The sequence below is a fragment of the Myotis daubentonii genome, chromosome 16 (assembly GCF_963259705.1).
Source record: "Myotis daubentonii chromosome 16, mMyoDau2.1, whole genome shotgun sequence".
NCBI classification, from domain to species: domain Eukaryota; kingdom Metazoa; phylum Chordata; class Mammalia; order Chiroptera; family Vespertilionidae; genus Myotis; species Myotis daubentonii.
This window is the reverse complement of record NC_081855.1, coordinates 43,475,652-43,614,721: the sequence shown is the minus strand read 5'-3', so window position 1 is coordinate 43,614,721 and position 139,070 is coordinate 43,475,652. Positions and strand designations below refer to the sequence as shown.

At 48.3% G+C, this 139,070-nt stretch overlaps 8 protein-coding genes and 1 long non-coding RNA gene across 15 annotated transcripts; 6 read left to right on the top strand and 3 right to left on the bottom strand.

The window, feature by feature from the left end:
• The first annotated feature begins 2,497 nt into the window (after positions 1-2,497).
• Positions 2,498-9,792, top strand: C1QL1 (complement C1q like 1). The gene is made up of 2 exons (XM_059670428.1): positions 2,498-3,390; positions 9,243-9,792. The coding sequence occupies exons 1-2, from the start codon at positions 2,794-2,796 to the stop codon at positions 9,420-9,422; spliced, it is 777 nt and encodes a 258-aa protein (XP_059526411.1). The 5' UTR covers positions 2,498-2,793; the 3' UTR covers positions 9,423-9,792.
• A 117-nt stretch (positions 9,793-9,909) lies between these two features.
• LOC132218756 (uncharacterized) lies at positions 9,910-13,718 on the top strand. The gene is made up of 3 exons (XR_009449256.1): positions 9,910-10,621; positions 10,661-11,985; positions 12,916-13,718. It is a non-coding gene; the product is annotated as an uncharacterized LOC132218756 (long non-coding RNA).
• Positions 13,719-18,937: 5,219 nt separating this feature from the next.
• KIF18B (kinesin family member 18B) lies at positions 18,938-38,498 on the top strand. The gene is made up of 15 exons (XM_059670426.1): positions 18,938-19,212; positions 27,583-27,909; positions 28,550-28,707; positions 29,006-29,110; positions 29,298-29,408; positions 29,489-29,686; positions 29,843-30,019; positions 30,610-30,684; positions 30,868-30,968; positions 31,376-31,562; positions 31,913-32,040; positions 35,115-35,320; positions 35,558-36,080; positions 37,040-37,129; positions 37,597-38,498. The coding sequence occupies exons 2-15, from the start codon at positions 27,591-27,593 to the stop codon at positions 37,685-37,687; spliced, it is 2,469 nt and encodes an 822-aa protein (XP_059526409.1). The 5' UTR covers positions 18,938-19,212; positions 27,583-27,590; the 3' UTR covers positions 37,688-38,498.
• Positions 38,499-46,759: 8,261 nt separating this feature from the next.
• Positions 46,760-54,722, top strand: GFAP (glial fibrillary acidic protein). Of its 2 annotated transcripts, XM_059670425.1 has the most exons (10): positions 46,760-47,245; positions 48,187-48,247; positions 48,447-48,542; positions 49,464-49,625; positions 50,783-50,908; positions 51,153-51,373; positions 51,795-51,838; positions 52,204-52,323; positions 53,591-53,676; positions 54,335-54,722. In XM_059670425.1, the coding sequence occupies exons 1-10, from the start codon at positions 46,785-46,787 to the stop codon at positions 54,374-54,376; spliced, it is 1,419 nt and encodes a 472-aa protein (XP_059526408.1). In that variant the 5' UTR covers positions 46,760-46,784; the 3' UTR covers positions 54,377-54,722. The 2 variants fall into 2 exon arrangements, with proteins under 2 accessions (XP_059526408.1, XP_059526407.1); XM_059670424.1 differs by lacking the exon at positions 52,204-52,323 and having other exon boundaries at positions 46,761-47,245.
• Positions 54,723-56,604: 1,882 nt separating this feature from the next.
• Positions 56,605-58,142, bottom strand: FAM187A (family with sequence similarity 187 member A). The gene has a single exon (XM_059670419.1). The coding sequence runs from the start codon at positions 58,140-58,142 to the stop codon at positions 56,898-56,900; it is 1,245 nt and encodes a 414-aa protein (XP_059526402.1). The 3' UTR covers positions 56,605-56,897.
• Positions 58,143-58,271: 129 nt separating this feature from the next.
• Positions 58,272-62,259, bottom strand: CCDC103 (coiled-coil domain containing 103). 2 transcript variants are annotated; one of them, XM_059670420.1, is made up of 4 exons: positions 61,752-62,259; positions 60,945-61,096; positions 60,404-60,536; positions 58,272-59,571 (listed from the first exon to the last, which is right to left on the bottom strand). In XM_059670420.1, exons 2-4 carry the CDS (start codon positions 61,085-61,087, stop codon positions 59,119-59,121), a joined length of 729 nt encoding a protein of 242 aa, XP_059526403.1. In that variant the 5' UTR covers positions 61,088-61,096; positions 61,752-62,259; the 3' UTR covers positions 58,272-59,118. The 2 variants fall into 2 exon arrangements, with proteins under 2 accessions (XP_059526403.1, XP_059526404.1); XM_059670421.1 differs by having other exon boundaries at positions 61,985-62,259.
• A 30-nt stretch (positions 62,260-62,289) lies between these two features.
• On the top strand, positions 62,290-98,782 carry EFTUD2 (elongation factor Tu GTP binding domain containing 2). The gene is made up of 28 exons (XM_059670418.1): positions 62,290-62,448; positions 66,586-66,694; positions 71,514-71,679; positions 72,555-72,633; positions 74,420-74,495; positions 74,980-75,045; positions 76,236-76,271; positions 77,391-77,481; positions 78,263-78,345; positions 80,550-80,716; positions 83,089-83,213; positions 87,168-87,231; positions 87,583-87,673; positions 89,211-89,346; positions 90,433-90,560; positions 91,290-91,483; positions 92,431-92,542; positions 92,917-93,057; positions 93,718-93,819; positions 94,792-94,874; positions 95,531-95,617; positions 95,830-95,956; positions 96,157-96,244; positions 96,829-96,947; positions 97,032-97,126; positions 97,560-97,713; positions 97,885-97,992; positions 98,323-98,782. Exons 2-28 carry the CDS (start codon positions 66,590-66,592, stop codon positions 98,416-98,418), a joined length of 2,919 nt encoding a protein of 972 aa, XP_059526401.1. The 5' UTR covers positions 62,290-62,448; positions 66,586-66,589; the 3' UTR covers positions 98,419-98,782.
• Positions 98,783-99,249: 467 nt separating this feature from the next.
• On the bottom strand, positions 99,250-101,924 carry HIGD1B (HIG1 hypoxia inducible domain family member 1B). 2 transcript variants are annotated; one of them, XM_059670422.1, is made up of 4 exons: positions 101,822-101,924; positions 100,939-101,088; positions 100,220-100,354; positions 99,250-99,608 (listed from the first exon to the last, which is right to left on the bottom strand). In XM_059670422.1, the coding sequence occupies exons 2-4, from the start codon at positions 101,036-101,038 to the stop codon at positions 99,544-99,546; spliced, it is 300 nt and encodes a 99-aa protein (XP_059526405.1). In that variant the 5' UTR covers positions 101,039-101,088; positions 101,822-101,924; the 3' UTR covers positions 99,250-99,543. The 2 variants fall into 2 exon arrangements, with proteins under 2 accessions (XP_059526405.1, XP_059526406.1); XM_059670423.1 differs by lacking the exon at positions 101,822-101,924 and adding an exon at positions 101,174-101,307.
• Positions 101,925-112,401: 10,477 nt separating this feature from the next.
• On the top strand, positions 112,402-136,191 carry GJC1 (gap junction protein gamma 1). Of its 4 annotated transcripts, none has more exons than XM_059670416.1 (3): positions 112,402-112,453; positions 133,702-133,777; positions 134,564-136,191. In XM_059670416.1, the coding sequence occupies exon 3, from the start codon at positions 134,584-134,586 to the stop codon at positions 135,772-135,774; it is 1,191 nt and encodes a 396-aa protein (XP_059526399.1). In that variant the 5' UTR covers positions 112,402-112,453; positions 133,702-133,777; positions 134,564-134,583; the 3' UTR covers positions 135,775-136,191. The 4 variants fall into 4 exon arrangements, with proteins under 4 accessions (XP_059526399.1, XP_059526396.1, XP_059526397.1 ...); XM_059670413.1 differs by lacking the exon at positions 112,402-112,453 and adding an exon at positions 112,733-112,930; XM_059670414.1 differs by lacking the exon at positions 112,402-112,453 and adding an exon at positions 113,193-113,283.
• The last annotated feature ends 2,879 nt before the right edge of the window (positions 136,192-139,070 follow it).

Below are 139,070 nucleotides of genomic sequence, written 5' to 3'. Positions count from 1 at the left end.
GAGACGCGGGCCGGTGGCCCAGGCTCCCAGGCCAAGATGGCTGTTAATTAAAGTGCTGGCACTAGCTCCTCTGCAAAGTTTGAAGCCGTTATTTTCCACTCCAGCGAAGCGGGGAGAATCCGGCTGGGCCGACAGAGACGCCACAGCGCGCCCGGGGAGCAGGCGTCCTCTGGGGGGCGGGAGGGGGGCGCCTCGGACGCGGGGGCGGGCGCGGGCGCGGGCGGTGGGCGCTCCCGCCCCTCCTCGGCCGCAGTTCCCCAGGCGGGTTCGGGAGGGCTGCGGGGGGCCAACGAGCCGCAGCCGCCAAACCGAGGGAGGGACCCGTTTGCGGGCGAACCGGCGAACTGGGGGGAGGGCGGTGCGGGGTGTACAAATCATACGCTAATGGCGCGCACTTGTCCCTCGAATCACCATCCGTGCAGCCCTTTGGAGAGTCGCACCGGGCGCCGGGATGACAGCCTCGAGCTAAGGACGCCTCTTCCTGAGCCTGGGGAGCACCAGCTGCTTGGAGCCTCCCTCCACCTGCGCCGGGCACCTTCCTGCCTCTTGGCAGTGAAGAGACTTAATGGCGTGGAGGTGGGAAGAGCGTGGAGCCAGGCTGCGGGTTTGAATCCCGACTCTGCCACTTACTAGTTGTGTGACTTTGGGCAAATCTCCTAACTTGCCAGAGCTTCTGTCAAATGAGAATGATGGTGGGTGTTACCTCTATGGCAGTGGTTCTCAACCTTGGCTGCACATTAGAATCACCTGGGAATCTTTTTCAAATCCTGATTTCCGGGCCTCATCCTCCGGAAATTCTGTTTCTCTTTTATGGGGTGGGGCCGCAACATTAGTAACAAAGAAACAGAATTTCCGGAGGATGAGGCCCAGAAATCAGGATTTGAAAAAGATTCCCAGGTGATTCTAATGTGCAGCCAAGGTTGAGAACCACTGCTCTATGGCCTGGTGTGAGGATCAGGGGTGGCCACAGGGCCACAGGGCCTGGCACACGAATGTTATTGATGGAATTGTGTTAGCTCCCTTCGTAATGTCCCTCTAACCTGGGGTCAACCATCAGTGCTTGCAAGGTCCCCCTTCACAGCCCCCACGTGGTATGCCTCCCGCAGTCCCTGCCACCCTCCCAGCTCTGGGCCGGGTGAAGCAATCAGCCTCGAGTAGAGAAAGCCAGGGCATCCTAAGGGCCCCGGGGCAGGTCAGCAGGGGAGAGTGTGAACTGGGAAGGGAACTTTCAGGAGAAAAGAAAAGGCTGGAGAGTCGTCCTTTAGGGCCGACCAGAGACCTCCAAAAAGGCAGAGCCTGCCTTGTGGGCTGGATGAGCAGGGTGCAGGAGGAGAGGTGGAACCGCGCAAGCTGGGCCTCAAATACTGTGACAACTGTGTTTATGGAAGCAGACACATTTCAGTTTATGCAACCTAAACACTTTACTGGTCCCGAGGAAGAGGACTGCCTCATACAACCTGATAGGGAGGAGAGTTAGGGGGCTGCTGAGAAGGCTGGGGGTGGGGGTGGGGAGGAGGAGCTGAGGGCTGGGTGAGCTCAGCCTTTTCTCTTGAACGCTGGAAAAGGGGGCTGCTACCCAGAGATATATGTGTACTGGTCAGAATGGAGAAGTCATGTAGGGCCCCCCCTCCTTCCGGTCTAAAAAGATAAGGAAAATGATCGGAGGAAAATCAACGCGCCCCCTCCCCCAGGATGGAGCAGCCTGCTGGGCCTGGAGGCCAGTGAGGAGCGGTCAGAGGCGGGCAGGAGCGGTCAGAGGCGGGCAGGAGCGGGTGAAAGAGTTTGCCCCTCCCGGCTGAAGGCGGTCCGAGATCAGCCAGGGGCCAGGGAGGAGGAGGGGCGGCTGCTGGCAGCACTCAGGACCCGGTGGGCACCCTCACAGGCACCCAATCCCCCTCCCACCCCATCTCCCAGATCTCCCGGATGGTGATGCTCGGATCCTGAGTGCGGGATGCCCCCCCATCCTCATCTTCTCCCCCCACATAACTCTTCTCCTTACCCCTCTGTTCCCCGCCCCGTCCTCCCCTCAATCTCTTTCTTTGCCCCTACAGACCCGATACCCCCCACCCCCCCTTGCCTCCACCCCCTGCAGTCCGTAGCCCCTCTCGCCTCTTTCGGTCTCTCCCGATTTTCCCCGTAACCGACCCTCGAGGCCTCTCCTCTCTGTCCCCCTCGGCTCTAACTCTCCCAGTGGCCCTCCCATTCGCCCTTTGGTCCCTGCTCTCCCCTCCCTGTGGGAGCCTCTTCTCACCCCCTCACCCCCTCCTCATTTGGCTCCCCCAGACTCTCCCTTCCTCTCCGGGCTCCACTCCTCCCCCCGCGACCCCGCCCCTAGGCCCCGCCCCTCAAGGTGGGCGGAGCCCTACCGCCCGCGGCCCAATTAGGCGCCGGTCCCGCCTTAAGCCCCACCCATCGCTGGAGCCGAGTACTGCGAAGGGGGCGGAGCGGGGCGGGGCGGAGGGGGCGTGGCCCCGGCGCGAGGAGGCGGGAGGAGCGAGGCTGGAGGCTGCGGCCGCGGCACAGTTCGGCCGCTCAGCGGGAGGGAGGCGCGAGGCAGGACCCGGCGGCTGGGCTCTGCGGCGCCTCCAGCGCAGCGCAGCGCGGCGCCCCGGGTCCGGGTCCGGGTCCGGCCCCATGCCCGCAGCCCTGCCGGACCGCCCTTGAGCGCGGGCGCCTCGCCCGCGCCCCCCGCCCGCCGGCACCATTGCCCCGACGGCGCGGCCGGGTGGCCCGGCGCTCCCCAGGCTGCGCGCCGGCCGGAAGACGCTGCTGGCGGCCGCCGCGGGCGTGGTGATGCTGCTGGTGCTGGTGGTGCTCATCCCCGTGCTGGTGAGCTCGGGCGGCCCTGACGGCCACTATGAGATGCTCGGAACCTGCCGCATGGTGTGCGACCCCTACCCCGGGCGGGGCCCCGGCGCCCGCGCGCGGCCCGACGGCGGAGACGCCCTGAGCGAACAGAGCGGCGCGCCCCCGCCCTCCACGCTGGTGCAGGGCCCCCAGGGGAAGCCGGGCCGCACCGGCAAGCCTGGACCGCCCGGGCCTCCCGGAGACCCGGGTCCTCCGGGCCCCGTAGGGCCGCCCGGGGAGAAGGGTGAGCCGGGCAAGACCGGCCCTCCCGGGTTGCCGGGCGCGGGGGGCAGCGGCGCCATCAGCACCGCCACCTACACCACGGTGCCGCGCGTGGCCTTCTACGCCGGCCTCAAGAACCCTCACGAGGGTTACGAGGTGCTCAAGTTCGACGACGTGGTCACCAACCTAGGCAACAACTACGACGCGACCAGCGGCAAGTTTACGTGCAACATCCCCGGCACCTACTTCTTCACCTACCACGTCCTCATGCGCGGCGGCGACGGCACCAGCATGTGGGCTGACCTCTGCAAGAACGGCCAGGTGGGCCTGGCGGGTCGCGGGGTTGGCCTTGGGCCCGGGGACGCCAGGAGCCTGGGGCACATGGGCATCGGGTGGGAGTCGGTGGGCGCAGGTGAAAACCCTACAACGGCCCGGCTGCGGAGGACGGTCGCCCCTGGCTGGTACCTCTAACTCCTCCAAGCCTGGGCGCCGACTCCGAGGCAGACGCTGCTGGGCACCCGCGGCAGGGAAACGGGGGAGATAAATGGAACTAGTGGGAGCGCAGGGCTCCCGGGCGCGAGGACTGGCCCTTGGGAAGCGGCATCTGAGAGCTGGGAGTCTGGTGGACACTAGCGGGTGATGAGTGGAGGGCGGGATGGGAAAAGGCAGCCTTGCGCCTGCGGGCTCCCAGGTGCACAGCTATGCGCACGAACCGAGAAGGCGAGCTGTAGATGTTTCGGGCACTCAGGCAAAGGGAGCCAGGTGTGCGAAGCCTTCCCTGCAATAAATCCCCGGCCTTTGGGCAGGGACCACAGGGCCGATCTGACACCTTTTGCAAAAGGCGGGACTGTGCGGCCCCTTGGCGCTGTGTAAGAGTTACCAAGGCAAGAACGTGGGGGGAGGGGGGAAGAAGGGGCGGGGAGCAAAGAGGTGGAAACTCCCCCTCCTCTTGGCCTCCCAGCTGCAACTCCTGATTCCTGGAGTGTGTGTGTGTGTGTGTGTGTGTGTGTGTGTGTGTGTGTGTGTGTGTGTTGGGGGGTGGGGGGGCGCGGAGTCTCTTCTTTCCCTCTTCCCATCCCAAAGATCGGAGCTGGCAGGCACCAAGCATGCAGAGTCTTTGGACCTGCAGTGCATGGTGCTCTTGGGACTGCTGCCCCAGGACCGATCTCGACCTAACCCTGCCCCAGGGCAACAGTGTTGTGCACTTCCCTTCCCTTTTGATAGCCCCTCTCTTCCCAGTACTCCCAGTGGCCTGGGGTCTCTGGGGGTGGTCAGGCCAAGCATTTTTGTGGAGGAAGGGGACCTACTCAGGTCAGAACTAAAGCTAGGCTAGTGGGAGTTGGGAAGGAATCTCCTTCAACTGAGACCAAAGACGGTTGGAACCCCTCCGCTGTCCTGAGGAAGACCCTGGCTTGGGGGTGGGAGTCAGCAGAAAGCTGGCAGACCAGGTCCTTGTAAGTAGTCCCCCCACCACCACACACACACACTCTTCTCTCCTCACTGCCTGCTTCTCTTTCCGGTTTCCGCCTCTCCCTGCCTCTTTCTTCTATCTCTCTGTCTCTTGTGCCTGTCTCTGTCTCGTCTAGCAGTCCTATCTGTCTCCCCCCTGGGTTTCTGGCCTCCCTCTCCCGGTTGAACTCCACGCCCCCTTCTCTATTCTTTGGGAGTCTCTCTCCCACTTGTGCCTGTCAGGCTTCCTGTGTCTCTCCTCTTTGTCCTTGGTTCCTAACCAAAAGGGAGGCCCCGGGATCTTGTGAGGGCTCATTCTGCAGACAGCTCCATGATTCCCCTTATTAATCACCAATAAGGGATGCAGCAATGTCACCTTCATCAATGGCATTTCTTCCTTTCCCAAAGAAAGTTTGGGCTGGCACCAAGCTAAGGTTTCAGAGGGGTTGGGGCCCAACTTGTCTGGAGAGGGAGGTGGTCACCAGACCACAAGTGGGCCCTAGACCCTGTGCCACCTCAGGAGGTTGCAGCAGGTCCCTGAGATGAGGCAAGAGGAGGCCCCAAAGATGGTGTGTGCTTGGGGCAGGGATACTTGCTTCAGTAATTGGGAGGTGAGCCCTCCCAGGTTTGACTCAGTGGATAGAGTGTCAGCCCTCAGACTAAAGGGTCCCTGGTTTGATTCAAGGGCAAGTACCTCGGTTGCCGGTTCCCCGGCCCTGGTTGGGGTGCGTGCAGGAGGCAAGCAATCGATGTGTCTCTCTCACATCTATGTTTCTCTCTGTCTCTTCCTCTCCCTTCCACTCTCTAAAAATCAATGGAAAAATATCCTTGGGTGAGGATTAACAACAACAACAAAAGAAGAAAAAAGAAAATAATTGGGAGGTGACACTGACTCAAAAGTCTCTTCTTTCACCTCCAGCCGGGACAGATGATTGGCAGAGCCTGCCTAGGAGGTGGGACCATAAACTAGTAGAAGAAAGGAGGTGGCTTTAACTAGGAATCTCAAAGACCTAGCATTTTAACAATTACGCAGACCATTTGCTAACCCACCTCCCAGAACAAGACAAATAGGGGGGCACATTCTTGGTGAACTCTCCTTCCAGATTATCCAAGAGACTCATTTAATCTCACTCATTATTCCACATGGTATTAGTTTTGAGCCCCTACTAGGAGCCAAGTTTGAGGCTTGGTTCCAGGGGTTCAATCTGCTTGCCCTCCAAGACCTCATGTTCTGTGCAGGGGGACAGTAGTAACCACACAGTAACATACCCCAGCAATTACTGTGTTAGAGGAGGGCTGGGAGCTCCTGTCCCACAATGTTTTGGTTGGTGGGAGTGATTCAGTGGAACCTGAGACCCAGGTCAGACCAACCTGGTTGGAGGAGAGGATGGTGAACCTGGTCCCTAAGGTGAAGGGACATGGCTAGAGAGAAAATAAAAAGGTCAAGTGTAGGGAATGACTCAGAGATGGAAGAGGACATTCAAGTGAGCCGAGGAAAATATGACGGGGCTGGTCAATGGAAGGGAACAAAAGAGGGGAGCTTGCACCTCCTGTGCCTTTAACGCCAGGTGCAACCACAGGCTCTATTCTTTTCTTTCTGGCTTTCTCTCTACAGAGATTTTCAGAATTTCTTCAGGAAGGCAGAGCTGCATCTAGGCCTTGGCCCCTCCCGGGGCAAGATGGAAAGGAGGGAAGTCACCACTTTCCTGCCTGGTGCTGAAGCTGCCTATCTGTGCTCGTCTAAGCCCACTGGCCCCTCTCCCCAGGGGTAGCTTTGAGTCACCACTTCACAGCCTGATGGCACCAGGCCCTGGTCATTAGGACATGGGGACCTGAGGAGCCTGAGAAAGAGGCTCTAGGTTGGAGCTGGTACTCTGGGTGAGGTGAGCTCCTTGCAGCTGCCTCTAAGGTCCACAGTTCGTAGGAGTCAAGGAGAACATGCAGTTGATAAATGGGAAGGGGGAGATGGAGCTGTGGGGACAGGCTGGGGAAGGTGAGTATTACAGATGAGCAGGGGCTTGGGTTAGAGTCTGAGGTGAGACTGTGGGCTGTGGTATAAAGACCTAACTGGAGATCAACCTCTTGGCTGATGATGGGAGAGGGGCCCTATCCTCTATGGCTTCTAATGCTTTTCAGACAGCACAGAGCACAGTGGCTGGCACAGTAGGGACCCAATCAATGTGTGTCTCCTGCAGGCAAAGCTAACTATCTGTGGGAGACACACCTCCCAGCATTGACCTGGGGACAAGGACATATTTCCTGGGTTCTCCCCCCACCCCTTCCAGGCCCCTGGTCAAACCACTGCCTCAGTTTCCCTTCCTGGCAGCCCGTGAAGAGGTGATTATACAGCGCCCCCTCCTGACAAGTCACAGACTTGCTTTTCTGCTTCCATGGCAACCTCAATTCCCCAAACTTTCCCTTGGGCCCCAGGAGGAGCTATATGCCTCCCCTGTTTCAGTCTTGGGCAGAGAATCAGGACCCCTGGGTTCCGTTCTGGGATCCCTCACCATCTAAGCATGGAAGGGCATAAATTCTCCCTGCGTCCATGGATAATTAGGATAATCACAGCAACAATCATGGTGATGAATAAATAATAAATATAAGCATAACAGTTCTGATGCCTGTCACATCATCGAGAGATTCCTGATGACAAATGACTGTATTCTAATGGATTTTGCTATTAACAAGCACACTGTTTTAATGAGTTAAGGCTAAATTAATCTGGGTAATAAAAATAATTGTTATTAGTAGTAATTTATTAGCAGAGATAATGAAATGCATGCATAATAATAAATACTACCAGGATTAGGGCCCAGGGAACAATACGGAAGTTGGCTGCTTGCTTTGAGCTCTTCCCTAGTAGCTCAAAGCCCCAACAAGATTAAAAAAATTTGTTTTTTTACCATCATAAGGCTTTTTATAAAGGTGACAGTGGTTGAGGCAGGATCTTCTCCTCTAATTTTCTAAACAGAGAAACTGGGCTTCTTGACAAACAAGGTCTCCCCCTTATTTGATTTGCCCCTAAAGGTGGACTGTGAGTTTTTCCTGCAAGATCCCCAAACTATTCCTTCCCAGGTTGGAGAGGAAGAGGTTGATGGTGAGACGATGGCTGGAAGGATCTGGGCCATAAAGGGCAGTCTGCATGCAAATATGATGGGTCCTCCTCCTGTTGCAGCACGGCTGCTGAGTCAGCAGCTTTAGCACAGCCGACTTGCAGTCCTGCCTCCCACCCAGAAGGATGGGCTCCTCTCCTAATTTGGGTTGGTCCAGCCTGAACTGTCAGCCCACGGGGGAGCTGCTTTCAGGAAAGGGGCAGGACCGAGTGGGGCTGTTGAGGAGCCTGGCTGAGTGAACCCTCTCAGTGCAGCCTCCCCCCAACACAATCCAGAACCTTGGAGATAGTTCTTCTCTTCCCATTGGTCACCCCGGATGTCCTGGGGAGGCCCCAGGTCCTGTGGTTCAGGCCTTGCTGTGGCCTCAGCTGTGGAAAAGGTATGCCTGGAGGGAATTTTCCACCACCTCCCACCCTCAGTATCTTATGATTAGTCACAGCCTGCAAAAGCGATGGTGGCAGGCTTCAAACCCAAATGCTTGCCTCATTGCCCTACCATTCCTCCCCTCCTCCATCAAAACAAGAACCAGCAAGTATATCAGATCAGACTGATGATCACAGAGTGATGTAAGGATTCCCTTCTTTCCACCTACTTCCTTTCTCCCACTATGGGGTGAAATGGAGTCCGAAATCCTCTTTGAGTCCTGGCTGGTGTGGCTCAGTTGGTTGGAGCATTGTCTCATGCACCAAAGGGTCATGGGTTCCATTCCTGGCCAGGACACTGACCCAGGGTGTGGATTTGGTAGGCAACCAATCAATATTTCTCTCACATTGATTCACTGATTTTTTTTCTCTCTCCCTCTCTCCCTTCCTCTCTCTAAAACCAATAAAAATATATCTCCGGGTACATATCCTCAGGTGAGGATTAATAATACAAAGGAAATCCTTTTTGAGTGGGGCAATCATCACAGGTATAGGGACAGCTCCTTGGAGGCAGGTGTGCAGGCCCGATCTGAGCCTTGGGAGGGGAAATAATTACCAGACCTTCCATCCTACTGCTCTGGCGGACAGACTCCAGAATGAACTTCAGACAAGGAGTCCCAATAGCAGGCCCTGGTACTAGGATGGTTGCTTGTATGGGGCCAGGGAGTGCACTGTGTCCCTCCTCCGACATGAGAACAGGTGGATGTGGCCGAAAAAGACGGCAATCTGTATTACAGTTAAAGTGGAGATGAAGGAATAATGAGAGAGAAGGGCCCTCTATCTTTGGGGGTCCAGAGAATTTCTCTCTGCAAGAGGGGGTTCCAGGCTGGGCCATCCTGGAGGCATTGAGGTTCTCAGCAGGCCACCTGGTAAGACCTAGAGAAGTTAGGGAAGCAGACTCTACCTGGACACCCAATGCAGACCCAGATTACACCAGCCCCTGGAAATCCCGGGCTCCTCTGTAATCACCTAAAACACACGTTATGATTGGGAAGGGGGGTGGGGGTGGAGGGGGGAGGGATGATGGGAGAGGAGCGGGCTCAGGGCCCTGATGGGGCTGGAAGGGGAGCTTTTAGGGCCTCCAGATCCTCTGATGTGGCCACTTTACCTCTAACAGTTCCCTCCATGCTTGGCCCCACTTCTCTCTCCCCTCCCCTCTGGCACACACCCCTCTCTCCCACCCCCGCAGGTGCGGGCCAGTGCCATTGCCCAGGACGCAGACCAGAACTACGACTACGCCAGCAACAGCGTGATCCTGCACCTGGACGCGGGCGATGAGGTCTTCATCAAACTCGACGGGGGCAAAGCGCACGGCGGCAACAGCAACAAATACAGCACGTTCTCCGGCTTCATCATCTACTCTGATTGAGCTCCCCGAGTCCCTGGTTACCCCCCGGGCTCCTCGTCCTGCTGGGCAATGGATGACCCGTCCCCCGCCCACCTCTCTGCTGCCCAACCCGGCTGCGCCCCCGTCCTGGCCGCAGCGCAGCCTGCGCTGTATATTTGTACAATAGGATTGTTTATTGCCCACCCCTCCCGCCAGTCCGCCCAAGCCTGGGGACCGGTCTGGTGCGGCAGAGTCAGATGCGCTGCCCTCCTGCTCCCGCTCCGGCTCCGGGGGTGGTGCCACCTGGGGAAGGGCTGGGAGGGGGACTGGGTAGCTCCCCAGCACCCTTTAAAGCCCTACCCCCAGTCGCTCCCCGTCTGACCAAAGCTATAATAAAAACACTTGCACCCCATTGGATTTCTGTCTGTGCCCCGGGGAGGAGTTGCAGGAGGAGATTCTGACCCTGTCCTCCTCCGGACTGGAAAGGGGTCTGCGGGAAGCGGACCCAGGATCTGGGGGAAGACAGGGGCCTGAGCAGCTGGAATGGGAAGCTACCGGGTTATATCCTCCTCCTCCATGGTGGATAAGTTCCATGTGTTCATCCTTGAAAGTGGCATCAGCATTCCAAAGGCACAGCAAGGTTTAATCCAGGAAACCTCGGCTCTCATCCAGTGCCTCCATATGTGATCCTGGGCAAGTCACTCCTCTGGCTCGGGTCTGGGTTCGTGACCGCCTTTGCACTGAAAGGTGGTTGGCCTTGGCCGGAGCACTTCACCTCTGGGCCTCAGTTTTCTCATCTATAAAATGCAGGTGACCTCCCTCACTTGACTGAGGATTAGAGAGATATATGAGCTCAATAAACATAGTTTTTATTATTTATACATCACTTTAAAGTTTGCAGAAATGCTTTCAGATATGTCACTCAGGTCTCCCAAGAGCCCTGGGAGGTTGGAGGAGGAGATGTAATTCTTCTCCCAGCGAGGTTAAATAGCTTGCTTACTGTGATAGTCACTTAGCCCTGTGGTCGCACTTGAATCTAAGAAGCCCTGCTCCTTGGGGACAACACACCAAGTCTCTTCGCCCTGACACTACCTCCTTCACTTCCTGTAGTGGCCGCGGCAGTCCCACCGTTAGGGCATTCCTAAATAATAATAGCTAATATTTAGAGAGCACAGCACCCACTCTGTATCAGACACCACATAGGAACTATGAATATCTTATGGGTGTGTGTGTGTGTGTGTGTGTGTGTGTGTGTGTGTGTGTGTGATGGGGGGGGGGAGTGGATTATCAGGAAATGCTCTCATGCCCTTTAATGAATATTGTTATTTTTTCTGAAATGATGAGGAAACTAAGGCTCAGAGAGGCTAAATCATTTGCTAAGGTTGCAGAGCTAGGAAGAAGCAAATGCCTGAACCAAAGACCATGCTCTTACCTGGTACACCATATTTCACAAAGATCTGGGATCTCCAAAGCAAAACTGAGGAAGGATGACATTGAGGCAGCTCAGCCTCCCTCCTCATCATGTTCGGCCCTTCCATTCCCACTGCCCCTGCCCTGCAGAAGCTTGGTATATTTACAGGCATTTGCCCTGGAAGCAGCCATGGGGTAAGCTTTCTGGAGAATCCCAAGGCTCTACATTGAGGAAAAGGTCCCATCTGGCCTCTCCCACCCCCCATCCCGCTGGCTCAGCCAGGGAGACAGGAAGGAGGGGGTGGGCTCCCTTCCAGTCAGGTCCCATGTATAGACCCTTGTCATCGCTGGCAGCCTTGAATGACTTTCTTTATCCTCCCTTCACTCCCTTGCTTCCCAGCTGTGGCCATTTAATAAAATTAGCTTAATACTTGTTCCTTCCCTGTGGGGTCTGGAGATTGAAATCTGCAGGTCCCACAAACCCAATAAAACCCCTGGCAGATCTGGCTGGAATGAGAGTTTCCTTGGGAAGAGTGATTAGATTAGACAGAGCTCCTCCCCACCTGGCCCCCAATTCTGTCCACCGCCCCCTGTGGTTTTTTTAATGGCCACATTGGCCCATAATTACCCAGCCACCACACCTGGGGGCACCCCACTCCTCCCCAGAGACCACAGGGACTGGTCTAGGACCTCTGCTACAATAAAAAGCATGCTAATCATTTCTGCAGGGAGTGTCTGCCTGCCTGGCTGGCTGGCTTTCTCTTCTTTCTGTTGACGGGACGATCCTCATGTCATTTTGAGAGATGAGCTTGAAGTCTCCATTTTGCAGATGAGGAAGTCATTGTCTGAAGGAAATTCGTGACTTGCCCATGGTCATGCAGCAAGTTTGTGATACAGCTGGGCCTGGTCTGAAACCAAGGACGGTCTCTTTCTTTGTGGGGCACCAGGAGTGTCCAGCAGGGCCAGCCGTCAGCTACCTGTCACTCGGGCAGCATCCCAGCTGCAAAGGAACCTGCTGGGGAGATGTCTTCCCCATCAGACAGGGACTCTCCAAGGGCAAGGTCTGTTTTTTCTCCGCAGACTTGGGATGCCCAAGGTCAAGGGCCGTGTTTCCACCATCAGAATGGGAAGCTTCCCGAAGGCAAGCTCTGTGTCTCCTCCATCGGACTGGGAATCCTTGGAGACAGTGTTTTGAGTGAGTTGAGGGCAAGGTGAATAGCTCCACTGAGACTGGGGGGTGGGGCTTTCCTGGATGCAGAGACTGTGCTTCCTCTCTCAGTGGCTCTGGGGGAGATATTGTAGTTTTTCTGTTGAACTAGGGCTTTCTGAGACCAGACTCTGGGCCTGGAGGGCCCTCAAAGGGGGCTCTCTGAGTGCAGGCGCTGTGTTTCCCTCTCAGACTGGAAGTTCCCTGAAAGCAGGGCATGTGTCTCCCCTGCTCCTCAGTCGGGGGCTTTGCTGGCACAGGAACATTCTAGAGCAGGGGTCCTCAAACTACGGCCCGCGGGCCACATGCAAATACAAATATTGTATTTGTTCCCGTTTTGTTTTTTTACTTCAAAATAAGATATGTGCAGTGTGCGTAGGAATTTGTTCATAGTTTTTTTTTTAACTATAGTCCGGCTCTCCAACGGTCTGAGGGACAGTGAACTGGCCCCCCCGTTTAAAAAGTTTGAGGACCCCTGCTCTAGAGCATAGGGCTACCTGGATGGCAGAGAGGAGGTTGGTCAGGCCGGAGGGAGGGAGGGAGGAAGAAGCCTCCCCAGATCGCCTCCATTTTAGGGAGATGTGTGATGAATGAACGGATAATCTCCCTCCAGGGGTGTGTGGGGATGGAGGTGCCCCTGGAGCTCACCCACACAAAGAGTGTCAGGCCATCCTGCGCTCCGGCAGTTGCCAGCCCTAGGGCTGGTGCTGCCCTGGTTTCTGGGGTCATGGAGACCAGAGGGGTGTGGGGGCTCACCGCTGGGGACTGCCCTAATTGGATGACTTTGCAGGAAAGCCGGGCAGGTGCGCTCAGCTCTCCCCTCTTCAGCTTGCTACAAACACATCTACCATGGTGAGGTCTAGGGGTTAATTGCCTCCTGCCTCACTCCTGGTAACCAATATTTCATTTACTGCTCAGAGGGGGAGCTGCCCAGAGAATCAATCCCGGACAAGCGTCCAGGAGGCAGGGGAGCTGCGGAGGCACGGGAGCTGTTTCTAGGAGGATCCCTGAGCATCAGAAGAGGAGGCAGAAGGCAAGGGCCCAGAGAAGGCCACCAATTGCTCCAGACTACTCTGGGCCTCACCCATGTCCTACTGACCCTGACAACAGTTCCAGGATCGCCAAGGGCTGAGAGAAAATCCAGGGGTCCAGAGGCTGCACTCCCCCAGCTGGCAGTGCTGTTTCCTGCCCTGGCTCCTTCTGCATTTACTTACCTGGTGCCCCCATAAGCTATAGCAGGTTAGATGCTGTTAATAAGGTTATTTTCACAAGCAATGAGGCATATTTGAAAAGCGGAACTGGAAGTGTGAACTCTTCGCTCCCTTCCAGGTAACGAATCTTCAAATCCTACAAATGAGGTGATAATAAAGTGGAAGTGAGAAGTCTACACATGCTTGGAACTGGGAGGGGTGGCAGGGCTACAGACAGGTGCAGCTGGGGGCTGGAGGAAAAAGGGCCAGAGGGCTACCTGCCCCCATACTTTCCACATGCTACTCATTGGCCCCACCCACCAAAATTGAGAAGCAAAGCCGTAGAATGGGTAACCCCCATTACACAGCTGGAAAAACTGAGACCCACTAGACATGCAGCAAGTAGAGACAGGAGCCCTGGACTCAGGTCCTGGCCACGCTCAGTGATTCAGGGAAAGACACTTCACTTCTCTGCGCCTCAGTTTCCCCACCTATAAAATGGGGCTAGATAATAAAAAATACTTATGCGAAGGCTGTTGTGATGCCTGGGTGAGAACCTGCTTGTGAGTTATGAAGCAAAATGCAAATGCATTTTTATTATTACAACCCAAGTCTCTGAGTTCCATGGCTGAAAATTCTTTGGCTGCACTTCCATGCCTGGGATGGTGATAATCATCATCAAAGAAGATGAAGACATCTGGTGGTTCTCCCCCGATAACTCCAAAGTGAATGTGGGCACTGGGAGAGGGGTTGGTTTGGGGTACCCAGGGTATGGAGCTAAGTGCTGAGAATGGAGGGCCCCAAGTCCGGTCTCCGATGTGGACTCCCTCACCCTTCTGCTCTGTGGCCTTCCATTTGGAGTGAGAGCACAGGGATACCCCTGAGGCCCTGGCCTACCCATCAGTTCCTATTTCTACTTGCTCTTTCATTTCCGTGTTACTGAACACATCCAACACACCAGGCTCTAGCTTGGCATGGAGGACCCAGAGATGGATGAGAAAACACCCAGAGTTTCAACACGCTCACAAGGATCACGCAGATACATCCAGCACCTTCTCTTAGAGGGGCAGGGGGGACTGCCCGAACCGTTAAGAGGGGTTATTTCTCAGGCAGTTGGACTAAGTGGAGGCTTATAGTTTGACAAGGTTTGACAACAAGCATATATCCATCCAAAACAGGAGCCCCCTCAAGCCCCGCCCCCCATGCTGTTGCTGCAACGATTCCTTTGGGGATGTGGTGGGTGGTAGAACCCTGGCAGCTGAGGGTTTTCTCTTCTCTTGTCCCAGGGCTTGGGGAATACTGGAGCTGGAGGAACCACATGTACGCTCATCTCTGTATCAACAGCTAAGTTATAACAGTAGCTTTTGTACTGTGTACTATTCCACTTAAGCTTCACAATGATCCCCCAAGGTAGTGACTATTGTCACACCCATGTTTGTGGATGAGAAAACTGAGATACAGAGAGGTGCATTAACTTACCTAAGATCACATGGCTTACTCTTTCTGAGAACAGCCCTCTTGACTGGCCATTGCCTAGAGTAGGGGGATGGTTGAATCTCACTACTTCCCAGCCTGAGCAGTCTTTCCTCCCCTCAATCACCAGACGCACCCCTTCCTATAATGCCTGCTGCCTGGACAGCTGGTGCAGGGGTGGGGCGCCTGGCTTTTCCCAGATGGTGAAGAGCAAATTCAAGGGTTTCTTCCCAGGCCCCCCCGGCACAGGCCCCTCTGTTCCTTGAGTGAAGAGCCCCAGTCTGGACTAGGACAACTGCCTAGGCCAGGAGAGTTACAAACCTCTCCCCACCTGCCCAGAGCCAGGGATGGTTCTGCTAGGCCTAGCCTGCAGAACACCTGCTCATTATACAAGCCCAGGTCCCTTGCCTGCTCTTCCAAGGAGCCTTCCTGGACTCCCCAGCAGTCATCTACCTACCTGTCTCCAAGGCCATATGAGAGCTTCCTCTAAGTAGGACAACAGCTTACTCAGTAACATGTGCCTGCCACACGAACCATTCTACCACCATAATAGCAGCTTCTGCAAACTTCTCTCCCTCTCCATAAACTTCCACCTCCTGTGATGGATGCTGTGAGGCACTGCCCAAGTCTCTTCCAGGACTGAGGGTCTATTCCAGCCGTGGGCAAACTACGGCCCGCATTCGGCTGTTCTATCCGGCCCGCGGAGCCGAAAGAGTGGAGGGTTCTCTTGCTCTCCCCTCTGCTCCTTCACCAGCAGCAGTGTTAACATGTATTAGTTCACACAAACACTCCATCCATGCTTTTGTTCCGGCCCTCCGGTCCAGTTTAAGAACCCATTGTGGCCCTCGAGTCAAAAAGTTTGCCCACCCCTGTATTCTCCCAGCTGCTGGCAGTGCCGCCAGCAGATGGCTCTTGGCTACCAGCCCCATCCAGGGATTGTCTCTGCTGATGTGAGCTGCCTTGCTCAACGTCCTACCTCTTTCTCAGGCAGCTTGTTTCCAGTGACTGATCAACATGCAGGTTTAAACTCAGGACAAGGCGGAAGAATCTTCCCAGCTTCAGAGTTCCCAGCTCCCAGCTCCCTAATCCTGCTTCCTTTCTTTTTCTTCCACAGGTGTTAATTCTAAGGGTATTCGCCAATAAACTTCCTGCACACTGATCTCAGAGTCGGTTCCTCAGAGTACCCAACCTGCAACATCTACCCCCAGTCTCACTCATTTATTGATTCCTTCAGCCAATTTTATTGAGTACCTATTATGTTTCAGCCCAGCAACAAAGGCAGCAGATGGAGTGTGAAGTTAACTGTCCAATGGGTGATCACATCGCCTACCTCTCAGAGAAGTCAGAAGCTACAAGGAGATGCCATCAACTTCCACCATAAAATCCACAAACTTCCCTGCATCTATGCCCCTCCTTCCTCCTCCTTTTTGCCTCCATGGAGGAGCTGTGCCCCCTACCAGGGTCCAGCCTGCCACTGTGCTCTGCATCCACGCTCTCTCACCAGTGTGACCAATCCATCCTTGTTTGCTCAGGACTGTCCAGGTTTTTAAACTGAAAGTCCCACATTCTGGTAAACCCAGCTGGGCAAAGTGAGATTGTTGACCACTCTCTCACCTCCTTGGGGGACTTCATTTAATTGTTAATCACACCTCTCTATTAATCGTCAACTGCTTGCTCTGTATCGGCTCCTTCCCATCAGCATTTAAACCTCTCCTATTCTTAAAAATCCTCCTTGAGCCCTAGATGGGTTTGCTCAGTGGATAGAGCATTGGACTGCAGACTGAAGGGTCCCGGGTTCGATTCCAGTCAAGGGCACGTACTTCAGTTGCAAGCTCGATCCCTGGCCCTGGTCGAGGTGCAACCAATGGATGTGCCTCTCTCACATCGATGTTTCTCTCTGTCTCTCCCCCTCCCTTCCACTCTCCCTAAAAAAAAAAAAAAAAAAAAAAATGGAAAAATATCCTCAGGTGAGAATTAACAAAAAATCCTCCCTTAACCTCACATCCCCTTCCAGCTACTACCTCCTTTCTCTGCTCCCTTTGACAGCCAGATGACTTGAAAGAGTTGTTACTATCTTCTCACTTCCCTCTGGGATCTGGCTGTGGCCACGCCTCTGAAACTGCTTCTGCCGAGGACACCTGTGACCTCCCTGTTGACAAACTGAGTGGACACTTTTTCATCTTCACAGCGCTTGGCTTCTGTGCGAGGCCAGATCTTAAAGTCTGGCTCACGGTTGAGGATGGCAAGAATGATGTCTTGGATTCGGTTCAAGGACCTTTTAAAATTAGCCTATATCTGAAACAGCTAATGCCATACCTACGTGCAAAGTGTGCGCAGTGATAAGGGTGTGGGTAAAAGGATGTGCCTGCTCTATGTCTCCTTAGCAGGGTTAGTGGTCTGGCCTGTTACAAATAGTGATTATATCCACACAGCTCACAAGAGCATAGAGCCTGTTGCTTTTCACAGCCCCCCCGACCCCCCACCCATATCAGCCCAGAAACTCTTTGGCCACCATAAAAGGCAAAAATTCTGCACCTGGTCCTCACGTCTGGGTGTTAGGTCTTGAAATTCTTTTGGGGCCAGTGCCAGATCAATCTCCTCTTATCAGCATCTGTGGTGTAGAGACCAAGGGTTTTCCACTTGTGTCTACTAAAGTAGGCTTGGCCAGGCCCTACCAAGGCCTCTCAGCATCATGGGCTCAGTTGACTCACCTGAAAAGTTATTTTCCCTTGACTTCTGAGAGCCAAGGAACAGCTCCCTGTGCCAAACTAGCTCCACTCCTCCTTCAGACCTCAACTTGCATGTCATGTCCTTCTGAGAGCATAATCAGTCTTGGCTCCTGGCCTCACCCTGACTCACCTGACCTTTTCCAACTAATTGTTCAAACCAGAACTGGACCAGGAGGCTCCTAAAGACCCCAACCACAGTCCCACAAGCCCCCCACCACAGTCCCAAACCTCTGGAAGCCATTCTTCAACAGTTTCATTTCTCTTGGGTAGTAGAGATGGCAATGGTTTCCTTGTAGCTTTACAAGAACCTTTGCATGGTTTTCTCATTTTCTTCTCACCAAACCTACAGTGCTATCCCATTATACAGAGAGGGCAACTGAGGTCTAGGTAGGTTAATGAAGAGTTTGGGCCTAATCAACCAAGTATAAATAGAGAAAGGGGTGGGGGGGAGATCAGGGATGGAACTCACAATCTTGGCATATCTGGACGATCTGAGCTTTGTGGCCAGAGCTGTGACTCTACTATCTTTAAAAAGAAAAATTTTTGTTGTTGTTATTAATCCTCATCCAGGGATATTTTTCCATTGATTTTTAGAGAGAGTTGGGGGAGGGGGAGAGACAAAGAGAGAAACGGATGTGAGAGAGAGACATTGATTGGTTGTCTCTCGAGTGCATCAGGGCCAGGGATCAAGCCGGCAACCGAGGTACACGCCCTTGATGGGAATCCAACCCGGGACCCTTCGGTGCACAGGCTGATGCTCTAGCCACTGAGCCAAACCGGCTAGGGCTGTGACTCTATTATCTTGATGGCAGGTCCACAGAGGGCATTTTGCCTCTTGTTTTCTTGCATGCCTCAGATCAATTTAATGAAAGTGGTGAGCAACTGGCTGCTGGCGGCCACCACCCATATCACCCTAATCAGAGTCATAGAAAGGTATCCCTTTACATGGGGGGGGGGGGGGGGGCGGGGTTGGAGCACTGTCTCATCCATGGTCTTCTAGGTCAGTAGGAACAGCACGCTATTTGCCCCATTTTACAGGCTAGTAAACTGACTCTCAGCCACTAGTGATTGGAATCAGGCAAAACTCTCCTTGACCCCCACAACCTCGGGTGATGGGTATCAGCATGAAGTTGGCCCACCAGAATTCAAGCAGCAAGTGGCTGTGGCGGATGGAGACGGGGCTACCCAGCGATGCCCTAAGGGGTCAACCCTCATTCAACAATCAGTCCGCGACACTCCTACCACTGTCAGAGCCAAGCGGGTGGAATCGTCATTCTCTGCCGCCGCCGCCTTTTCCACATCAAGGCTGCTCTCGAAATTCATTCTAGGGATCGTCGAGGGGCGGGAAGAAACCCTGGACAGTGGCTTGGATAAGCGGATGCCCACAGTAAAAGCAGGTTTGAAAACGGGTTTGATGTCTCGTTGCTGCAACTGGTGATGCATCCAGTCCCAGGGACAACAGAGACGCCCCCCCATCTACCCTCCACCCCCGGATCTCAAACGCGCGCCGGTTACTGCCGGTCGGTGTAATCCGTCCAGCCGCGGAGCCTGCCTCGAACAACAGTTACGGGAAGTGCGCACGCGCACTGCTGGCGGCGCCGGTCCTTTGTTACTTAGGAAACAGCCAATCAACGACGCGGGCGTTGACCAATGGGAAGCGCGGATGAACCGACCCGACTGATTTGAAAGCGCGGCGCGGGCGGTGGTTTTCTTGGGGGGAAGGGGAGCTTGTGGGGCGCACTGTCGGGTGGCCCCGGGCTCCCGTTTGCGGCCGAGGGACCCGGTGGCGAGCGGCAACACCGGCGGCAGAGAACCGACGAAGGGTAAGCGCTCCCGCGGCCTCCTGCGCGCAGGGCTGGGACGCTCAGCCCCAGCTGCCGAGGGCGGCAGCCCCAGCCCGCCCTCTTTCGAGCGAGATTCCGAGGGGCAGCGTGGAGACCACGCAGGGTCCGAATGGTCTCCAGGGAACCGGGCAGGGTCGGTGCCGGAAGCATGGCGCTTCCTTACACAGCTGCGCAGGAGATCGCGACTCCTCTGCTCATTTGTGCGGGACCTGGATGTGTCCGCACATCTGCACTGGGCCAGGCCCTCTGGACAGCCGCTCTGTGAGAGGTCCTCCTGCCCGTGTGTGAGAGAATTGGGTCTTCCCGGACACGACATCTGGAGACCTGGGACCCCCTGCGCGTCTGTGTGGGGTAGCTAACACCCTTTGCCCACACCTCTGCGGGAGAACCGATGGCAGAGCTTTGCCTGCGGCCGAAACTTAGTGAATGAGTTACTTACTATAGAGGTAAAGTTTGAAGGAAGGAATGGATGAAAGAACATCTGGATGGTTAGACCATGCTTTCTGCTACTGCTGCTAGGATGCCTTCCCTTAGCGTTGACTCTTGAAGGTGGTAAAGTAACTTGGAAAAGATAAAGCCTGGCCTCTGCCGCGGGAAACAGGGGCTTTTACTGAAGACAGTACTTTTGGCATCATGGGAAAATGTTGTTTGTCATGTTAATCCTAATGATAATCCTAATAATAATGGCTAACGTTCTTTAGCACTTACCATGTTTGAATGAACTTAGTTAATTCTCACAACAACTCTATTGGATAGGTACGAATATCATTTACATTTTACAGACTGGGAAACACAGAGAAGTTGAGCCTAGCTCAGGGGAGAAAGTCTACATTTTTCTGAATGAGCTTCTTCTCAGTGTTACACTGTTTTCTCCAGTCTTGTCCCAATTCTATTTTCTCGGCCTCACCACATCCCATGTTTCAACTACCAATGTGTCCAGCCCTTCTCTACCTATTTCATTGTTGAATGAAGGTACCTCAATTTGTTGGTCTTTATATTACCCAACCCAGCTCCATTTATACTTTTTTCAAAAAGAGTATACAAGTGGCGTATTTAGGGTATTCATAAAAATTGCCTCTATCTGGCCACAAAACAAGATTAAACAATTATCAGAGTTCAACTCATATTCTCTTTCCACAAGCAATTAGTTAAAAAGACAAAAGAAAGAGAAATTAAAACAAACCCATATTTTAGATCTTTTTTAAAAACCCACTTAACTCAGCTAAATGGGATATCATAATTGTAATTAAAAGATAATTAGTATGGAACAGTGAAAATACTATTTACAAAACGTGTGGGATACAGTTAAAGCAATATTTCTAAGGTAATTTATAGTCTTAAGTGTTTACATTTCAACTTTTTTTTTTAAAGCTGAAAGTTAGTGAGGCAAATACACAACTTTAATAAGATAGAACAATAGAATAAATGAGTAGGAAATAAAAAGGAGTTAAGAGCAGAAAATAATGAAGTAGAATTTTATTACATAATAGAGAGGTTTAACTTAGCCAAAATCTGCATCTTTAAAAAGACTAATTAAAAAAAGCCAAACCTCTAGCAATAAAGAAACATAGAAAAATGTTCTTAAGCATAAAAATAGAGACATAACTTCAGTTACTGAGAAATTAAAAGAGAAAGAGAGAGAACAAGTTTAATGGAACACCCTTTTTAACAATGCTTTTGGACAGTTTTCTAGGAAAAAAACCACAATTTACCAAAATTGATTTAAGCAGCTCTGAAAATGTTGAACAAACTTAGGGCCATTGAGGAAATTAAATTAGTTTAAAATGTACTGACACATCCATCAAAGACAACAGCCAGGCCCACATGGCTCAGTGGTTGAGCGTCAACCTATGAACCAAAAGATCACAGTTTGATTCCTGGTCAGGGCAAATACCCAGGTTGTGGGCTAGATCCCCAGTATGGGGTGTGCGAGAGGCAGCTGATCGATGACGCTCTCTAATAATTGATGTTTCTATCTCTTTCTCCCTCTCCCTCTCTGAAATCAACAACAACAAACCCTACCACCCTGGCCTGTTTGCTCAGTGGTTAGAGCATTGGCCTATGCACTGGAGGGTCTTGGGTTTGATTCCGGTCAAGGGCACGTATCTGGGTTGTAGGTTCAATTCCCTACCCCATTTGGGGTGCATGTGGGAGGCAACCAAATAATGTGTCTCTCTCACATCTATGTTTCTCTTTCTCTCTCCCCTTCTCCCCCTCCCACGCTCTCTAAAAATCAATGAAAAAAAGTATCCTTGGGTTAGAATTAACAGAAAACAAACAAATAAAAAAGCAACCTACCAAACTCAACCAGAAATTTATAAGCAATTAGAAGAAATTATTCTATTCTTATATAAACTACCCCCCCCAAAATAAAAACCAAGAAAACATTTCCAGTCTATTTTGTGATACTAAAAATAAGACCCAAAAAATGATAAGCCAATCTCTTTTATAAATGTAGTTGTAAAAATGTATTAAGTATTAACAATCAGAAATCAGCAATGTGTATTAAAAAATACATTATGACCAAACTGGGTTTATCCCAGGAATATGAGAATGGTTTAACATTAGAAAAACTACCAATACAATTTACATAACTATAGATTAAAGGAGAAAACATATTCTATTAGGCACAGAAATAGAATTCAAGCCCTAACCGGTTTCGCTCAGTGGATAGAGCGTAGGCCTGCGGACTCAAGGGTCCCAGGTTCAATTCCGGTCAAGGGCATGTACCTTGGTTGAGGGCACATACCCAGTGGGGGGTGTGCAGGAGGCAGCTGAATTGATGTTTCTCTCTCATCGATGTTTCTAACTCTCTATCCCTCTCCCCTCCTCTCTGTAAAAAATCAATAAAATATATTTTAAAAAAAGAAATAGAATTCAGTAAAATTCAACACCCATTCATGATTTTTTTTATTGTAATTTGGTAAACTAGAAATAGAGGTAAATTTTCTTAAACCAACACCAAGTGAAATAATAGGAGCATTCCTTATAAAAGCAGCAAAAAGGCAAGATTGTTCACTCTTGCTGTCTCTATTCAATAGTGTACCAGAGATCCTAGCCATAACTATAAGACAAGAGAAATAAATAAAAATAAAATTAGGAACAAGCAAAATTGTCATCAGCTACATCTTATGATTGCTTATTAAACACCCAAACACACACACACACAAGAGAACACAGCTCTTCTCTTCGCAACCAACCATAGATAGAACCAGTGGTCTTTGGATGTTGCCCTGTAGGTACTAGGGTGAGGGGAGGCAGACGCCACAAAAGCACAGCTACAGGGCAGAATGGTCTGGTACAAAGAGTATTGATTGCCTCTGCTGACCGTCTGAACAAGGTCAAGTTCTGACCTTGCTACTCATCATCCATGTGACAAGTTCCTTACTGAGCCTACGGATCTAACTACAGAATGAGAGTGTTGTGAAAGTTAAATGACGCCCTTTGTAAGGCATTTAGCACAGGGCCCGATACATGGTAGGCACTCAATAAATGTTAGCTGTCATAGCAATGACTTTTAGACTTTTGGATTCAGACTGTGCCCTCCTCTGGCCTTTATTCACCCATAGGGTAAGTATGATAGAGCCTTTGCTGCATGCTGGACCCGGTGCCTGGGTATCTGGGGTGCACAGATTGTATCAGAAGCGGGTTCTGCTCTTTTGGAGCGTAAGGACAAGAAACACAGTGTGTGCGGGTTGTGAAGGAGCAATGAAGGGGACTACAGCAATCCCTGTAAAAACAGAGTATCCAAGGGCTAGGCACCGCCTGCCTTCCCAGCTCTCGATGTCTGCAGGCGGATCCCCTCCAGTCCTCAGAAATCTTCTCTCGCGGCTTCTGAGGAGTTTGGTCTTGTTCCGCCTGTCCCTTTGAGGGGGGCAGAGGAAGCTATCCTGAAAACAACTGAATCTTGGCTTTCCATTCCCAGCTCGGCAGTGAACTAGCCTCTGGGTTTTAATGAGCTGCCCTGGGTTAGAAGCAGGACGTGACTGTGGCTGGCTCAGAACCCTGAAGATCTTATTAAAGAATCATCTCCCTCGTACTTTGGGCTGAAATGCTCTTTCCAACTGAGGATCAAAGCAAACTTGACAAACGTTCTCTCATTAATCTCCCCATCCCCCCGGGCGGGAGCAGATCTATAGCTGTTCTCTCTGGCTCTCAGAGGGGGGAAGCATGGATGCGATGTGGCCGGTGGAAAGACCTCCCACCAGTCCGATGCAGAGCAGCGGGCCAGGACCCCGGTGTCCTAGCCGCAGCCATGCCAAGTGTCACCCCCACCCCCAACCCATGCCCCTAGCGCTGTTTCAGAGAGGAGGAAAACATCTCATTAGGCAAACAGTCTGCCTCGCTGGCCCTCAGGAAGCGGAGAGGAGAGAACTGTAAAGGTTACACGCACTCCGCTGCCAGTGCCCTTTTTAATTTCCTGCTTAGAATGTTAGGCTGCTCTGTCGCTGCTCCTCAGCTGAAACCCTCCCTGTGGGGAGCTGGGACTGCCATTAAGGCAGCCAGTGTAGACCCAGGCTGTGGGGCCAAGCAGCCTCTGCCTTCTCTGCCCTGGGCGAAGGGTGATTGTGGGGAGGGAAATGCGAGGATGGGAGACAGGAATTCTCTCTGAGTGTTGAAAATTAGGTACAGTCCATATAGCTGAAACTGTTTGCATAATACATTACGCTAGTTACATAAAAGCGATTATAATTATTAAAAAACATAAGGGACTATTCCAACAATGTGATCAGGAAAGCATAATATATAATAGCCTTCATTATAAGGCTGTATGCAGACTCTGCAGTCAAGACTGCCTGGGTTGGAACCAGGCTTCATCACTAGCATTGGAATCCTGGGCAAGTTGCTTAACTCTCTCAGTCTCAATTTGCTCATTGAAAAATGAGTTTAAGAATAGTATCTGTTTGTGGGATTGTGATGGAGATGAAAGGAGAGCCTACTCATACGATGCTTAAACAGTCCCTCGTCTAGTGGGTAGGCAGTTGCAGTCCAATTGCTGGAACAAGAAAAGAAATTATACACATGTAAAAAGATTATTATTGGCCAGGCCAGTGTGGATCAGTGGTTGAGCGTTGACCCATAAACCCAGGAGGCCACGGTCCAATTCCTGGTCAGGGCACATGCCGGGGTTGCAGGCTCAATCCCCAGTAGGGGGTGTGCAGGAGGCAGCCGATCAATGATTCTTATCATTGATGTTTCTATCTCCTTCTCCCTTCATATATGTATATGAAAAAATATACATATAGATTTTTATTGGTTGATATCTTTGTTTTGTATATGGAGAAATTAAGAAGTTTGGAGGTGGGAACGGGAGTTTCAAGTCAGCTCAATTCTGCCTCATTTCCCCCCCCCCGCCCCCCCTCAAAACAAACAAACAAACAAACATGAGTTCTGCGCTGTAGTATTAGGTAGAAATTCCAGTTTTCTTTCCTGAATGACCTTGGTCCTGTCAGCGGAACCTGCAAAAGCACTCATCTGTTCATATCCCCAGGAACAGCCCCTTATTCCTGTTAACATATCCCTAGAGCTGGGTTGAATTTTTCCAGGATATCTGTGACTCCTGCATTCCAAAAATTCCATCTCTACCCTTGGTAGGCTGGCTTGAAGGTTAAATGAGAAAAACAAGGAAAGAAATCCGAGGGGAATACGAGAGGGAATAAGCAAATAAGTGTTTGGAATTATTGCCAGGTCAACATTAGGAAATCTGTTCATGTCACCCTCTACATTAACAAATTAAAGGAGAAACACTGATCATCTCAGCTAGTGCCAAAAAAGCATCTGATAAAATTTAACACCCATTCCTAATGGACAGTGAAGGGTGGGGAACTAAAGATAGAAGAGCTAAAAATAGAAAATCACTGTCATTATTTGCAAACTATACCATCATTTAATTGAAAAACTTAAGAGAATCAATGACAGTCTATTAGAACTAATAAGGGAGTTCAGTAACATGGCCAGATACAAGATCTGCATACAGAAATTGGTTGCTTTCCTATATTCTGGCAAAATGAATTAGAAAATGCAATTTTTAAAGGAGCCTATTCACAATATAATAAAGACTATACAATAACTGGTAATAAGCCTGTCAAGAAATACACAAAACTCAAATGAAGAAAACGATAAAATTTTACTGAGGATTATAAAGTTGTGAATAATGAAAAGAGATACTATGTTCCTAGATGGGAAGACTTAATATTATGAAGATGCCAATTCTCTTCATATTAACCTATAAATTCAAAGTACTCCACTTAAAGTCTTAGCAGGATTTTTCCTAGAATTCTATAAGCTGACTCTAAAATTATATGGCAGACAAGATGCTTAAGAATAGCCAAGAAAAAGAACAATGAGGTGAGATATTATAGAACCACAATAATTACAACAGTGAGTTACTGGGAAAGAAATAGACACATCAGCAGAACAGGATGGAGAGTCCACAAACAAATTCACATTTACAGGAGAATTTAGTTTTGTTAAATGTGGCATTTGAAATTGGTAGAGAAAGAATGAACTATTTAGCCCTGACAGGGTAGCTCAGTTGGTTAGAGAATTGTCCTGATACACCAAGGTTGAGAGTTCAATTTCTGGTCAGGGCACATACAAGAATCAACCAATGAATGTATAAATTAGTGGAGTGGCAGGTTGATGTTTCTCTCTCTCTCTCTCTCTCTCTCTCTCTCTCTCTCTCTCTCTCCCTCCCTTCCCCTCCCCCTCCCCCTCTTGCTCTAAAATTAAAAAAAGACAGGTTTGGTTTTTTTTATTGCTTAAAGTATCACAAAGGGTATTACATATGTGTCCTTAAAAAAGACAGTTTTTAATAAATGATCTTGAGATGATTGCTTACCATTTGAAAAGAAATCTAGAAACCTCACACCATTCCCAAAAAAATAAATCCAACTTTATAAATACCTAAATTTAAAAAGTAAAATGTATTAGATAGAAATATAATAAAAGTGGTTATTACCTTGGGGAAGGAATGTTTTCTTAAATATGACAAAATCATCAAAGAAAATGTGACACGTCAGACAATTTAAAAATTTAAAGCTTCAGCATGGTCAGGGTAGGGTTTTTTCTAAGAATGCATGGTTGGTTTGATACCAGGAATACTATCCAATAATTTACTACTTCAACAAAATAAAGGAGAAGAAACATATTAGGAGATGCTGAAAGCATTGGGTAAAATTTTAGACCTTTTTCATAACCACTCTAAGTAAAATAAGAAAAGAAAAAATTACTAGTATAATGACTATATATCCAAAAATAATTTCTAAGTAGCGAAGCACTAAAGCCATTGCCTTTAAAATAAAAAACAAGGCAGAGATGCTCATTGACATCATTATTATTCAACATTGTTGTGGAAGTTCTAGGGATTGCAATAGACAGGAAATGAAATATTTGGTATAAATAGAGAGGAAAAAAGGTTAAAAAATTATTTTCTTTTCTGATATATAATTGCATACTCTGAAAAACCCAATAAACCCTAATTTTAAAAAACACACACAATTGGAATTAATAAGAGAGTTTGAGGGTGGTAGTGATAAGGCAAATGTATAAAAATCAGACGTGTTTCTCCATACTAGCAATTACCACCTGGAAATAGAAATGGGGGAAGCTGTTCCATTCATAAGAGTGATTAAGTCCATAAAGTTCTTGGGAATTGCATTAAAAGGGCAATTACAGAGCTATCTGAAGAAAAAGAAAACTATAAAATCTTATTGAGGGACATAAAAAATATCTGAACAAATAGAAAGGCAATAGCCGTGTGTTTGCATGGAAAGGTTTAATATAAAATAAATATGTAAATGTAATACCATTCCAGTTTTAATTCCAATAAGGTTTTTTTGTTGTTGTTGTTGTTGTGGGGCGAGGAATGGGATGAGTTCTGGGTTGGGGATGGAATTAATAAAATTTCCTTAAAGTCAAATAGAACAATAAATGTCTGAATATAGCCAGGAAAATCATGAAAAAGAAAGACTAGTGGAGGGGGAGGGTGGCCTTGCCTTATTAGATGGAAAGCATACTGTAAAAGAACAGAATGGAAACAGTGTGGTGTTAGCACAAGGACAGACAGGCTAGTGGGACATTACAGAAAGCCCAGCAATAGGCCCCTGGAAAAATACAGCCATTTGGATGTGACAAACATGGCATTTCAAGTGGGAAAGAGATATTTATTAGTGATTGGTGCTGGCACCAATATTCTTACTCTCTTGAGGTATAAAACAGATCCGCTGTTGGGGTGGGGGTGGAGGGAGGCCCTGAATGCTAGACTGAGGGGGCAAGCCTCCCTTCCTGGTCATCTCCTCTGGAGCCGGGGGTCCGATTGGCCCTCATATCCATGTTGTCTCTGCCCAGGTGTCGCCATGGTGATGGCAGTGGAGGACAGCGCGGTGCAGGTTGTGGTCCGGGTCCGACCCCCCACCCCACGGGAGCTAGAGAGCCAGCGGAGGCCTGTGATTCAGGTGGTGGATGAGCGGGTGCTGGTGTTTGACCCTGAAGAGCCCGATGGGGGCTTCCTTGGCCTGAAATGGGGCAGCGTGCACGACGGCCCCAAGAAGAAGGGCAAAGACCTGACCTTTGTCTTTGACCGGGTCTTTGGCGAGGCGGCCACCCAGCAGGATGTCTTCCAGCACACCACCCACAGCGTCCTGGACAGCTTCCTGCGGGGCTACAACTGCTCCGGTGAGAGCCTGGGCCGGCAGCGGGGAGAGTCCTGGCTGGTAGCTGCCTTGCCGCCCTGCTTCCCTCTCGGGGTTTTATGTGCCTTCTGACAGGGGTCCCCTCCCGCTCAGCTGGGCACTTGTTGAGGAGGGCTCTGGCCCTTGCATTCTCTGTGGGTCCCCCATTCATCCTTCTCCTGTGTGTGAGGTCCTCTCCTGGGCCCTGGGATGCAGTAGCAGCTCAGACAGACATGGCTCCTGTCCTCTTGATACTTACAGTCTGGGGGGTGGGGAGGGTGGGGGGAGACACTAATCAAAATCACACTCACAAGTGTGTGGTTATAAACTGAGGTAAGTGATGGAAGGGAAAGAGCCCGGGCCTTCAGCAGCGGAGAGGGCATCCCTGCGGAAGGGAGATGCCACACCCACCGTGGAGACCCCTTTGCCCTAGAATTGGCAGACCTATAGGGAAGCCAGGACGTAGATGTGGGGACCTCAAGCTGCATTGCCAGCATGGCGGATGTGAGTGATTGGAAGCAGATGGAAGGCAAAGGAAGGGGATGGAGAGGGAAGGGTGAGCTGGGTGGAAATGCACAGGGGGAGCCACTAGAAAGGTGGGTCTGGCCCTGTCACCACCCTACTCCCCACTCTGTCCCCTGCAGTGTTTGCCTATGGGGCCACTGGGGCCGGGAAGACACACACCATGCTGGGAAGAGAGGGGGACCCCGGCATCATGTACCTGACCACCATGGAACTGTACAGGCGGCTGGAGGCCCGCCAGGAGGAGAAGCAATTCGAGGTGCTCATCAGCTACCAGGAGGTAGGGCTGTCCCCTCCCTGGGACTGGGCAACCCATCCCTCATTCTCACAACCACCTCAGGAGGGAGTGGAGTGGCTAGTGGGGGAGAGGGTGGTAGGAAGTGGGCAGATGGGGCCCCAGTGAGAGCCCAGAGGGCAGAAACAGCTCGGAGAGAGACTACGTGTGAACTAAACCTGCTCTGTCACTTAACGCCATGCCATCCCGCAAAACAACAAGCTCAGCCCTCCCAGCCCCTAGGGGACAGGTTTCCGGAGGGGCCCTGTCCCTCAGGTCTCTGCCTTGCTCCCTTTCTCCTCAGGTGTACAATGAGCAGATCCACGACCTTCTGGAGCCCAAGGGACCCCTTGCCATCCGTGAGGATCCCGACAAGGGGGTGGTGGTACAAGGACTTTCCTTCCACCAGGTGTGACATTGGGCTCGGGTGGCATGAGCAGTCCCGTTGGTCCTGCGAAGTTTCCTCACCAGGCAGTTGGCTCTGCCCCGTATCCCATGCGGTGCTGGTGACTTGGGTTCTGAAGATCAGCCCTCCTGCTGGGGGGAAGTCCTGGTCGGGGAAACCACAGCTCCCTTCCTGGTCATCTCCTCTGTAGCCAACCTCAGCTGAGCAGCTGCTGGAGATGCTGACCAGGGGGAACCGTAACCGCACACAGCACCCCACTGACGCCAACGCTACTTCCTCCCGCTCCCATGCCATCTTCCAGGTGAGAGGGGTCATGGGTCGGAGCCTGAAGACGGGGCTCCTGGTGCCCAGCTCCCCCTCACCCCTGCCCCCTGCCCCCAGATCTACGTGAAGCAGCAGGACCGCGTTCCCGGTCTGACCCAGGCCCTTCAGGTGGCCAAGATGAGCCTGATTGACCTGGCTGGCTCCGAGCGGGCGTCCAGCACCCACGCGAAGGGGGAGCGGCTGCGGGAGGGTGCCAACATCAACCGCTCCCTGCTGGCCCTCATCAATGTCCTCAATGCCCTGGCCGATGCAAAGGTAAGGCTGCACAAACCCAGGGTTCCCCACAGGACAGCCCCTGAATGCCCAAAGCCAAGGGTTCCTCCCTTCAGCCCTGAGCCAGAGGCTGCCAGGTCCCAGCCTGGGTCTGCCTAGTCCAGCCACCTCACGCCAGGCCCGCTCGCTGCCCCCCAGGGTCGCAAGTCCCATGTGCCCTACCGGGACAGCAAGCTGACCCGCCTGCTCAAGGACTCCATTGGGGGCAACTGCCGCACAGTGATGATTGCTGCCATCAGCCCCTCTAGCCTGACGTATGAGGACACGTACAACACCCTCAAGTACGCCGACCGGGCCAAGGAGATCAAACTTTCGGTGCGTGCAGCCTGACCTGGGGGAGTCCCCAGGCTGGGAGGAGGAAGGGGTGGAACGAGGACTCCCACAAGGCAGAGGGAAGACTTCCCGAGCCTCTGTCTTCAGGGAAATGGGTAGAAGTGACCCAATCCCTGCCCTTGGCAAGACCTCAGGTGCGGGAGAGGCAGGACGGTCTCCAAGACTTGAAAAAAGAGTAAAATACGGCATTGGACGACTGAGGCAGAATCGTCTCAAGAGGGAGGCAACAGCAGGGCGTGGCTGAGTGTTGGCCAGTGATCTTTTTCAGACTTGCTTTTAGCAGCAAAACAACATAAACACCAACGTGTAACACAGATAAGGGCAGAGCGGCACTGTTTTCCCCTGCCGCCTCCAGGAGCTCTAGCTCTCCCGGGGCTGCCTGGTGAGTGCGTTAGTCAGGCGGTCAGGGGTCTTGGGTTCAAGCCACTGACCTTCCCAAGTCTGTTTCCCTAGTTGTGAGTGAGTCACGGGAATATGAGTGAGGTGCCTGGCACAATGCCTGGCCTTTTGCAGTGGTGGCTGAAAGCTACTTTGAATGAACAAACAGATCTCTCCCTGTGTCCCCGTCTCAGCTGAAGAGCAATGTGGTCAGCCTGGACTGTCACATCAGCCAGTACGCCACTATCTGCCAGCAGCTGCAGGCTGAGGTGAGAAGCCCGCCTGGGGAGCATGGCTGGGAGGCAGGGCTCCCTGGCGCAGTGGGGTGCGGGGGCAGGAGAACAAGAGACGGGAGCATTGGGGTGTGGCCAGGGCTCTATGCCAGGGGGAGGGGGCAGCCCCTACCTCCTTTGCTCACTTGGACTCTGAGGAACTGGCTGGTTGGGTTCCAGGTGGCCAGTCTGAGGGAGAAGCTTCGAATGTATGAGGCGGGAGCCCAGGCCCCCCAACAGGACCTCCCACAGCCCCCCAAATCGGGCACTCCACAACCACCGTAAGTTCTGTGGCCCATACCTGCCTCGTCCTTCAGTTCGGCAGGGAAAGACCCCCTTCTCCAGCTTCTGGAGGGCGAGGACGCCTTGCTTCTGTTCTGGCACCTGGAGCTAGGGGTTCCCACCCAGTGCCCAGCACACTGATTGGCACCCAGAATGCTCTGTGTCAAATGAGTAAATGATACCCCAGCCTGTATAGGCAGCATCTACTATTCAAAAGAAGGTACAGCTAAGAGGTTCGTGTCATTGTTTCCTAAACCAGAAAATTGCTGGCTCCTTCTGCCCCCCTCAGCTACTGCTCACTTGTTACCCAGGCATCCATCCTTCCGGGCTCTGTACCGCCTGCCCCCTCCCTGCTTTCCCCACCTGCCCCTACTTCCCACCCCTAAACCTCTCATTTCCCCCTTAGCTTTTCCAGCTCCTCCCCACCATCTCATCTTCTCAGCCAGCCCCGCACCCCAGAGCTCCACCCAGGATCTGCAGTCCTTCAAGAGGAAAGCCTGGGGACAGAGGTCCAAGTGGAGAGGGTCAGGGAAGGGAATTCTTCAGATCAGGAGCAGCCCTCGGAGGACAAAGACAAAGACCCGGCCAAGGAGGTAGGACTTAGAGCTGGTGGAATATTCGAGGAAATCCCTCTCCGACTCACAGAGTCCCTTCAGGCCCAGGTTCTCTACCTGGAGGTCACATCTTAGTCATTGGAGGCTTTCAGGTCCTGTCTGCGGAGAGCTGTTCTGTCGGATCCTGTGTGTCTGGACATGAGGAGGGTGTGCTACCATCAGGAGAGCAGGCAGGGAGGATGGAGACTGGGAGGAAGAAAAGCCAGACAAGGACCTGGACATTCCAGGAGCCGTCATCCCACTCTTGGAGGGGGAAAGGTTTTAGAAGCTGCGTACATAGGGAGGGCGGTCATCACGGGCCCTCTACCCATGACTTCCTTCCTCTTCAGGTTCCGATCCGGGTGTCAGAACAGAGCCTCCGACAGTCAGGGCTGGAGTCCCCTGGCCTGAACCTGGAGGCCAAGCAAGTCGTGGGCCACCTCTCACCACAGAACCTGGAAAGGGACCATTCTAAGCAGTAGGTATCCTCTTACTCTTCTCTGGGGTCCAAGAAGGGAGAAGATGGGCTCCAGCCTCCTAGGGTGGGAGTTGGTGCTAAGTCACAAAAGCTCTGGTTCTGCTCTAGTTAAGAGTCAATATTTTTCAGCATTGTCCATTATCTGCATTTTTAAAAAATTTAATAAATTGTTATTGATTTCAGAGAGGAAGGGAGAGAGAGAGAGAGAGAGAGAGAGAGAGAGAGAGAGAGAGAGAGAAACATCAATGATGAGAGAGAATCATTGATTGGCTGCCTCCTGCACGCCCCACACTGGGGATTGAGCCTGCAACCCAGGCATGTGCCTTGACCGGGAATCGGACCAGGAATCGAACCGTGACCTCCTGGTTCCTAGGTTGATGCTCAACCACTGAGCCAAGTCGGCCGGCTGGCTGGCCATTATCTGCTTTTAACAACTTGATATTATCACCTACTCTATTTATTTATCCTCTCTCTGTTTACACCTCCACATAGCTGGCAGCCCAACAGAAGGGAAGCAAAACACCAAATTCCATCGGGATGGCTGGCAAGCACCCGTTAGGCAGGGCCCCTGGGTTAGTGCTTTGCTTTCCAGTCTGAGGGCCAAGCTGCCTGCCCGGGCTCAGCAGGAGGGAGCTGCCAAGAGAAGTCAGGTGGCAGGCCGAGGGAGGGGCAGCCTTCCTGAGTCAGGTGTTTACCGTGTCTCTTCATCCACAGACTGGCTGTAGCCGTTTCTTCTCAGAAGTAAATACAAACCACCACCTAAAGCCAGAGAGATAGATTTCGGACCATTATTTCTGTGCTTAATGGAGAGGTGCTGCGAATATTTTTTTCCCTTGGCCCCCCAGAACATAAATCCCCTGCCACTTAGCTCTGCTGCTGCCAACCCCACTCCGCCCTCCCCAGCATGCTTCATGCTAGGCAATGTATTTAAAGCTCTCAGACAGAAGGGCCTGTTTAATTTTATTTCTTGTTGGGGAGTGTCTGTTTCCAACTCAGCAAAAATGCTGCAGCCTGAATAATCAGCAGCTTATTATCTGTCTCCTGCTGCTGACTCCCTGGGGCCCAGCAGTGGCAGGGACGCACTGGCGCGATGTCCCCTGGAGCCCAGGGAACAGCCACCGGCTCCCACTTATCACTCAGGGTCTCTCTGCCTGGCGACCCCCATTGTGAGGAGCCAGGGCACCAGGGTTCTCACTCCTGCCCTGCTTTTGGTCTTGTGGCTTCTGACAGGTTGCTTTGGTCGTGGCTGTGATTTGGGGATCATAGGCCTGATTATTCTCCCTACTTCTTTGTGCTGAAGTGCTAATACAATGTGACAGAAGACCCCAAGTGTTAGGGGTTGCAGAACATTCTTGATCGCATCCATACTTGGAAAGACCGTCACAATCAGATCGTCGAAAATAATTTCTCTTTGTCTTTAGACTTTAGGCTCTGAGACCACCAGGGTACGGAGTCAATCTTAGATTTTCCAGTTCAGTGGTTTTCAGAATTTTTATTGCTGCCAAGTCCTTCAAATGAAATCTTACGCTGAAGTCTAATACGGAGAACAGATAAGGCCGAGTTGCTCCATTTAAAATGTCCTCAGATGGGCTTCTTCCAGTCTAGTTGGAAAACCCCTGACATAGACCAAGTGTCCATTTGTCAGATGGGGTGGGTACTGAGGCGCTTGCCCAGGGCCACACAGCTACAGCGAGAGGGATGGGGCCAGACCTGCTCATCTGACATCTAGCCAGTGCATTTCTCCCAAACACCCACTTCCCTTAGTAGTCCAATCTTTATATGTGTGGCTCAGGCGGATATGGAATGAGTTTCCGCTGTGTCCTTTTTAATTTACATCCTGCCTTCTTTCACAAAGGCCTGGAGGCTGCTTTAGAAAATGAGCTTGGCTTCCCTGGGCGCACACTGAGGGCAGAGGAGGAGGCTCAGAGGTGTCCGGGCAGGTAGTAGATTATGCTACCTGAGGATAAATTATTGGTCATGAATAATCCCCACCGAGATAATTGTGTTTTCTCTTTTATCGTAGGTGTGCCTGACAGAAAGGAAATTTGCTTTATTAGAATCTAAATTTACAACATCAATAATCACATTACGCTCATAATTTCCCTTAAGTAGCCCCTCAGTGCATGTGAAGTATGCACTGATTCACGCATACTCTTCCAGCATCCCAGCCATGCAATAGAAAGCGCAGACTGCAGGCATTTTTAGGGGTGCTCTCAGAACCCAGATCACACAGCCTATCTTATTTAATCTCCTCATATCCTAACAAGGTAGATGGCATTATTTCTACTTTACAGGAAACAATAGTTAGCTAACTTTATAGTGCTCGCTCTTGAGTACATATGCCAGGTATTCTTTTTTTTTTTTTTTTAATTGATTTCAGAGAGGAAGAGAGAAGGAGAGAGAGATAGAAACATCAATGACGAGAGAGAATCATTGATTGGCTGCCACCTGCTCGTTCCACACTGGGGATCAAGCCCACAACCCGGGCATGTGCCAGGACCAGGAATCAAACTGTGACTTCCTGGTTCCTAGGTCAACGCTCAACCACTGAGCCACGCCGGCTGGGCACCAGTATTCTTTAAACACTCTCTGTATAAAATCATTCATTTCATCTTCCCAACAATCTGATGAGGTGGGTTATCCCCGTTTAAAAGAAGTGGAGACTGAGGGTGAGCAGTGATCCAAGCTCAGCAGGTGGGAGGCGTGGAACAGGGATTTCAGCTGCCCGGCTGGCAGTCTGACTTGAGCCTGGCTCTTCACTGCTACCTTTCTTCTGGTAAATGCACTTATTCAAGATCACTGCACCTGAGTCCAAGTCCACTGAGCACCCTTTCCCTACTTCCCAGGTCACTGTCTTTGTTGGGAGGCATGTTTAGGTGGGTAAAGCCGCTCACCATTACCTGTGACCATCTCTGCCAACTTGGTCTTCAGCAAGGATGTGGCATAGCAGGAGCCATGGCTGGGATGGTGGGGCTGCCAGCCCACCTGTGTTCCTCCCCACACCGGGAGCAATGGGGCGAGGACCCTGGCCAGCCGGTCGGAGTAGGATGGGCATCCCCTTCTCTCTGTTCCAGGTTGGCACTGAAGGTTCTGTGCCTGGCCCAGCGGCAGTACTCCCTGCTCCAAGCAGCCAACCTCCTGACCCCTGACATGATCGCAGAGTTCGAGACCCTGCAGCAGCTGGTGCGAGAGGAAAAACCTGGGCCTGGAACAGAGGCCTCCAGGACTCCTGGCCCAGCCAGGGAGGCACCTCTGGCTCAGGAGCTGTGTTCAGAGCCAAGTGAGTCTCGCCCCTGCTCTGCCTCTGCCTATTGGTGCCGAGGAGTAGCTGGGGCTTCAGGTGCTGGGATAGGACCTCTGGGATCACAGGGTGTGCAGAGAGGCCCCAGGAGTCCTGACAGAACTGAGGAGTTAGGGACTCCTGCATATCTCCCATGTCTCTCTCCCCAAATTCTAGAAACTTTACTTTCTTCTGCTCAGTCTGTGATCTCTCAACACCCTCCTTCTCTATACCCAGAGCCTCCAGGATACTCTGGCCCTGTGACCCGGACCATGGCAAGGCAACTGAGTGGCCTCATGCACGGTCTGGGGGCCCCACCTGGGCCTGACAGCACCTCTGCCCAGGCAGCTCTGCAGTCCGTGGAGAAGAAGAGAAGAAGGAAACTGAGCTCCTCAGAGCAAGACAGTCACCAGGCCCCAAGGCTGGGGACCAAGCGTCAGCACCAGTCCTTCCTGCCCTGCCTGCGAAGGGGGTCCCTGCCTGAGACTCAGCCTTCACTCGGACCCACCCCCCCCAAAAAGGGAAGGGTCGCCTCCCCCTGCCACTCCCCTCGCTTCTGCCCAGCCACAGTCATCAAAAGCCGGGTGCCTCTGGGCCCTTCTGCCCTGCAGAACTGCTCCACCCCGGTGGCCCTGCCCGCTCAGAACCTCAACATCACCTTTGATCTCTCCGAGGAGTCCCCCTCAAAGCTGGGTTTCCATGAATGCGCTGGCTGGGAAAATGTGCCCCAGAACAGGCTGGATCAGCCCTTCATCCCCAGGTGAGTCTCCCCTGCTGGTCCTCCCAGCCGTCCCAGCAGGGAGCCAGGGGTCAGTGAGGAACGGTGGTGCTGCCTGGAGGAGTGAAACACAGCCCAGCTCCTGGAGCCTAGACGTTTGCTGTCTCTTTCCCTTGGTCTGATCAGGTCACTCCCTAGGCCCAGCAGGGCAGAGCATACAGTTTCAGGGAGGCATTGCTACTCTCAGGGCCCTGCCTTGTCTGTTTATTTCAAAGCTGCCAGCTCTGTGCTGGTTTGTGGCACCCCATGAGTAGCTACAAATGGGCCCCCCACCTGGGGAGGGTGAGCAGGGAGCAGGAATTCACAAGGGCTGTCCTGCCCTCTCTGTTCCTCTGCATCACTTGGGTCCTTTGCCCCGATTGGAGTTCTGTGTGCCCCTGAGAAATACTTCTATCTGCCGCTGCCACCCCCAGATTTTACCCTCTAGCCTGGCATGTGGAACCAGGAGGGGGATACTCAGAAAACGTTATTCAGCGTTTTTCAGAGAAGATGAAGCTCTTACCCGCACCTTCCACCACATGTCAGGGTAGGGGGAGAGCAACCAGCTCAGGACAGTCCAAGGGCAAGAACAAGCGGCAGACACCCTGGATGTATGAGGCCAAGGGCGGCAGGCTGCCCACCGCACCCCCACCTCCCGCAGCCCGAACCACCTCTCGGTGACAAGCTCCAAGCGGGCAGGTGGAAGGGTGAAATCGTTTGAACTCCGGTTCCCTGGACGCACCAGAAACTGACACCTGGATGTTCTCCCAGAACAGCCTGTCACTCAGCTGTCAGCCCGGGCCGAGAGAGGCGGGGACAAGAACCCACCTCTTAGGAGGAGAGGCCTCGGAGGTCATGTTGTCCACCTCCCCACCCCCCAGGCTGGGGCTGGAGGAAGGAGGCGCCGCAGCCTTTCCTGTTTCCCTCCTGACCTGCCTCCCTTCATCTTTCCCCTCCCTCAGTGGACCCGCGCCCCTGTTCACCACGAAGGGCCCCAAGCCAGCCTCTTCCTTCCCTGCGACCTCAGCCCGCAAGAAGAGGCGCCTTGTGAGGTGAGGCTGGGGAGGTGCTGGGGGGGAGAAGCTTTCACCAGGGCGGTGGGTGCCCGGGCCAACTGCAGGCCCCACGTGTCTGGACACCTTGGAGCCAGTAGCGGGGGTCCCGCGAGCAGGGCCAGCGTCTGGGTCTGACGGGTTCCCTTGGCCTTGCTGTGACAGGGTTATTCTAGAGGCGAAGGGTAGCCACCTTCTTTGGTTAAAGGCCACAGGCCCCTCTTCATGAGAGAGGCGTTAGTGTTCACTGGTTAATCCAGGGAATGGACTCCTCAGCCCCTCACCTCTGCTTCCCTCCCAAACCCCACAAAGCTCCCCGCCCCACCTCTCTCACTCCCTCAGATCTGGCCTTGGAAGTACTTGTTGGTGCTCAAAGCTTGGGGTCCAGGTCCACCCACCCATTCCCGCCTGTAGCCCAGGGGCACAGCTGTGACCTTCCTGCCTTCCCTCCTTCCTTCTGCCCTCAGTTCCTCCATCGCCCGCCGCAGCCGCATCGCCCGCCTCCCCAGCAGCACCTTGAAGAGGCTGGCGGAGTCCCTCACTGCCCCAGGTGACTAGCACTGGGAACAGGGATGGTCTCAGCCACCGTGACCGATGAAAACAGGAAGTAGGCAGTGACAAGGTGGGCAGAGACCCGAGGACCTGGGATACTTCCGAGCATCTCGAATCCTGAGGAGAGATGGGAGGTGGGATGGAAGAAGAGACAGTGGGACCGAGCCGGACTTGTCTCCTTCCTCCCTGCCTCCACCACCCACTGGCCTGCAGAGCCCCCTGCAGTCCCCATGGCCCTGGCAACCTTCGGAGCCAGAGGGAACGGATGAGGGTTAGGGAAGTGCTGTCAGCCGGGAGATGCATTGCCAGGGTGTCCTGACCGCTGTCCCCTCTTGGATCCTGGAGCAGCCTGCACCAGGAGCCGTGACCTGCCTTCCTCAGCTTGGAGCAATTAACGCCAACACCCTCTTCCTTTACTCACCCTCCTCTCCTAGTCATTCATTCTGCTACTCATGCTCTTATTAATCTCTTGTTATATTCAGCTTCTCAGCATGTATATATACATTTGTGAGTGTTAATGTGTTGCTATTTTAAAGGTGCTCCCCGCCCCCCCTCCCCCCCAGTTTATAACACCCTCTCTGCAGGCAGGTGGCTGGAGGTCTTTGTTCCCCGTTCCCAGTCTAACACAGGGCTCTGTCTACTGATGGCAGAGGAGGAGGGGGCCTGGTGCGGAGCCCCAGCTTGGCTCTTCCTGGTTTTGAGGGAGGGACAGCTTCAGCCCCATCCCCCGAGCCTGGAGCAAAATCCGCAGTCCTGGTGACGATGCAGAAGATCAGTGGTGCCTTGATTTCCAAATAAAGACAGCTTCATGGTTTTTATCCTTATTGTAAACAGGCTACACACTCAGTGTAAAAAGAAGTGTAAAGAAGAAAGGAAGCCCTGGCCCATTGGCTCAGTTGGTTGGAATGTCGACCTATACACCGTCAGGGCACACACCTAGACTGTGGGTTTGATCCCCAGCTGGGGCGTGTACAAGAGGCAGCCAATCAATGTTTCACTCTTCCTTACTCTCTCTCTAAAAATGAATTTTAAAAACACCCATAATCCTTGGGTGAAGATTAACAACAACAAAAAACACCATTATTTTAAAAAAGAAGAAAGGGTGGGGGGTTGGGAGCGGCCAGGGAGAGGTCAATGGGGGGAAAAGGAGACTCATGTAATACTTTTAACAATAAAGAATTTAAGTTTTTTAAAAAAGAAGAAAGGGAAATTCAGCCTTAATACTACCACCTATAAAAGTTGTGAATACTTGGGTTTATATCCTCTTATCCATTATTTCCTCATATATACACGGATATATAGATATATTTTTGTTACAATGATTAATAAACCATCTCTATCCTTGATGTATGTTTCTCTTCTGTACACTCAGGTAGGATGGCAATACACCGTCCCTTTCTCACCTCACTCTGTAAGACCACAAGAAACTTTGAGGATGGGAAACGTTTCCCTCTGCCGCCTCCTGCAGCCTCAGGTCTGCTCCCGGGTGGGTGAGGACACAGGGACACCTGGAGGTCTGGCCTGTCCAGTGTGGGTGTGGGCTGCCAGGAGTCCTGTGGACAGTCAGGGAGAGCATCCTAGTGGTCCCCAGGTCTTAGGTGGGGCTCCAGGCTAAGTCCCAACAGGCTTGAACCCAGAGCAACTTCCTCCCGCTTGCTCCCCAAAGCCCCGCTCCCCACCCTCATGGGGGCTTTCCTCCTTTACTCACTTGGATTGTGACAGTTCAACACAAGTTTTCCTCTGTCTCTCAGGGAAGATATGGCTGTCTGAATGAATTAATAGTGTAAACAAAATTACAGGAGCCCATGTTTAACTCACTTCTGAAAACAAGCATGTTAACGGTATTTAGCACATTGTGAGTGGCGTGTAAATAATGCCGCTAACTTCCAATGAGTCCTCGCTGTTTGGGGCGGGCAGCCTCCACTCTGGTGAGCTTCTCCCTGCTCGGTTTTGCCTCCTTTCTTGGAGGAGTGGTGAGGACACAAAGCCGAACTGAGTTCCTACCAGCTGCAGGCATCTTCAACAACTTTGAGATCCTATGAGTCCTAACGAAACATGCCCAGCCTGACCGTCGTGGCTCTGTGGTTGAGCGTCAACCTGTGAACCGGGAGGTCATGGTTAGATTCCCAGTCAAGGCATATGCCCAGGATGCGGGCTCGATCCCCAGTAGAGGGCATGCAGGAGGCAGCTGATCAGTGATTCTCATCATTGATGTTTGTAAAGGTCTCTCCCTGTTCCTTTCTCTCTGAAATCAATAAAGATATATTTTTAAAAGGGGAAAAAAAAGCATGCCCAGAATTAGGCACCAAGTAGCACGTCGGGATTCAAACTGAGGTCTGGTCTTTTGCATGGCACCAAGCTGCTTCCCTTTAGAAGTGAACAGGCACCATTTTTTCCTGCACGCCTGGGGTTTCTCCTCTCCAATTAGTCTTAATGAGTTTTCCCCCCCTGTGTTCCATGATTCCCACAGAAGCCGTCACAGCTTCACATCTGTAGCCCCCAGCAGGCTGGCATGGTGCCGTGACCTTAGGAGGCCTTGCTGAGTGCTGGTTGGATTCAAATTGAATAACTTCCCTTTTCCTGGGGCCCTCACATATATTATCTCATTTGATCACCACCTCCACCCCTGCAAATGCAGAGGCAGCAGGCACAGGGCAAGGCAGGCGCTGGCAACCGGGGCCAGGAGAGCCCACACTCTACGAGGCAGAATTCACTAGGGCTGGGGGCAGCTCAAGCAAGTGGAAGAGGTCACTCTAGACAAGACTGTTCTGCAGATGGCCATTCGCTCAGCAAACATTTGTGGCTCCGCGGTGCAAATGTGCCCTCGGGTGACCCATTAAATGTACAAAGACTCTGCCGATGCAGTTAAGCATGTGTGGCTCCTGCCCTCAATCACAGGAGGTCGGGCTGAGAGTGCCCGCTCCCCAGAAGGCAGCCTGGCTGGTCCCAGGTTCCTGGGAGTTGGCAGGTGCCGAGGGCAGCAGTGAGCTGACAGCCAGCTCCCAGCTGATCTCCGTGGGCGGGGACGAGAGTCTGAGATTGGATTGTTCTCACATAAAGAGTGTCATCCACGAGACACGGCAATCGATGGCTCCCCGGTCCACTGCTGGCCCAGCCTGCGCTAAGGTCCCTCTCCCTGCCTCTTCCACCTCGGTGATCTGGGCAGAGCCCCTGATTCCACTTCTGGGAGTTTGGAAATACTCTCCTCCCAGGCCTTTCACACCCACCTCAGGCCCCGCAGCTCAGGTCTGGACTCTACTCTCGGGCACAAACTCCTACCCAGTTCAGAGAACCCCTCTCAGTTCCAGGAGCTTCAGACACAGGGACCAAGCTTGGTTCCTTCATGCAGGACCTCAGAACAGCACTGCTTCCTGTCCCTGAGTGTGAGCCAACCCTGCATCAGTGTGGAGACCTGTCCAAGGGAGAGGACTGGGCTTTCTCCTCTAGGCCTGGCCACCTGCAGCCATCTGCTTGGCCCCCCACAGAAGTCCTGCCTCCCAGACTTCTGCTTGTCTGTCCCCAGGTTCCCCCAGGAATGTCCTGACCCTTGGCTAAGTTTGGAGGGATCCCGGTTCCCAGGGCCATCATAGTTCATAGCCGTCTTCCCTTCCTCCATGGTTCTTTTGTGGAGGGGGACCCAGGAGGGTTTGGGATGGAGGTTTTGGGAGTAGAAGGGACCAGAGTCACCCCTTGGGCCCTGTGAACTGCTTTCCAGCTCACCACAAGGGCTCCCCTCGGCTCACCGCAGCCCTCCCGCCACTGGTCCCTGGTTCATCCTGTCCATTTGGAGGACCACTGGATTGGAAATAACAGACTGCCTGCCAGCCCTCTCCAGCAGGGGACACATCTGGTCCCCACATTTCACCCTCCCAGAGGGATGCAGTCAGGCAGGGATATGGAGGGGAGCGAGCAGCAGAGCAGATGGGGGAGGGGGGAGGAAGCAATTAAAAAGTGGGTCTTGGGGTTAGAGGTGAGAGATGGGGGAGGCCGGAGTGAGCCCTGGCTGGGAGGGGGAGAAAGGGGAAAGAAAGAGCCTGAGCTTATTAACCCCAATGAAGCAGCCTGGCCCCTGGGTCTGTGGAGGTGAGTGAATTGATGATGCTTCAGATGACAGGAGGCAGGGAAGAGGAAAGGGAAGGAGACTGGGGGGTGCAGCCAGGACTCCTTCTGCAGCCACAGGAGTTGGGTGCTTCTAACCCACAGAGGTTAGAAGCTGGGCATAGGCTGCGGATGGCAGAGGAAGCTACCCTGGCCTGGGGCAGCCATCCTCCAACTGGAAGGAGATAACCTCTACCCTCAAGGGGCATCCAGCTGACAGTGAACCATGGGTTCTTCTATCAGGGAGCTCCCACCCACGGGGAAGGGTGGCCCCTGTCCTGTGGGTACCTTAGTCTGCAGCGGGAAGCAGACCTATCCTAGGGTGCTCCCAGCCTGATCCCAGTCCTAGCATTCGGAAGCCCCCATCCATGAGGGAAGACGTGGCCCTTCTCCTCAGGAAGCAGGCTGAGGTACAGAAGAGCCGCACCCCAGGACGGAGTTGGGCTGGGGAAGGGCAAGGATGGAGGAGTCAGGGAGGCCAGAAAGACTGGGAGACAGCCTCTACTCTGAGTTCCTCCTGGGCGGTTGGAGATAGCTGACACGTGTCCCCCGGCAAACCCAAAGCCGGGGCAAACATGCTGGGCGAGGGGCGAACAGTGCTGACTCCCACCCTGTCCTCACTGGCTGCTGCCACCTGTGTCCTGGCCACACCGCCAACTAACTGCCTGTGTTGGGGGTGGGGACACACTGTCCCTGCTCCACCAACATGAGGTGAACAGGACATGGCAGCCCCTCCTCCTGGTGGACCCAGCTTCCAGTCTGGGCCCACCCCATCACACATGTGCTAACATGTAGATATATAAATCACCACAGTGGTCAGCAAACTGCGGCTCGCGAGCCACATGCGGCTCTTTGGCCCCTTGAGTGTGGCTCTTCCACAAAATACCGACTTCTGCGCATGGGCCACGAAGTTTCAATCGCACTGTAGGTGCATGCCCGCACCTGGCATTTTGTGGAAGAGCCACACTCCAGGGGCCAAAGAGCCGCATGTGGCTCGCGAGCCGCAGTTTGCCGACCACTGACCTAGCAGGTGTTATTAAATGGGAGCTGTGATTTATCAAGCACCTGCTGCATCCTCCAGCTTTCACTGATTTTATCCTCACAACTCCCTTGGCAGTGAGTATGGCTAGTCCCATGTTAGTTGTGGAAGTGGAGACTCAGAGACGGGACCTTAAGTCAAGATCACACAGCTATTGAGCAGCCACAGTCCTGCTCTTTCCCTAGAGGGCATTGCCCCAGCCGTCAGAGGTAACTTGCGGGGAAGAAAAGGGGGTGATGCCTCTGGGTGAGCCCAGCTTTCTCTGCCTCCAGACCTGGTAAGCTGAGCACTGCCATCTAGTGGCCACCAGGGCCCGGTTCCCTTCCTCAGAGATGGGTCAGGGAACGGACACACTGAGTGGTGCACAAGGAGTCAGCCAGAGAGACCCATGTTTTCTCTTCATCCCACCTACACTTGCCGCCCACCATGCTGTGCGGGTACTGGGAGAGCGGCAGGGGCTCCAGCGGAGCCGGTGGGCGCAGTCTAGTGGCAAAGCAGCCACTTGAATTAGAGGTTGGCAAATCTGGAAAACACTGGGCCCCTCGTGTGTGGGTTGAGGCCAGGTGTTGTGTTGGCCTGTCCTGCGAGACATGTGGGCCCTGTAGGCAGGTGGGCATCTTGACAGATTTATGACACGGGTGGGGGTGCAGGGGTAGAAGGTCATCTTCTATCTACTTCAACCTGAAGTGGGGCATGGCTTGGCTGAAGGCCCTGTGGAGGGGTATTCGGGCACCCTCTCCCCATGGCCCACAGCTTTCTGCTGCCCAGCGAAGAAGTTGGTCTAGCGATTGGCCTGAGGCTTTAGATGTTGAGGCCCTCAGCTTGGTGAAGCAGGAGAGGAAACACCATGTAGATGGGACCTGAGCCAGTCCAGGAGGATGCAAATAGCAGTGGAGGCTGGGAGCTGTTTCTGCCTGGGGCAGATGTGCATCATAGTGTAGAGAGAGAGGCGGCGGGGAGAGAGAGAGACAACACAACTGTCTAACAGTAGGACTTGGTTAAATTAATGCATATAGAGGAAAACCATACAGCTCTTAAAATGATGATGTATGTGCCGAGCCGGCACAGCCATGGGTGAACCTGAGAGGGGGTGGTGAAGGATGGAGAAGACAGACAAGACAATAAAGCTGGGGCTAGGGGGGACGCTGCCCTCTCTAATGAGGAGACAGCACCACAGCCTGCAAGCCGAGTCTTTATTTTATAGCCAGATTCCACGAGGCAAAGTAAGGGCACGGTTGAGATGTTTACAATGTTCTCGCGGGTTTCGAATCTACTCAATGACATGCACCTGATCAAGCGTTGTTTACTTGCTGCACCTCCTGCAGCCCGTATCACTCAGCCACGTGGGGCCACAGGTTCGAACCATAGGTCCCTCCAAGCAGGGACTTGCACGTGGCCATGAGAGGACCGTGCCTTCCAGCGGTTCTCAACCTGTGGGTCGCGACCCCTTTGGCGGTCGAACGACCCTTTCACAGGGGTCACCTAAGACCGTCCTGCATATCAGATATTTCCGTGACGATTCATAACAGTAGCAACATTACAGTGATGAAGTAGCAACGGAAATAATTTTATGGTTGGGTCACAACATGAGGAACTGTATTAAAGGGCCAGAAGGTTGAGAACCACTAGCCCAAGGCTTGAACCTGTCCAAACACTGTAGCCGCTCTCCACACACAGGTAGGATTCACTGGGCAACACTGACGAGCACTTCCTGCTCTTGTCAGGCCTTTTCCCTTTAGGACTGACTGCTCAGTGCTCATTTCAACTAGATTTCACTTGCACAAGAAGAGGAGGCTGCACGCTGTGCCTGGCCCAGCAAACTGGAAACGCAGCCGCTCCTAGCTACAGAGAGGAGCCCTGTCCTTCCCCAGCTCCTCCACCCACGACAAGGTCAAAAGTCACTAGCACCCCCTTCGGGATTCCCTCGCCATGAAACTGCTCAAGCCCTGGGGTCAGATGTGGGTAAGACTTAGGGACTCTTACTTCCTCTCTCTGTGTGGGACTCACACAGAGGATGCTGGGGAAGATGCTTTCCATGTGGGCATGTTATGGGCTGCATGCTGGGTTTCCCCCGTGAGTCCCAGCTTCGGGGCCTCTAAGAGCTGGGGAGGGGGTGAGCAGCCAGGCCTTGTCTGCAGAGCTGGAGACCTGGCCGTGCTGGGTTGGCCACCCCAGGGCCTTCCCCTCATGCCCACTGAATGACTCACCTTGGCACAGACACAATGGCCAGGGGTGGGCACAGAGCCTGCTTCCCGCTCCACTCCAGCCCCGTCAGATGCTTTCCGAGAAGCTCTTTGAGCAGGGGGCTTGGGCTGCACCCTGCCTAACAGCCTGGCATCCTGGGATAAAAGCAGCACAGCCCCCTGCGGCTGCCCTCGCTGCTCGGCGCCCTCACCGGCGGCGGAGAACAAGGCTCCATTCAGCAAGTGCCCAGCGAAAGGGATCAAAGGCCCAGGCGTGGGCAGCAGGCAGAGTGGGGGTGGGGAGAAGGCTGCCCACTTCCCAGAAGTCCAAGGACACGGATGGGTGGGGGTCCTGGGTGGGGTGCTGACCCTGCAGGACCAGAGTAAAAGGGGTAGATGGATTTGAAGTCTCAAGGGGCAACAGGGCCCAGGCCCAGTCCCAGGTTCCCAGTTCGGAAGCAGTGGCTCATGGGTTCCCAAACTCACCTACCCCTAGAGGCCTTTCCCCGTCTTCTCAACCTGATGTGTGGGAACTCGAAGGAGATAAATCTCCAGTGTGAGAGTGAGGTGAGGGGTGGCCAGGGAAACAGGGTATTACAGGAACAAAGATGGGAGTAGGGACAGCCAGCTCATTCATAACTGCTTTGTGGAGCTGTCAAGGCCTGGGCTCTGGGAGGGGGTGCAGGGAAGCTGGGCACGGAAGGCTGAGCCCTGTGAGACTGAGGCAGGGAAAGGGCCAGAGAGTGCAGTGCCTGCCCCCTCTTGCCCTATCAGGACCCCCAAGTTCCTTTCATCATCCCCCACTGCTAGAGAGAGGCCTCAATTGACCCTCCAGACCAGCGATCACCAACCTTTTGGACCTCACGCACCACTAGTGGTCCGCAGACTACCGGTTGGCGATCGCTGCTCCAGACAAAAGGCCGGTAATCAATTTCAGTCCACAGCCCCAGAACTCCAGGGAGTGGGAAGAAAGCAGGAATGCGGGATGCCTGTATTCAGAGGAATGGACTCCAGCAATCTCTTGGGAATCAGCTTGGTGAGAAACTGTAACACAGACTGTTCCTTAAGCATATGGGACAGGTTTGTTCTTTGTCAAATTCTCAGCACCTATCAGGCACCCAAAGGAGCAGTGCTGAGTAAGGGAAGGCCTGGGTTATGGGATCTAAGAGTTAGAAGGCAGGTCAAAGGTCACCTGGTCCAGCCTCTTCTTTTTCTTTTTTTAAATTAAATTTCTCCTTTTAAAAAATATATTCTAATGATTTTTTACAGAGAGGAAGGGAGAGGAATAGAGAGTTAGAAACATCGACAAGAGAGAAACATCGATCAGCTGCCTCCTGCACACCTCCCACTGGGGAGGTGCCCGCAACCAAGGTACATGCCCTTGACCAGAATTGAACCTGGGACCCTTCAGTCCGCAGGCCGACGCTCTATCCACTGAGCCAAACCGGTTAGGGCAGTCCAGCCTTTTCTTAACCCACCTTCCTAGAGAGAGGGTCTCCTTGCCCAGTAATTGGGCCTCAGACCTACCATCTGGCCTCAGGCAGTACCCACCAGTACCTCTGACTGTGGCCAGGCTGGGGCTGGCATGCCCAGGAGGCCCTGCCTCTGGGCACAATGACCTCAGTGGGGTGAGAAGAACGCTCCCCATGGCTGGGCTGCAACCCAGCCCCACCTCCTCCAGGCTATGCCAGGGGGTGTTGCCAGGGACAATCTGGCCTGTGTCAAGACAGCCCCTTCCTTCATAAAGCCCTCGCATCCTAGGAGCCGGCAGAGCCAGGCCAGGATGGAGAGGAGACGGGTCACCTCAGCTGCCCGCCGCGCCTATGTTTCCTCCTCGGAGATGGTGGTGGGGGGCCTGACTCCCAGCCACCGCTTGGTTCCAGGCACCCGCTTCTCCCTGGCTCGAATGCCACCCCCACTCCCGGCCCGGGTGGATTTCTCCTTGGCCGGGGCACTCAACACCGGCTTCAAGGAGACACGGGCCAGTGAGCGGGCAGAGATGATGGAGCTCAATGACCGCTTCGCCAGTTACATCGAGAAGGTGCGCTTCCTGGAACAGCAGAACAAGGCACTGGCTGCGGAGCTGAACCAGCTGCGGGCCAAGGAGCCCACCAAGCTGGCCGACGTCTACCAGGCTGAGCTGCGCGAGCTGCGCCTGCGGCTCGATCACCTCACCGCCAACTGCGCCCGGCTGGAGGTCGAGAGGGACAATCTGGCGCAGGACCTGGGCACCCTGAGGCAGAAGTGAGGAGGGCGCCTGGGAGAGGGGCCTCATGAGCAGGGAGGACTGAGCCCCCAGGAGGAAGTGCCCTCAGGCCTGCGGAGACTCAAGCCGGTGGCTCTGCCTCCCTGCTCCCTGGTTTCCACATCTCTGGGAAGGGAGGGCTGTCCTTGCTCCCCCAAATGATGGCAGGGACTGGGAGAAGGCTCAGGGCCTCAGGGATTTGGTTCCCCAAGACCTTCTGCCAGGAAAAAGGGCACGCTCAGCACCTGCCCCCTGGGGAAGTCTGTGCTAGAGCAGTCAGGGGCCCCAGCAGTTAGTTGTGTGTTTCATTCACTCTGGGGCCCTGTGACTGTGGGCGGGGAGCACACCTATTCTGAGCCTGGTGCACAGAGAGGAGAACACGGAAGGGAAGGTTGATGTTGCCCCAGGAGGACTGGGCCTGGGGGTAAAGGGAGGGGGGGAAAGAGCAGGAAAGCCTGGCTTCAGAACACAGGTGACTTGGTCTGTCACCAGCTTATGATCCTAGGCAAGGCTTTAACTTGCACAGCTGTGAAGCAGAGATCTTAATAACACCCATTTCCAAAGACCAGGGGAACCCCAGGGGCTTGGTGCTTTGCTGAGCCAGCTGGGCATGCGTGTGTGCCCTCAAGTGCAGGAGGACGTGTGTGTGTGTGTGTGTGTGTGTGTGTGTGTGTGTGTGCGCGCCAGTAGCAGTGAGTGTGTGATGGTGGAAGCGCCTGTGTGAGCAGGAGCAGGTGCAGCAACCCTGATAAGGCACCTTAGTAATGAGTTACAGGCAAGGCCCTCAGCTGTTCACTTTCCTGGCCAAGGCTCTCCTTTGGCCCCTCCACTAGTCCTGGATTGGAGGGTGCTCTCTGGCAGCCACCTCCAGGGAGATTGGGGCCGGGGTCCAAGAGTCCTCAGAAGAGCATGGACCCAGGAATGTGTCCCCCTACCCCAGGCTCCAGGATGAAACCAACCTGAGGCTGGAGGCCGAGAACAACCTGGCTGCCTATCGACAGGTCAGGGGGGTGGAGGGGTGGGGCGCAGGATGGGGGGAAAGGGTTGATGGCAGCCCACCCAAACACGGGCCCCCACCAGCCCTCCTGAGCAATGTGCTGCTCTCCCAGCCCCCGAAGGGGGTGGGGGCACAGACAGGGCCAGGGAATGGGGAGGAAGAGTCTGGGGTCAGAGTGGCCCTTTGCTTCCTCCCTACTTTAGGAGGCAGATGAAGCCACCCTGGCCCGTCTGGATCTGGAGAGGAAGATTGAGTCTCTGGAGGAGGAAATCCAGTTCTTGAGGAAGATCCATGAGGAGGTAAAGCCCAACAGAGAGATTGGAAGTGGGGGGGGGGGGAGATTAAAAACAAAGAGAGAAATTGAGGAAGACAGAAATAGGGACAGACAAGAGAGCATCAACAGCCCCTGGTAAAATGCACACAGATACACACTCCACTTATTGAGAATTACAAAAGTTTTAGGACCTCTTTTTCTCCACTATAGCCCTGTAGGAGGGACCTTTCAGTAGAATCTCCTTTTCACAGAGGACATTGAAGCCCAAAGAGGTTAGAGCACTTGCTAAACTCACACAGTCTCTCTGACTCCATTCTGCCATCTGTCTCCATTTAACCGAGAACCATTCATAACGAAAAGGATCCCGATTAGCTCTGACCTCAGGTCATGGATTCAGCATCCATGACCCCATGGAACCTGGGAGCCCACAGGCACACACGCACAGGAACTCAAACATTCTTTCTTTCTTTCTTTCTTTCTTTTTAATATATTTTATTGATCTTCCACAGAGAGGAAGGGAGAGGGACAGAGAGTTAGAAACATCGATGAGAGAGAAACATCGATCAGCTGCCCCCTGCACACTCCCCACTGGGGATGTGCCCGCAACCAAGGCACATGCCCTTGACTGGAATCGAACCCGGGACCCTTGAGTCCGCAGGCCAAAGCTCTATCCACTGAGCCAAACCGGTTAGGGCTCAAACACTCTTTCATAATGACACGGGTACACTTTCCGTCTCCTGCCTGTCCAGGCCTGGGGAGAGGACACCATGAGGCCCCAAAACCCCCCTGCCTCCTCTAGCCTGGGCCATGCAGTTCCTCCGACTAGGGCTGTTCCATTTCCCTTAGCCATCATCGATGTCCGACAGGCAGGCAGAAGAGGGCAATCAGAAAACCCCAACTGCAGCCTGGGCTCTGAGCCCTGCTATCCCTTCTCTCACCTGGTCAGGAGGTGCGGGAGCTCCAGGGGCAGCTCGCCCGGCAGCAGGTCCATGTGGAGCTGGATGTGGCCAAGCCAGACCTCACAGCGGCCCTGAGAGAGATCCGCACCCAGTATGAGGCAGTGGCATCCAGCAACATGCATGAGGCAGAGGAGTGGTACCGGTCCAAGGTAACCCTGATTGTGGGCCAGCCTGCCTCCTCCAGGCAGCCCTCCTGGCTCCATACAAGACACTCAGGGAAGCTGGGAGAGGATCCTCTCTGGGTGACTGACATTCACCAGACAAGTGAGGTGACTTGCCCAGAGACACGCAGGCAATATTACTTCTAATAAGAACTTATTGCTACTATTACTATTATTATTTGACAACACTGTTGGGTGTCAGGCCTTGTGCTTTGCATAGATTATCTTACTATGAAGTAGGTACTGTTCTTTGATAGATGAGAAAACTGATGTCCAGAGAGGTTAACTAATTTGCCCAAAGTCCACAGCTTCAAAGCGGTAGAGCTAGCTACCCTAGCCAGCTCACTTGGGAGCCTGCATTCTTGATGCCTCTGCCATCTGTGTCTTGGATTATTGAGCATTTGCTGCATGCCAGGCACTGCCCAGGCTACAGAGACATGTCTGGCCAGGAAGATGTGATGTGCACCCAAGTATGGTGTCTTATGGACAACACTGCAGGGCAGAGTCTATATACAATGTGCGGACCAGGGAAGGTATCATGGAAGGGAGGGTAGTTGGCCTAAGCAGGACCAGCAGGCCATGAAGAGAAGAGGAAAGGGGCATTCCTTGTGCAGGACAGAGCATGTGTAGAGGCCTGGAGGCAGAAGGGCACAGAGAGGCGGGGCCGGAGATGCTGGCCCAGGACACAGAGCTGAGGAGTGTGAGCGGCAGAAGCCAATGATGGTTCTGAGCAGACTGCGGCCTGATGGAGCCCCGAGGGCTTCGCTGCCAGCTGGCGGAGGGAGGGCTGTTAGAACCCATTACTGTCCAGGTGGGGAAACAGGGTTCAGGAGGCCCATAGATGGAGGTGCCAGTGCAGGAGATTCTGGGTTCTGTGGCAATCCTGCCCGTTCATTCATTCATCCCGTGACCAGGCATCGTGCTAGGTGCTGAAGACGCAGCCGTGGCTTCTGGTCTGCTACCCACGGGTCACAGCCTCTGGAATAATCCCACCCAGGGCCAGTGTCCTGGGGCGGCCGAGGCCACAGCCCTGGGGTCCTGCCCAGCTCCCTGATTTCCCAGAGACCTGCCTTCCCAGGGCCCACACAGCTCCCCACCTGCGGCTGCCACCCGCCCTTCAGCTTAGGGTCTTCTTCCCCATCTAGTTTGCGGACCTGACGGACGCCGCTGCCCGCAACGCGGAGCTGCTCCGCCGGGCCAAGCATGAGGCCAACGACTACCGGCACCAGCTGCAGGTGTTGACCTGCGACCTGGAGTCCTTGCGCGGGACGGTGAGCGGGCGCAGGGTCGGAGGCGGAGGCTGGTGGACGGGGGCAGAGAACTGAGGCTGGCGAGCGGGAGGAGGGGACCTGCCACCCCCGGGGATGCTAGAGGAGAGGGGCCAAGGGTGGGACCAGGACGGGGGGCGGGGCCAGAGCGAAGGCGGGGCGGGGCGGGGCCTCAAAGGCCTCCCCAGCTGGTCCCATCCAAGGGCGAGAAGGTACCTCGAGGGACCGGCTGGCTTCCACCCTTCAGAACCAGTCCCTGGAGAGGCAGATGCGGGAGCAGGAGGAGCGTCACGCGCGGGAGGTGGCGAGTTACCAGGAGACCCTGGCCCGGCTGGAGGAGGAGGGGCAGACCCTCAAGGACGAGATGGCCCGGCACCTGCAGGAGTACCAGGACCTGCTCAACATCAAGCTGGCCCTGGACATGGAGATCGCCACCTACAGGAAGCTGCTGGAGGGCGAGGAGAACCGGTGAGCCTGTCCAGCCCCCTCCTAACCCAGTGCCCAGCACAGTGCTCCCATAACACACAGTAGGCATTCAACAAATGTTTGATGAATGAGTGAATGCGTTCAACTCGACCGATGTTGATTAGGTCCCAGGGCAAGGACTAACTAAAAGGCTCATCCCGCCACCCTCCCAACAATAATTGGACTTCTTTTCGCCTGACCTATCTCTTGTGCCTCCTCAGAACTGTCTTTGCCCTCCTCCAAGTCCCCATCTTCCATAACATCCGAGCCCCTTGCAGACTCTTGGAGCTCCATGGAGCATGTTGGCTGCTGAGGAAAATTAGGAAATGCGCGCCTTGAGGCTGTCATGATGACCCTGAGTCAGGGCCTGGCCTGGGATGTCCTTGGGCGGCCTGGTCACTGCTCTCCCTCTGCTGTCTTTCAGCATCACCATTCCTGTGCAGACCTTCTCCAACCTGCAGATCCGAGGTCAGTGGAGCAGGCCGAGTGGCCAGGGTATAGGGTTAATGCCCCTCCCCCAGGCCTGTGGGCTGCTGCTCTGGCCTGGGGCTGAGAACCTGGGTAAAAGGGTCCGGGGTGCTCCTTGGGGGCCTTCATGATTCACCGTGGAGTTTCTGGCCAGAACACACCATCCCAGGGCATCTTAGGTGGGGCTTGCAGCCACTCCTGTCCTGCTCTTCCCTGTGCCCCCCTTTCATCCCTGCACCCCATTCCCTACAGAATTGGGTGAGGGTCTTGACCTCTGTCCTGTCTGCAGATCCCTGAACACTTGCAGATCCTCTGCCCATCTGAGTGTTTTATGTTTTTGTTTTTTCAACTGCTTGTCACTACAGGGGGCAAAGGCACCAAAGAAGGGGAAGGTCACAAGGTCACAAGACATCTCAAAAGCCTCACAGTACAAGTTATACCCATTCAGGCTCACCAGATTGTAAACGGAGCCCCGCCGGCTCTCGGTTAGCTGCCCGCCTCTCAGACACGGTGCTTTCCCCCACTCGGCAAGGAGGGAGCCTCACCAAGTCCATGTTCCCCATCCTCCTGGGCTCCCTCCTCCCAGGTTCCCCTAAAGGGCCAGCCTGTGCCATCTTCCCAGCAACCTCAGTGCCTGGCACAGGGTAAATGTAGGTTAGGACCTGGCACAGGGTAAATGTAGGTGAAACTAGCAGACCGGCTGGTGTTCGGGGTGATATGTCCTCAGGTGCTCAGAGGAGATGCTCTGGGGCCTCTGAGCAAATGCCAGCCTCCTCCTCACTCCTTCCCCACCTGAGAGGGCCCCTAGGGCCTCTGTGCCCAGTGGCAAGCTCTCTGCTTGAGTCGTCGGTCCCCACGGCTCCGTTGCTCAGCTCGATGCCGATTCAGCCCCGAGGATTATTTCCCCCTGGACCGCTGCTCTTGTAGTGAATAAAGTTTTACACTCCCTCCTCTTAATTTTAAATATTAGTGAGTGTTACATTTTTCTCTCTGAGGGGAAAAGCTAAATTACTTCTTACTTGTATGTGGGCCTCAGCTACGGGGGGAAAAGTCTTCTTCTTCTGGGCTAGACATTTAGGAAGTAGATATGTGTGTCCTAGGACTTAGTTCAGCATCAGGAAAGATAATGGGGGAGGGGGGTGCCAGCTCGAGGTAATACTGCCAGGTCCCAGACAGTAAAGGGCTATTGGGGCCCAGAGAAGTGGCAGAGAGAAGTGGGAGAGGGGAGGAGGGACAGGACAGGGACCCACCTGTACTGAGCCAATCACTTCACATACATGATTTCAGTCGACTGACTCCTCACTCCCACCTAGAGAAGTAGGCACCATGTCCCTATTTACAGATGAGGAAACTGGGGCTGGGAGAGGGAAAGTAACTTGCCCACAGTCGTGTGGCTGGTTAGTGGCTGAGCTGGGACTCTGGCTCTGGCCTGCCTGGTTTCAAAGCCCACGTGATCCTACCTCGACACAGGGTTGTGCTGTCAGAAAGCCAGGTCCCGGGCAAGGGCTCACAGAGGGACTAAACGCAGCCAGGCCAGGAGAGCCAGCAGGGCAGTGGACAGAGCAGCCAGGACTTGCCCAACACAGCGGGGACTGGGGGGTCGCCAGCCCCTGTGGAAGAGCCGAGGCCCTCCCTGCCCGGTTGGATAGGCCTCACACTCATGCTCTGGGTGTGACAGGAGCCAGGGTGGCAGAGGATGTCTAGCGCCCGAGAGCCCGGCCCACAGGAGGCCTCCTCTCCTCACATCCACAGAAACCAGCCTGGACACCAAGTCCGTGTCGGAAGGCCATCTCAAGAGAAACATCGTGGTGAAGACTGTGGAGATGCGGGATGGAGAGGTGAGGACAGCAGCCCTGAGGTTCTGGCCCCGTCAGCTCTGGCTGCCCCAGGAATTCTTGAGGCCAGGCTCTGGAATGAAGCCAGAACTGGCACATGGAAGGGTCTTGATAACTCACAGGGCTCTCCAGGGAGGCTCTGGAAGAGGGGAAGGAACCTGGATGTGGTTAGAACCTCCGCTGGCAGTTCTAAGGGGAGCTTGGGTGCCTAGGCCACGGGATGGGTCCTGACGTGGGCTTTCTCCCTTTCTCACCCTAACTCAGGTACCCCCAGCGCCAGGCCTGGGGGAGAGAGAAAAAAAATTAAAGACGTTAGCAGTTTTCTCTACCAACTTCCCATTTCCAGCTTGGTTAAAGGAACCTTCCAGAGGACTGGGAAAAGGGGATTTGGCATAACCTACTCCCCATCACACCAACAACAGCACTAGTTAATTTCACACCATCAGCTCACCATGTGCCTGGCGTGGTGCTAAATGACTTACAGGTGTGACCTCATCCCCCCCCTCCGACTGCTGCGCGAGGGAGTTCTGGTTACCATCATAGAAAGCAAAGACGCAGGGCGTCTGGGGACTTGCCCACGGTCACAGAGCCTGGCAGTGGTGGGCCCGGGGTCGGTGTGAGCTCCTGACTGTGGCACTGTGCACCTTCTCTGTCCCTGCAGGTCATTAAGGAGTCCAAACAGGAGCACAAGGACGTGATGTGAGGCGGGAACCACCTGGAGGCCCCTGTCCCCTAACGGGAGGGGCCTGCAGCAGTAAACAGGATAGCTGCCCCTCCTCTGATCGCTCATTTCCCCAGACCTGAGTTCCCACCACCCCATTGCAGCTGCTCCCCACGACACATCTCTATGCCAGCTTTTGCCCTAGGCTCCATCCGCAGTAGGCCCACCAGACAGCACCCACCCCACTCCCAGCAACTCCATCTAAAAGGGCACTCACCCCAAAGGGGCAGCCTGGAGGGGCATGGCCAGAAGCTTGGGTTAGAATTGGGAGGGAAGAGAGAAGTTGGGGAGGGCCTAGAGACCTAATAAATCACTCTCCATAGCCTAATCCCTGTTGTCATGGCAACCGTTGTCAGAGCTGGCGCTCTCTGGGCTATGTGGGAAGTGGGCCTTGGAGTGTCCTCGGCTGCTGGAGGAAAACCGAGACTCTGAGACAGGAAGGGGAAGTCCCCACAGGCATGGTAGCCCTGGCCAGCGGCTCATTTTTAACCTAGACCGAGCCTGGCCGGTCTGATAGTAGGCGGGGGTATCCTACCACCTGGCGTCCCCAGCAGACAGAACTCCTGGCCTGCCCAGAGGGAATGATGATTCAAGTGTCTCAGCCTCACTGAGCTGCCATGTGGGCAGTGGGAGCTTGATTCTCAGCACTAGGGGGTCTTCGTCTACGTAGAGAGGGCAGTGGTGCTGGGAAGGAGTAGCGGGGGCTGCTTGGCCCCTGGGTGTCAGTTCATGGAGGTCAAGCCCAGGAGGACATCCCCCATACAGGCTGGGGGAGGGAGGCAGGTAGAGTGGAGGAGGGAGGAGGAGGATGCTAGGCATCAGAGTTGGGGTTGTGGATGACCAGCTAGCTATACTTGGCCTCTGGGTCGTGGGAATCAAAGAAGGGATGCATCTTCTTGAAGATACTGAAATAAGAGAAAAAGGGGCTGCCGTCCACAGGGGCAGGGCACCCTTTGTTCAGGTCCAAAGGCCCCTTCCTTGCTGCAGAATCCCTGTCCACCCAAAGCCTCTGAGCCCCTGCAGCTGCTGCCTCCCAACCCAACAGATGCCGCTGCGTGAAGCCAACGCCATCCATCCGCCTGTCTGCGCCCCATAGTGACCTGATGCTTTTCCCTAAACTACGGGCCCTGTGGCCCCCTCTTACTCAAATGCAGGATGCACCCAGTACTCTAGGTAGCACTCTCTTTTATAATTCAGGAAATGGGTCCCTACGGCCTGGAGAGGGAGCACACACGTCCACCCGGAGCATCTACTCTGCTTTCCGCAGGAGGATTGTGGGGAGCGTGGGATTATCTGTGCCCAGACATGGGGCTGAGAGGACCCACCCCAGGGGCCCCCTCTTCCCTCTAAGGCAGCGGTTCTCAACCTGTGGGTCGCGACCCCTTTGGCAGTCGAACGACCCTTTCACAGGGGTCGCCTAAGACCATCCTGCATATCAGATATTTACATTAGGATTCCTAACAGTAGCAACATGACAGTTATGAAGTAGCAACGAAAATAATTTTATGGCTGGGTCACAACGTGAGGAACTGTATTTAAAGGGCCAGAAGGTTGAGAACCACTGCTAAGACTAATGGGAGGGAGAGATGGGAATCTCTTTCCAAGACTTGGTGCCCTTTCTCTGACTCCCTCCTGCCACCCACCGATGCCTTTAGTCCCTGAGGTAAATAAAGCCAACTGCTGTGGCCGCCCTCCGAGTGGACTCTGATCTGTTCAGGAGAAGCTGGGGCCCGGGGAAGGGAGCAGCAAGTAACCTTGCACAGGACCCAGCGTGCTTCTTGTCACTGATCACCTCCAGAGCTCAACACCCCCCATAGCAGCAGCCACATGACAAGTCCCACCTCCAACCCTGCTCTGCCAGAGCAGTCCTGGTGCCCCACATAACACCTCCCCCTTTGCTCCCAGATCCTCTTCTCACCCCCCGTCTCCAGCATGGGTGCAGTCTCTCAGGAAAGCCCTGAATTTGACCTCCATTTTCCTCATCCATTTCCCCTGTCCTAGTCTTTACCTTTATTTCCAAACTCGCCATATCTACCAGCCGGTCCCAGGACAAGGCTGGGAGGAAGGCAGAGAGGACATATACGTGGCTCCCCCACTCTTTTCTTCCTTCCTCTCCATGATACCCCCAATTTAACCAGCACCCACTTGGCAGTCCCCAAAGGCAAGAAAAGAAAGCACCTCAAACACTGCTCGATACTGAATAGGCCATTTAATAAATATGAGGTTCCCCTCCTCCTCCTCTGACCTCATGAAGTCAGAAGACATGTGGACCTTGGCTACTTGCATCATAGCCTCCGTCCCATGTCCCACCTGCCTCAGGCTTCTCCACTTCCCAGATCAGGCCCCAGACGTGCCCATGAAAACAGGGAGCAGGGTGTCACTCAAACTTGTTCGCACTCCCTTGCCACACGTCCCATCCCAGGATGCCCACGCAGAAGCACCTGGAATCATTTAACAAACACATTTGAGCACAGCTGGTCTTCGGAGAGGGTGGAGAGAGAACCTAGTGAGAGAAGCTGGGATAACAGCGAAACACGTAACAGCAGCAGCGACAAAGGTGGATGGTGACGAAGACTGCGGTGAGGAGCAGGTACCCTATCAGGGTGAGTTCCAAGGCGGAGCGGACCTCGGGGTCCGAGAGTGAGACCTTGTAGCGCCCCTGAGATGCCACGCCCAGTCGGAACCCAGCGACCCGCTCGCCCTGCCGCCAGCAATAGTAGATGCCCCTGTCGTCCAGCTGAGTGAAGCGGATGTGGAGATGGTTGCCATGGTCGATGAAGACCCTCATGGACCTATTGGTGCCCTGCAAGTACTGCGCGCGGTACAAGTGCTGGCGGTCCTTGTCCCAGGCCACAGCGTGCTCTGGCCGGGCCCCGGGACAGGAGATGATGAGCCCATGACTCAGCCTCTGCTGGTGGTACTGGATGGGCACCTGGGGCAGCCAGGGCCGTCTGCCCACTTTGGACACATAGTTTAAAATGGCCATCAGCCTCCCCCGGATCTTCGTGGTATTCTTGCAGGGCACCAGGCAGCTCTGGACCAGCAGCTCGGGTGTGTGGTCCCTGACCTTGGCCTGAAGCTTCCTGGGCACAGCCCGTGAACCACAGGACACCACGTCCGGCATTGTCTTGCGGTAGCGTGGGGAGAGGTCTGGGCTCTGCAGATAGCAGAGGCCAATGCGCCACTGCTCCCCGCGGACCCCGCAGCGGTCACAGGGGGTCCACTCCCAGAAGGTGGTGAAGACGTGGAGGCTCCCCCGGTAGTCGTCTGCAAAGGGCTCCTGGCCCAGGTCCTTGAAGGTGGCCACCATCCCCTCGCTGCTCTGGACGTCCACATCGTAGGCGTAGAAGTAGTCCCCCTTGCGGGTGCCGCAGAAATACAAGCCCGAGTCCTCAGGCTGGGCCCGGAAGACCACCAGGCTGAACATGCGGATGCTGAAGCGGGCCAGCAGGCCGCTGCCCACCCGTACCTGGGAGGCCGCCGTCAGCATCTGCCCATCGAAGTCCGTCAGCACCTTGGTGCGGCTGCTACCCAGGCGCTCCTGATAGTACCAGACCACAGCAGCCACCTCCTCGGGCTTACAGTGGCAGGGCAGCTCGAAGCTCATGTCGGCCAGGTAGGCTGCGTTATCGAACATCAGGAAAGCAGGGCAGGGGGTCCTCTGAAAAATGTTCTCCTTCTCCACGATTTCAAAGGCCCGGAGACTCCCCCCTGCCCACAGGAGCACAATGATGCGGGGCAGGCTCATGCCTGAAGGAGGGGAGGGTCGGAGCGGGGAAACCAGGGCACCACAGGCCTATGAGGCTGCTAGAATTCACCGCTGGAGGAAAGGATGAAGCAGCCAAGAAAAGCAGCAACCATCTGCAGGGGAAGCGGCCAAAGGCAAGGCCATTTATTCCCAGCCGGTGTACAGGAGGCCCTTCTCATGTGGCCAGATGCCCTTCCAATGTGATCTCGAGGAAGAGCCATTCTAGAACCCGGCCCTCTCTCCCCTTTCTAGAACACTGGCCCTCACCTGAGAATGGGTCAGGAGAAACTGGAATGGGAAGCAAGGCTAGGAGCCAGACAGGGAAATCTCGGCCTCCCTGCTCCAGGCCTTGCCCTGGTGACTGGTGGAAAGGTCTTCCCTCTGGTTAATCCAGGAGTTGAAGGAAACCCACCGCCTTCACATCTGGCCATCCAAAGAAGCCTGGGAGGTTGGCCAGACCTAAACTGATGGCTTGGGGCTTTCCCAGAACCAACCTGCACAGGACCTCAGCCCCTGGGGGAAAATACATCTCAAATGAGGTAGCATTTGACCATTTGCTAATCAAATGCCCATTCATTGGTTTTACGTTATGAATAGTCTTGTTAAAAGCTATGGAGATCAGTATTGGTTTATTACTGAAGATTAATGATTTTCCTTCTTCCCTTTTTTGGGTAGAGGCCTTACGAGTGTAGCCAGCATTTGGTGGGCCACAGCCGTGACAGACTCTGAGGGTGGGAAGCAAAGCTCTTTCAACTTTCTGGGCCCTTGACCATCCTGTGGATCTACACAGTTCAGAATATCAGGCCACAGAGGGGCTGGAGAAGAGGGGAAGATTAGATGCTAGCTTTTGCTCTGAAGATCTCAAGTTGAGAAGGGAAGTCGGTATGGGCTTCTTAGTACAATTCTGCAGAGCCCCCAAGGTAACCAAAACATGCTGCCAGTGACCACTGGGGGCCTCGGAAGATAACTGGCCCCATCAATCCACTTGGTACAACCCTAGCAGTTCTTGTAGGAGACTTTCCTCCTCCTGGAGCCCACCAGGCTGCTCCTCCAGACCCTGCTCCTCCTGGCTGAGCCCCTCCTTCATGGGTCTAGGGGTGCCCATGGCCTGCAGCTTCTGAAACAAGCTTCTGCAGCTCTCTCTCTCTGCGTGGCTCATCAGGCTCAGGTTCAGGGCAAAGCGCCCGGTACTGGCCAGGCCGCGCAAGATCCCCAGCACCACCAGCCGGTCAGCCGGCCTCACATGATCAGCCAGTGCCATCAGCAGCTCCCCCAGAAGTCCGAACCCCACGTCCGTCTGGAAGAGGTGACCCAGCTTGGCACCTCCGAGCTGCAGCAGGGCCTGGTAACGCTCTGGCCCACTCCGCAAGTATCGCCGCCAATCACGGTAGAACTCTGCTGAGGTCTCGGGCTGCAGGAGTGCTTTCTCCTGGATGGCAAAAGAAGAAAAGGGAACCCAGAGCTTTTCCAGCTGCTCTATGACAGGGAGAGTGAGGAAAGCCTATGGGTTCTCAGCTGAACTCTGCTACTGCTCTCTCAGCACTGGAAAGCCTGTGGTCCATAGCGGCCACCTTTTCAGACGAGGGAGGGTCTCAAAGAGCCCAGGCCTGGTTTGAGATTCTCAGTTGTACCAGGATATTCCTACTGAGGAATGTGAGAGGAGGGATTTTTACTCTGAGCAGAGCAGAGGAGACGACTGGAAACCTCAGGAAGAGAGAAAGAACTCAAGGGGAGTGTTAAGGATCTGTCAGGCTAGGTCTCCCTTCCAACACTGCCATAGGATTGTTATACTATACACCAGGGGTCCTCAAACTACGGCCCGCGGGCCACATGCAAATACAAATATTGTATTTGTTCCCGTTTCGTTTTTTTACTTCAAAATAAGATATGTGCAGTGTGCATAGGAATTTGTTCATAGTTTTTTTTTAAACTGTAGTCCGGCCCTCCAACGGTCTGAGGGACAGTGAACTGGCCCCCTGTTTAAAAAGTTTGAGGACCCCTGCTGTATGTACACCGTATAACCCAGAGCAACCCCAACCTGACCTGTGAATGCAAGTTAAAGGACAGAGACCTGCCTAGCTCAACTTTCTGATTTGTTCTGCCCAATTTAACTCCCCTCACCATCCAATGGTTGTTCTTTCTGGGATCAGAGGCAGAAGCCTGCCTCTGTTCGCTTAACAGGAGAAACAAGGAAAAGGTATGTGTTGTAAGAAGACAGGACTGGAGCTTTCCAGCAGAGAAGCCTGCTGGACCTTACCTACCGGGGAGATCTCAGTGGTTTCATCCGGAGAGGTCCTTCTTGGAGTAGTGTGACAGTTCCAGGGCACAGTCCTCTTTCCTCCTATCTTGTCCTTCCGCTCCAGTGGCTTGAGATGCGATGCAAGGACAATACCCCTGCAGGCAAAGGGCAGAGATTAAGGGATAGACCTGATGTTGTCTGTGGGTGTGAGGTGGCTGGACTTTGCATGATAGAGGCTGAACCTGTTGGCAGGTCAATCTGACAACAGTAACAATAACAGCAGCAGCAGCAATAGCTGACAGCTTTTAGGTACTTCCCATGTCCCAGACATTCTGCTCAAAAATCTTACAGGTAATAACTCGTTTGATCATAGTAATGGTTATTCTCTCTTACGGATGAGGAATAGAGGCTCACAGAGGTTAAATGACTTGCACAAGAGGACACAGGTAGCAGAGGACAGGACCAGGACTAAGCCCAGAATTGTCTGACTCCAAAGCACATGCTCTTAATCCACTACAGTCCACCATACCAGGGGGACCTGAGAAAAATGACATTGAGCCAACCTGAACTCCTCATAGGAAGCCACCCTCTGCTCCACGGCCCGAAACTTGGCAGCATTCTCCCTCTGGTACTTCTCATCAGCAGTAACGGCAGCCTGCAACTCTTTCTCCAAAGCCTTGAAGTCAATGATGTCATTCCTTTCCATGGCCTGTGCCTGGGAAGGAACAGAGAATGGACATCACTGGAAGGTCAGTAACAGGGGAAGGAACGTGGATTCTTCGCTGGCCCACAAAATGACCCAAAAGCACTCCGGACATCTTGTCACTTATATTGAGGGGTTTACAAAATCTAGTTCTCTACTTTATAGAGTTACACAGAGAGGGCGTGCTTAAGATTTGTGGTCACTGAAAAGAGAATGACTTTCAGTGTAGAGCTGTACCTTAATTTCGTATTCTGCCTCTAAGAATTTGCGCTTTCAGTGAGGAAGCGTATGGATCTCAGAATTCAGTCCCTTCACTCTTCCACATAGCGAGTTGCTGGGATTGAGGAGAACCTCACACAAAAGCAGAACTATGGTTAGCTATTCTTGAGCCCAGGGATAAAATTTCATCCATCATTAAATGTCTTTAATGAGAAAGAATACTTTTCACCCAAACCAAATGCAATGACTGAGCAGGAAATCAAGTAGAAGGGGCTTATATGATCCCTGTCCCAAATTCCTCGGTCCAGCCCAGGGCTGGAGGACTAGGTACTGAGGAGACCTCTTAAGTTCTGCCACTGTACTTCTGTAGCCTCCGCGTAGGAGGCCGATTGGCCTCTTCTACAGGGAGATCACCTATATGGGTTCTAGTTTTGGCGCTTGCTTTTACCTGTTGTGAGACCTCTTTGAGCCTCAGATTCCTGGTGCATTGAGCAAGATGTTATGACTGAGTCGTCATCAACAGCCCTAGGGCAGGGTGGCGGAATGTCGGCAACCAAGCCTAGAGCCCTCCCTCTCCACCCCAACCAAGAAGGGGGCTGGGCTGGCCAGGAATTGAACTCAGATGTTCTGGCTCCTGTCCAGTTCTGAGCCCTACCCGGTCGCTGAATAAACAGAACTAACCCTCTTGCCCCCCTGACTGTCACCCCAGCAGCCCTGGCCTTGGTTCCCTTGCTTTCTCTGGGGACGCTCAGATACTCCGCAACAGAACAGCTCAGTGCAGACCCGGCACAGCCGCTGTGGTTGCCTAGCAACTGCTCCCACAGCCTGCCCACGTGATCGGCTCGAAGGCCCCCTTTCAGTGTGGTCCCGACGCGCCTGATCAGATTCAGGCCCCTTCAGGCCCCACTCTGTTTGGGGTAGCCCACGCCTCAGTTGGGGGGCCTACAGCTCCAGCTCTCCCGTTTCTGTGTCCGCGGACGCCATTCCTCCGAGCTAGTGCTCAGGCAGAGGGCTGTCCGCGGCAGAAACGCGACCGCGGCGTCTACGGGGTCCTTCGGGGCAGCAGGCGCAGGCAGCGGCGCGGCGTGGGCCGGAAGCGCGGGCTCCGTCGGGCTGCTCGGAGGCTTTGGCTGAGCCGGAGGGAGGTGAGTTGACGCGCCACGGGGTGGGAGAGTTGCTCCGGGTGGGAAAGGAGACTTGTCAGATCTGGGAGGGAGTTTATATGCTATCGCCTCTTTTACTTTACAAATGGGTAAACTGGGGTGTGGAAAGGGAAAGGAATGAAAGCCCCCCCCCCCCCTCCCTAGGCAGGAGTCATTCTCTCACTGGTCAGCCCCCTCCCCGGCTCCATCTGTGCCATCTTCACTCCTGTGCCAAACTCGCTCCGTGCTTATTCCGTGTTCCTTTGCGAGCCTGCGTTATAGCGGGAAGCTACCGTGAGGTTTGATGCCTGAAGTTACCAGTTTTGTGCAACTGTAGGCAAGCCAGCTATCTTCTCTGTGCCTTGCCGGAGTCATTCATTCATTCAGCAACTTCTTATTGAGGCCCTGTATTGTGCCAGGCACTAAGTGAAATGGAGTCCTCGCTTAAGTTGTAGCTGGGGAGACGACAGTAAACACATGTATAGATAGATATATTTCAGCTAGTGGGAAGTGTTAATAAGAATAAAACAGAGTGTGCACGGGGGACTTTCATAGAGTGGCAATTGAAGGTTTCGCAGAAAACGTGACATTTTCATAGAGACCTGAGTGAAATGAAGGAGCAAGGTATAAGTATCCAAAGGAAGAGCATTTCAGAGGAGAATAGCAAGTACCATGGCCCTGGAGTGGAAATTAGCTTGGTTTGTCATGTGAATGTCCTTATATAAAAATTTCTGCTGTAACTTCATGGATTTGGGAGAATGAAATTGGCATAGATGTGATAGCTCTTTGGAAGTGTAAAGAATCTCTATGCATATTTAAAGTTATTGTAATAGTTTATATTAGTTACTGGTCCTTGGGGCTCTTCTCTATTTTGTCTACAATCAACACTCTCAACAGGTTGCATTAGGGATTAACCTATTGCAAGAAATAACAGTATCTCAAAATTTAACATTCCATTTACTTAATATTTAACAGTGCCTACTTAGGCATTGTCAGGTAGGCGCAAAGAACACAGGGTTCCTGGATTTAAGAATAGCCAAAAATGCCCGGCCAGCATGGCTCAATGGTTGAGTGTCAACCTATGAACCAGGAGGTCACGGTTCAATTCCTAAGCAGGGCACATGCCCGGGTTGTGGGCTCGATCCCCAGTAAGGGGTGTGCAGGAGGCAGCTGATCAATGCTTCTCTCACATCATTGATGTTTCTATCTCTCCCTCTCCCTTCCTTTCTGAAATCAATTAAAAATATATTTTTTAAAAAGCAAAAAAATTGAGGGGGTTAGGGGGTCAATGGGGAAAAAGGGGCCCATTTGTAATACTTTTAACAATACAGATAACTTTTTTAAAAAGAATAGCAGCCCAGCTGCCGTGGCTCAGTGGTTGAATGTCAATCTATGAACCAGGAGGTCATGATTCGATTCCCAGTCAGGGCATATGCCTGGTTCCCATTGGGGGGCGTGCAGGAAGCAGCCAGTCAGTGATCCCCTATCATCACTGATGTTTCTATCTCTCTTTCCCTCTCCCTTCCTCTCTGAAATCAATAAAAATATATTTTTTAAAATAGCCAAAAAATAATGCTGGCTAACATTTATTGAGTCTGGGACGCTGATAAATTCTTTACACGCAATTTTGTTTAATCCTCTTAACCTTTCATGCAATGGAAATTATGCACTCCATTTTCCAGTTAAGGAAACAGGTTTAGAGAGTTGAAGTAGCTTACCTGAAGTTACATAGTTATTAAGTGACAAAGTTAGGACTCACATCCAAGTCTTCCAATTCCAGAGCCCAAGCCCTTAACCCATGTTCTGATCTATTTATTACTTGTAAGCTGTAGAGTTGTTGGTGAGGGTAATCAGTACAGTTAACTGCCATTCAAAACAATTAAATACTGGTAAAGCTGCAGAAGACGATAGCAGCATAGGGGAGTGAGAAATTGAGGATCCAGAAAAGCTTGAAAGGGGTGGCATTTGAACTGTACTTTGAATAGAATTTCAGTAATTGAAGTAGAGAAAACCACAAGCTACGTATTCATTAAAAAGAGAAAACAAGTAACTTTACAATAGAAAAGCCTGTCAGACACCACTGTAATCAAGTGATTACAGTAACATCACAATTAATGGGACAAATTAAAATCCGATACCACCTGATAGGAGATGCACTAAAAAGAACACAGCATCACCCTAGCCGGTTTTGCAGAGTGGATAGAGCATCGGCCTGCAGACTGAAGGGTCCTGATTTGATTCCGGTCAAGGGCACATGCCTGGGTTGCGGGCTCAATCCCCAGTAGGGGGTGTGCAGGAGGCAGCCAATCAATGAATCTCTCTCATCATTGATGTTTCTATCTCTCTCCCTCTCCCTTCCTTTCTGAAGTCAATAAAAACGTATCTTAAAAAAACACACAGAGTTACATCTGTGATGTCCCTGCTAGAAATGCATAACCTTAATCTAATCATTAGGAAACATCAGGCAAACCCAAGTTAAGGGACATTCTACAAACTCACTAGCCTGTAATCTTCAAAAGTGTTAAGTCATAAAAGTCAAAGAAAGACAGGAACTGTTCCAGAGCAAGACTAAAGACATGACTGCTAAACGCAAACATGCAATCCTAGGTTGGATCCTTTGCTATGCAGGACATTGTTAGAACAGTTTGTGAACGTTTGAGGGTCTGTGAATTAGGTGATAATAATGTGTCTGATTTTGATGGTTGTATTTGTTTTGTTCTGTTTTTGTTAATTCTCACTTGGGGATATTTTTTCCATTGATCTTTAGAGCAGTGGAAGGAAGAGAGGGAAGGGGAAAAAGAGAGAGAGAAACATTGATGTGAGAGAGATACTTGATACTTCCCGCATGGGGATTGAACCTGCAACCAAGGTGCATGCCCTTGACCTGGAATCGAACCTGAGACCCTTCAGTGCAAGGGCCGACACTCAAACCTCCAGGGAATGTTCCTGTTTGTAGGAATCACACACACGTCAGCAGTCGTTGGCAAACCTTTTCTATAGTAAATATTTTAGGCTTTCTGGGCCATATGGGCTCAATTGCAGCTACTTAGCTCTGCTGTTACAGTGTGAAAGCGGCTATAGACAATATAAAGGATTGCGCATGGCTGTGTTCCAATAAAGCTGTTTTTATAGGCATTGAAATTTGAATTTCATTAATTTTCACATATCATGAAATATTATTCTTTTGATTTTTCAACTATTTAAAAATGTAAAATTCTTGCCCTAGCTGGCTTCGCTCAGTGGATAGAGCGTCAGCCTGTGGACTGAAGGGTCCCAGGTTCGATTCCAGCCAAGGGCACGTGCCTGGGTTGCGGGCTCAGTCCCCAGTAGGGGGTGTGCAGGAGGCAGCCGATCAATGATTCTTTCTCATCATTGATGTTTCTATCTCTCTCTCCTTCTCCCTTCCTCTCTGAAATCAATAAAGAAATATATTTTTTAAAAAAAAATGTAAAATTCTTCGTTTGAGGCTTTATAAAATCAGGCAACAGGCCAGATTTGGCCACAGGCCATAATGTGTCAACTCCTACAGTAAACTTTTAAAGGGTGATGAGGCATTGTGTCAGCAACTTATCCTATCCTATATAATAAAAGCTCAACGACCTAACCACAGAACGACTGGTCAACCAGTCACTATGACGTGCACTGTTCACCAGTGGGCAGACGCTCAACACAGGAGCTGCCCCCTTGTAATCAGTGCGCTCCCATAATGGGAGCGCCACTGGGCTGACCGGGATGAGTGGCGCTCCCACTGCAGGAGCAGCCGCTCAGAGGGTGGGTCCACAGACCTCAGCTGACCAGGAGGAGCCGCACTCCCATAGCAGGTGGATTCCCACAGGCCACGTCCCCACCAGTGCACGAATCCCATGCACCAGGCCTCTAGTTCTCAAATAATTCAGGAAAAATAAAGTTATTTATACTAGTTTTGAAGCCTTCTGGTATTAAGTTATTTTTTTAAATTAGTATTAAAAGAAGAAGAGTATGTAAACAGACAATGAGTTGGTGTAATTGGAAAGGAAATGTGTGAAGGGATAGGGTCAACTATAAGCTTAGACATATAAAGTTTATAAACTTGCATGTGGGGCCATGTTGTGGAAGCCTTGATTACCTTGTCTGAATCTAACTCCTCTTCTTGAATTTTAGCATCATGGATACTGACTTGTATGATGAGTTTGGGAATTATATTGGACCAGAGCTAGATTCTGATGAAGATGATGATGAATTGGGCAGAGAGACCAAAGATCTTGATGAGGTAAGACAAATATATTGCTTTTTTCTTCTCTCTCTGTTTAAAAACAAAAACACAAAACAATAAAGTACTGAATCCTCTGTGCTCCCATAGTATACCATGGTACATTATAACATGCCCTCCTGGGGTCTCCTAGTGCCCTAAGAAAACAGCTACTAAAGTTCCAAAAGAAAATATAAGGTAGTCACCTTTTCCAAGTGCAGCTACACTGGGAACTCCCTCAGAAGCTCAGGTTTTGAAAGAGGAATAAAAGCAGTAGAAAGAGAAAGTGCAGATTCCTATGACTCCCCTTCAGGAGAGCTATGGAGGATGAAGTCCAGAGTGGTCTGAGACCTGCAAAGACACTGAAGATGCTTCTATGTTTTAGCAGTGTTCAAAACCAGAAGTAGGTAGGCCCACTGCTCATCGGTGGAGGTGTGACATTAATAAAACAGCAGAGAACCAGAATCACAGTCCTGGCTGCCATCTGTACTCTCCGTCAGGAAAAATGTCCTCCAAACTAGAAACAATAGAAAAAACACTGGGAAAAGAAAATTGAAGCCATATATGTGAGGGGAAAAGAGAGCATCTTGGGGCCTTAGCTGTGTTCGAGTCTCCAAGTCCAGATGCATTAGGTCCTGGATGGGGGAGACCTTGTGGAGGTAAGCTGAGAGCCACTGTGGTCATCTGTAAGAAACAGGACTGGCTGTGGTGCTAGAATCGGGCAACTCGTCCTGCTTTTCAGAGATGGAGATAAGGCACTGCAGTTCAGAAACTACAGGCTAGAAGTGTGCTATGCATGCATGGTAAAAATTATGGAAGGAGTTTTAAAACAGATGACTTTAAACACTTAGAAAGCCTGTGTGAGTTTTATAAAAATTTCCTCTTGATACAATTACTAGATTGAGATATAGGTCAGGTATATGCTGTGGATACTATATATCTTGATTTGAGCAAGGCACCTGATATATTATTTTTCTTATAAATCAGTTATTTTCTTCTTAAAAATATTACTTTAGCCTGGCCAGAGTGGTTCAGTGGTTGAGTGTGGACCCATGAATGAAAAGGTTGCTGGTTTGATTACCGGGGTCAGGGCACATGCCCAGGTTGCGCGTTTGATCCCCAGTAGGGGGTGTGCAGGAGGCAGCCAATCAATGATTTTCTAAAGTTATCGCCGAGACCGGTTTGGCTCAGTGGATAGAGCGTCGGCTTGCGGACTGAAGGGTCCCAGGTTCGGTTCCGGTCAAGGGCATGTACCTGGGTTGCGGGCATATCCCCAGTGGGAGATGTGCAGGAGGCAGCTGATCGATGTTTCTCTCTCATCGATGTTTCTGACTCTCTATCTCTCTCCCTTCCTCTCTGTAAAAAATCAATAAAATATATTAAAGTTATATTTAAGAATATCATTTTAAAGCAGTGGTTCTGAACCTTCTGGCCCTTTAAATATAGTTCCTTGCCAAACCAGTTTGGCTCAGTGGATAGAGCATCGGCCTGCGGACTGAAGGGTCCCAGGTTCGATTCCGGTCAAAGGCATGTACCTTGGTTGCAGGCACATCCCCAGTAGGAAGTGTGCAGGAGGCAGCTGGTCGATGTTTCTCTCTCATCAATGTTTCTAATTCTCTATCCCTCCCCCTCCCTCTCTGTAAAAAAAAAAAAAAATCAATAAAATATATTTAAAAAAAAAAAAAAATATATATATATATATATATATATATATATATATATAGGTCCTCATGTTGTGACCCAACCATAAAATTATTTTCGTTGCTACTTCATAACTGTAATGTTGCTACTGTTATGAATCGTAACGTAAATATCTGATATGCAGGATGGTCTTAGGCGACCCCTGTGAAAGGGTTGTTCAAACCGCCAAAGGGGTCGCGACCCACAGGTTGAGAACCACTGTTTTAAAAAGATATTATATACGTAATTAATGAACACATTCTCATTCAAACAAAATAGAAAGTATATTTTGATTCTTATTCCATTTCACTCCCCTTCCCAAAGTAACCACTGTAACTCATGACATCCTTGTGGAAAGTATAGGGCAGTGATGGCGAACCTATGACACGCGTGTCAGAGGTGACACGAAACTCGTTTTTTTGGTTGATTTTTCTTTGTTAAATGGCATTTAAATATATAAATAAATACCAAAATATAAATCTTTGTTTTACTATGGTTGCAAATATCAAAAAATTTCTCTATGTGACACGGCACCAGAGTTAAGTTAGGGTTTTTCAAAATGTTGACACGCCGAGCTCAAAAGGTTCACCATCACTGGTATAGGGGCTGGGTCATAACAGGAGACAAGGTCACAGCCATTGAATAATGGGATGGAAAGAGTTTTGATTATGAGTCACTGCCAGAGCTCTTATGACATGCCCCGGGCATCTGTGCTCGGGCCCATCCTTTTCAACCTTTTTCTCAATGACTTAGGTAAAGATAAAGTAGTTTATAAAATTTGGACATCACATAAGCCAATATATTGGATAACAGAATCTAAATTCAAAATGATCCCAACAAACTTGAATTGCAGGCTAAATAAAGCCCAAGAAATCATTCATTAAGAATTTATAGAGCACTTATTATTTGCAAGGAATCATGAGGCAGGGAGAGCCAAGGCATTATCTCTGCCCTCCAGGAACATGTGCTTGCCAGGGGAGATGAAGCACATACAAAAGTGTTTTTAATATGAGACAGGGAGGGACAAGAGCCGTTTAAGACATATTAACTTATATCCATGGTAATAGGATAAAAGGAGAGATTACTCCTGGTGGGATGACCAAGAAAAATATCGGAGGAAATCACATTCAAAGTGAAGCCAAATAAAGGGTTGGCATCTCTGGAGACAGGAACTAGAATGATTAATGATTGTCTAGGTTGGGGCATGGAATCGGGAAGTGATGGCTGAATGATCTAAAATTGATTGCAGTGATGATTGCACAGCCCTGAGTATACTAAAAACCATAAGATTGTGCACTTAAAATTGGTGAGTTGAGAGAAATGTGAATTTTATCCCACTAAAGCTGTTAAGAGCAACAAAACCATATAGTTAGGCTTGTGTGTGAATGTCAAGGTCACCAGTGACCTCTGTTCTGGATCCAGTCCTCTTCTTACTAGGCCTTCCTTAGCATCTGACTAGCCCAGTGATCACTTCCTCTTCCCTTGGCTTCCAGGGAATCCCCAGGTTTTCCTCCCCTTCACTGGCTGGCCCTTCTCAGCCTTTGCCGCTGGTTTCTCCTCATCTCCCTGACATGTAACCATCAACAGGTCCCAGGGCTCCATTCCTGATACCTTTTCTCGGTCTATACTCAGTCCCCTGGTGATCTCATCCAGTCTGTCAAATACTTTCTATTCACTGAGGACTCTCAGATTTATATCTCCAACCTGGACCTTTCTCTTGAACCTCAGCTTTGTACGTGTAACTGCCTTCTTGGCTTCTCTACTTGATGTCTAATAGGGCAGCGGTCGCCAACCGGTGGTCTGTGGACCACTGGTGGTCCATGAGTCCAAAAGATTGGCGACCACTGTAATAGGGCATCTCAAACTTAGCAGATCTAAGACCTAAATACTGAGCCTCCCCACCTCCCTATCCCCACCCCCCACCATTAGAATGCACTTTTTTTTTTTTAAATCTATTCCACCTCCCTGCTCCAACATCCCATGTAATATATTTATTATCCTCGGGTAGAGAGGCTGTAAGAGGCAGATATTAAACTGACAGGAACAGACATTGTGCTTGAACTTACCCAAAAGGCCAAGAAGTGATTAGAATACACTTTTGACTCTACCTTCAGAACATATCCAGATTCAACCTCCCCTCCCTACCTTTTATCCTCCCTCCTTCCAGTATATTCTCAGGATGGAAACCAGAGTGATTCTTTTTAAAACAAAAGTCTGATCATATTATTCCTCTGCTCAGCATCACTGGAGCCAGCTTTGTAGGATATGTAGCAGTATCCCGTCTCTGCCCACTAGATCCCACACACCCAGTATAACAGCCAAATACATCTTCAGCTGTTATTAAATTGCCCCTGGTTGAAAACCATTGTCCTTGTATTTGGTTTCTTTAACTTAGTATAATGTTTTCAAGATTTATCAATGTTGTGGCATGTATAAGTATTTATTTTTATTGCCAAATACTATTCCATTATGTGGATAGACCACATTTAATTGACATTTGGGTTATTTTCACTTTTCGACTGTTATGAACAATGCTGCTCTGAGCATTTGTTTATATGTTTTTGTGTGAACGTAAGTTTTCATTTGTACCTAGGAATGAAATTGTTGGGTCATGTGGTGATTCTGTGTTTAACATCTTAAGGAGCCGCCAAATAGTTTCACAAAGTGATTGCACCATTTTACATTGCTAGCACCAGCATGAGAGTTCCAATTTCTCCGCATCCTCACCAACACCTGTTGTTTTCTGTAAGAAAGTCTTTTTCTAGAACAGTTCAGTGAATCTAAGTGAACATTTTAAAGGTAGGGACTGATTCCCAGTTTCCATCTCTGCCTCCTGGCTTCTGCCCTTGGAAGGAATTATTTTCCCCTTAAAAGGGCGTGTTGTGAAAAGCCCCTTGTCTTCTCCCATCTTGATCCGCTTGTGACCAGCAGCTCACACTTAGGAAGGAGCTCGTTCGCATGAGCAGAGCCATCTGAAGCCTTGGCTTTATAATCTTCTCTTTGTGAAGGATCTTGCAAGAGTAGAACCTGCCCCACTGACTCAAGCACAGAACTCAAAATCAGAGGCTGTCACACATGTGAAGTCATTGCTCCTAACTCGTGAAATGTCAGTTATTGAGCAGGAAGAGTGTGTGCCTCTTACGGCCTCTCTTGCTTTTAGATGGATGACGACGATGATGACGATGATGTAGGCGACCACGATGAAGACCACCCCGGGATGGAGGTGGTGCTGCATGAAGACAAGAAGTACTACCCCACCGCTGAAGAGGTGTACGGTCCTGAGGTGGAGACCATCGTTCAGGAGGAAGACACCCAGCCCCTCACGGGTACGTCAGGAGGCTCTGAGTTGTGAGAGCGACAGTGAAACTAGAGCACTTCATTTCATAGCCATCAGCAAACATGAGAATTCAGTGAATGAACTGATTAATTTTTCTTTACCACCTTCAGGTACCATTTCTGGATTGAGAGTCACTTAACCCTGGTTTTTTGTTTATTTGTTTTAATCCTCACCCGGGGATATTTTTCCATTGATTTTTAAAGAGAGTGGAAGGGAGGGGGAGAGACAGAGAGAGAAACATCTATGTGAGAGAGACACATCAATTGGTTACCTCCCACACGAACCCCAACCAGGGCCAGAGATCTAGCCTGCAACCGAGGTACATGCCCTTGACTGGTATAAAACCTGGGACCCTTAGGTCCATGGGCCAACACTCTATCCACTGAGCCAAACTGGCTAGGGCAATCCTGTTTTAATATTCAATAAAACTCATAGCTTTTTTTTCTAGGGAAATAAGAGTTATTTCTTCATTTATCTAATATCTATTTAGGTGCTTGAAGACTGTATTTAAGTTCTCCCACCAAATAATCCCATCTCCTTGAACCAATCCTCATGATGCTTATTTTCTAAGGAGTTGCGTTCTGTAAGTGCAAGGAGAGGTTTTAACTGGCATTGACCTCAGCCTATATCCATTCCCTCTCCCTGTGTCCCACAAAATGAAGTTCAAACTCAGTCCACAATTCTCCTTTACTGTCTTGTGCAAAACAGCATTCCCAGAACTTCCTCAACATCTGAGTGACCCTTGAAAATAACAAATTGATATCACATATCATGCATTCTGAAAGCTAAGCCTAATGGAATAGAGCTCTGTATTTTTATGTTTTCTGCCTACCTGCACATCATTACTTTTTTTTCCCCCCCTAGAACCTATTATTAAGCCAGTGAAAACCAAGAAATTCACTCTGATGGAGCAGACGTTACCTGTCACGGTGTATGAAATGGAGTAAGTTATAAGGTCTCTCAGCCTCTCTTCATGAGTAGTGTAGGTTCATTATTACATGGGGGTATAGGAAATGGTTTGGGTTGAAGTAGCCAGTGAATTTCAAAAGCAAAATCTCTCTCTACAATTTTCCAAGATCTCCTTTCAGTTTATATGGTTTCTGGGATATTTAGTTTCATTCTTAACTTTTCTCTTGGCTCTCATCCATATCTCAGCTGTTTTCTCTTCTTCCAAATCTCTAGTTTGGTATTGAAAGCCAGCCGTAGTACTCAGAGAGTACTAAGTATTATAATTGTCAGTGTTGGGCCACCAGAGCCTATTTTGACTCAGCAAAATTGCTAAGTGTTTTGGAAGCATAACGATTCTATTTTAAAAAGGAGGGCAAAAGTAGGTAGGTGTACAGGGTGGGCAAAAGTAGGTTTACAGTTGTGAGTATGTGAAACAGTTTATTCCCTCTTTTTTTTTTTTTTAATAATTCTTTATTATTGAAAGTATTACATATATCCCCCTTTTTCCCCCATTAACCCCCTCCAGCCCATCCCCCCATCCTCGCCCCAGGCCTTCAGCACCCTATTGTCTATGTCCATGGGTTATGCATATATGCATACAAGGTCTTTGGTTCATTACCTACCACTCACCCAGAAACAGTTTATTCTTGAATTGTTATTTATTGATTATTGTATTATTTTCCATACAAATACTGTAAACCTGCTTTGCCTAACCCTGTATGTATGGAATAATTTAGACTCTTCAAACTGTTTTTGCAAATATTTAAACTGATTAATTCACTTGCATGGCCCTCGTATATTGAAGTGTTTGTGGCTCACTATTAGATAATGAAGCTTTTTTTAGCCACATTGTCATCTCGTATGTTCAAAAGAGTGGAGTCCCTCATCAAATGTTCAGCTCACCTACCATCATTTAGACATTTTTTTAAAATATATTTTATTGATTTTTTACAGAGAGGAAGGGAGAGAGAGAGTTAGAAACATCGATGAGAGAGAAACATCGATCAGCTGCCTCCTGCACATCTCCCACTGGGGATGTGCCCGCAACCCAGGTACATGCCCTTGACCGGAATCGAACCTGGGACCTTTCAGTCCGCAAGCCGACGCTCTATCCACTGAGCCAAACCGGTTTCGGCGATTTAGACATTTTTGAAGCAACTTTTCAGTTATCTTCAGAATTTGCTTCATATTCCTTTCTATTCTCAATGGTGATTATTTTAAATCTCCAATCTTTGAAAGTAGACTTGATCTTTTTAAAGAGCCAAAGTCATCTGAAGGCTACTTGCCATAAATAATGTGGGTGATAAGCAAGAAAGACAATGCTGGTTTTGGTAAAGATGGAAGTTCTCTGCTCAGCATTGTTAGATGCCATTTGTTTTGTTAACTAGCTCTGATGACAGTTTTAAAAGAGAAACTCCCAAAGTTATTTTAAGTCCCTTTAGCATCAGTGGAATAAATGGATAGCATTCAGTCTGAAGATTTTGAAAGGGATAGTACTTGTGTATGTGTGTTAGTTCTGGTATTGGTTTTGTTTATTTTTCCCCTTGCTTTCTAACTCTTATTATTTTGCTGTTGAAATCCTCGTGAGACTTTGCAGGTTGTGTCACTTTCATGGATAAGTCTATTCCATCCCCAAAGCCAGAACTATATAGGTGTAGAAATTCGCATCTGCCTCCGAGCACTGTTGGTCTGAAAGTTGTTCCTGAGCAACTAAAAATTCCTAAAACACTTTTGCACCCCTCCCCACTTAAAAACTTTTCAAATTTCCTTCCTCCTTTCAGTTTCTTGGCAGATCTGATGGATAACTCAGAACTCATCAGAAATGTGACCCTTTGTGGCCATCTCCATCATGGCAAGGTGAGAGAACTTTTAGCTACTTGGGACAGGATTTCTCTTCGTTCCTGCTCATTTCTTCAGCCCTCAGCGTCATAGGTTGGGGTTTGAGCCCATAAGGCTGGACCTCCTGACTCTGGGACCTCTGTGCTTATTGTGAAACCTCGATGTGAAATTCTAGCTTTTCCTAATCAGCATGCGGAGCCTGTTAGTAAACCACTTGCATGCCCAAGCCTTGTGTCTACAGCTGGACAGAAAAGGGAAAAATGAGCCTTACCCTGATTTTATATGACTTTATTTCCCTGGGGATGCTTGTCCAAGAAAGATTGCATCTTTCATTTGAAAATAATCCTGTGGGTTCAGTGTTGATCCTTTGCTGTCCCATAATCCTCCTTGTTCTCTTCCTCCTCTCCTTATCCCTAAATGATGTGTTGTATTGGGAGCCGGGGAAGAGTAGAATAGATTTTCCTCTGTGGTTGGCAGGTTTTAACCTTCTCTTTCCTTTCAGACGTGTTTTGTAGATTGTTTAATAGAGCAGACTCACCCGGAAATCAGAAAGCGCTATGACCAGGATGTAAGTAGAAGTTCTGTTGAGGGTTTAGGATAAGCCATTCAGAATATACAGGGGGTCTCTCCCACTCCCCTCAGCCTTCTCACTCACTATAAATAATGACGCCTTCAAAGTGCTGCTTTATGCTTGTAATCTCTATTAATTGCCTTTAAGAAAATAATTACAACTTTATCAGGAGCATAAAGAATATTAATCTGCAGTATTTTGAGATGATCTGTTCTGCACTTGGGATCCCTCCTCTCTTCTGATATATTCTGACTTTTTTTTATTATTGTTAATCCTTACTCGAGGATATTTTTCCATTGATATTTTTAGAGAGTAGAAGGGAGGGGGAGAGACAGAGAGAGGGAAACATTGATGTGAGAGAGGTACGTCAATTGGTTGCCTCCTGTTCGCACCCTGATCAGGGCTGGGGATCGATCCTATAACCAAGGTACATGCACATGGCCAGGACTTTTCAGTCCACAGGCCGACACTCTAGCCACTGAGTGAAACCAACTAGGGCTTTTATAGCCAATTCTTTTTTCTTTCTTTTGTTTTTATTTTTTATTGATTTTTAGAGAGAGGGGAAGGCAGAGGGCTAAATAGAAACATCAATAAGAGAAAAACATCATCAATTGACTGCCTCCTGGGCATATGCCCTGACGGGGAATTGAACCAGCAACCTTTGGGTTCATGGGTCAATGCTCAACCACTGAGCTATACTGGCCAGCTATAGCCTATTTTTTCCTGTCATAATATTAAAAGCTTCCTCTATAAATATAATACAATTGAACTGTGTTGTTTCATGATAAATTTACATGCCTATGAGTGGGGCCAAGTGTGGCTGCAAGTCTCAGTGTAATAATTGTTCAGTCTCTGCCAGATTGACTGTTTTGACATGGGCGGATTCCATGAAGGCTGGATGTGTCTCCCTTTACCACGCTAAGAATTGGGTGCATTTGGTATAATTTAGTTTTCCAGCTATACCTGGTCTTCAAACACACATCCCAGAAACACACACGCAGGGGCATTTTCCATCTGTGAAGGCACTGGTCTCATTGTCTGGAATTTCTGTAGGGAGACTCTGCTCTTTTCATGTATTTTCTTCCTGAGGCAGAAACCTTGAGTTGGGAAGTGGTGGGGGAAAGTTTGATCGTTTGTGTGGGAGAGGAGTCTGAATTCAGTTGGTAACAACAGTTTATTTTTTTCAGCTATGCTACACTGACATCCTCTTCACAGAGCAAGAGGTAAGCTTGCTTTGGGAACTCCGACTGTTCCCACACCAGACCCAGCAATAGTTTTGTAGGGAGAATAGGGAGTCTTTATGATAACACTTCGGTCCATACCACAAACCCCTCTCTCACTCCCAGCTCTTTATCTCCTAGCTTCTACCTTCCAGTCATCCCAGGATTTCTAACTTAAAAGAGAGCTGGCTAGGCAAGCTGTAGGATAAAAGGGAGGAACCCTCCTGTCCTTGACTGGATTTAATGTGGTCTAATAGGGCAAATACTAAGAGATGATGTGGACGTTTGTAAGTTATGCAGAAGCCAACGTGATTTTTAAAATTATGCTTAAAATCTGTAAGATAACTTCATCCATATGACAAGGCCTTTCTGGGAGGAGCTTCTCTCTCTTTTTTTTAAACCTTACCGGGGATCAAGCCGGAAACCCAGGCATGTTCCCTAACCAGGAATCAAACCAGCAATCTTTTGGTCCATGGGTCGATGCTGAACCACTGAGCGACACTGGCCGGATGCTACTGTTGTTTCTTAATATATTTATTTGACTAGAGTTTAATAATTATTCCCTATTATAGTTTTTTTTATTGATTTCAGAGAGGAAGGGAGAGAGACTAACATCAATGATGAGAGAGAATCATTGATTGGCTGCCTCCTGCACACCCCCCATTGGGGATCAAGCCCACAACCTGGGCATGTGCCCTTGCCTGGAATTGAACCTGGGACTCTTCAGTCTGCAGGGTAATGCTCTATCCACTGACCCAAACCGGCTAGGGCCCCTGTTATAGTTTTTTTTTTTTTTTTACTGTTTTTAGCCTAAAATGCCTAGCCCAGATTGTTTCTTTTTACTTACCTAATGCTTGGTTATTATTTTTGTTTCCAGTGTATGAGGAGGATAAAACTTGTTTTACTTTTTTGGTATTTGAACCAACCTCCCTCCCCAAATGCTGTTTAGCATTAAGATATTTCATCTTCAAGGTCATTCTGGTTGGATCGCTAGATACAAATCGTACCTACCACAAAGAGATAAATCCGTGTAATTTACCAGCAACTGGCAAACCCCAGGAGCAGAGTGAACCCCTCTTGTATAGGAAGAAGACTTGAACACTCTCTTTTTGTGGCTTTCAGAGAGGTGTTGGCATCAAAAGCACTCCTGTGACAGTGGTTTTGCCAGATACTAAAGGGAAATCTTACCTCTTCAATATCATGGACACTCCAGGTAGGACATTCCTTGACCCCTCTTTGCTTCTGACTAGTTAATTAGCAAGTGCTGTGCTCCAGGCTTTCCATTTGCTCCTCTCTTTACTCTTCTCTAGAATATTTAAATTTTAGGAAAGTGTATTCATTTATTCACTGGAGCCTGCTCAGGCCCCATGCTGGACGCTATGGTGACAAAGGTGAGTCAGACATGGTTCCCCCCTCAGGCAGGCTCAGTCTTTTGAAGGAGATTATGGCAGCAGCACACACACTGCTTGCTGGTGGGCATGCAGGTTACCGTGGGAGCAGGGTGCCTTGCCCCGTCTCTGGTTCTTTCTCTTTTGGAGAAGACCAAGTGGGGCAGAGTTTTAAACAGGAAAATGTGAGTTTTAACAGGTTGGTCTTCCTTGCCCAATGCCCTCATACCTGTCAGCCCTGCCCCCCACCAGCATCTGGCCAGGTACTATCTCCCTTGCTCCTGGCCCTCCTCTGCCTTTCTCCTGCCGCCAAATTGTCTTCTGTTCCACAGAACTCTGCTTACTGCTGAGTAGACTAATGTGAATGTGAATATGTTATGCCCTCCTAGCTAAAACACTTTCTTCTTTTTGTGGGACCTCTGTATACAAGTTTAATCCAAGGATGTGACTCTACTGGTGGAATTTTATTCACCACAGATTGCTGTGGGGAGAAGGGGAAGGGAAACTGGGAGTTTGCAGTACCCCTCAGACCACCTACCAGTTATTGTGCTCATCCTGCCACCACACAAGTGGCAACTTAGTGACTTCGTTGTATTTGCTTTACAGGACATGTGAACTTTTCTGATGAGGTCACGGCTGGCCTGCGCATCTCAGATGGAGTGGTGCTTTTCATCGATGCTGCCGAGGGCGTGAGTCTGGACCCCTACTCCCTGTTAGGTTTGCCCCACCCACAATGCCCAGAGCACTGAGCAAGCTGGGAACCAGAGAACATGAGAGTCTGTGGGATTAAGGCTCATATTTGCTCTAAAACTAAGGAAATAAATGAAGTTCAAAATTAGTTCTCAGTCCAGGGAAGTTTAAAATGAATGATAAGGACCCATTGCTATTCAGAAAAATATAAAATGACAAATGTAAATAACAGGAAGGGAGGTGAGCGTATTCATATAAATGGATTTTAAATATTAATGAATGTTTTTAATCATAAGAGAAATTGGAGTTAAAGGACCCAGGGTGTCTTTTATATTTCTAAATTGAAAGATTAGATAAATTGGCTAACTTCATTCATGTTGTCATTAGTGAGATAGCCAGCAGAGGGAGCCAGAATTGCCTTTATTAAATTGATTTTGTTTTGGAAAAATTTCAGATTTATTGAAAAGTTGCAAGTACAAAGAACTCAGCTTCATTTGCTTTGTAATTCTTTCTGTACGTGTATACACATACTCACACGTGTGTGTATTCTTCCCTTGAACCATTTGAAAGTAAAATATTTCAGAATGTATTTCCTAAGAACAAAGACATTCATTTACAAAACCATAGTACAGCTACCAAAATCAGGGACTTTAACCTTGATACATTTTGTTGTACAGATCTTTTTCTATAAAACTTAGTCTTACTAATTGTCTCATAATGTCTTTTATAGAATTTTTTTCCTGTCATGCTGCATAGCATTTAGTCTTCATGTCTCTTTAGTTTCTTTTAATTGGTTAGAACTATTCTGTTACCTTCTTGGTCTTTTATGAATTGACATGAAGAGCACACACCATTTATTTTGGAGGATGTCTGTTTGGGTGTGTCTGATGTTTCCTCGTGATGATGTTCAGGTGACTTTTGGCAGGAATACTACCCAAGTATATTGTGTTCTTATTAGTCCATCCCATCAGGAGGCCCATGATGCCACCTTATCGCATTGGCGATGTTAACTTTGATCACTTGATTAAGGCAGATCTATCAGCTTTTTTCAGTGTAAAATTACAATGTTCCCCTTTGTAATACATAATTTGTGGAGGGATACCCTGAGTCTGGTATACATTCTATTCCTACAGTTTTTATCATTTATTCATCATTCCTAGCTTGTTTTTATAATAATTGCAGGTGGTGATTGTCTGACTCGTATTATTCTTTCTGTATTTATTGGTTGGAATTCTGCTGAAGGAAGAGCTTTCTCTTCTCTCCGATTTGCTCGTTTATTATCAGTGTGGATACATGGATTTTTATTTTACTCTGTGGGTTATAATCCATTGTTTTGATACTCTAGTTATCCCAGATTTGGCTAGTGAGAGCTCCTTCAGGCAGACTTCTTTATCCTTTTGACCTGTCCCATCCTTTTTTGAAAAAAGTACTTCCTTACTTTTAGGCACAAAAAGATGTTCTAGAACAGTGATGGCGAACCTATGACACACGTGTCAGGTGACACGCGAACTCATTTTTTTGGTTGATTTTTCTTTGTTAAATGGCATTTAAATATATAAAATAAATATCAAAAATATAAGTCTTTGTTTTACTATGGTTGCAAATATCAAAAAATTTCTATATGTGACACAGCACCAGAGTTAAGTTAGGGTTTTTCAAAATGCTGACACGCCGAGCTCAAAAGGTTCGCCATCACTGTTCTAGACTCATCTTGTACTTTCCCTGCCCCAGTCCTTGAATCAGCCACTTCTCCAAGGAACTCTGACTCTTTATAGTGGGGACTGGTATTTAGAAACATCAGGACATGTTCCTTGCTACTGGGATACATTGCTTCTTGGTCCTTTCACTGAACACAAATGATATACATCATACATATCTGTAACTATTTTTACTCATATATTAGAAAATCATTGACACAGCAAAAATGAAAGAACGCATTCGTTTATCCTAATGCCTGCACTTGCATTTTAGCACCACGGGTTCTTTCTAATTCTCCTGTTCCTTCTCCAGCACTGAGAAACCTGGCTCCCAACATCATCAGTGTATTTATTCGTGAATCTGCCTTCGGGCAAGATGCCATCTGATTGCACCCAGCAGTCTAGGTCCCCTCTTTTCCTCGGGCTTCCTGTGGTACAATAGCGCCCTCTTTGACTTTGCTCTGGACTTTCCTGCCCTCTTGGCTCTGACCGCCTGTGCCTCCCAGGTGATGCTGAACACGGAGCGGCTGATCAAGCACGCGGTGCAGGAGCGGCTGGCGGTCACCGTGTGCATCAACAAGATCGACCGGCTCATCCTGGAGCTGAAGCTGCCGCCCACGGACGCCTATTACAAGCTGCGCCACATTGTGGACGAGGTCAACGGATTGATAAGGTACAGGGACCGTGGCAGTGTCCTCAGGGACCCTGGTGTTTATCAGTTTTAACCTTGAACTCTGGAGGCAACTTGGATTTCTTGGCGTGTGTTGATGAGCTTATTGGATGGGGCTAGAAGCTCACTGCATGGCTCTACAGCAGCAGTTCTCAACCTTCCTCATGCCGCGACCCTTTAATACAGCTCCTCATGTTGTGGTGACCCCCCAATTTCATTGTTACAAATTGAACATAATTGAAGCAAAGTGATTAATCACAAAAACAATATGTAATTATATATGTGTTTTCCAGTGGTCTTAGGCGACCCCTGTGAAAGGGTCATTCCACCCCCAAAGGGGTCGCGACCCACAGGTTGAGAACCGCTGCTCTACAGGCACTGACTCCACAGCCTGGCTTCCTTCACTTTCTGCCTTAACCACTTGTGCACACATCTTCACACATCTTCAATTTTGTGTCGTGGTCAGTTCCTTGAGCTCTAAAAACAGTCTCATCTTCACCTCATACCAGGCATGTAAAGTTGGGCAAATTACTTAAGCTTTTAGAGCCTCAGTTTTTGCTTCTGTAAAAGGGGATAATAATAATATTTGCCTTATGATATGTTATAAGAAATTAAATTGATATCTGATGGAACACGCTGGGCACAGTGCTTAGCAGTAACTGATCAGTGAATAATGCTAGCTGCTCTTACCTTATTAGCACTCAGTAAATGAGGGGGCTGTTGGCTGTTGTTTCTGGATATAGCTGCTTTATGAGATAGGTTTACAAGGGCTTACATTAATAAGTATGACATTAATAAGTATGATGGTTGGAAGACATAAAATACAGTATCCAGGTGGCTTTGAAGAATAGGTTAAAGGTGAATTAAAGACAGTTATCTGTAGGCTGAAGAATGTACTGGATGACTTCTTGAGGCCCCTCAAAGGGCCCAGGAAGAGACCGTCCTACAGAGAGGACCTCTCCAGTGAGGATTGCGGGCACTACCTCCATGGCCAGAGACTGATTGACGTGCAGGAGCTTCTCTGGTTGCAGCACTGATTACTACCAGGGATACCTCCTCCTTGTCTCTGGAAGGGCTGAGAATGACTAGAGCCTAAAATAATACCAGGAATCCCAAATATGAAATGATAAACCTCTTCAGAAAGGGAGATGGGGTGGGATAGGACTGAATCCCGATCAGCCAAAACAGGAAGTCACGAAGTCATGTTTAAGCCTCTAAACAAGAAATAGCCATGTTAAACATATTATTTAGGAATATGGGGGTAAATGCTTTAAAAGCAGCTTTGAAAGAATTGAAAGCAGTTGCCTCTGGGGAGCATAACTTGGGAGTGAAGTAGGGGACTGCTGTTTATAATCCAATACTTTTATTTCTAAATTAAACTCCATAAAACATTGTGTAGTAAGGCTAGGGTTGTGGATTTGATCCCTGTACAACTAATTTTGTTATAAATATTAGTGGACTTGTGATGTTGTTGCTTCTGCATGACTTTTAAGACATAGTTTTTTTTAAATAATTTGTTGTTGAAATTATGACATATGTTCCCTTTTCCCCCCCATTGACTCCCGCTTGTCCCCCCGCCCCCTTCCACCCCAGGACTTAAGCACTCTATTGTTTGTGTCAATGGGTTATGCATATAAGACACAAAGTTTTAACACACATTTTTAAAACAAGCCCTAGCCGGTTTGGCTCAGTGGATAGAGCATCAGCCTACAGACAGAAGGGTCCTGGGTTCAATTCCGTCAAGGGCACATGCCCGGGTTGTGGGCTTGATCTCCAGAAAGGGGTGTGTAGGAGGCAGCCAATCAATGATTCTCTCTCATCATTGATGTTTTTCTCTCTCCCTCTCCTTTCCTCTCTGAAATCAATAAAAATATATCTTAAAAAAATAAAATGAAAATAAAACAAGCCAAACAAAACAGAAGAAAGATCTTTAGGGTGGTGGGAATGGGGAGCAAAGTTACTTTTCTTTTACTCGTGCATTCGTTCATTTATACTGGTGTATGTCTATTTGTGTTTGTAAGATTGAGATTTCTCCAGAATGTACTTCTCTCCGATCGCGTTAGACTCATTTCCTGTGTTCTAAGACCTTTGTCTCTATCCTCCAAGTTTTCCTGTCTGTCCGGTGCAGTTAACTTCTCCAAGATCATGCAGTGTTCCCAGCTCTGGGAAGTCCGCTTGTTACTGTGCGTTAGCGGACAACTTCATCATGTCACTTTCTTGGACCCGGCTGTTGGCAAAGCTGACTGTATTATGTAAGCCCATTGGAGGGCAAGGGCTGGAGAGGCTGTGATACTGAGTCTCTGCCCTCTGCCCTCTGCCCTCCGCCCTTGGTGCGTGTCAGCCTGGCTCTGCACTCATGACCGTCTTTGTTTCAGCATGTATTCCACCGATGAGAACCTGATCCTGTCCCCGCTCCTGGGCAACGTCTGCTTCTCCAGCTCCCAGTACAGCATCTGCTTCACTCTGGGCTCCTTTGCCAAGATCTATGCTGACACGTTCGGTAAGTCTGGCTGGCAGTCTGTCTCGCCTGTTTCCCCAGAGTCCTGTGTGTCTTTCCTGCTGAATCGTTTAGAAATTGGCTTCAATCAACTGTTGTTCTCACATTTCGGGCTTTTTTTGGCCCCTGGACCCTTTCTTTAGGCTCGGTGGCTTCCAAACACTAGAACAAGAAAGGTAACTAGGAAGAATGAAGAAAGAGCTCCTGTAGGAATAAGACTCTCTCCTAGAGGAGTTATCTACGCTCACAAAGCCCCTTCAGATCTCTTCCTCAAAGATGAAGCCTCCCTCATTAGTAGTGTTCTAGCTGGCTTCCCAGCCATGTCTAGGCAGGTAGAAAGTTTGTAGACCCACTTAAGAACTCACGATATGCAGTCAGTGCAGGTGGTTCTCTGCTGCGATGCCCAGTTGAATGATTTTATAGGTTCGTGGAGCCTCGACCAGCTTCCCATCTCAAAAGGCTCCTGCACTCCTCTGTACCTCTGCGCCTCCTTCCGATTCCAATAGGCACCATGTCCTGTGTCGTGTGTCAAATTCTGTGCTTCATTAGAAGGGTCATATCACCCTGTTTTTATTTTATTTTTAATCCTCACCTGAGAATATGTATCCATTGATTTTTTTAGAGAGAGAGGAAAGTAGAGAAACATCAATGTGAGAGAGAAACATCCATCGGTTGCCTCCCATACGCGCTCCAACTGTGGGTGGAACCTACCACCTCGGTGTGTACCTTGACTGGCAGTCAAACCCGCGATCTTCCGGTGCATGGGACGACACTCCGACCAACTGAGCCGCGCGGCCAGGCGGTCCTCCTGTTTTCAGAGCTGAGGAGACAGGCTCTGTTAGAGGTCTCACAGCTGGCAGGCGCTGGAGCGCCAGGGTTTCTGTTCCCGCCAGTCAGCTGTCCTGCCTCACACTCGGTGTGCATACGCTTGCTCTTGTGAAAAAAAAAATGGGTAAATAAAACTTGGTCTTTCTTTCTTTTGAATATATGCATACATATTTACCACAGTTTCATTGCAGAAAAGTGGAAAATAGAGTAAAATCTAGTCAAGAAAGTAAAATTCACCGATAGCCTCATTTTCATAATCATTATAAACATTTTGTTAAAGTTCCTTTTTTCTCTGTTTAGTGTCTTAGGTAAATGAGGTCATATTTTACATACACTAACACAGGATAAATATTCACACAGCATTAGATCATAACAGTTTATTAAAGTTTATTTATAAAAATTATTTTATGTAACTGCCCATTGGCCCACTGTATAGATGTACTATAACTTAACAATTTTCACATCATTAGACATATATTTTTGTTGTTTCCAGATGATTCTTTAAAAACAAAAAAGGGCCCTAACCGGTTTGGCTCAGTGGATAGAGCGGCGGCCTGCAGACTCAAGGGTCACAGGTTCGATTCCGGTCAAGGGCATGTACCTTGGTTGCAGGCACATCCCCAGTAGGAGGTGTGCAGGAAGCAGCTGATCAATGTTTCTAACTCTCTATCCCTCTCCCTTCCTCTCTGTGAAAAATCAATAAAATATATTAAAAATAAATAAATTAATTTAAAAAAAGGATAAATGGACAATAAGTGAATTCATCTGAACAGGATTCCAGTTTATGTTTCTGGATGTTTTTGTATCAGCATGTAAAGCAAAATCCAAGACCTTTTCTATAATTATAATGTATTAGTGAATTGATTTCTGTTTGAAAATGGAGAGCCTCAGGAGAACTGATTACTCATCCTTAGAGGCCACTGTTATGAAGGAGCCATCTCTGTGCTCCAACATTGTTATCATGAAAAGCCATGTGTAGACTTTCAGAAAGTCAGCCTGGCAGGAATATCAGAGATCACTGAGTTTTTCCCCTTCATTTACATGTGGGAAAACTATGCCTGGAAGTTATTGATGGCGTTAGAACTAGACTCTACTCTGGTACTTTTTCTATCTATCGCCCCACACTGCCAAAATTGATACCATCTCCTCCTGCTAGGAATACCACAAAGCATGATGAATACTCTTTGACTTCTAGGAACTTCATCCTGTGGGGACTGGATGGCAGTTGGAAGGTGGTGTGGGCTGAGCTCCAGGTAGCTGCGGTAGGGAATTCAGAAGGGGAATCAGCTTCAATGACCTAGGGGTCAGGAAGGCTTCAAGGACATGGGCTTAAACAAGCGGACAGTAGGGAGCCAGGAATTCCAGACTTACAGGGTTGGGAAAGGAGTGCAAAGGCAGGTGGTGGTAGCCCACGGCTACCTCTTTCACCCAGGAGAAGGGTTGGAGTAAAACTGCTGGCAGGTAGGGTGGGACCACATTGAAGAGGGTTTGGAATGTAAAGTTAAGGAATTTAGACTTTACCTGTAGGCAGTTAGGAGCTATTCAGTATCAAAGATTGGGGTGGGGTAATGTGTGCAAAGTTGATGGAAGATAGGCCAGACACAGGAAAGGATGCAAGAAGGGACACCTGTTTAAACATCTCTTGCCAATATTCAGGCACAGGATTTTAAGTATTGGGTTAATGTTATCTGTGAGACTGAGGGTGAGGATATTAAATAGAGAGATGTTTGCTCATTATTTCAACTTTTATTCAACTTCTGTTAGGCAGTAGGCCTAGTTCCCGTGAGTACTCAAGCAGCTCAGTCCAGTGATTATAATACAACATATGTTGAGTGCAGTTATGGAAGTGTGTAAAAGACAGGGTGGTTCACAGAGGAGGGAGAGTTTCAGTAACTAATAATGTGGTAATTAACAAAGCCGTTTGAGCCTGGATGAAGTGCCAGGGGTAACTGAAAGATAGGAAAGTCTGAAGGGGAATGGAACTTTCGGAAAAGTGATGAATTCCTTTTATGCCATCTCATGTGAGAGAGAACAGTGTCTGGGTAGAAATATCCACGAGGTAGTTGGTGATATCAGTGACCTATTTGAATGTTATAGGAGTTCTTGACTCAGAAAATCTTGAATTTTAAAGGCCACAGTTGTTTGGTTCAGTCAGACCAGGATTAGCAGTTGCAGTCAAGCTAAAAGTATTGTTAAAAGATGAGACAAAGCCGAAACCGGTTTGGCTCAGTGGATAGAGCGTCGGCCTGCGGACTGAGGGGTCCCAGGTTCGATTCTGGTCAGGGGCATGTGCCTGGGTTGCGGGCACATCCCCGGTGGGGGATGTGCAGGAGGCAGCTCTTCGATGTTTCTCTCTCATTGATGTTTCTAACTCTCTATCTCTCTCCCTTCCTCTCTGTGAAAAATCAATAAAATATATTTTAAAAAAAAAGATGAGACAAAGATGTGGCTCCGTGGTTGAGCATTAACCTATGAACCAGGAGGTCACAGTTCAATTCCCAGTCAGGGCACATGCCGGGGTTGTGGGCTCGAGCAATGATTCTCTCTCATCATTGATGTTTCTATCTCTCTCTCCCTCTCTGAAATCAATAAAAATATATTTTTAAAAAAAAGAAAGATGAGACAAAGGTTGGCTTTGTTGTTTTCTTTCCAGAAGGCTAGGTACCTGCCTTCAGGAGGCTTGGGGCTAGCCAGAGCCATAGTGTGGCACTGCAGCTGGGAGGTTGCCCACACTGGCAGCAGAAGAGCGCTCCAGTGGACCGGGAAGGAATGCGGGGCCCACTGGGCTCCACTTGTGGAAGGGAGGGTGTTGAGGTGCAGACGGAGGATAACATAGGCAGTGGAGCCTGTTCCATCAAAGGAGGAATAAAAACTGTACCCTTGTCTGCAGCTCAGTCCTATGCTTGCTGGAGATGGAGGCCACCTGCGTGCTCGTTTTGGCTCCAGCATAGCCTTGTCCTTTGTGTCTCTGTGTCCTTGTCTGCCTGCCTGGGTAGAAGGAAATGTCTGGACCTTGGAAAGAAAGGTGCTAGAATTCCTCAGCTACAAACCACCTGTGGCACCAGAAAGAAAATTCTGAATCATAGTTTGCTTTGCTAAGTAGATTGTAATTGTATGGTTCTCTTACAGGTGACATTAACTACCAGGAATTTGCTAAAAGACTTTGGGGTGACATCTACTTCAACCCTAAGACGTAAGTAGGGTGTGAGAAGTGACACTAGAGGGGTTATCCATTTTCCCAGGAGTGAGGACAGACAGGAAGAGTTCTGAAGATTCAAACCTACTTTTTTCTTAGATGTGAGCTCCCATGTTTCCTCCTCTAAGAGAGCTGGTTTCATGAGCTCTGACAAGGTGAGAGGATGTTTCAGCTCAGTGCAGGCACTCAGGAGTCATATCCATATGCCCTGTCAGGAGTCTGGGCATGTTATGCTCTCACACACACATTTCTTCCCCTTGGCCCTGCTCAGAACTTGGGAAATACACCCTGAAGGTCAGTGACACTGACTTCTTCCTGGATCACCCATAACTCTTGTTTTATCTTTAGGCGAAAGTTCACCAAAAAGGCTCCAACCAGCAGTTCACAGAGGAGCTTCGTGGAGTTTATCTTGGAGCCCCTGTATAAGATCCTCGCTCAGGTAAGGGTGTCGGGCCACCTGGGTTAGGTCTGCCCCTCTCAGCACAGGGTGAACTTGGACTCCTTCCTGCCCCTTGACCTGCCCAGTTTTGTATTACTAAGTCTGAAGATGGCTGGTCACCAGTCTTCTGGATCTGGAACACTATAGTCCTCGAAGTGCTGTGGAATTTAGAGTGAAGGGGCAATATACGAAAGAAGGAAAAGGCACAACCTAAACAGATTTGTGCAAAGATTTTGACTATTTAAAAGAACATGACACTTGAGAATTTATAATTTCAGTTATGGAGATTTAACTTACAGATATAATTGTGAAAGTCCTCCAGTTTTTATATATATATTTATTTGTTAGGGCATTATTTATAACAGTAAGGAAAAAAATTAAAACCTGGAAATCAGTTAAATGTTCTTCAGCGATAATCTGATTAAATGAATTCCGGTACAGCCCATGAAAGGAAGTATTTTGCAGCCATTAGAACAGCGGTTCTCAACCTGTGGGTCACGACCCCTTTGGCGATCGAACGACCCTTTCACAGGGGTCGCCTAAGACCATCCTGCATATCAGATATTTACATTACGATTCCTAACAGTAGCAACATTACAGTTATGAAGTAGCAACAAAAATAATTTTATGGTTGGGTCACAACATGAGGAACTGTATTTAAAGGGCCAGAAGGTTGAGAACCACTGCAGTAGAAGGATGGCAGCATGGGCTTGTATTGAATGACTCTTCTGGGCACATATGTATGTGATGTTTGTCATATTGAACAGGAGGCACCAGACAGTTAAACATACGGGATGCTCCAACAAAAAGAGTATAATGTTATATTTGTATGAATTTGCTCCCTAAAAGGCAGAACTAAAAGTAATAATTTTGTACAAGAATTTTCATACAGTTATAAAATATGCAAGTGTTGAATAAGTACTGTGCACAGTGAACACACGCATATACACAAAATGTGTGTCGTCATTCCAACTTTAAAATAGTAAAACATAGCAACAAGACAAAAATAACATGATTCAAATTTATTAGTGCTAAAAAAAAAACAACTTAGTATCTTGTGTCAGGCCGGAATGGATTAATAAAAGAAATTTATAGAGTCTGTCTTGGTAGAGACCTTGAGTCTGCTGAGGATGGTTTAGCTTGGCCCTGCCCTGACAGCCGATGGAATGCTAGGTGACCTTTTTTGGTTCCTTCCAGTGCAGTGATCCTCTCAATCTGAGAAGTCTCTAAATAGGGGCAGTTAAGGGACTGCCTGAGTGGAATGAGATGCTGCTTTTCAGACACAAGGGGGCAGCACTGATAACTCATCTGAGAGCTCCAGGTTTATTGGCTGGTGTGGGCATTTAACCAAGCCTGCTTCGCCCAGGGTTGGTACCAAAGGTTTTCTTGAAACTAAATCGTTCTTGCCAAAAGCTCTCTCTTTAGACAAGAACCTAGTGCAGTTACCCTTCAGATTGCCCATTGGCCTTCCCTTCTCCTCCTACGTAGCACCACAGTGGGGCTACCGCTGCTGCTGATGTGTCGGGTATTGTCACAGGTTGTGGGGGATGTGGACACCAGCCTCCCGAGGACCTTGGACGAGCTTGGCATCCACCTGACCAAGGAGGAGCTAAAGCTGAACATCCGCCCCCTGCTCAGGCTGGTCTGCAAAAAGTTCTTTGGCGAATTCACAGGTAATGAAGAGCTCATGGCCCCCTTACCGTCACTATCCTTATGTCCTGCCACATGTGTCGGGGGAACTTTTCTCTAACCCACAGTGGGTCAGAGATCTGAGGCCCTTAAATAAGGTCAGGATACAGAGCACCTGGGTTTTTCCTAGCTGCTTTCCTTAGTGGGTGGTACCAAGAATTCTGTCTTGGGAAACAAAAGCAATTACATTTCCCTACCAGGAGGAGCATGCAAGTAAAGAAATGGGGACGCAGATACTGAGGTTCTGGTATTTTTGCCAGGGGACCGTCAGGAAAGTGGACTCATCGGTGATGTGCAATAGTGGGAAAAGCACCAGGCGAGGACTTGGGAGACTGTTTGTAGACGCAGATTTCTCTTTCCCCTGAGCTTGTTTCTTCTGTAATTTAGTTACACAAAAGGCAGGTGATATAGGACAATGAGCCCTGGACTGGTTCATGAAAGACCTGAGTCTTGATCCTGCTTTTCCGTAGGATGTTCCTGGGCCAGTCATTCTGTGACTGATTTCTCATCTGTAAAATAAAGGCGAGGAAAAGGTGATGGCAGAGAGGCCCCTCAGCCATTTCTGAGTCTGAGTCTAGTGGGATATAGGTGTCTGAGTCTGCAGAGTGCATCATTTTAAGAGTCACTCTGGGCTGGCCCTCAGTCTAACATGGAGACACCACTGAAAGCAGACATGCCTACCCCAAGGTGCTAATGGAGCTTCTTTTTTGCATGACTTATGGACTGTTAGAAAACCAGGATAACTTACTGAACAGAAACATATGCAATGTTTGCCAAAGGGGGAGAGGTGGGGCCCTTACTGATCCGTGTAAGTGTGCAGTAAGTGCTTACATTCAATAAAAGGTCATGGATTGATAGAGATACTTGAAAATCTTTGTCAGCTGAGTTCCAAGGAATCACTGAGACCTGCTGCTTGTGCTTCCTGGCAGCAGTGTGACTCCATCCTTTTAGCATCATACGCCCAGGAAATAGGGTATCACTTCCCCCTAAAATCTGAGTGGATGAGTACGTCACCACTCCCCCTCCTCCCCCCGTGAGGGTGTAGAGTAACGGCCTTCTCTCCTCCACAGGCTTTGTGGACATGTGTGTGCAGCATATCCCTTCTCCAAAGGTGGGCGCCAAGCCCAAGATCGAGCACACTTACACCGGCGGCGTGGACTCCGACCTCGGCGAGGCCATGAGCGACTGTGACCCTGATGTAAGGGGATGGAGCTCCCCGGCAGCTCTCTGAGTCTTCCCTCCTGTGCAGGGACAGTGTTTTCTGGTTACAGGAGTAATACCTTCTTCCCCCTTTTTTGCTTGCCCTCCACCTGAGCACAGGCAGGCCTGAATTCAAAGCCTGATGTTGTTACTGCTGCTAATGGTATGATCTTGGCAACATTATTCAGTCTTTCTCAGCCTGAGGGTCTTGGTATGTGAAATGAGGATAATAATATGTGTGGTCATTATGAGAATTAAGTAAGATTAAGCAAGTCTTATGGTGCCTACCGGTTATTAAAGATGCAACAAATGGTTGCTAATCTGATCAGCCTTGGCTTTTCTAAAACTCTTTCCCAGCCATTCCTTCAGCAGTCTAGTTTCTTAGCATAAACATACAGCCAGTTGAGAATTGTGAGTTAAATCTTTGGAGGAAATTTGGGGCAAATCCATTTTATAATCTTGCAAGTTAACAGTGCCATCTGCCATCCTAAACCTGCTTTTCCCCCCTATTTCCCTCATCTCCCCAGAGAAAAGGAAAATAGCTGTTTTCTCCTATGCCTTTGACATCTATTAATAAGCAGAGAGAAAGCGTGGTTGGAATTTTCCTAGGAGGTCGCCACATCTTCTAGATCTGGACTACCTCTTAGAGCTCATGTCATTGCTATGAGGGGAGGTACTTACCTAGAGAGTATGTGTGGGTGAGGCTGCACTCTGTCCCCTCCTCCAGGGTCCCTTGATGTGCCACACCACCAAGATGTACAGCACAGATGATGGAGTTCAGTTTCATGCCTTTGGCCGGGTGCTAAGTGGTACCATCCATGCTGGGCAGCCTGTGAAGGTGCTGGGGGAGAACTACACTCTGGAAGACGAGGAAGACTCCCAGATATGCACCGTGGGCCGCCTTTGGATCTCTGTGGCCAGGTACTGCTAACAGGGCCTCTCGGGGCCTGCCTGTCCGCCATACGAACTCCGCCATACGAACTCCCCCGGCAGCCGCAAGGGTGGTCCTCCCTGGAAACACAGTTGCTGCCTGGCTCCCTCCAACAGGGGCTAACTTGACCCTCCCTCAGCAGATCTATTGACTTCTAGTTCTTACTACCCGACGTGGCGAGGGCCAAAAGGCAGCTATTGTTGGGATAATGCCCAGAGCCTTGCCTTTGTGTTTGGATGGCTTACATTAATTTTTATAGCAGCATTTCTGTTTTTACTCATCTTAATCCCCTCTTCCTCTTCTGTGTTCCTTAAGTCACAACTGTAATGTTTCTTCCCAAGAGAAATTGTTTCCCAACCTCCACTGGTTATTCTTTAACCCAGAGAGAAGACTTTGCCGGATTCCTTGTAGCGTCCTCATCTGCAGAATAAAATTTAGCTTGAGTTTCTGGGTAGCTTGTCAGCTCCTAAATGTAGCATCCCAGCTAGGAAGCAGAACTGGGCAGTCCTGTTCCTCATGTGGCTGTTGCGCCTCGCCAAGGCCCCTTTCCCTCCTCCAAATCCACCCCGTTCACTGGAAGGCAGGAGAAAATCCAAGAGCTAGGACAGCTGCAATATGTTCTGTGGTGCTTTTGGCATCTCCTTACATCCCATGCCTTTGAGAGCGACTTGCTTACCACCAACATCCAACTGGAATTAGGTTTTCCTGTCTATTCCTCATTTAGTCCCTTATACTTCTTTTCATGGCACTTACCAGTTTGTAACGACATATATGTGTGGTTATGTGACTGATTGTTTATTGCACCCCTCCCTGCTAGAATGTATCTGTGCGGCTGATCACTGCTCCTGGCTCGGGGCCTGGCACACAGCGGGCACTGAGTACATTCTTATGAATATTCTGCCCAAGTGTCACTGCTGCTTATTGGATGTTGCTCCAGGTACCACATTGAGGTGAATCGCGTTCCTGCTGGCAACTGGGTTCTGATTGAAGGTGTCGATCAACCAATTGTGAAGACGGCAACCATAACTGAACCCCGAGGCAATGAGGAGGTAAAGTTCTCAGGAGGCCACGGCACACGTGAGCTATAAGCAGCAGAACGGGCAGGGACTAACCCAGAGTCACTGCCATTTCCTGGTTCCAGGCTCAGCCCGGGCTCAGCCTTCTAGATCTGAGCCTGCTGGAGTCTCCCTGGAGTGTCTGCTCAGGTGCTGGGAATTAGCAGGAAGGCCTTTTGTTCTTCCCCTTCTCTCTGTTCTGCCAAAATACACAGCAGTGAAGGCCCTTCAGGTTGCCTTCAAGCAGCCCCGAGGCTCTTGTTTGGAGAAGGGTCTGTCCCTAAGTAGGTCCTCAGCTTCTCTTACGTCCACGCTTTCTGCGCCTGCTCAGGCCGGGTGTCCTCACTCCTCTGCATTTTGGATCTCAGGCTCAGATTTTCCGGCCCTTGAAGTTCAACACCACATCTGTTATCAAGATTGCCGTGGAGCCCGTCAACCCCTCGGAGCTGCCCAAGATGCTGGACGGTCTGCGCAAGGTCAACAAGAGCTATCCGTCCCTCACCACCAAGGTAGCCTGAGGCCTGCAGCTGCCACGCCCTGCTTGCCCCCGCTGAGTGGTCTGTGCTGCCTACTGCTTCGTGCCCATCGGGTGCCTCTGATTTGCTGCTTCCAACGGCCTGTATCAGGACTTAATCCCTGTTGCTGTCATTTAAAGGCAGGATGAGACCCATGGGGGGGGTGGGGGGGGGTTGACGCGTGTGTGCAGCATTCACAAGTGTATAGATAGGAAAGAGATGTTTCTTGTAGAGACACTTTGAATTAATTTGTCCAGCCAATAGAGAGGAAAAAGTGAGTCACTCTGACCCTTCTACACTCTTGAGCCTGCCAGCATACCTTTCTGAGTAGTTGGCCAGGGCTAAAAGAAAAAAAAAAAGGTCAGCTTATTTCCACAGACATAGGGCATGGTTTTCTCTAAATTTAGAAGATGGTAGTAAAATTGGTGAGCTCATCACATCCAGTAGCACTGTCCTGAGTGATCTGGGGTCTTGAGGACTTACTCATAGGTCGCTGGTCCTTCTTGAAGAGGCTGGAACCGACAGTGAGCAGTGGCTGTGTGTGATCGTGGATTCAGGCACCGCCTCCTGGGTTCCCGCCTTGATTCTGTGTCTGTCTGCTGTTGCTGGCACAATAGAGTCCCGGCTGTGAGCAGCAGGGCTGTTGCGTTTCAGGTGGAAGAGTCTGGCGAGCACGTGATTCTGGGGACTGGGGAGCTCTACCTGGACTGTGTGATGCATGATTTGCGGAAGATGTACTCCGAGATAGACATCAAGGTAAAGCAGCCGCCCCTTTCTTTCTTGAGTGCCTGGCCTGGCCAGGAGGCGTGGCTCACAGCTCCCGGCTGATATTACAAGCAGCTAAACCCTAGATTCCCCTGGAAGGCCCACGGGAAGCGGGGTGCCCTACTAGAGGAGATCGGTTTCAGAAAAGCGTGATCTGTTGCTCCCTATATGGGAAGGTATTTGAGATCTGGTTGGCCCCTTTTGCAGGGTAATTCTCAGTGTCATGCGTTTAAAGTCAGTGCTCCCCAGCCAAAATTATTCCTGGTCATTTGTTTTTTAAAAAAATAGTTGGACAATTAATTTGTCTGTGGTGATTAAGGCTCAGAGTATATAGTTTCAAGGTGAGAGTTGGCCTGGCTCTCCTGGATTCATTGTCAAGCCTGACACAGCCCCTCAGTTAAACTGCCCTTTCATGGCCTCGGCGTCCCAGTTGAGAGACACATTTTCTCCAAGGCCCTTAGGTGGTGGGAATGAGTACCCTCAAGTACCCCTCTTAGATTCTTCTACTGTTGTGCCCGGGACTGGTGCTCTATAAGACGTTGGGTTTCCCAGGTACAGGCCAGGGCCAGTGGGAGCTTCAGGGAGAAGTCCCAGGCTGAGAACAGAAGGGGTGTTCCCCAGGAGGTCTCTAGCACCAGCTCTGACAGACCTGCAGGGTGATTCAGTGAATGGTGGAGGGACGGCTACATGGATGGTGAAGGATGCCTTGGGGGACTAGTTCAGATCTGGATTTGATCCCATGTACTTTTGACTCCAGAACATAGATACCGCACTACACTGAGTTTCCGCAGGCTTCTTAGTGATGGCAACTTTTAGCTGCGATTGTATTTGTCACTGATGCTGATTAAGAGGGGGGGTTCTCACAGGGGTAATGTCAAGGGGCCCTCGGAATTCCCTTTGGCAGGAGGTCATCCTTCCAACAAAATGAGACCTTGCCCAGTAATTTATCTTGTTTCCCAACAGGTGGCTGACCCTGTTGTTACCTTTTGTGAGACTGTGGTAGAAACATCCTCTCTCAAGTGCTTTGCTGAAACACCCAATAAGAAGTAAGCTGGGGGTCATAGTGTCCTTGGACTGACACTCTCCCCTCCCCACCAACTCCACCACAATCACAACCCTGTGGAAATAGAGACCCTGCAGTCTGGGGAGGGGGGTGCTTAGAATACTTGAGTTTAGCCCAGGCCTCTGATCCATTATGCCTTTGGACACGATCCTATGAAGTCCTTTGCCATAAGACTTTCTATGCCAAGATGACTTGCAATTGTCACTTCTCCTTTCTATGTTAATGTTGCCTCAAACCTACTTTCAAAAGATTCACCCTAGCTGGTTTGGCTCAGTGGATAGAGCATCGGCCTGCGGACTGAAGGGTCCTGGGTTCAATTCCGGTTAAGGGCACATGCCCGGGTTGTGGGCTCAATCCCCAGTGTGGGGCATGCAGGAGGCAGCCGATCAATGATTATCATCATTGATGTTTCTGTCTCTCCTTCTCCTTCCTCTCTGAAATAAATAAAAATATATTTTAAAAAAGAGAGAGAGAGTAGTAGATTCTAATGAGAAACAAAAGATAAGCTCCTTTGGCTCTCCTCTGCTCCTGTGGTTTCACTGATGTCATTGCCGTATCTGTTCCTGTGTCCCCCTCTTCTTAGAAGTGACCCTTCTAGCCCTGCTCACCCACCGCGTTACTCATTTCCCCTCTCACTAGGAACAAGATCACCATGATCGCTGAGCCTCTTGAAAAGGGCCTTGCCGAAGACATCGAGAATGAGGTGGTCCAGATCACGTGGAACAGGCGAGAACACAGCCCTCAGCCCGGAGCCAAAGGGGGCAGGCGGGGCACCAGGACTTACTGCGGGTCTCTAACACCCCCACTCTCCTGGGAAGTCACTTGTTTCTCCCGCGTTGCTGTTGTCCTGGGCAGTGTGGGTGGGGTGAGGTGACCGTCTCCAGAGGTAGGATTGTACAAGAGCTGGCTGAGCCCTTCGTTGTCTCCTCCTTCCCCAGGAAGAAGCTGGGAGAGTTCTTCCAAACCAAGTACGATTGGGATCTGCTGGCTGCCCGTTCCATCTGGGCTTTTGGCCCTGATGCCACCGGCCCCAACATCCTGGTGGATGACACCCTGCCCTCTGAGGTACAGGAGAACTGACGGGAGCTTTGCGATGGTCTGTTAGCTCAAGTGGAAGAAACGACAAAGTGTTCTTTTTCTCCTGGAAGTGTTTTGTGTCTTCTGGTGAAGGAGAATGCCCTCTTACCAGCCTACCTGCCTTCTCCTCCCTCTAAACTCTGGCTATTGCCAGGGTCACCACTAAAGAACCCTTATGTTCTGTGCAGGTGGACAAGGCTCTTCTTGGCTCCGTGAAGGACAGCATTGTTCAAGGTTTCCAGTGGGGAACCAGGGAGGGACCCCTCTGTGATGAGTGTAAGTCTGCCAGTTTCTCGGCCTCCCCCACCTGAGTCCTCTAGGGCCCTTGCTCCTGGGTGGAGGCGGTGGGGTGGGCTTATCCTTGGGACCTGGCAGGACACGCAGCAGGGCCATCCCATGTCCTGAGCCTGTTTCCTGCCTCTCTCCCTCCCTTTCCTTTGCTACCACTTAGTACCTCCTAGAAATGAAGTCATTGCTAGTTGACATTCGTTCCTCATTCCTGAGAAGAAACAAGTTTGAGGAGCTGTATCAAAAGGAGGATGGGATTGGCGTGGTTTATAGACCAGGATTGGACTTAATGGGAACAAATAGGCAATTCCTAGAATTTCTTCTCTATCCAAAAATAATTAAATGTCTGCAGAAGAAGCACGTAAACTTCTAGGGAACCTTTATGATGTCTGAAACAAACACTATAAATGTGTGCTTGACTGCTGACTTCTTTGCTATCCTATCAGAATACCCAGCTGCAGGGCAATTTTGTACCTTTTCTTTTGTGGCCGCAGATAGCTTTAGAGCTACAGCAGGCTCCTCGCTGCTCTGGCCGTGATCACTCCTTAATCAGCTGTCCATCTCCTTTTCAGTGATTCGAAATGTCAAGTTTAAGATCCTAGATGCAGTGGTTGCCCAGGAGCCCCTGCACCGGGGCGGGGGCCAAATCATCCCCACGGCCAGGAGAGTCGTCTATTCTGCCTTCCTCATGGTAAGTGAGGGGCTCGCTCCCCCAGGGCATTAAGTCCTCAGCCTTCCCCAAGCTGAGGAACCCCTTCTTGTTGCTCTGTTGCAGGCCACCCCTCGCCTGATGGAGCCTTACTACTTTGTAGAGGTCCAGGCCCCTGCAGATTGTGTCTCCGCTGTTTATACTGTCCTGGCCAGACGCAGGTGAGCAGCCCCGCACGTTAGGGAGACACAGAGGACGGGCAGAGCAGGAAGTCACTCGGCTACCATGGAGGGACCGGCCACCCTCACGCTCCACTCCTGAAACCTAATGAGCTGATTTCTTTCAGAAGGAAGTAGGAGTAGGAATGAGGAAATCCCCAGCTTTCCTGCAGATTAAGATTTGAGATTCCTTTTTGGGCAGCCCTCCTCAGAGAGCTCCTGGGGAAAGTTCTGTGAAACCTTATGCAGCAGCGTTCCCACTCTGGCCCCAAGGTTGCTCTGCTTGGGCCTCCACAGTGTGTCAGACAGAGACCCCGGCCCCTCTGTCTCCTGCAGTGCGTTCACAGTCATTCTTTTAGGGTAGCTCCGGTTTGGGGTGTATTTGAGGGCAGATGGCTTCTCTGCTTTTGACTCAGCCTTTGTTGTTCTGTCTCAGGGGGCACGTGACTCAGGATGCGCCCATTCCAGGCTCCCCCCTCTACACCATCAAAGCTTTCATCCCGGCTATCGACTCCTTTGGCTTTGAGACTGATCTGCGGACTCACACCCAGGGGCAGGCCTTTTCCTTGTCTGTCTTCCACCATTGGCAGGTGAGAAAATGGTGCAGGCTGGCCGACTTGGCCTCCCACCTGTACAAGGCCAATCCCTTAGGACCCGTTTCCCTTCCAAGTCCTGACTGAGGTTTTCCAACCTCCTCAGAGTCATGCTTCCAGACCCAGATAGAGGTCTGCCTGACCTTCTGAAACCCCTTTGCCTTTCAGATTGTTCCTGGGGATCCTCTGGATAAGAGCATTGTCATCCGCCCCTTGGAGCCACAGCCAGCTCCTCACCTGGCCCGGGAATTCATGATCAAAACCCGTCGTAGAAAGGTGTGTGTGCCCTCAGCCCTGTCACCACCCCGCAACCCCCAGGGGTTTCAGCAGGAGTTTTATCTCTCTTCATTTCTTACTCTTGGACCGATCTCCCAAAGACTAAGCCATTTACTGTACAGCATAGAGATGCAATCTGTACAGGCCTCGGGCAGTCAGACCTGCTCTCCAATGACAAAGCCCTAAAGGCAGGGCTCCTGAAACAGCCTGGCTAACAGTCCGTCCCCCCCCCAACCACCAGCTTCCTACTCAACCGCAGGTCTCCGATGGCCCCACCTCATTCAGACACCACACGGGACTCATTCTTTGATTTGCCCCCACCCCCTGCAGGGCCTGAGTGAAGACGTGAGCATCAGCAAGTTCTTCGATGATCCTATGTTGCTGGAGCTCGCCAAGCAGGATGTGGTACTCAATTACCCCATGTGAATGCCAGGGCTCCTAGCAGCTCCTGCTCCCTGCAGTGGGCTGCAGCCTGGACTGGAAGCTGGGGCCTCATGTGACTTGGACTCCATGTGGTCGGAGTGTCTGGGAGCTGCTGTGGCCGTCTTGAACAACCCAAGAGCCTCCAACCCAGAGCCCAGTGAGGGAGGCCCATTCGGCCTCCTGGTTCCTTCTGTGGCCTGTGCCTGGCTCTGTTCCCAGGGAACAGAGAGGAGTCTGGCTCAGGGAAGGAGGAGGGGATGAAAGTGTTTAACCCCAGGAGGCCCTGTCCTCAGAATTTACATGGAATTTTTTTTTTACAAGTCTGACCTTAGACATGGTTTATAAATGAATAGAATATTCTAACCTCTGCCTTTCTCTGTTGCTTTCATTCAACCCTCCACCCCCTCTCCTCCAGCACAGTCCAGTCCTGGCCCTTGGGTTCTAAATCTATGTCGTCTCCCATGAGGCTTCACTGCCTCTGCTTCCAGCTGCAGCCTTCTTCCTGCCTGGGTCTCCAGGGAAGCAGCCTTCTATTTATTTATTTTAAATATATTTTTATTGACTTTTTTTACAGAGAGGAAGGGAGAGGGATAGAGAGTTAGAAACATCGATGAGAGAGAAACATCGATCAGCTGCCTCCTGCATACACCCCCCTGGGGATCGAGCCTGAAACCAAGGAACATGCCCTCCACCGGAATCGAACCCGGGACCTTTCAGTCCACGGCCCAACACTCTATTGAGCCAAACTGGTCAAGGCAGGGAAGCAGCCTTTTAATCCAGTGTTCCCATGAGCGTGGAGGCTACTAATGCCCCCACTCCATTCCTGGCGTCCTGTCTACCATGCTTTTCCAGGTGGGCCTGAGCTGGCTTGGGAATTGTTGGGTTTCTGGGATCAGAGGTCTACTGCACCTCTCTTTCTGCCCCGCTGAGAGTTTCTGTTGCCCTGAAGTTCAGAGCCACAACTCTGATCTCCAACCCTTTGCTCTAAGCTCCCCCACCAGCCACTGCCAATCCCTTCATCTTCTATCCCAGGTGAAGAAGAGACTGTCAATTGTCTGCAAAATTCCTTTATTAGGAACATACCAGGGATTGCTGTGAGAGGGTCTGACTGCCCTCGGCTGTAGAAACCTACTTCTCCCCCGCATCCTGTGTTGCTCTCTTGAAATAGTCTCTGTACATTGTGTACACAGCACCTGTGTGAGGGAGAAAGAAAATACCCCTTAGCAGCGAAAGCTTCACCCAGCCTCTGATTCCCAGGTGTCCCAGAGAGGAGTAGCAGCTGCAGAGCCCCCGGGGTCTGGCTCCAGCCCATCCCTTGAGAGTCCAGCTTTCTGCCCGAGGGCTCAGCAGCTGCTATAAGCACCTGACCACACAGCCTGGGAAACACCCCTTTTGACAATTTGCAAAGCATTGCAAGTGCATTCCTATCTAAGAAACCTCAAGGCAACTTGTGATTCAGGCCAGAGGTGGTTATCACGTTACACATGGGAAAACCAGGGGTCAGAGAAAGGGATTTGTCCACTGTCATACAGCCAGTAAGTAGCTGTCTGCCTTTTGATCCAAAGAGGAAGAGACATTCAGCCTCTGTCTGGGTGCATGGTTTTTCTCACCTCTGGACAGACTGTCATGAAGCAGACCACATTGTCCCCACAGGCCTGGGACAGGAGATGAAACGGAGCCCTGGCAATGTCTCGGTATGGGGGCTTCACCAAGGACTTGAGACGGAGCCTTGTATTGGGAATAGGGCCTGAGATCACGGTCCCTTAACTGTCAGAACTCCCAGCTCTCCTGTGACGCCACTCACCTAGCATGATGGCACCCACAGCACAGGCCTGCGCTGCCACTCGGGTGTGAATCAGGTGTATGGACATCTTGGTGGAACCGCGAGCCTTCAGCCGGTAAATCCTGTATGCTGCCACCACGAGGCAGCCTCCTAAGCCTGTAGTCAGAGAACATGACCCCTGGACCTCATCTACCAAGCACATCACCCTCGATGAGAGACACTAGGAAGACTGGGCATCTGGATGAGCAGCTGCTCTGGTGGGGGTGGGAGGGTTATTAGATGACTGAGTTTTCCTCTGGATGGCATTTTCAAAGTAGCTGCCCCCCTCCACTGACTCCCTTCCCCCACATACAAATAGCCCATCATCAGGACTCCCCTACCCCCATTAGGCCCTTCTCCAACCACCCTGGCTCCCACATCTGTTACAGCTGTTTTCCTACTTTCCCAGGGCCTAGAGGAAGGAAGCCCTGGGGGACCCCAAACCGCTCCTTCCCCTCCTGACTGGTGTTTCGCTATAGCCCGTGCACTCAGTTGGCCGCCACCTCCCCCCATCCAGACTCCCTCGTTTCATTGTAAGGCGGTGTCCCTTTATCTTCTGGCCCCTCTGCTACTGGCTCACTCTTCCAGCTGTTGATTGTTCAGTGGGTAGGACCACTGGAGTTCTCTGCTTCGTTCTTTGAAAGGACTGGGAGAGATGCTCTCTAAGAGAAGGCCCCCCATCCCTTCCTCTCCCCACTCACCTATAGGCACCAGTGGAGACTCCCTGGTCTTCCTCAGGAACTTCTCAGACACGCTGTCGTCACCTTCGGGCGGCACCCACCAGCCTTTGTTAGCGGACATGATCCTGCCCCCAGATGTTGGCAGCAGGGTTCCTAGGCTTCAGCCCAGTCCTAGAAGGAAGCACCCACAATCAGGACTCCAGTGCTCCTCAGTTTGGGGTGGAAAGGAGAAAGTTGCCTGCTGAGACCTCCTCACCATTCCCTGCACAGCCACTACTTAAAAAGATGTCCTGCTTCAGATGGCTGGACCACTAGCGCCATTTCTCCAGCTAATTTCTCTCTTCCCTAGCTCGCTCTGACTTCACCGTTTTCTCTGCGTCCCCTTCCCCCATCTGCATCCCTGTGGGTATCGTCCTTGGGCCAAGAAAAGCAGCTGGAAAAATCCACAGATGAGGGTGGGACGAAAAGGCCTTGAGCCTGGGGACCACCCCCCCTCCCCTGGTCTTGAGTTTGTGACAGTTACTCCTGAGGGATCCACAGAGCAGGATCCGGCCTCAGGGAACCAGAGCCATCCCGACAGTTACGCCATGGTTACCCAGCCACCAGAGATTAAAGCGATTGGACCTGGATTTGTGATTCTTGAGCATACGTTCCAGACACCTCCGTCCCTGGGCGGTGACCTTGTTCTACTTGCTAACCCCTGTAAATGTCTGCTCTGATCACAACTTCGATGGAGTCCCAGCGTCCTGGTCCTTAAACCAGGGGTTCTGCCTGTGGGCTGCGTTCTAAGTCTAATCATGAAACAAACTCCCTGCTTGAGGCCACTTCTATACCTAGCTGTCCCTCCTCTCCCCGAGGAGCAACAACCTTGGGCCCTGTAGGTCCGCGGCATGCTGGTGCTTACCGCAGGAGGTGGCCTGGACGTGGGCTGTGAGCAGCCGGGCCAGGGCTCAGCGTCTGTTTTGAACTGGCCAAGAGCCGATGATGAAGCTGCCACGACGGGGTCAGGGAAGCAACAGCGGGCTTTATGGAGACTTTGAAGTCAGGCACGGAGAGGGGAGGAGATAGGACAGGGCATCGGTCTTAACCCCCCATCTGCTGAGCTTCAGGATGGACTCCAGGCACTGGAGAGTAATGAAAGACCAAATGGAAAAGGGCCCTTAGCCAGGTTTAATGTTTTAATTCTCATGGACATAAGTGGCGAGATCAGAGATGGACTTGATATGGAGAACAGAGATGGAAATAGAAAGGCAAGGATGGGGAGAGCTCCTGGGTTCTTCCTTGAGTTATACGGCCTCAAATATTCTTATGAACAATGTGAGATGTAAATTTAATGCTCCAATTGTGGGAGGCAGGCTCTCGGGTCTTGGTTTCAATACCTTCAAGGATGCTTCCTGGACCAAGGAGATTTGTTCAGGAGTTTGAAGCAACTGGGACTTCCCTCACATCTCCAGAGCTCTTTATACTGCCTGGGAGGTTACAGAAATGACAATTACCAGCATTGGTGCCTACTCTGTTCTAGGTATTTACGTTTCAAACCTCTCTACTATATGGTAAGTAGCAGTTTGCTTACAGACCAGGGAACTGAGCTTCCCCAAGGCTAACTGGTTTGTCCAAGGGTACACAGCTAGGAAATGGCAGTGCTGAGATCTGAACCCAGGTCTGGCTGGCTCCAAAATGTGTACTATTGTCCAGTGGGTATCCCTGGACAGTTACTCTGCTTTCCAGTGGCTGGCCAAGCTGAAAGCCTCACCAGGTTGATACTGAAGCTTCGGAATGCTCATTGATCATTCACCCTTGATTAGGAAAAGAAAAGTACCTTACGGCTACCCAGAGGGAGAAAATGTGGGATACACTCTGGAGAGTCCCCCTTCATCCCAAGCCTTTATTCCTTCCCTAGATTACTCTCAGCCCCAATGTGTCTGTCCTAACGGAGCTTTTCTGCACTGAAAATTTGTCCAGCAGCTGATGTCTCTGTCTCCCCAGCACTCACTGCTCTAGGAAGAGACCCAGGGTCACAGCAACTCCCCTGGGCCTTCACATATCCCCAGCGTCCATGGGAACTCTCCTCCCAGTCATTCACACACTCTTCCATGCTGCCTTTCCTGATCCCAACAGTGGCCTGAATTCTCAAGAGGAGGAGGATCCTGTCCAGAGGTGGGGAGGGTGGGCGGAAATGTCTGGATGAGACGGCAAGAGTCAAGATCAACTCCTAGCCCTTTAGAGAACAGGGACTAAGCTCTAGAGAGTGAAGTTCAACTTCTCCCTGTTGAGATCATGTTTGATGCTCCGTAGCATCCCAGCCCAGAACTGAGAAAATAATAATAGTTGCTTTGATTTACTGAGCACCTAGGAACCAAAAAGTGTGCTAATGGCATTAAGTAGATTGTTTTACTTAATCCTTACAATAACTATGAAGAAAGTACTATTACTATTATTCTCCCCATTTCACAGATGAACAAACTGAGGCTTGGGTTAAAGGTCTTGCCCAAGATCACAGTGAGAAAAAGACCCAGACTTCTCACCATTCCTAAAATCAAATCTCACTACTCTGGACTAACAGGAGAATGACTGTAAAGTGGAGAGGAAGTCCTGAAATAGAAGAAAAAATTTATTTTCAAAAGTTTCTGAGAACACACAGAAATCTTTAAGGAACAAATTTCTGGAGCATCCTGCTTTAGTACACAGATAAGATAAAATTATGATAACATTTTTGTTAATATGCCAAGTGTTTAATAATTATTTTGGTTTCAGCATTTCTACATTAGTAATTTGCTTAGTAAACTTCTTCCTTCCAGATCAGGTTACACCGTTAGAAATTCTATTTTACAAGGCTTTAAATGAATGATGCTGACAGACTTAGGGGATCCAGAGTGTAGGCCGGAGTTAGATGTGGGGTCAGTTAGCTGCTTGACCAACCACCCTCTAAATACTTGGCCTTCTGCCACTCAATTTCTGTGAGTCTATATCATCTGTAAATGGACACAGTAAGGTACCCATAGGATCATCGTAAGGGTTAAATAAGATGATTGTTAGAATTTCCCCGCACACTGCCTGCTCCCTCTCTAGAAGGAGAAAGTGGCAGGGAATGGCTAGCAGGCTGGGAGAGAAGTGGCAAGTCCCTGATAACAGATGGGAAGGGCACATGTTCTGGATGGTCCACAGTGCAGCACACCCTTTCCTGTCCCTCTCCAACTCCTCCCTGCCTCCTCTTGCTGGGCTCCCCCACCCTGCCTGTAAGCTTCAGGCTCCCTATTCTGTTGGGGGAGGAAGGGGGAGACTAGGACTTGAAGCTCCACACAATCTAAGGCACAGCTGAGCTATATATAGCTCAAGGGAGTTGAGTGACTAGACAGGGGAAGGGAGGACGTGCAGCTTTTGCCTTGAGCTCTTGAGCTACAGAGCGCGGTGAGTGGGGGATGACAAAGAATGAATTGGACAAGGAGCAGAGGGTGCTCCAAGTTGGGGTTGGAATGGAAAGAACCCAGGCTGAAGCGGGGAGTCGCAAGGGAGAAAACAGGCTATATACGAGTGTCTCGAGGACTAGAACGGCAGAGAGTGGGAACAGGCAGGGGCGGTGGAAGCTTCCAGATAGGTGGCGAGGCAGAGGCAGCCTCTAAAAGTGCCTGAGGTGGGGAGGGTAGCACCTCCTTCCAAACACAGGCACTGAGTTCCAAGGACCTTGCAGCAATTGTCCAAGGACAGTCCCAAGAGCCACAGGCCTGGGGCCAGGAAAATATTTTTGGTGCCCACTATCTCGGGGCAGGCCGGGCTTCCGGTGGCCAACAGGGAGCTTTCTCAAATCCGACCTCTCCGGGGAGACCGCTCACATATTTGAAGAACTTCTAAGAGGGTGTGGATAATGGTGATTAGAAGGCTGAATCAGACTGAGGGGATGCTGATGTTATAGAATCATGTCTTGTGCAGAAACAGTTCTGAGCTGCAAAAGACACCCGTAGAGACCACTCTCAGATGACGAACGGATGATGCAGAGATTTGAACTGTCTGGCGAAGGTCCTTGTGTTGGATGCTTTTGAATACCCACAGACCCAGCTTCCTCTCAGGCACACTATGGGAAGGATCTACTTGTTTAGTCTGATCAAGCAATTGAATCGACGCCCCTCCCCTGGGAAACTGACCTTTAGATCATTTCGCAGCTGACATTTCCTTTCACTCAGACCACATTCCATGTGCTAAAACCAGTAACTTTCTTTTTTAAGAAAAAATTATTTATTATTATTTTTTTTAATCCTCACCGAAGCATATCTTTTCCCTTGATTTTTTAGAGAGCGTGGAGGGGGTGAGAAGAGAAGGGGAAAGAGAAAGAGAGAAGTCAATGTGAGAGAGACACATTGATTGGTTGCCTCCTGCTCACACCTGGACCAGACGGAACCTGCAACTGAAGTATGTGCCCTTGGCTGGGAATCAAACCCATGACCCTTTGGTCCGAAAGTCGACACTTTAACAACTGAGCCAAACCCGCCAGGGCAAGGCCAATAACTTTCCCTTTGGGACTTGCCCAGGATCCGGACCACCCAGAGAATTCCCCGCCTAAAAAGCCCGCCTAGAGACCTTTATTTTTTTTTAAATTATTATTCTTTTTAATCCTCACCCGAGGATATTATTCCATTGATTTAGAGAGTGTGGGAGAGAAAGGGAAAGACAGAGAGAAACATTGATGTGAGAGAAACACATTGATTGATTGCTTCCTGCAGGAGCTCTGACAAGGGCCCAGGCCCAGGAGGGAGCCTCCAACTGAGGTGCATGCCCTTAGCTGACGCTCTATCCACTGAGCCAAACCGACCAAGGCTCGCCCAGAGTCCTTTAAAATCTCTGACTCCCTGTCCCTGGGTGCTGGCATCATTTTAGGTTTTCCAGATGACCGAATAAATTTATAATTCTCTACCCCTTTTGGCCTCATGAGTACCTCTTTCCGAGACCCTAACACTACTGTCTTGACAGCCTACAACAGTGGTTCTCAACCTTGGCTGCACATTAGAATCACCTGGGAATCTTTTTAAAATCCTGATTTCTGGGCCTCATTCTCGGGAAATTCTGTTTCTTTGTTACTAATGTTGTGGCCCCACCCCATAACAAAGAAACAGAATTTCCGGAGGATGAGGCCCAGAAATCAGGATTTTAAAAAGATTCCCAGGTGATTCTAATGTGCAGCTAAGGTTGAGAATCACTGCTTTACATACTCATTTAATCCTTACAATAGTCCCAACAGGTCGACCTCATTATCCCCGTTTACAAATGAGGAAAGCAAAGCTCAGAGAGGTTAAGTAACTTAGCCAGGTCACACAAGTAAATGGCTGAGCTATTTAACCAATAACGATAACCACTATAAACCACGTGACAATAGAAAATGAACAATAATAACTAATAATGTAATTTCACGTACATCTCATCATCTCATTCCCACACCATCGTAGAAATATGAGTAAACGAGTGCAATCAGCTGGACAGAGGGGGCTTCTGAACCCAGGGCCCCCCAGGCCCTTCTTCCCACCCCAACTCCAGCACCGACTTCCCCTGCTCATTTGCAAGTAAGCTGATCTTAATTTAAAAGTCAGCATTGCCGAAACCGGTTTGGCTCAGTGGATAGAGCGTCGGCCTGCGGACTGAAAGGTCCCAGGTTCGATTCCGGTCAAGGGCATGTACCTGGGTTGCGGGCATATCCCCAGTGGGAGATGTGCAGGAGGCAGCTGATAGATGTTTCTCTCTCATCGATGTTTCTAACTCTCTATCTCTCTCCCTTCCTCTCTGTAAAAAATCAATAAAATATATTAAAAAAAAAAAAGTCAGCATTAATGCACAAGAAACTGCTCACCAGGCTCTGGGAAAAACTGTTAGGGGGCTCATTTGATTGTTTCTTTTAGGCTACTTAAAATTGCCCTAACGGTTAGGACCTAACCGGTTTGGCTCAATGGACAGAGCATTGGCCTGTGGACTCAAGGGTCCCAGGTTCGATTCTGATTAAGGGCATGTACCTTGGTTGCAGGCACATACCCAGTAAGGAGTGTGCAGGAGGCAGCTGATCGATGTTTCTCTCATCGATGTTTCTAACTCTCTATTCCTCTCTGTAAGAAATCAATAAAATATATTTAAAGAAAAAAAAAGAAAATTGGCAATGGGGGGATAAGGACACATGTATAATACCTTAATCAATAAAGAAAAAAAAATCAAGCTAAAAAAAGAAAAAGAAAATTGCGCCCTGGCCGGTTTGGCTCAGTGGACAGAGTATGAGCCTGCGAACTGAAAGGTCCCAGGTTCGATTCAGTCAAGGGCACATGCCGGGGTTGTGGGCTGGATCCCCAGTGGGGGGCTTCCAGGAGACAGCTGATCAATGATTCTCTCTCCTCATTGATGTTTCTATCTCCCTCTTCCTTCCTCTCTGAAATCAATAAAAATATATTTTAAAAAATTGACCAAAAAAAAATCTGTTTCAGCAGTGTAATGTCTCACAGATTAACTGGAACTGCTGGGGATTATGGGGGAGGAGTTGGGTTACTAATACTCCGCCCCCTCCCCCCCCATTAGTAGAGTCATCAAGAGCTTTTTTAACAATTCTCTTTATGGGCGGGGCAGGCGGGGCTTCCGGTGGCCAATGGGGAACTTTCTCAAATCCTACCTCCCAGGATCTCTGCTCCCATCCCCCAGCACAGAAGAATCTGCTCTGAGTCTACCAGCCAAGTGGAGACCCTGGAAAACGTGTAATGGAAACAGTGACACACTGCAGTCTTCAAGTTGACCCTACAGTTCCCAAACCACAAAGCCCCAGGGTGAGTCTCAAAGTTCTCAAATGGGTTTTGATCTTTTCCTGCCTGGGCCCCATGTGAGTAAAACTCGATGTTCTCACAGCACTGAGCTCGCTAATCCCTGCCAGAGGCTGGAAACTAGACCCATTTCCTGGTATGAAACCCGCTTTTCTCTTTCTTCCCTCTAGTAGCCTTTCTGTGCTAGGAATGGCGAGCCTTCCTTCACTCTTTCATTCTGCGTATACTTTCTAAGCACCTGCTAGAAGAGGGGTTGGATGTTGTGGCTCTGCCTTCCAGGAGCTCTCATTCTAGCAGACACCTGGGTTTGCTCCGGACCCTGGTCTGAAAATCCTCTGGTTTAGGTTTCTGGCCTCAGTTTCCCACCTGTAACTGGATTAAGGATGTCACCAGCTGGCAGGGTGACAGAGGAGCGAAAGAAGAGTCCGGAGTAGGAGACAAGAGCCTTCAGTTATACTTCTGGTTAACTCTCTGCAGGTAGAACGGCTTAGCTCCTTGGGTCTCATTATTCCCATCTTTAAAGGGTTGCTCTACCAGAAGAGAGACAGAACTGCAAGCTTGGTGGTGTGGGGAGGGAAGAAACTTTCCTCGACCCTTTTAGATTCTTTCAGCCGGTCTAATAATCAAATAGACGTGAGGCAGGTTAACAAAGCAGCCAAATTTAATTATGTACGTACATAGGGGAATCCCACACGTGGGAATCCCACATAATTAAACAGGAGAGGTTCAGAGGGAGAGAAGGGAAAATTAGGTCTATATGGCATGCTGAGCTAAAGGTGAAGTAACGCAGGGGGAAGGTTATTCGCAGGACAAGAAGCAAAGCAGATATTCAGTAATTAAAAGTTTGCCCTGCCCTATGTTTAGGTCATAAAAATTTATTTCTGGTGATTATTATTATTATGGGTAATGCCCCTAATTTAAATTTCAGGGAGAGGTAAAAGTTTCTTGAACCCCAGGATTTTGACTGCCTTCAGCTCAAACTAATTCACATGTGAAAGTGGCACATCTTGGGGAGGCTAGTCCTGAATCCCTCCAGTAGTAAGGGTGAGACAGGCTAATAAGCCAGGACAAGTGGGAGAGAAAAACTGACAGTTAAACAGCAGTTTGCAGCCATCTAGAAAATCCTATCTTTCCTAAACAGGACACTTAAGAGTAAATGGTTTGCACTTTTCCTCAACCAGAGGGTAAATAGCTTAAATCATCCAACTTAGGGAGACAGACAGCAGAAATCCAATTAATGCCACTTGCCAACCACACCTGAGGACAGATGCAATTAAGAGAATAAACCTGGCCCGGCTGGTGTGGCTCAGTGGTTGAGCATCAACCTATGAACCAGAAGGTCACAGTCAGGGCACATGGCTGGGTTGGCCGGCTTGATCCCCAGTGGGGGGCATGCCGGAGGCAGCCGATCAATGACTCTATCTCATCATTGATGTTTCTATCTCTCTCCCTCTCCCTCTCTGAAATCAATAAAAATATTTTTTTAAAAGAGAGAAAAAAAACTAATTTTGGTACCTCAGCATAAAGCTGATGAATATTCTATTAAGATCCTCCCCTAAGACCTTCCCTAAATGTCCAGCCTTTATTATTTTATTTTATTTTTTTAAATGCCCAGCCTTTAAAACCCCATAAAACTAAGGTCCAATGCTTGCTCTCCCTTTGGGGAGCAGCCCTGGCCATTCCCTGTCCCTCCTTCCCCCACAGGCATGCAGCTCCTAAGCTCTAAGGACCCCAAGAGGCTTGCAGCCAGGGGAGAAATGGGCAGCAGCAGCTCATCCCTGGCTACTCCCTTGAACCTGTCCCCAGTGTCCCCTTTGCCCTGACTCCCCAGGGAGCTAAGGCAGTCCAGCCTAGGCTCTCCTGTTGCTTCTTCTATGCTAAGTCCTTTCTTGTTTTCTGTCCCCAGCTTTAGTAAAAGTTCCCTCCGAGTCACCTGGATTCGTGTTGCAAAATTTTTCCTGCACAAAGGAAGCCAAGAACCCACACACTGCCGGCCAGTCCTAGGCAGACTGCTCAGGTCCCCTTTCCTGTAACAAGGTAACAGATATAGAAAGTATATCGTTCCTAATCTCCATGAAGAATGGGCAAAGCTATGAGATGGGAAGCCTTCCCCGGCAGATTCATCGATGAATTGATAAGAAAAGTAGTTAATAAATATTTGATAATAGATTATTTATACATATAATACATAATACAGGGTGGGGCAAGAGTAGATTTACAGTCATTAATATGGAAAATAATACAATAATTAATAAATAATAATAAAAGAATAAATTCTGGCTCTGTCCGAGTAGCTCAGTTGGTTAGAGTGTCCTCACGATATACCAAAGGTTGTAGGTTTGATCCCTGGTCAGGAGGGCACATACAAGAATCAACCAATGAAAGCATAGACAAGTGGAACAATGGAGCGATATTTCTCTCCCTCCCTCGCTCTCAAATCAATTAACAAAAAAAGAATAAACTGTATTTCACATACAACTGTAAACCTACTTTTTGCTCCACCCTGTACATATTTGTTTATATATATTCTTTATACACAGGGGTGGGCAAAAATAGGTTTACAGTTGTGAGTACATGAAACACAAGAGTTTATATCTTTTTAAAAAAAATAACCTAATCATGGATGTGACGTTTCATTACTTTTCTTTTTTTATTGGGGTCACATTGGGCAGAGTATATTCTTGTATATTTTTCCATACGAACAACTGTAAACCTACTTTTGCCACCTCTGTATATGCTATATATCCTTGTACATATATCATCAGATTTTTTAAAAATATATTTTATTGATTTTTTACAGAGAGGAAGGGAGAGGGATAGAGAGTTAGAAACATCGATGAGAGAGAAACATCAATCAGCTGCCTCCTGCGCATCCCCCACTGGGGATGTGCCCGCAACCGAGGTACATGCCTTGACCGGAATCGAACCTGGGACCCTTGAGTCCGCAGGCCAACGCTCTATCCACTGAGCCAAACCGGTCAGGGCAAGATGTTTTTGACACTATGTTAAAGTTTTTATTGAACTCCTAATATGCCATGCAAAAGTGTACAGCTCAGACGTGGCAGCTGAGCACATCTGTGTATTCAAGCATCCAGATGAAGAACAGAATAGGACTAGCCCCCAAGAAGCCCCCTCATGTTCCCTTCCAGTAACTATTCTTCCCTCAAGTTTAACTGCTACCCTTACTTCTAACAGCACAGGTTGGTTTTGCCTGTTTTTGAACTTTATATAAATGGTTTTGTGAGATTTATCTGTCTTATTGTGTATACTTGTAGATTGTTCATTCTCATCGCTGCATAATGTACCCTTGTGTGAATATAATACAATTTATCTACCCCTTCTACCACTGATGGGCATTTTAGGTAGTTTCCAGTTTTCTGGCTCTTACAAATAGTGATGCTATTAATACTCCAGTACAAGTATTTTGGTGAACATGTATACACATTTCTGTGGAATTCCCACGGAATTGCAGTTATAGTGTAGCCACAGGTTCAGCTTTAGTAGATATTGCCAGTTTTCCAAAGTGATTTGTACCTATTTCTACTTGGTTGAGTAATATGTGAGAGGTTTAATATTTCAATCAGCATGTACAGTGATGTGTTTTACCTGTTACTTCTGCTAACATGTTCTTTATTCAAATTTTCATAAATGTACAGTCTTCACACTTGTCATTTTAAATACGTTTGTAGAGGTAATGTGATAATGAGGGGTTGGGGGAGACTGGGGCATGGCAAGAACAAGAGGGAAAAGAACTTACAGAGTTCAAGCAGCTGAGTGGGGGCAGTGCCTGCCCTGGATAAACAGATGTTACTCAGAAGTAGCTGCCACTTGGAAATAGAGGCTCAAAGTGAGCAACTTTTTTTTGACATTTTTAGGGAGAAGCCAGAAATACAGGTTTTTAAAATTTGGCGATTCGTTCATATTTTGGGAAAACATCGTACTGGCCAAACAAAACTTAGTCGGTAGGCCAGATGCCTAGCTCTCAGGTTTTCAACCTCTAGACTAGCTGTTAGGGCTCTAGGCTTTCAGGGTGGAGGTGGGCAGTGGACTTGTAGCAGGTTGCCTCACTTGCTAGAGCTTAATTTCCTCTCTGGTCAAAAGGGAAAAGTTAAACGCCTATCCTTTTGCATAGTGATGGCCAAAAGAGAAGATTTAGGAGTGTGGGTGTTGGGAGTTGTCAAACACTATACACAGTACTTCCCCATCTCCTTCCTACTCTTGTTTCACACTAACTCACCCTACTTAAAGTATTTGAGAAATTTTCAGATTCCTACCAGGCAGTTTAAGGCTGGAGATTCCTGCCCTAGCTGGTTTGGCTCAGTGGATAGAGAGCTGGCCTGAGGACTGAAGGGTCCCGAGTTCCATCCCCGGGTTGCGGATTCCCCGGTAAGGAGCGTGCAGAAGGCAGCCAATCAATGATTCTCTCTCCTCATTGATGTTTCTATCTCTCTCCCTCTCCCTTTCTCTCTGATATCTATATCTATCTATCTATTTAAAAAAGAATGGAGATTCCTAGACTTTTAGGAAGTCTAGGCTGCTGGGACGCAAAGGGTTAAGAGGAAATGGCCCATTAGGGTTCCGCTAACCCGAGGAGTCCAGCACTTCAATGTATCTAGAAAGCCACTACTCAGCGGGCTGGGATGGTGAGCTCCGCAAGGGGCCTGATCCTCCAGTTAGCGGAGCATCCTGCCTGCTCTGGACCACGGCCTCGCCAGCTGGGGACACTCCGGGACGGCGGGACCCACTCGGATGCCCAGGTGAGGGCGCGTCCTCACCGCCGCTAGTCGCCCGCTCCAGGGGAGGGTCGTGCCGACCCTGCGAGGGCTGCTCCGTCCCAGGTGCAGACTCCGCGCGGTGGGTTCCGCCCGGGAACGTGCCCGTCCAGGTCCCGGCCGCAGAAAGTTAGGCGCGTGCCAGCCCCGCGCGCTCCGGGCCGCCCCCTCCCGCGCGCGCGCCACGTGCCGCGCCCCCCTCCCCGGCCGGCGGGACGCCCCCGCCCCCCTCGCGGCGCGTAGTGCGCAGGCGCCTCCCCGCGGGTCCGGGCGGCGGCGGCGGGAGCGGCTTTGGCCTCGGCAGGAGCCTGAGGTGGCGGCGACGGCCAAAGAGGGGGAGGAGGAGGAGAAGCGCGGGTGGCGGCGAAGGCGATGGCGACGCGGGGCACATGAGGCGGCGGCCGGCGGGACGGGCCGAGGCCCGGCGGCGGAGGAGGCGGCTCCGGGGGACCCCGCCGCCCGGTGAGGGGCGACCGCCGGGCCGGCTGAGAAGGGGCGGGATGGGGACGGGAGAACTTGTCCCGGGAGGACGGGGCCGGGGAAGAGGAGGGGTTCCCGCCAAGCCCGAGGGGCGGCGGCCCCGCCGTCGCAGGCGCGCCCTCCCGCTTTGTCCCGGGCGCGCGGTTTCCAAATTGGGAGGGAAACGACTCGGGGGTGGGTCCCGGCCGCGGCGGCGGGAGCGGAGCGGGGGGACCCGGGCGCGCACTCGGACGGCGCTCGGCCGTGCTCCCCATCGGCGGGCGGTTAGGGGCGCAGGGCCGCGCCGGCTGCTCTTTGTCTCCGGCCGCGGCCCCGACGTGTCCCCGGCGGCTCGGGTTCGTTGGCCGCGGTCCTCCCGCGGGTGTTTCGGGGGGACGGGGCGGGGGCGGGGACAGCGGAGGCTTGCCGCTTGATGAACACGTTTTTTTAAACTTCAGATGGTTTCTCCCCACTTTTGGAAACTTTGGGCGACTGTGTTGGCTTTGTGTGTGTTTTTGTGTTTTTCCCCACTTCCATCTCCAGATTCCAAATCTAAGGGAAGGCGCTCGCGCTGTGATTGTGGGCAGTTGTGTGGTTGGCCGCAGCATGTGGAGCCTTGAATTGAAAAGATTTTGCGTAATTGTGTGGTTGAGCATTTCGGGCCCCCCCCCCCTTTTTTTTTTTTTTTGCGATTGTTCCTGAGATTGGTGTTACTTTTTCTTTGCGAAATGGGTGAGTGTGGCTTTGTCGTCCGAGTTTTTGTTCGCGGGGAAGGGGCATGGTTACAGGTTTCTTTGTGCTCGTGCTTTATTTTGTGAGCATCAGGATCGGAGAAGTTAAATTAGAATACGTTCTTTTTTTTAAATTCTTCATTAAGGTATTACAAATGTGTCCTCACCCCCCCCCCCCCCGTAAATCCCCCCTCCCCCTTAGAATACGTTCTTGTAGGCGGTATCCTGTCCTATCCTGTCCGCCTGGTTAACTGCAATTGTGCGTTGTGTATACATTAAAGTGAGTACGTGAGAAAGCGCTGTGATTTTAATTCCCTGATGCAGGAGAATAGCATATCTGGAGTCCATTAACTTCTGTAGAAAAGGGAGTTCGTAATGTAATTTAGGGGTCACATCCTTTACCCCCCACGAGGGGGGTTTCGGTATTAATATTCCGAATAAGAGCTAGAAAGATAAACGTATTTTCAGGGCTCCTGACTAAAAACAGTTTGAATTGTGGTTACGTTTGCTAGGGTTTTCTGGTTTCATTTTTTTGGAATTTAGCATAGAGTTGTATATTAGAGTTGCTTTGGATTTCTTAAGTGCAATGTCATGGCGGAATTTAAAAAAACATGAAATGACTTTTCTGGGTAAAAGATAAAAAGCTCTGTCTGGTAAGCAAGTCTGTGTCTTAGTGTTGGCCAGGTCTTTGTCAACAGTGTTGTAGGCGAAGGACATCTTGAAGAGAATATATGCCAATTCTATGGAAGTTCTTTTATTATTTGCCCTGATTTGTAAATGGTGTCATGTTTACTACTTGTCTTAAACTCTTGTGCATTTTCCCTAAGCACTTCAAGTATCCTTTCTAAAAGTCAGTGCTTTTAACTGCTTTTTAGGTTGTGTGACTTTGGAATTGGCTTTCTACTTATGCTAGGCAGTTACCACAGTTTTCTTAAAAAGAAGCAAAGTAACTTTCTATTCAGTTCATGAAGGTAGACTTTAGTTTTAGTCTAATCCAAAGGATTTAGAAAGTCAACATTTCTTGAACATAACAATCTTACTTACAAATTCGGTTATCCCTTAATAATTATTTTTTCTTATTTCACATTCTATAAATTAGCCAAAGGAAGGGATAATTTGGTAATTGAGATCCTAGAATACAAAATACATAATTAATACAGAACCTCATTCTCTTAATATCTAGTTTGTTCCATGCCTAAATAAGTGTAAAGTGTTAAGTTCCAACATGTTTTTTTTTAACTTGAAGTTTGTTCACATTTTAAAATAAATGAGGTATGTCCTTTTTATTATTATTATTAATCTGGATAGTTAAATGCAACGGGGAGGGTCTAATTCTTGTTTCTGAACTCATGCTTTCTTCCCCCTCCCCTCCCTTTTCAATCCTCATCCGAGGATATTTCCTTCATGGGTCCTCAGAGTGGAAGGGGGGGAGCAGGAGAGAGAGAAACATCAGTGTAACACCAATGTGAGAGACACAAAGTTATGTTGCCTCCCGCATGTGCCCCGACCTACCTGGATCTGGGATCAGACCTGCAATCCAGGCACTGCCTCTGACCAGGAATGGTCCCACAACTCCTAGTGCACCAGCCAAGGCAACTCATGCTTTTCTTGTAGCATAGAAACATCTGGCTCCTGTCCAGAATATCCGATAAAAAGTCAGAGAAAGGATGGGATTCCTTTTGATAGATTTTAGCTGATATCATTAACCTGAAACTTAGACATAGAAACAGTTTGGAATTGTTAATATCAGCTAAGTGCCAACAATTGTTTTTCAGAGTTTAGTCTGTGTGGTGCTATTTTCTACAGCTCTCAGGAATGAATGACCAGACGGCACTGGCATACATCCTTGAGTTGCAGAGATTGCACTGACGGACAGCACTTGGGTTTATCGGTCAGACCTGTGGAATGTGTTGCCCAAAGGTGTGTGTGTGTGTGTGTGTGTGTGTGTGTGTGTGTTTCCCCCCCAAGACAAGGATGAGATCTCTTTGCACATAACACTCTATTTCTAAAGAAATGAAGTGTTCTGTGGAATGAGTAGAGCCCTCAAGTAAAGCTTGTTCTTTGAGATTATATTGCTGTAGCACCAGCACAATTTCGACAGAAGTATTCTGGTGCCCACACATTCATTCAGTGAACCTTTCTTTTTCTTTTTCCATCAAGTACTTATGTTAGGCACTAAATTAGATGCTGAAGATTCAAAGATAAATACTATGTGATTTTTGTTCTGAAAATGCTTCTAGCTTAACATGCTAAAAAGGGTTAGCAGTTGGGAAATTATCTAAAATCTTTGAAATAAAAGAAATGTATAAAAGAGTAAGTTTTGATGCTTTATCTCTATAAAATGGAATCAAGTTCTCATACCTCTGTTCTGACCCTCCAATCTCTAAGACTGTATTCAAGTCTCAGATAGTTAAAAAAGGTTATTTTTTATCTACATCTTTGTAGGAGTTATCAGTTTTAACTGAATTTGTTGTTACTTTGAGTTAACATTTCCTTTGGGAATGTTGAGAGTAAAGTAGATCTGGCCGAAACCGGTTTGGCTCAGTGGATAGAGCATCAGCCTGCGGACTGAGAGGTCCCGGGTTCGATTCCGGTCAAGGGCATGTACCTGGGTTGCGGGCACATCCCCGGTGGGGGATGTGCAAGAGGCAGCTGATGGATGTTTCTCTCTCGTCGATGTTTCTAACTCTCTCTATCTCTCTCTCTTCCTCTCTGTGAAAAATCAATAAAATATATTTAAAAAAAAATAAAGTAGATCTGGACTCTGTTTTTAGGGAATTCTGTTTGACTCATTCTTGGACGTTAGTTTCCTAATTGCCCATCCAGAATGGGTGTTTATTTAGATTCAAAAATTTCCCTCCTGAAATAACTTTGTCCTCTTGGGTTCTAATTTTCCCTCCTTGCTCTCTGGGTGTTCCTTCAGGCTAGGGGGCGGGGGGCATTCTTTTATCAGATGTTTAATTGTTCTTTCTCCAGTCATGGTTCTTGGTCTTCCTCTCTTCCCACTCTAGTCTTATCTATGTGGCTTCAGTTACTGTATATATTTTGAATATGCCTCAATTTTTATCTGTAGTTCAGATCCTTTTTTTGATCCCAGCTGTCTGTTCAACATGTCCACTTAAATATTCAGTGCTTTGAATTGAGTTGCCCCAGACTGAGCTCTTGATCTTGGCTGCAAACCTAGACCTTCACTGTACCCTGTTTTATTAAGTGGCTCTGTCAACAACTTACTGAGCCCAGACTCTTGCCATTACTCTCCACCGCTGTCTCTCCATCTTGGTCTAGGCCACCTTTTCCTAAGTGTTATAGTCCATTCTAAATGTTTTCCTTGTTCACATTTGTAAAAAGAGAAAAAGTAATATGAAATATTTAAGACAGAAAAAGTAATAATACTAGAATAAATACTTGTGTGCCTACCTTGCAGCTTAAGAAATAAAACATTACCAGTACAGTGGAAGTCTTCTGTGTTTTCCACCTGATTGCATGCTCCCCGCCACCTCTACTGTAGGCTTTTGAAAATCAGAGGTCATTGCCAACTTGAATTTATTATTCTCTTGCATTTCTTTATCTTTTACTATCATGTATATACCTCAAGCCATATATGGCAAGTCCTCACTTAACGGCAATAGGTTCTTGGAAACTGCAACTTTAAGCAAAACAATGTCTAATGAAACCAATTTTACCATAGGCGAATTGATATAAACAAGAGTTAAGTTCCTACATATTTCTGGTCACAGAAACATCACCAAATTTTTAAATACTCAAAACACTTCTAATATTAAACATTAAACTGTGAGCTATACATACATTTAAGAAAGATTAATAAAGCCGAAACCGGTTTGGCTCAGTGGATAGAGCGTCGGCCTGCGGACTGAAAGGTCCCAGGTTCGATTCCGGTCAAGGGCATGTACCTGGGTTGCAGGCACATCCCCAGTAGGAGATGTGCAGGAGGCAGCTGATCGATGTTTCTCTCTCATCGATGTTTCTAACTCTCTATCTCTCTCCCTTTCTCTCTGTAAAAAATCAATAAAATATATTTAAAAAAAAAAGAAAGATTAATAAAAAACAAAGTCTTTTCATCTTTCAGCCTGCTTATTCCAGTTCAGTGTCAAGGGTGGCCTGATCCTATACCCTAAGCTCAGGGCAAGCATCACCCTGGACCAGGATGACCTTCCATCACAGGGTGCACCCCTACACACCCCACATTCACTCAGACTGGGACAGTTTAGAGTCCCAGGGGTGGGCAAACTTTTTGACTCGAGGGCCACAATGGGTTCTTAAACTGGACTGGAGGGCCGGAACAAAAGCATGGATGTGGAGTGTTTGTGTGAACTAATATAAATTCAAAGTAAACATCATTACATAGAAGGGTACGGTCTTTTTTTTCCATAGTTTTATTCATTTCAAACGGGCCGGATCCGGGCCCGCGGACCGTAGTTTGCCCACGGCTGGTTTAGACACACCGTTTGCCTTATGTGCACATCTTTGGGATGTGAGAAGAAACCAGAATACCTGGAGTAAAATCCAGGCAGACATGGGGAGGAGCTGCAAATGCCACAGACAGTGGCCCCTGACAAAACCATGTTATTTAAGGACCTGCTATACTCTCATCTACTCTTCACAGCCTAGAGAATTGTCTTTATAAAACAGATTTAATCAAGTCACTTATCTGAAAACTTATGTTGTTTCTTTTACCTTCATTTAACAAGGTGTGATCTGGCCTTGCTTACTTCTCCAGCATCATTTATTTCTTTAAAAAAATTTTTTTAAAATTTATTTTAGAGAGAGGGAGAGGGATAGAGAGATAGAAACATCAATGCATCGGCTGCCTTTTGCATGCCCCCTAATGGGGATTGAGTCGGAAACCCTGGCATGTGCCCTGACCAGGAACTGAACTGTGACCTCCTTGTTCATGGGCCTACGCTCAACCCACTGAGCCACCCTGGCCGGGCTCCAGCATCGTTTCTTTGTACTTTCTTGTTATGTATGGTCTAGCTCTAGCCATACCGATTTTTTTGCTCTTCCTTGAAGGTTCAGAGCTCACCCAAGGGCCTTTGTACATGCTGTAGCTAATTCCTCTGTCTGGAAGGCAGCTATTCTTCAGAATGTGCTTAAGTAAGCACACCTGCAGAGAAACCTTTGCATCTCCTCAGTTAGGTTAGGGCGCCCTACAAATACACTCTCATAGCACCGAGCACTTCTGTTTTGTAGGCTTTATCACAATCTTTATTTGTATAATGCTTATTTCACCGCTAGACTATACTGTATATTCTGTAAAGTCAGTATTAATGTTTACCTTGGGTAGGCCAGTATCCCCAGCACCTAACTCATAGTTCATTATATATTCAACAATTATATGAGTGCTTACTAAAAATTTTATTTTTTTAAATATTTTTATTGATTTCAGAGAGGAAGGAAGAGGGAGAGAGAGATAGAAACATCAATGATGAGAGAGAATCATTGATTGGCTGCCTCCTGCATGCCCCTCACTGGGGATCGAACCCACAACCCGGGCATGTGCCCTTGACTGGAATCGAACCTGGGACCCTTCAGTCCGCAGGCCGATGCTCTATCCACTGAGCCAAACCGGCTATGGCTAAAATTTTATTTTTTATTTGTAGTTGCTGATTATATTATAGTAACCTCTGACAAAGCTTTTGTTCTAACTAGGAGCCTCATGATGGTGCGGGTGCGGGTGGGGGTGTGGGTGCGCGCGCTTGCTTTTTTTTTTTTCCATTATTGCTTTTAGAGAGAGTGGAAAGGAGGGAAAAAGGAGGAGGGGGAGAGAGAGAGACATTAAGGAGAGACGCATGGATTGGTTGCCTCCAGCATGCGCCCCAGGGAAGGAACCTGCAACCCAGGTACATTTCCTTGATGGGAATTGAACTCAAGAACCTTCACTCCCTAGGCCACACTCTAACTACTGAGTCATACCTGTCAGGGCAGTTTTTAGCAGTTTTAACAGACCTGAAAATACAGTGATCACCTGTGGTATGGTGTATACAATGGGACTCTTGCCTCACAGGAAGATAATCACAGCTAGGCTTAAGTAGGCTATCAGATGACATAAAGAAATTGAAGATTAGGTGTGTTTTTTTCTTGACAGACTGCACCTAGTTCTAATTTTAATTTCTTCCCAATTGCTGGGCCAACAGTTAGTATAATATGTCCCAAGAAACCACACATATTCTAGTTATACATTAAAGCTGACATTGACAGTTTTAATTGACTTGACAGTTTTAATTGACCATTTAATTGACTTGAAAAAAAATTGTGTTTTGGAGTAGGTAATGTATTATGTAGTCACAATCCTAAAGGTATAAATGGATATACAGTGAAAAATAAGTCTTCCATTGTTCTCTTTTCATTCAGTCACACATTATTTTTCTGCTAAAGCAATTACTGTTTACCTTTTTTGTAAATTCTAGAGATAACAAACCATATATTTACTATTCCCCCACACATATAAGTGTTAGCACACTATACCTACTGTTCCACAGCCTGCATTTTTCACTAATACACGTTAGTTTCATATCATTACAGATAGAGCTATCTCATTCTTTTTTTTTTTTTTTAAATATATTTGTATTGGCCCTAACCGGTTTGGCTCAGTGGATAGAGCGCCGGCCTGCGGACTGAAGGGTCCCAGGTTCGATTCTGGTCAAGGGCATGTACCTTGGTTGCGGGCACATTCCCAGTAGGGGATGTGCAGGAGGCAGCTGGTCGATGTTTCTCTCTCACTGATACTTCTAACTCTCTATCCTTTCTCTCCCTTCCTCTCTGTAAAAAAATCAATAAAATATATATATTTTTAAAAAATATGTTTTTACTGATTTCAGAGAAGAAGGGAGAGGAAGAGAGAGATAGAAACATCAATGATGAGAGAGAATCATTGATCGGCTGCCTCCTGTAAGCCCTCTACTGGGGATCAAGCCTGCAACCCCGGGCATGTGCCCTTGGCCAGAATTGAACCCAGGACCCTTCAGTCTGCGGGCCGATGCTCTATCCACTGAGCCAAACCAGCTAGGGCAAGCTGTCTCATTCTTTTTGACAACAGATGGGCTGTAATTTGTTTACCCAGTTCCTTACTGATAGTCTTTATATTGTTTCCAGCCCATTATAAACAGTGCTGCAGAGAATATTCCTGTATATTATTTTATATATCTGTTAGATAAATATAGAGAACCGAAATGCTCAGAGACCGAACCTGAAACCTTGGCATATTGGGACAACGCTCTAACCAACTGAACTAACTACCCTGACAGCGCCTATGTAGTCCTAAAATAAAACACCGAGCCCACATAGTATAGCAAAAGGATCATTAGGTCCTGAGTTGTATTCTAGACTTTACACCTAATTGGTATGCAAGTCATCTTGATCTTTGATATCCTCTTCAGTAAAATAAGGATGTTAGTCTCATATTGTGGTGTCAAACAATGAACCACTGCAGGCCGAGTAGTTGAAAGATAACCTAGTTTTATCTGTGAACTGTAACTAATACTAATGGTATGTGTGACCTTTTCAAATGTACATGCAGTTTATTTATAGTAAATAAACTCAGCCCTAGCCGATTTGGCTCAGTGAATTGAGCATCTGCCTGAGGACTGAAGTGTCCCGGGTTCGATTCTGACCAAGGGCATGTACTTGCAGGCTCAATTCCTGCCCTGGTCGGGGCATGTGCAGGAGGCAACCAATTGGTGTGTCTCTTTCATATTGATGCTTCTCTCTCTGTGTGTGTCTCTCCCCCTCCCTTCCACTCTCTCTTAAAAAAAAAAAAAAAATCAATGGAAATATATCCTCAGGTGAGGATTAACAAAGAAAAATTAAAAAAAAATAAACTGCAGATTTATTTATTTATTTTTAAAAATATATTTTATTGATTTTTTTACAGAGAGGAAGGGAGAGGGATAGAGAGTTAGAAACATCGATGAGAGAGAAACATGGATCAGCTGCCTCCTGCACAACCCCTACTGGGGATGTGCCCGCAACCAAGGTTCATGCCCTTGACCAGAATCGAACCTGGGACCCTTCAGTCCATAGGCTGGCGCTCTATCCACTGAGCCAAACCAGTTAGGGCTGCAGATTTATTATGATAGAGTTTTATCTTTCTTTGTTTTCTCCAAATACAGATAATAAACATATAACTACCATTATATAGGGCTCTAGAGAAATCTTACAATTTACCTAAAGGTCCTCAGACTCTAGAAGTTGGGGACTACTAGCCTAGGCAATCGCTATTATTTCTGCAGTTCAACCAACTGAGCCAAACCGCCTGGGCTGTCTCAGTTCTCTTATTGAATTGTGCACTCTATTATACTTGAACTTGGGCAAGAAAAGAAGATAGAAAAATATGTTTATGATTTGCACATGGGAGGAAAATTTATATACATAGCTTACAAAGCATTCTACTGAATAAATTTATTTTGATTACCAGTTAATTATAGTTACTAGTTCAATGAGAAATTTTAAGCAGACACATATTCTTATCCCAACAGAAGAACCCTTGATATGAAGGAGAGAAAATGAAGTGGAATGATTAGGACAGAAGTATGAGTTTTGTAACATTCTCATATGTCAAGTAAACATTTATTTTACTATTTTTTAAAAATACGTTTATTGCCCTAACCGTTTGGGTTCAGTGGATACAGCATCGGGGCGAGGACTGAAGGGTCCCAGGTTCAATTCCAGTCAAGGGCATATATCTTGGTTATTGATTAAGGTATTACATATGTGTCCTATAACCCCATTGCACCTTCCCCCCCCCCCCCCGGGTTATTGATTTTTTTACAGAGAGAGGAAGGGAGAAAGATAGATAGACAGAAACATCAATGATGAGAGAGAAGCATTGGTCAGCTGCCTCCTGCATGCCCCTTATTGGGGATTGAGCCTGCAACCCTGGCATGTGCCCTAACTGGGAATTGAACCGTGACCTCCTGATTCATGGGTTGACGCTCAACCAATAAGCCACACCAGCCGGGTGCAAGTAAACATTTAATAGAACTCACTTGTAATGGAGAATGGTAGGTTTCGTGGCTATTTGAATAATCTATTTATCAAATAAAGGTAACCCCTTCCAAAATATTGAATATCAGACACTCAATAACCAGCAGGTAGCAGTGGCAACAATGATATATTTCAAGTAAATATTGGTATACTAATTTTCTATGTTGCTTTTGGACCATTCGGGAGTGAGTCTCTAAAGAAATTAGAAGAGCAGCATTATGATAGTAAGTTGCTATATAAGACATCATGTCAGGGTACTACTATCTTTTGATATATCCTTACAGATTAAGAATTACCCTCTAGGCTCACCCTTTACATTTTAATCTGGAGTAGAATTTTAAGTTCTGTCTTGGATCCCCTTATGCAAGTGGGTGTAATTGTACCAAAGTTTCTGTGAGATAGTTAACACTTCTGTGTTGTATCCATTACTTGATCTTTATGAATATATGCAAATATTATGAAATTTGTACCCTGGCCTACTTTTAAATTTCTCTCGGGGCTTTTCCTGCATAGTAAAGCTTTGCCAACTCCATTATTACTTGTTTTTTGTAGAATATACTAAAAAGCAAATAAAAGAAAAATTGTCCATAAGCCATTGTTAATGTTGAGTATTTCTACTCAGGCATATTATTTTATTGTTTTTTGTTTGTTTGTTTTTGTCTTTTTACTATATAAAAGCTTTTTCCCACAATAATGAACTATTCTTTTTTTTTTTTTTTTTTATTTTATTGATTTTTTACAGAGAGGAAGGGAGAGAGATAGAGAGTCAGAAACATCAATGAGAGAGAAACATCGACCAGCCGCCTCCTGCACATCTCCTACTGGGGATGTGCCCGCAACCCAGGTACATGCCCTCGACCGGAATCGAACCTGGGACCCTTCAGTCCGCAGGCTGATGCTCTATCCACTGAGCCAAACCGGTTCTGGCTGAACTATTCTTTTTAAAATAAGTCACAAATTGGCAGGCTTTATTCAGCTGGTAAGATCTCTAGCTCAATATTATTATTACTAGTGGCCCAGTGCATGAATTCATGCACATTGAAAGGCAATTAATTAGAAGAAATATTTTAATATCGCTATTCGCCCTTTATAATAGAAGTGTCAACCAAATTCACGATCGACAATGACAGATCAAAACACACGCATGCAATTGGCGCCAGTGAGAGCTTTATATGTATTGTGCTTGTGTGCGTCAATGTAGCCTTTTATAGATATAGAATAAACTTGCTTAATTAGACCTGCTTTCTGATTTAGCTAAACTTTTTCCAGCCCAGTGAAGCACCCCAACTTCTCTTTCAAGTCATTGTCAGCAACACGGCAGTAAATATCAACACGAAGCAGATTATTATTGTAGATCACACAGGGAGAACAAAGGGTACAATATTTAACTGCAGCAGTGTTTGACTATATTCTGCACAGTGAGAAAACCTGGAGTCATTTTCAAGGCCCACCATTTCTTCTTTTCAGTTGGGTCAAGTTTCTAAGCTTTCTAAATCTCCATTTTCCAGCTAATGAAAATAAAATAGGATTCCACCACGTTTCCTTTCTGCCTACTCCAGGACTTCTGTGAGGATCAAATGAGATGAGGCATGGAAAAATGCTTCACAGACATTTGGTTAAAGTGTAAATGTTGGGGGGGAAAAAAGAACACATATGTAATACCCTGTGTAATACTTTAAGCAATAAATAAATAAAAAAGTGTAAATGTTTCCACCTGGTATAAAGCAAGTTGTGTTCCTGGGATGAAGAAACTCCAAGGCTAGTTGGTAAGGAGAGGAAGCCGGGTGTTGCTATGTGACATCATTACCTGGAGCCCACAGCCACTGTTTCTGGGCTGAGCTGTGGGCTGCATTTTGTGCCATGGGGTCTCGGCAGCATCGGCTGCAATTTGGTGGGCTGTAGTTCAGGGGTGGTGGCGGGGCCTGTGTCCCACTTGGGGGAAACTGAGTGTTGCTTTGTCGTCGCCAGGTCTGTGGTGCTATTTTCTCTGTAAATGGCCAGCGTGCATCACAGCAGCTCCTGTGTTGGGCATCTGCCCCCTGGTGGTCAGTATGCATCATAGCAACCGGTTGGACGGTCAGACACTTAGCATATTAGCCTCATATATATAGATTATTTTAAAATATATTTTTATTGATTTCAGAGAGGAAAGGAAAGGGAGGGAGAGAGAGAAACACCAATGATGAGAGAAAATCATTGATCAGCTGCCTCCTGCATGCCCCACACTGGGGATTGAGCCTGCAACCTGAGCATGTGCCCTCACTGGGAATCGAACCATGACTTCCTGGTTCATAGGTCGATGCTCAACCACTTAGCCACTCCAACCGGGCATTCTCAATATGATTTAAATGTGTTTTTTAAAAGATTATTATTATTATTAGTTGTCAACTTAAAAAAATAAAAGAGACTGCAGGTAGGAGTGTAAATTGATATAACCCTCTTTGGGAAAGGGCTGATTTACTAAAGCTGACATATACATACCCTATGGCTAGCTATTCTGCTTCTAGGTATGCTACAGAAATGCATTCATAAGTTCACCAGAAGACATGTGGAATGTTCATAGTAGCATTATTCATACTTGCCCCAAACTGGAAACTGCTTAAATACTATCAACCAGCAGTGAATAGATAAATTGTTATGTGTTCACAGAATGGCAATACAGTAAAGCAAATGAATAGACTAGAAACCAGGGCCCTGGCCGGGGAGGAGCCAGCAACCAAGGTATGTGCCCTTGACCGGAATCGAACTTGGGACTCTTCGGTCTGCAGGCCGACGATGCTCTGTCCACTGAGCCAAACGGGCTAGGATAAAAGAGTGTATTTTTTATTATTCCAGTATAAGAGTCTATTCTGTGTGATTCCATTTATATAAAGTTCAAGAGCAGGTTACACCAGTGGGTCTTAGTGTGGTGTGATACTGTTCCCCAAGGGACATTTGGCAATGTTTACAAATACCTTTGGTAGTTACAACTGGAAAAGGCTAGGGATGCTGCTCCAGTATATAGGACAGTCTCCCACAAGGAAGAATTATACAAATGCCAACAGTACCAGAGTTGGCCCTGGGATAAACTATGCTGTTAGAGGTAAGGATGGTGGTTTCTCTTGGGCATGAAGGGGCATGATTGTGGTTCTGAGAGGTTAGTAATATTTTGTTCTTGATTTCAGTGCTGGTTACATGGGCGTGTTCTGATTGAGAAAATTCATTGAGCTGTACACTTATATTTGTGTGCATTTCCGTAGGTATTTTAGACTTTGATTAAAAATTTACCAAAAAATCAGACTTCACATAAGAATCCAGGTTGAAGACTTCTTTGGGAAGATATGACAGTTTAACTCCATTGCTCTAGCCAGTAACCCCCTTTAGTTGGTGCTTGTGTTCTCCAGGCCCCATTTTCCTGTTCAGTTACATTGTATCACCTCACTGGTATCGAGATATTTAAAAAATGTCTTAAACAGCTTTATTGAGATTTAATTAATACCATACAGTTTGCCTATTTAAAATTTATAATTCAGTATTCTACAAGTTGTGTAGCCCTCACCACAATCTAATTTTATATTTTTGTTCCCCCCAAAAGAGACTTAATACCTATTAGCAGTCATTTTCTATTACTCCCCATCCCTAGTAACCACTAATATACCTTTGGATCTCTATAGTTATAGACATATCTTCTAGAAAGATTCTACCAGACCACCCTTGCCATCATTGTATGACACTGCTTTATTTTTGTTGCAAATTTGTTGTTGTGAACCTAGTCATATTGGAATTATTATACATTTATTTTTATTTTGTCTTAGATATATTTGTTTTCCTAGACGATCATTGTTCAGACAGTTGGTTTGACCTAAGCTTAGTTTGGGACAAGTGTGCCAATACTGTTTTTGTGTGTGTGTGTGTTTTTTTTTTACATGAAGACAGTACCACTTATGATGTATTGTGAATGAATGCATTATCCCAGGTTCTCTATACTTCTCCAACTGGTTCCTGATGGTACTTAAGTTCAAATAGAGTAACTTTTTGCCAGCACAAATTGACACTTCAGCCCACAATAGTGTATTCTGTTTCCTTATTGGTTCATAGAGCCAAGATTTTAAACTACTTTTTCCCATTAGGTTTTATAATTTGATTCACAATAAAGTATATTTTATGTTTCTCAAATATTGTCCATAGCTAAGAGCCCTTTTGAAAAACAAGTTGTTTTCATGTTTGTAATACATAAATTACTGTTTGCTAGTTAGCTGCCATAATGCTTTTGCTTAGAAATTGTCACTAGCTAGTTATTAAACATCTATTATCACTCATGCAGAATTAATTTCCACTTAAAATGTTCCACTGAAACAAAACTTCATTGTAAACCCTTTAATTGATTCCTTGTCTCTGCATACAAAGCAGCCTCATTCAGGAGGGTGAGTCACTAGCACCATTCTTAGAGGATTGCTCAGCTCATGATCTGGGAGGCCCAGATAATACTTTAGAATCATGATGAATCAATATTGAGACTCTTTAGTCCAACCATAGATTTTCTAGGATGACATTTGGGAAATGCCTTCTTGAAAATTTGACATTTTACTGTTGTTTAATTTCACTGCCATTACTTCGCTTTTTTCCATATACATAATCTGTTGGTTGTTTTATGAATTTTATTCTTCTGGAGTGATTTTCATTAAACGTTAATAGAAGGGACCTTAGAAATCATCTAATCTGATATTCCCCACTTACTTCACAAATGAAAAAATGGAAATATTTAATCCTGAAGCACATGTTTAGAATCTTTTGACTCCTAGTTCAGTGCTTGCTCTGTTTGTTTCACAAAATTCAAGGTTAAGAATTCCTTTTTAAAATATTAATTTAGTTCATCCTTGATTTTGTTATTTAGAAAAGAAGTTAAGATTTTAAAATATGGTCTACCTATTGTAGGTTTTAGGTTTGTTTTGTGTTGTTGTTTTTTTAATTAGAAGAAAATTAAAATTTGGCTCTGACCTATTTGGACTTGGTTGTTGTATTTGCAAAACATTTAGAATAACGCTAATTTTGAAAATTTTAATTTCCTGATTATAGGTTAGTGCAGGGGTTCTCAACCTTTTTAAACAGGGGGCCAGTTCACTGTCCCTCAGACCGTTGGAGGGCCGGACTATAGTTTAAAAAAAAACTATGAACAAATTCCTATGCACACTGCACGTATCTTATTTTGAAGTAAAAAAACAAAACGGGAACAAATACAATATTTGTATTTGCATGTGGCCCGCGGGCCGTAGTTTGAGGACCCCTGGGTTAGTGAGCCTTAAAAATTGACATGGGACAAGTTATGGGAGTCTTTTTAGCTGATCTGAAACTCTTGAGAGTTTTTTTTTTTTTTTTTACATGAGTCTATTAGAGAGACTTTTCCAAACACATATATGAAAGTGATATTTTGGGATTGGAAAAAATGAATCAGATAAACTGGAAAGTAAAACATTTCCCTGAGAGTTACTATGCTATAAAAATATGTTTCAACTTCAACAGATGAGTTCAGTTACCTTCCTCTAGTCGTCTGTTGCATAGCATATATAATTGTACATTAAATGCCTCTTGAACACAACTGTTGTTTTTAGAAAGTATAAACTTCCTATAAATTACCAGATTGCTTTTTAAAATATATATTTTTGAGTTTTTTTTAAAGAAAGAGGACGAGAGATAGAAACTTTGATGAGAGATTACATACAATGGATTATTATCCAGCCTTATAAGGAAGCAAATTCTGACACATGCTGCTACAGCCTGGATGACTCTTGAAGACATTATGCTAAGTTGGCTGGAAGACTGGAAGGTCTCTGGTTCAGTTCAGGTCAAGGACACCTACCTTATTGCAGGCTCAATCCCCGGCCCTGATGTAGGTCAATGCAGGAGACAACCAATCAATGTGTCTCTCTCACATCACTGTTTCTCTTGCTCCCTCTCCTCCTCCCACTCTCTAAAAATCAATGGAAAAAACACTGAGGATTAGCAAAAAGCAGGCAAAATTGGATGATGTTAGGCAAATTTTATAAGCTTTCTGGACCTCATTTATTCAATTTTATAAGGGATCTAATTTGCTGTCACCCAGTAACTCAGTTGGTTAGAACATCATCCTGATATGCCAAGGTGTTACGAGTTTGATCCCCAATCAGGGCACACACACGAGTCAACCAGTGAATGAATAAATAAGTAGAACAACACATCGTGGCTTCTCTCTCAATCTCTCTCTCTCCCTCTGCCTCCTTCCCTTTCACCCTCCCTCCCCCCTCCCCTCTTCTTTCCTTCCTCTCTCCCTCTAAAAAAGCAAAAAATAAGAATAGATAAAATGGGTATAATTATATAATCAATCTCATTTAGGTAATCCAAATAATGTGCTTTACATTTAATCTTCAAAAGTCCGATGAGTTCTGTTTTACCAAAAAATGCAGTAACTTTGACTTGGATCTGTTGAGGTGTAACTGATAGAAAAACTCTTCAAATATAAAGAATTTTGGAGGGAATTAAGTAATTTATTACCATGTTGATGCCAACTATTTTTTTTTAAATATAGCTTATTGATTTTTTTTACAGAGAGGAAGGGAGAGGGATAGAGAGTTAGAAACATCGATGAGAGAGAAACATCAATCAGCTGCCTCCTGCACAACCCCTACTGGGGATGTGCCTGCAACCAAGGTACATGCCCTTGACCGGAATCGAACCTGGGACCCTTCAGTCCGCAGGCCGATGCTCTATCCACTGAGCCAAACCGGTTAGGGCTAATTTTTAAATTCTATTTTCTAGTGCAAGACAAGGCAGATAGTAATTTTAGTTATTTGGAAAATAGACTAAAAATAGCACATTTGGTTTCTGTCCAGTAAATGTTATATAAGCAAACATGATTTTCTTCAGTATGTGTTTTGTGTGTTTGTGTGAATCCTTTTGAATGATGGGCTACAGTGAATTGCAGTGTTCTTTATTTTAAAAACCATCCTACTGCCCTGGCCGGTGTGTCTCGGTTGAGCGTTGTCCCGTGCACCAAAAGGTTGCCGGTTCGATTCCAGGTCAGGGCACATACCCCCATTGCAAATTTGATCCCCAGTAGGGAGCGTGCAGGAGGCAGCTGATAGATGTTTCTCTCTCCCTCTTCCTCCCACCCACTTTCTCCTTCTTTCTCTCTCTAAAATCAATAAAAATTTTTTTAGTCCTAGCTGGTTTTGCTTAGTGGATAGTGCATTGGCTTGCAGACTAGGGTCTCTTGGGTTCGATTCTGGTCAAGGGCACGTGCCCGGGTTGCGGGCTTGATCCCCAGTAGGGGATGTGCAGGAGGTAGCTGATGAATGATTCTCTCTCGTCATTGATGTTTCTATCTCTCCCTTTCCCTTCCTCTCTGAAATCAATAAAAATATATTTTAAAAAAATTTAAAGCCTTCTTTGAAAAAATAACTTCTCCATCTTTTCATTTATTCAAGCCCAGCCATGTAGCTTAGCGGTTGAGCATTGACTCATGAACCAAGAAGTCACTAGTTCGTCCTAGCCGTTCTGGCTCAGTGGATAGAGCCTCGGCCTGTGGACTGAAGGGTCCCAGGTTCATTTTCGGTCAAGGGCACATGCCTGGGTTGTAGGCTCCATTCCCAGCAGGGGACATGCAGGAGGCAGCCAATCCATGATTCTCTCTCATCATTGAAGTTTCTCTCTCTCCCTCTCCCTTCCTCTCTCTAAAAAATCAATAAAAACATTTAAAAAATGTTTAAGAAAGAAATTGATATGACTATATAAAAATAATAAATTTGACGGAAGACAATAAAATGAGGTGTTTATGTTAAATGTCAAATGGTTAATGTCTCTACTATATTAAGACTACATTCTGCAGATAAATGGGCAGAAGGATAGAACTAGTCCTCAAAGGGGGCAATATGGAGGATGTGCATCCTGCTGTATTGAAAACATACACATTTCTGTAATTTTGCACCCAGTACAGTAGCATATCAGACTGCTGATGAGGTTGAGGTGAAGTTGTCATCATTTGTTGCCAGGCATCCTAAATTGCTAGGACGTCAAATAACAGTACAAAGCAAGAACCATGCAGGTTTACATTTCTTGGGCCTAATAATACCACTTCCTAGAATTTGTAGATAAATCCAACCAAAGCTTAAAGGATACACTCAAGAAGATACTAAGTGTAAAAGCACATATAAGTCAGCTGGGGCTTTCCTAAACATTTGAGTGTTTGGCACTCATTCCCCCATTTCTCACCAGCACCTGTCACATGTTCCCACATCGTTTTCCATTCATGGATGCAGAATGGAAGTGGTTTTTATTTTTCATGAGAGCAATTTGCAGGTTAATTGTTGCTCTTCTCTCCCTGCTCTATAACAAGTCTGTTTGGAAGCCAGAGAAGACTATGTCCTGAATCTTAGGCCTCTGATAGCAGAGCAGAAAAGGAAAGGTTTGGTATTAGTGGAGCAAGAACACAAGGAGACCGCACAGTTCTGCTTAGAAATGTTAATTCCAGAACCCACCGTTCTCATTCCGTTCCCCCCGTCTCTCCCACCCTCCTCCTCTCACCTCCCCCCATCCTATTGGGACATATGCTCTGTGATACTTAAACCATTTTCTTACTGCTTGCGAGGAGAGGAAAGGGAAGAGTATCAAAGACAAACCCACTAACTCCGCAGTAGATAGAAACAGCGGCGATGCTGCCGTTGAGTTTAGGAAGCCCATGGTTATTTTGAAAGTTGTCCACTCCCATTTTATGCTGGAGCTGAGTTACTAAGTACATCATTTATGCTCAAGATCTGGATAATAGGTGCTATGGCACTAATGAATGCCACGGAAAATCAGGGTCTGAGGTTTCAGCATTTTCTAGGCCTACAGCATAACGTATTCAATGTGTACTGTGGGGTGTGTTTAAATAGCTGCTTTATAACTTACATAAACCTTGAAGAGCTTATCACCAACTTCTCCTTCCCTCCCCAATGTTAGATTATTGTATGAGATGCTGAACTCTTTTTTTTTTTTTTAAATTCTCACCCAAGGATATGTTTCCATTGATTTTTAGAGAGAGTGGAAGACAGGTGAAGACAGAGAGAAATATTTATGTGAGAGAAACACAATTGGTTGCCTCCTGCATGTGCCCCAGCCAGGGCCCGGAACAGGTAGGAGCCTGCAACCAAGGTACATGCCCTTCACCAGAATTGAACTTGGGACTCTGGTCCACAGGCCAGTGCTCTATCCACTGAGCAAACTGGCTAAGGCCAATGCTGAACCCTTGAAATTCTTTCATAGCAATTATTATTTTAAAAGATATTTTGTATGGATGGAAGTGTAGAGGAGGAGTTTTCTAAGCAAGTTACAATTGCTCTTTCATGATTTTGGCATATTGGGACAAATAGAATTTGTTGATTATTGATTTTTTTAGGCTCAGGAAATGCTTTAGATGTGGTGTTTGGGGGAAATCTGAGTCTGAACTTGTGAGTGTGAATAATTATGGAGAAACCTAGTTTACGTCACCATTTGATGGTTGCATATTATTTACTTCCTGCTTTGTGGTTTTATAGTTTATGTATTCAGTAAGAGGAGACGTGGCGAACTCAGATACCAGGGCTGAAAATGGGAGTGGTACTTGAAGTCCTTGTTAGGGTCGCCAAAGGAAGTATGCACAAGGCCGAGAGTGGTAAAGATTTATTAGGTCATGTTTTGAGACCAAATGGGCTGAGCCCCCATGACACCAGCACCCAGAGATGGGGAGTCAGGTTTTAAAGGACTGTGGGCAGGCTTTTTCGGGGAACTCTGTGGATGGGTCCAAATCCTGGGAAAGTCCAGAGGGGAAAGATCATGGTTTTAGCAAGTGGAATGTAGTCTAAGCAAAAGGGAATGTTGGTTGTGAAGTGGTCTAAAGGTCAGTTCCCAGGGGAGGCCGGTATCTATTCAATTATTTGATCAGACCTAACAATCCCATGATGAGACCTTTGTGTGGTCAGATTTTGTATTAAATCTTGATACTTACATGTTAGGTGCCTACACTTTTTCTCTTTTTCACTGGTCTTTTGAAAATTGTTCTGAGGTATTTTTTTCTGTATTTAACACCCCCCCCAAAAAAAATATTTTTAATCTATGAACATATGACACCCAGGAATTGTTTAAATTTCATTTATTAAATTAATACATGAACAAAGTTGGCACCTAATGGATGAATCTTGGCCATAGCTATTCAAACTTGGCAGAACTTGATAATTAGCAAAGATTTGTCTTGGATTTTTGTTTGTTTCATTTTTTGTTAATCTTTACCAGAGGATATTTTTTCTGTTGATTTTTAGAGAGGGAGGGAGGGAGGAGGGGACAGAGAGAAAAACATGGATGTGGGGGAGAGGCATTGATTGGTTGCTTTCTGCCTGTGGCCCCAATTGGGGCCAAGGATCAAACATGCAGCCCAGGTATGTGCCCTTGACTGAGAAGCAAACCCAAGACCATTCTGTGTGTGATGCTCTAGCCATTGAGCAACATGGGCCAGGGCTTGGGGTTTTTGTTGTTTTTTACCACAATACAGTGTGGCTGTTTTCTAGCAGTTGAATCTGTAAATCACCTTCTGTGGGACAAGTGTGTCCCAGTGACTGAGAGCCAGCTGTTGGGTGTTTTAACTAAACAGCTGGCTCCTAGTGGGCAGCTCAAGTCCCAGTGAGAAGTATTGACCGCTCCAGGCTAGAGCAGGAATAGAGCATGCAGGGAGGATTTTCGCAAGGCCTTTAGCGACCAGTTTAAATTGGTTGAGATTTTTCTGCCTTGGTTTTTTTCCTATAGCTGCCCAAGTTCTACTTCAGATTTTCATGAATGACTCATCTTCCTGTCGTATTTTCTTAGACTGCAATGACTTAAGACTCTTGGGGTCACTGCTATGAAGTTCATCCTACTACATCTATTGGGAGGAGAAAGCAGTAAATATTCAAACTCAAGCTTGTTTCCAACTCATGCTGATTGATTCCTGAGTGATTATTTCTTCCTGACAATGACATTTTAGTGATTCATTGTTTTCTGTGGGAGGAAGCTTATGACTTTTTTTTCCCCCCTTTCCAGAGGGAGTCTGGAAAAGTTGTAAGCAAGACATCATTTCTGTAAGAAAATTTTGGATAACAGAAGTTCTGGATAAAAGGTAAAGTGTATCTAAACTTCTTTGATGATGTTGATAATCACCTATCATCTGCAGAAGTAAACGGAGAGGGAAGAAGAGGAGGAGAAAAGCTAGGTGTATCAGTGTCAGGGGTAGCGTTAGGAATTTTATGTGCATTATCCTTTTTAGGTGGTTTTTACCGGATTCTAGACATAGTTCTAAGAATCTCAAAATAAAACTATCCTTCAAAATGCTGTTTTAAATGCATTTGCTTATTGGTTGGATGTAATGTCCTCACAATTCACTCTGCACATACATTTTCACCAGAAACATAATACAGAGACATAATACAGGATCCTAGCTAGGGAGTGTGTTCCTAATTTCTTCCTGTCTTATATTGGTTCTTGATCATTGCCAGTTATTTGCAGCCATACCATCTTTTAAATTATTTTTAATACTTTGTCACCAGGTCTTATACCTGGACCAAATAGTTTATTTCTTACCTATATTTCATAAAGTTCTGAAAGCCTCTGTCTGAGAAATACATCTGAAATTATAGCTATAATTTTACCTTTTAAACTAGGGAAGATGAAAGCAAACCAGACTTTTAGTTTGGTGGCACAAACAAGTACTCATAGTCTGAGATGAATTGTCCTACCTGAGGGTAGTAGAATGAGATGCTATTTATTTTAACCATCATTCTAGTGTGAGCCTTGAAGTTAGATTTCAAGTATGTCGAAAAGTAGTTCCTAAAGATTTCAGTAAAAATTTAAATTAAGATTTTAATATTTGCTGATTTTTCCTTTGGTATTTTTCCATTTTTATCAGGGCAAACCAGTTCAATCACCATGAGTTGGAGCTTCCTGACTCGCCTGCTAGAGGAGATCCACAACCATTCCACGTTTGTGGGGAAGATCTGGCTCACGGTCTTGATCGTCTTCCGGATTGTCCTTACAGCTGTTGGAGGAGAGTCCATCTATTACGACGAGCAGAGCAAATTTGTGTGCAACACAGAGCAGCCAGGCTGCGAGAATGTCTGCTATGATGCCTTTGCACCCCTCTCCCATGTACGCTTCTGGGTATTCCAGATCATCTTGGTGGCAACTCCCTCAGTGATGTACCTGGGCTACGCCATTCATAAGATTGCCAAAATGGAGCATGGCGAAGCAGACAAGAAGGCTGCTCGGAGCAAACCCTATGCCGTGCGTTGGAAACAGCATCGGGCTCTGGAAGAGACAGAAGAGGACCATGAAGAGGATCCCATGATGTATCCAGAAGTCGAATTAGAAAGTGAAAAGGAAAATAAAGAGCAAAACCAGCCTAAACCCAAGCATGATGGCCGACGGCGGATTCGGGAGGATGGTCTCATGAAGATCTATGTACTGCAGTTGCTGGCAAGGACCGTGTTTGAGGTGGGTTTTCTGATAGGGCAGTATTTTCTGTATGGCTTCCAAGTCCACCCATCCTATGTGTGCAGTAGAATTCCTTGCCCGCATAAGATAGACTGCTTTATTTCTAGACCCACTGAAAAGACCATCTTCCTTCTGATAATGTACGGCGTTACAGGCCTCTGCCTGTTGCTGAACATCTGGGAGATGCTCCATTTAGGCTTTGGGACAATTCGAGACTCACTCAACAGCAAAAGGAGAGAACTGGAAGACCCGGGTGTGTATAATTATCCTTTCACCTGGAATACACCGTCTGCTCCCCCTGGCTATAACATTGCCGTCAAACCAGATCACATTCAGTACACCGAGCTGTCGAATGCGAAGATCGCCTACAAGCAGAACAAGGCCAACATCGCCCAGGAACAACAGTACGGCAGCCACGAGGAGCACCTCCCCGCTGACCTGGAGACGCTGCAGCGGGAGATCAGAATGGCTCAGGAACGCTTGGATCTAGCAATCCAGGCCTACAATCACCAAAACAACCCCCCTGCTCCCCGGGAGAAAAAAGCCAAAGTGGGGTCTAAAGCTGGGTCCAACAAAAGCAGTACGAGTAGCAAATCAGGGAATGGGAAGACCTCCGTCTGGATTTAATCTTGGCTGGGCTTAAAGCTTGTGCTCTTCATAGTTTATGGTAAGCAGCGGCTCACTGAATAATGACTTCCATTGAGTAAACATTTGGCTCTGGTTATCTTCAGGGATGCTGTTGGCTTGTGATCCAAGCTCAGGGGACTCTGAAGGCGGGGCTGGGACAGAGGAAAAGGAAGGGAAACATAGTGTTCCTGGGCACATGTTCCAGCAATAATACAGTTGTAGACTTTACATTTGTGTCTTCCAGATCCGGAAAAGAACAGATAGATTTAAATCATTCTTGTTGAACAATTTTTGTATGTACAGTATTATGGAACTTTTTCTTTTTTTTAGTATGCGAACTTTTTTTTTTTGTACTTGTACATTGGACCACTGTAGTTATACTTTTATATTAAAGGGGGAAAATCCTAAGGTGATGCCTATTAGACTAGTGTTATTACTTTGTTCAGCATATTTCTATCCTGGGTTTAATGTTTTTTAATAGATGCTACACCTAATAAAAGTGCCTCTCGTGATGCAGGGATAATTTCAAATATATGAGGAGGAGGAGGAGGAATCAGTTTTCAGTCTTAGAAAGAACGTCCACAGTAGAAGGAGGTTGATATCTTAACTTGAGAAATCTTTGAATCTCATTCATGTGCCCAGAGTTGTATCTGTCTTTGAAAACCTATTTGTATTTCCAAAGGAGATAAATGATTCACTGCAGGATTCCTTTAAATATCAAGCATTGCCAGGATATGCTTTGATGTATATCATTTAAGTTCTTTCAAAAGGCTGGTACTCCCAGTTCCGTAGCGGTGTGGAGACTGTCAGGAGTCACTGGGGTTCCTCTACCACAGCGCAAACCACGCCTGCAAAATGAGCCCTAACAGGGTGTTTAGTTGTGGACCTGTTTGATTCGCCTTAAATCTCTATCCAGGAACCTGCCTCTCTCTAGTTTAAGAAACCAGTGGTGGGTATTTTCTTTATATGTTAACATTAGAAATACAAAAATTCCCTTGCAAGCTAAGAATACTCAAAGCTCCTTGTGCTGCAAATGGTGGAAGGCCTCAATCCAAATTCCTTATTTTTTATAATTTACCATGGAACTTTTATAATTTGCATACTTCTGCCAATGTCGTTTTCTGCCTGGAAGACCAGTCAGACCGGGGATTTTATCTGTAAATAGATCTAAAGAGAATTCCAGTATTTATTCCCTACAGATATATTTGTCGGCATATTAATTTGTCAGTGACAAACATTAATGTCATGAAACACTCATTTTGCAGTATTTTATTGCCATTTTCAAACTTGTATTATATTGGAGAGCTTTGCTCTCTTGTCAGGTTCACATCGTTTGTCTTACAGTTGATGAGCTTCTGAGTAAGAGCTTGTTAAAGATTTCAAGGACGGGACTTTTGCTTCACTATGGAAATTTCATTTTGGATATCTCACTCTTTTCCAACAGGAAGCTGTCATAAGCCACCTCTGGCTTTGAAATTCTAAAAGTGTTATTTTTTATGCCAGTTTTGAAACGAGAATCCTAAAACAGCATCCTGGTGCTGTTCATTCTTTTCTTTTTCCTTTGTTGTTGATCTCCATTGCATTTCTCCCACCCCTACCCCCAAACAAAAGAAACTCAGTGGAAAATTTAAGCTTATTTTCTAGCCATGCATTTACCTTTATTTTGCTGACACACACACACACACACACACACACACACACACACGTATTAATAATTTTGACCTAGAAAAGTTCCCCGGGATCTCTAAACATCTTAAGCACAAAGTAAGTTCAGGTGAGACTGAAGGGGAAATTTCGGAAAATTATACATGTATGTATCCTGGATAATTAATAGACGTGCAATTTCCTTCAAACTAAATGTATAATAAGGAAATTAAAGTAACTACAAAAGCAGGCAAGATGGTAAATACCTAAGCCTAGCTGAGATAAGGAACTATCAATTACCTCTTAGTTACTAGAGCTTCATGCAGATGTCGTCATTGAAGGACGGAAAATGCACATGCACTCACATCTGTCTCTTCAGAGCCTGAAGAACAGCATGGCGTTGCCAGCAGAAAGGTTTGAAAGTGAGGAGAGGGAGGGAGTCAGGCGGAAATGCCAGGCGACATTTGGCGCCAGAAGTATCCATTGTTCCTACAATTGGTGCCCCTGGTGTTTCTCTTGGTTTGTTCTGGTGAGGATGTTACCTTTTGTGTCTGGATAATTCTTCACCTTAAAGTATGTAGAGAAATATTCACATGTGCATACACATTTAAAAACCCATATTTATTCTGTCACTAAAGTTTTAATTGGGACATGGGTTTCTCAACTCTCACGTCTTTCTTAGTATATTTCTTTCAGCCTTTGAACATAAGAGTTTGCCAAAGCCATTTCCCCCTAATGACATCTGTGAACCCACATTAAGAAAATGGCCCTGTCAGTGTCTAGGTTAATCCATTGATTTGGTCTACAGTGAATCTATAAAAAATATCATTCCAGTTATCGTCCTAGAACTTGCAGGTATTTGTATGGAAAGTGTGTCAGCATTTTTTCTTGTCAGAATCATATTCCGTTGAATTGCCGTGTAAGACATGCTCTGTCAGGATATTTGCTTCTCTAGATAGAAGTTGAGTGTTCTTCACATCTGAGAACTAGGATACAATCATGTTTCTATACCTTAGCATGCTGTTGGGTTTATTTAGATGTGGCGTGTCCTTTGCTGTCTTCCTTAAAATCTGTTATCCAGAGAGATTTGTAAAAGGAACAGGCTTTTTTCTTAGTTTAAATTTGAGGGGATAATTCGGTAACATTTTCTCCTAAAGAAATGTTAATGTTCGTTTTGTGGTTTCGAGTTTGCTTGATGACTTAGTTTTGCCTGTTTCGATATTTCATTTAAAACCACAAGTGTGTTCTCATTCAAAGTCAGTTTTTCTGGGGATTTTCCTTGACTAATGTCTAATGTCTGTAGAATTACTTTGATAAAAATGAACTTTGTCATCTAAAATCTTTCTGGGGGTTAGGACTACTAATAGTCTTTTTAAAGGACACCTATATCTTTAAAGAGAAAAAAAAAATCATCATCAGGTACCTTAATTATGTCATTTCTTCTTGGTATGAAATGAGGCGGTTCATTTTACTTTTCCAAGTTTCAGGAACCACTTTCCTTTCAAAAGTGTTATGAAGTAGTTGGACCGAGCCTGTGGTAAAGGTATCAGAAGACCAACTATTGTTATTGGTTATTTATCTGAACTTAAAGCTTTAAAAAAAAGTTGAAAAGAACTGTGATGGTAGTAAGATGTCCGTCAGTGCTCTTTATC

Bases quoted from the DNA above. Each gene is read 5' to 3' on its own strand.
- GFAP (XM_059670425.1), top strand. From the start codon at position 46,785: ATGGAGAGGAGACGGGTCACCTCAGCTGCCCGCCGCGCCTATGTTTCC. The intron at 48,248-48,446 runs GTCAGGGGGGTG...TCCCTACTTTAG, and splicing joins ACCTGGCTGCCTATCGACAG to GAGGCAGATGAAGCCACCCT. The intron at 53,677-54,334 runs GTGAGGACAGCA...CTGTCCCTGCAG, and splicing joins TGGAGATGCGGGATGGAGAG to GTCATTAAGGAGTCCAAACA.
- C1QL1 (XM_059670428.1), top strand. From the start codon at position 2,794: ATGCTGCTGGTGCTGGTGGTGCTCATCCCCGTGCTGGTGAGCTCGGGC. The intron at 3,391-9,242 runs GTGGGCCTGGCG...CCACCCCCGCAG, and splicing joins ACCTCTGCAAGAACGGCCAG to GTGCGGGCCAGTGCCATTGC.
- HIGD1B (XM_059670422.1), bottom strand. From the start codon at position 101,038: ATGTCCGCTAACAAAGGCTGGTGGGTGCCGCCCGAAGGTGACGACAGC. The intron at 100,355-100,938 runs GTGAGTGGGGAG...CTCTGACTACAG, and splicing joins GTCTCCACTGGTGCCTATAG to GCTTAGGAGGCTGCCTCGTG. The intron at 99,609-100,219 runs GTGAGTGGCGTC...TCCCTCACACAG, and splicing joins TGTGGGTGCCATCATGCTAG to GTGCTGTGTACACAATGTAC.
- CCDC103 (XM_059670420.1), bottom strand. From the start codon at position 61,087: ATGGAAAGGAATGACATCATTGACTTCAAGGCTTTGGAGAAAGAGTTG. The intron at 60,537-60,944 runs GTTGGCTCAATG...CTTTGCCTGCAG, and splicing joins GCTTCCTATGAGGAGTTCAG to GGGTATTGTCCTTGCATCGC. The intron at 59,572-60,403 runs GTAGGTAAGGTC...TTTGCCATCCAG, and splicing joins AAACCACTGAGATCTCCCCG to GAGAAAGCACTCCTGCAGCC.
- FAM187A (XM_059670419.1), bottom strand. From the start codon at position 58,142: ATGAGCCTGCCCCGCATCATTGTGCTCCTGTGGGCAGGGGGGAGTCTC.
- KIF18B (XM_059670426.1), top strand. From the start codon at position 27,591: ATGGTGATGGCAGTGGAGGACAGCGCGGTGCAGGTTGTGGTCCGGGTC. The intron at 29,687-29,842 runs GTAAGGCTGCAC...GCTGCCCCCCAG, and splicing joins ATGCCCTGGCCGATGCAAAG to GGTCGCAAGTCCCATGTGCC. The intron at 32,041-35,114 runs GTAGGTATCCTC...TCTCTGTTCCAG, and splicing joins GAAAGGGACCATTCTAAGCA to GTTGGCACTGAAGGTTCTGT.
- EFTUD2 (XM_059670418.1), top strand. From the start codon at position 66,590: ATGGATACTGACTTGTATGATGAGTTTGGGAATTATATTGGACCAGAG. The intron at 74,496-74,979 runs GTGAGAGAACTT...CTTTCCTTTCAG, and splicing joins GCCATCTCCATCATGGCAAG to ACGTGTTTTGTAGATTGTTT. The intron at 93,058-93,717 runs GTAGCCTGAGGC...GTTGCGTTTCAG, and splicing joins ATCCGTCCCTCACCACCAAG to GTGGAAGAGTCTGGCGAGCA.
- GJC1 (XM_059670416.1), top strand. From the start codon at position 134,584: ATGAGTTGGAGCTTCCTGACTCGCCTGCTAGAGGAGATCCACAACCAT.